Source organism: Taurulus bubalis (genome assembly GCF_910589615.1).
Source record: "Taurulus bubalis genome assembly, chromosome: 4".
In the NCBI taxonomy this organism is placed as follows: domain Eukaryota; kingdom Metazoa; phylum Chordata; class Actinopteri; order Perciformes; family Cottidae; genus Taurulus; species Taurulus bubalis.
Window position 1 is genome coordinate 21153151 of NC_136592.1, and position 119279 is coordinate 21272429.

Consider the following 119279-nt stretch of genomic DNA (forward strand, 5'->3'; position numbering starts at 1 on the left):
CGGGTCATCCTTCAATCAGAGGATTGGTAGTTCAATTGCAAACTACATTTAACAAGTTGTTACTGATGGCATGCATATGAATGTTATTTTGATCCTGTGGATTTAAATGTTCCAACATTTGGTGTGACCTTCAAGATAGATTAATTAAATTGAATGAAGAATTAGTTCCTACATTAAAATTGCCAAAATGTCATCAAAGTACACTACGGATCATTTGTATTTGTCATGGCATTTAAAGCACAAATTTAGAGGCTCTGGACACGTAATTATTCATTATTATCAAGAGACTAATAGACGTTTTTCAAAGGAGGGGTATTGACTCATCAAAAACAGGTGTTGTCAATAACATTTAAATTATCATATGCTTTGCATACTGTCTCACTGACACACTTAAATCACCTGGAGCCATAAAGTCTTAGTTACATCTGTGTTTTTCAAATGTCCAAATTTATGCTGTAAAAAAGGTCCTCCAGCATATATTGTACACTACATTTACCATCTGCTGTTGGGTTTGAGGGTCACTACATTGTGCACTCAAAACCATCCCACAATAGGAGTGTGTTGGATTCCCTGTCTGCTCGCAAGTCTCCACCCCCGGTTTCCGCCCACTGCCACGCCCCTCTCCTTCATCCCATGGTGCGGAGCTGGATCTCCGCACCACCTGGTCCGAATTTGCGAGGGGGACGAATGGAAGACGGCCTTTAACACACCCCTGGGACACTTTGAATATTTGGTGATGCCGTTTGGACTTACTAATGCCCCTGCCGTCTTTCAGGCCCTGGTGAACGATGTCCTCCACGACTTCTTGAACCGTTTTGTGTTTGTGTATATTGACGACATTCTCATCTTCTCCCCGAACCCCCAGGAGCACACCAACCATGTTCGCCTGGTTTTGCAACGGCTGTTGGAGAATCAGCTCTTCGTTAAGGCTGAGAAGTGTGAGTTCCACGTTACATCTGTGCAGTTCCTGGGGGTCTTTATCGAGGAGGGTCAGGTGAGAAAGGACCCCGAGAAGGTTAAGGCAGTAACGGAGTGGCCGGTGCCCACTTCAAGAAAGAAGCTTCAGCAGTTTCTGGGTTTCGCCAATTTCTATCGTCGGTTCATCCGGAACTACAGCGAACGGCAGAACCACTGACACGACTCACCTCTTCCAAGGTCCGTTTTTCATGGACCCCAGAGGCCGACAGGGCTTTTCGTGCCCTCAAGGATCGGTTCGTCTCGGCCCCGATCCTGGTCCACCCAGACGAGACCCGCCAGTTTGTCGTCGAGGTGGACGCCTCGGACACCGGAGTCGGAGCTGTACTTTCCCAGCGGTCCGCTTCTGACTCCAAGCTCCATCCTTGTGCCTTATTCTCCCGCAGATTGTCCCCGGCGGAGAGGAATTATGACGTTGGCAACCGCGAACTGTTGGCAGTCAAGTTAGCCTTGGAGGAGTGGAGGCACTGGCTGGAGGGATCGGTGCTTCCCTTCATTGTATGGACCGACCACCACAATTTGGAATACATCCATTCGGCGAGACGCCTCAATTCCCGCCAGGCCCGCTGGGCTTTGTTCTTCACACGCTTCAACTTCACCATCACCTTCCGGCCAGGGCACAAGAACAACAAGCCGGACGCACTCTCCCGTCAGTTTGCTCCGGAGGAGGGAGGTTCTACTCTCGACACCATCCTGACCGCCTCGTGCGTGCTGGGTGCAGTCACCTGGGAGATTGAGAGGGTGGTACGTGAGGCCCAGCACACCCAGCCTGACCCCGGAGGAGGTCCCCCGAACCGCCTGTTTGTTCCTGAGGCTCCCCAAGTCCTGCGGTGGGCCCACGAGTCCCGTCTCTCAGGCCACCCGGGCATCCGCCGAACTATAAACTGGCTCCGCCGCATCTTTTGGTGGCCGTCTCTCGAGGAGGATACGCGTTCGTATGTGCTGGCCTGCACTACGTGCGCCCGCAACAAAGCTTCGCATCGACCATCCGTGGGGTTACTCAGACCACTTCCTGTGCCCCAACGCCCGTGGTCCCATATCGGGGTGGATTTCGTTACTGGTTTCCCTCCATCTGACACCAACCAGTGACCAGTTTTCAAAGGGTGCTCACTTAATTCCCCTGCCCAAGCTTCCATCGGCCCGTGAAACCGCCGATCTGCTAGTTCTACATGTGGTGAGGCTTCATGGCATCCCGGCGGACATAGTTTCGGACCGCGATCCTCAGTTTTCATCCCAGTTGTGGAAGGCCTTCTGTCACACCCTCGGCGCCACGGCCAGCCTCTCCTCAGGATTCCACCCATAGACTAATGGCCAGACTGAGAGGATGAACCAGGAGCTCGAGGCCATCCTCAGGTGTGTGACCTTGAGGGGGGCCCCGTCTACACGGTCAATCGCCTCCTCGATGTCCGCCGGCGGGGTAGGGGATATCAGTACCTGGTAGACTGGGAGGGGTATGGCCCAGAGGAACGGTGCTGGGTGCCCCGTTCTCGGATTCTTGATCCGGGGCTCATTAGAGACTACCATCGACAGAACCCTGGTAGATCCGGTGGTTCGCCAAGAGGCTCCTGTTAAGGGGGGGGGGGGGGGGGGGGGGGGGGGGGTACTGTTGGATTCCCTGTCTGCTCGTAAGTCTCCACCCCCGGTTTCCGCCCACTGACACGCCCCTCTCCTTCATCCCAGCTGTTGTGCATTGCCTTGATCACCGGCAGGTGATTTTGGGACCACTGCGTACCTGGCTCATTTGTCGGGTTGTTCCAGTTCCAGTCTGGTTTGCTTCTTCAGGAGAGAGTGGATCACAAGAGCGGTTGAGTTGCCCTCCCGACTCTGGAGCAGGGGAGGTGGATCCCCTGTGTTCGCTGGACATTACCGGTGGTATTAGTTTATGTCTATTCGTTGTGCTTTGTTTTGTCGCAATAAAGTCCGCCCTTGGAACTTGAACTGCTGCGTCTGTGCATTTGGGTCCTCAACACCATACACCCCCTAACAGAGTGCATCCCAAGTCTCTTAAATTGCATCCACTTTTCCCTCACTTATGTCTTCTCCTAGCATCTTGTCATGCATAACCTTGATGGGAAGTATGCAAGGAACAGACGTAAGTCACGGAAAAATAATGCAATTTAAGAGACAATTGATGCACCTCTAACTAGTAGGTAAAGCACAGGTGTTACCAATAACACTAACGATGGCTCGGTTCTCATCATGTGTTCCAATGAGTTACAGAGAGCAAGCATGTACTATACCAAGACCCTGCATTTAAGGCATCATTCATTTACATGTTTACGCCTGTGCTTTTACTAGTGTGACAAAGGCCTCATATGATCTGTTTCATACAACATTTTAGTTGTGTGAAAGCGTTGACTATTCCAGGGTAATAACACCAGCAGACCTACAATGCCATTGAATGCAAGACATGCTAGAGCAGTGGATATACCCCCGAACCAGCGCAAAGCATTTTGGGTTGAAAAAACAATGTAATACACAGTGCTGTGCCATCAGTGTCTGATTTAATATACATACAATTTACACTTATATTATTGAATATTTATTAAATAACTATTTTTAAAGGATTTTTTGTTTTAAATATATATTTTTTTAAATCTCAAGTACCCCCGGGGGTACTAGTACCCCCATTTGAGAACCACTGTGCTAGAGAATTCAAGTCATTGATGTTATTTGTCATGCCTGTGTTTGACAAGTGAAAACAACTAGTGAGAAAGGTTTGTGTTTCATATGCTGGGATTCATTCCCCTACAAATGCTATCATTTAAAACTGCATCTGTTTTTCAGATGTATTTTCATGGAGAAAACCTGAGATTGCCACGGATTGTAATTACAGCAACTACCTTGAAAACTAGGTGACTTGCTTTTACTTCGGTCTTACTTTTCTTTCTTGAAAGACGAGTTTCCCAGCTGGATCCACTTACACACTGTCCAGTATCACTGTGACAAGTTGTCCAAGTTTCTGCCCCACTTCATCTCTCCGTGGCGTTTCATTCCTCCCCATCACTGGACTATAGTGCTGTTCCTTTTCTCCTCTCACTGCTTTAAAAACTCATCCTGTGTGTCTAGCGGTGTGTACGTTTATGTGTACCACATACACAGTATGTATTGTAAGAACATCGTGTGACCTGCATGTGGATGTACTGAGCATGTGTTGTGTCCCCATTAAATATATAATATCTGCTTGAGTGTGTTTAGAGAGTGTCCTATGTCCTGCCCTCTCTCCTTAACCAATCTGGCTGAGGGTAATTACAGCTCTGTGTCTCAGTGGACAGAGAGAGCCTGCTCCACCTCCTGCCATTAAACACAGGAAATCAGGTCTGCAGCCACAATGGGGAAGTAAGAGTAAACCATTAAAGCACAGAGGTGGACACTTTAATTGTTGCGCACTAAGTGACACACCACCCGAAGAAGCAAAAGGTGGGATCTTAGGGTGATTAAACATGGCGAGGTAAAACAGAGCTGCCGTTTTTGACCCTGATAGATGAGATGTTGAACTGAACCATGACACGGAGCAGTCAACCGTTAGCGTGTAGTTTGCGCAAAACAATGCTCTATTACTTTTGCTGGTTGACAGTTTTATAGCATACACACATGACAACAAGGGAGGGGAAGACATAATTTATTTCTGTCTCTGATACGGTCATCTGGGTGTAGTTTTCAGTTGACTGCACACAATTTCATTTTGCAGCTTTTGATTAAAAGGAAGTGCCTGCAAATAGAATCCGGTCATTAAATCGCTCAATGGCAAGTATATCACTTTGGTTTGACAAATCATTACATTTTAAAGCCTGTAGCTGTCTTATTCCAGGGCCTTTGAAAATTGCTCTATTGGGCTCCTGCAACAGTAAATAGCTCTTGTTTGCTCTATAGCTCCGGGCCACCTGAATTGGTGAGATGCCCCTCGGTACTTTGCATGAAACTTTCGTTAACAAGTAAATTAATAGTTTTGTCCCTTGTATTGTCCTTGCCTGAGAAATATCTCAAATTTGACTGGAATATGTTTCTGTTTCTGTCTGCACTGGCACTGATGGGCCACTGATGGGCCACTGATGCACACCAACACATTAGGACTTAGGACTTTTTTTTTTATTATCATTTTCTATATTTCTTTATCTCCACATACAGACTCTTGATAAATGGCAAGTACATTGTACAAAATGTCCTTCTTTTTTTAGTGAATGTACTTTTCATTTAAATCTAAGAGAGAGTAAATGCCTTGTCATGTCCAATAGGCATCCCATGAAACGAGACATTGCCAGGTGCAGGAATGTCTTCTCTGAAGGAATTTAAAACCTCTTTGTAACGTGTACAGGAGCAATAACACAACATCATGGAGAGCATGATGGTTTGGCTGTTTCAGTGATGGAGCTCATCGCTCGTGGTAACACAGCCATCTCCTTAACTGTAAAATCAACCTGCCAGCCTCCTTTTTACTGTGGACCATTATCGATGTGTAACAACGCTTTGAGGGCAGCGAGAGCTCGGTGCGCTGCATGTTGCAGGTCTGATCGAAGGAGGGATTGAAGGAGGACAGTCTTCCAGCAAGGCCATCTGTTCATATGTGATTACAGCTTTGGGCCTCAGTTAGATCGTCCTCTGCTCAGTCTGAACCCAGCGCCCTTTTCACCGACCTGTAGCCTGGCTGAGAGGTAAATGCTGGCTTTGTCTCTTGCACTGCAGCATGGTTTTAAGTCAGGAATGAGCTGTTAAATACCTCTTTAGCTCACTGGATTTATGTATGAAGGAAATCTGAAAAGGAAAAATTAAATCAGAGTTCATTATTTAAGACAATGTCTACAAGTGGGTTTATTGGCTATTTTTCCTGACAATATATGACAAATAGCTTATTTACAGTTGTATGCCCAGCAGCCATTAAGATCCCCTCTGGTAATTTCTGTCAAGGTTGAGGCAGCGTCATGGACTACCTGCCTGTAATGTTTTTAATGCCACATACAATTATGTGTTGCACGAGGGCTGTCCAACATGTTTAATGTAAATTGTGCGTGGAAATGATTGTATGCAGGGGCTACCTCACAAATCCATCACCAGTGTGACAGTTTATGAAGCCTAGTGGAACATAATCTCATATGCCAGGACACAGCCAAAGCTGTTGCACATCACAGTTTTGCTATCAATCCCAATCACTGGAATATCACAACCTTTCACACTTCATTCTTACACTGTACGCAAGTTGCCCATTTGCCAAATAACACAGGGTGTGATGGCTTTTATGTATTATGTGTGCATATGTGTGTACAGGGCTATGTGTACATTTGTACATGTGTGTGTGAGGGTCTGTGTTTGTGCAGCATGACATTTTGGATTCAGGCAGGTTGTCAGACTGCAAATATCAGCTGTATAAAGTTTCAAATGTACAATTTCCTAGTAGCAACATCTCCCACTCTGACCATCAATAACTAGGCGGCGATGTACTGCGCAGTTGGAAGGCGGCTGTGTCTCAGTTTCAACATTAGGTCACCACAGTCTGCCCCTGTTTCTGTCCAGACTGCAGAGTAAAGAGGAAAGCCCCATGGCAGATGGTCAGAGAGAGGGGTTTCATCGCTTTCCACCAAACAGCGTATGTGTCTGTGGTTCTCGATATGGACATGTGGCACAACAGCGTCCCCAGTAAAATGAAGGCAAAAAGCCATATCACTACTATGTAATAACGATTGAATAAAAAAAAAAATGGTTTTGCTGTTTGCAACTATTTAATGGATTGCAGACATGCATATCCTCCTCGGGATTAACTATAACGACCTTAGTGATGATTAGAAAATGCTCGCAAATTTAGCCAACTGACTAAATATTTTACTCAAAGCACCACTGTGCCTGAATACAGCCTCACATAACTGTAAGCTTGGCTGTAATCTCTGTATTCTTGTTGTTTTATGGTACAATAAAACCATTTTTTTGTAAAAAAAAAAAAAGGTTTTATTGTATCATATTACATTTTATCTAACACAGCTATATATGGACACATTTAAATACATTAGATCATTATAGAGATTATAAAATCATAGTAAGGGGGGAAAAAGTTTTACCAGCAAGATAGATTCATATTGTACATGAAAAAGATGTAGCCTAGCGTACAACACACACCGATGTATCATATAGCCTATGTTTCAAGTACCAATCTTTAAACACCTTACTCTTTGTGTCCAGGTTTACAGTGGTATGATTCTTCTCTTGCTTCCTCTCATATGTCTACTTTTGTTCACTTCTCTGGTTTAGTTCACAGGATTGCCGTAAGAAGTAATGAGTCGTCCTTTTCTCAGTAGCGCCACGTGAAGCAACGTCTGTTTGTAATGATGGCGGCTGCTGATCACAGCGAGTTGGCTTTAACAGCTGGAGAGACGTTTGACGGAGTTTGCTCGGTACATGCTCGGTACTTACTCATTTTCTTTCCCCTCGCATGGCTTCCATGCTAAGACAGGAAAGGGACTGAGACGCAAGGAAAAGACGCAAGTGAAGAAAATGTGGGTGCAATTAAGAGACTTGGGATGTACCTATTGACTTCACATGAGAATAACCTTCAATTTCTAAATCATCAGGATTACAGGCAGTGAAAAAGGAGGCGTTTATAGGTGTGGGTCTCGGTCATGTTCAATGATTATTCCTGGGTTAAAAGTGCAAGGGAATAAATGGAATAGTTGAGTAGAATTGGGACCAATTTATTGTTTTTAGAAAATAGCGGCGAGGCTGATGTGATGGAATTGAATGGGGAGGCGGAAACATATCATGGTTCAGATTTTACAATGATGGAAGATAAATGGAAAACAGGAGTGACCTCGCTGTTTTGACTTGGGCTAGGATGGCCTTTCAAAACACAAGTCCACATTTCCATCTGTATGATCGGAACTTACTGAACAAAATACATTTGCATTAAATGTCTGCAGTGTCTTGCAGATAAAGCAGCAGATACTGGAGCGAACCAATTAAGAACGATGTGAGCTGTAACATCAGGCAAATAGTTGGTTGTTAACCCCTCAGCTAAGTACTTAAACTAAACTAGTACACCTTCTATACCTTCATTCAATCATTTAAATGTTCGTTCAGTGCTGCTAAGCCCCTACCAATGATTGAGAATCTATCAAAACTGTTTGCCAATGTAGCAAGTTCTGGTAATAAAATGGATTGCTTCTTGAGGAGTTAAAAAGTAGTTCCTGAATAGCATATCCTGTATATTATAATGTAGCATAACATTTACTATCATAATATTTTCTGAAACAGTCGTGTAACTAAACGCTTTGCTGGAATTAGACATTATTTCTGTTGGTATTGGGGAACAGTTTAGTTAGTTAGTTTAGTTTGCTAAACATCTCCCCGTGTGGTTGAACTGTATTGTTTTGCCCATTGACACCAAAAACACAGCACACACATCTCTGTGTGAATTGTATTATTGCATTGTGCTTGTAAAATAAGTTTGGGTTTTGAGTGATTGCCTTTCCATGGTCAAATCTTTAAGCTTGCTTACACTGATACGTACACTGTTTAGTACATTGTTAAGGCCTATGAATCCCTAATGCTACAGCAATGACTTGCATGTACATCTAAATATATAAGCAGTATTAGGAATTCAACTTTTGTTGAGGATCCTGCTATTTCTGGTTATGAAGGAACTATTTATGAATTCCCCAGTAAAAACTTACTAGCTGCATGTCATTATCAGAAAGCACTACTTAATAACAACTCAGTGTAATGTACCACTTGCACTCATGTACTTGAGGGAGCACAAAAATAAGTAACTAATGATTGCCTAATGATTAATTAATATGTTTTTTTGCACCACTCAGTAGGGGATTCATTGTTAATCCGGAACTGCTCATGAAAAGAGTGTCGGTTCACAGATACCACTCAGTACCTAATGATTCATATATCTCCCAGTCTGTTCTATTAACTCATTATATCTATTATAGAGTCCTGCAATCTGAGTTATTTAGAAACTTAGACTTTATTAAAATCCTCAAATAAATACATGGAATTCGATCTCTGCATTTAACTCATCCAAGGCTTTTCAGGAGCAGCGGGTTTCTTTGAAGTGCTCCGGGAGCAACTTGGTTCAGTGTCTCGCTCGAGGACACTTCATCATGTAGACAGTAGGAGCCGGGGATCAAACCTTGTGGTTAAAGGACAACCCACTCTGTCCACTGAGCCAAAGCCGCCCCCATAATTATTAGTCATGATTCATCAATCATCAGAACATTCATTATTCCGTAGTAACCCCTCACAGTTACATGTACCGTATTGTAAAGTGTTACCCAGCTGAAGCCAAAAAGGGAGTACTCCAACCTAACCATCAAAATCTACCAAAAAATACAAGTATTCTGCTCTTAGGGTCCTCCAGGAACTAATGGAAATACATATTTCTCTCTTTCGCTGTGAAAATAAACCTATAATGTGACATTACCTTCATGTCATATTCTGGTGAGTATTTTTTGACAATATGGCTGATGGTTTGTTTGTTTTAGCTGGGGAGGTGATGGCCCATCAGAATGTCCTTAGAGATATTGGTTGTATTAGGCCGGGGCTGCTACTGCTGTGCAATGATGAAATGTTTTGGAATGAGGCCACAATGAGTTGAAAAAGGTGAGCCCAAGAGAGGAAAGCTATAATATTTCACACTTCTATTGTTGTGCTTTCAGAAGAGCTGCTTTCAAAATAAATCTCACTGATGATTGTCTAGCTATTTATTATCCACCATATATGTATTGGTAATAAATGTATTGTATTATTCAAAATATATTGAGAAAAAATTATTTTATTCTCCACATTTCAAATATTTCTATTGAGGGTCACAAGGACATTGACGTATTTGAAACACTGGATTGGAGGAATGTAGGCAACGCATCAAAGCTACTTTAAATACTCGTGTCTTTGGGTTCGGGGAGGAAACTGGAACACTAAGAGCATTTAACTAAGAGCAGAGACAATTATGCAACTATAATTAACATAGTCTGTATATAAGAAGAGAATAGAGTTACAGTGACGTAACTCATTGGTCCGTGGACTACAGTTTTGAAGCCTTCAGTTTAGCATTTTTGCTATTGTTACCTCAGGTTTTTTCGCAGACGCCATATTGGGTTTCTTGCTAAGTGAGAATGGAGCTTAGTACAATCAAAAGTAAAAAAAAATACAAATACACGGACAACTCCCAAACCGGACAAAGCTGTGGAGCAACCTCTCAATCACAAGGTAGCCATGTCCTAAATCGTAATCTGCTTTTCTATTTTACGATAAATGGAACCATAATTTACAAAATGATGATGAAAAAATTGAAATTGAAATTGAAGAAGACTTAGTAGTAGTGATAGAGATTATCTATCACTACTGCAGGGGTTGCACGGTGGTATAGTGGCTAGCACTGTCAAAAAAAGTCAGACAATGGTTTTAGTATAGTATGTCAAAAAAAGTCATGGTATAGCCTACTGAAGTAATACAAAAGTCATAAAATAAGAATTGTTTAGCACAGGGGTCACTAATAGGTGGACTGCGGACACCTTTGTATCTGGACATGGACTTATAAGCAAAATATTATTGTCTAGCCTTTATGGCTCGTTCAGTGGTCCAGGAAACACACCGACCAATTACATGCGTTGTGAATCAAATCACGTGATGCTACTCAGCCAATCAAATATGTATATTCCGATAAACTTCGCCATTCAAGTGAGATTTACAATAGACAGGAGAGAGACAGGGTAGTCGTGAGTCAGAGAATTCATTTCACTTTTCAAAAGAGAGAAATGTGGTCAGCGAGACCAGAGCCTTTCACCAAGAATGAGCAGACTTTTAAATGTTAGTTCTTCCCAAAGGCAATTCAAAACAAGGTTGCGTCACATGTTAAGAGGTCGTGGCGATTATTCAAAGTGCCAACTTTAAGCGCCACTGCAAGACAAAGCACTCATCTTTTGAGCAAACGTACCCACTAACATTCAAAACTAATGCACAGAAAATAAACATTCTAAGAGCCCAATATGATTGATTATGAATCGAATAACCTAATACATTAATTTACTGCCCAACAATGATATTAGGCTGAAACAAGTGATTTCAATAACCACAGACAGATATAGTCCCTGCGCACACATTTATCTTATTAGAAGATGAGAATAATACAAGATTGGGTCTTTTTTTTAGGTGGCATCACTTTAAATTGAATTTTAAACTGCAGGGCTAGGGCAATTCATTTTTCTAAAATGATGTACTGTATTTTAGATGCACATTGTTCAAAAGTTCTGTTATGTCATTTATTAACAGATTATTGGATTATGTCCCTTTGCAAAAAGCTAGTTAGGTTCTTTGTGTGGTTCATCCGCTATCAGATCACATGACAAGTGAAACTTTGAAAAGCCTAAACTCAACCTGATAATATAAATGTGTTTAAGATAAACTGGTTTGTGCTGTTTTGAATGCTGACCGGCTGCATAGAAGTGATCCCAAACCCCTTTGAGGGCTTGGATCCACGATCGGCAGTTCTAAGCTCATCTGTCCACGATCTCTCCATATGGCTGGGTGTGGAGTGGTGGAGAACCTTTAACCCTTATGGTTGCTTGGGGCCCAGGGAGCTGCCTGCATAATCATCTCAGCTCAGGCTGAGCGTTGCAATCATAAATCAGCTGAGCTAGTGTCCTGATGGCCTCACGTCATCTGTTTGGCTGTGAGTGTCTCAGAGCCTTTTCTCTTGGACAATGATACTCTGTTAATGCCCCTGCCTAAAAAATCTGTCTGTCATGAGACACTTGTAAAATGATCAGGGCCTTTCAATATGCCATTGTGTCCCTGTTGTGCTGGCCCAAGTCAGATAGTCCTTGCACATCTTTTATATGACTTTGTTAGCACAGTGAAAAGGTTAAACCATTATATTATATGAAAGTCAATTTAATAAAAGATTATATGATTGACAGCTTGCAGTACCTAACTACCGCTGACACATTACTCATGGTGCTTTCAGCGGTTGCAGCAGTGGTTGAATGATGTTTCCACTCAATGGTGTGCAATGTTTTGCAGCAGCCTTTTGCTTGCGTTTGTTTGGTGTGAATGTCAGGTTTGAAACCAATAAAAATATTAGCAGTGGCAGTGATTTATATACATATAACAGGGTTACAACAAAACATCAACACACCATGATGCACATTTTACACAGTAGCCTGTGTATTTGAACGCTCAACTAAACCGTACACTTTAAATCTTCTAAAGTAGCAAAGTTTTAATGCTTTAATGCACCTTAATTTATGCTCAAATATTGCACAAGAAACACCTGTGATCTGAATATTTAAAAAACAGTGCATGCCAAATAGTTGTTGTTTTTGCCACAGAAACCTGGAATAGACATCTATAGGATGTATGAAGAGGCCTCTCTGAAAGATTAGTTGATACATTGCGTGATATTTCTCCAGGGTGTTGGGTGAGAGCCAACCTTCGACAACAACACAATAAATTGAGGGTCAAGCCCATTCCTCCACCAAGTTTCCGTGAGATTGCCAGCAAATGAATGCTGATGAATAGAACGCCACTGCCCAGGACCAGGATTCAAGTCACCCAGCATCTGTCTTCCATCTTTTGTTTTAATTGTTTTGCTTTGCATATGCTCCCAGATTCGTCCCCAATAGCAAACAGCCTTTTAACTCCTTCTGAATTAGAAGTGAAACAATTAAATTGAACTGTCTCCTGAAGGTTTTCTAAGTCCTTGAATCTCAAATACTTCGTAGAGATTCAGAATGATGCGGTATAAGCATCTCACATAACGTAATTAACCTCTGCCTCAGTTTCTGTATCTTTCAACACAATGCACCAGCTGTTCTTGTCGGGCAAGTGGAAAAGGGAAGGTGCAAAGCATCGTATTATTCTCAGCGCTCTGAATTCCACATGCTTCCACTTGAATGGGTATTATAAATTTCGATATTTTGAAGTATTTTTCATTCATTTATTCTATTTAATTAATTATACATTTTTGCCAGAACCAAATTAAATTGTTCTGTCTTTCTCTCAACCAAAATGTAAAGTTCATATCTACTGTTGATAGGACGAATGGTTAGAAGCAAAATACTTGTGAAGCTTTGGGAAAAATGAAAGACAAGGTGATGAAAACCATCTCATGATTGAGAGCCTCTGGTGTAAACATCTCAAGATGGGGGCTACACATGGACCCTGTCGATGAGCCCTTAGTAAGCAAAGATATATCATCCTTCACCCTGTCTTTTTGCATTAGCAGTGTTAACCAGATTAGAAATGTGCATTACAGATCACACTAAGGAACTTTTTTTTTTACAGCAGTGCTTTGGATCTCATATATCAAATCAGGGAAGGCGTGATTTTTCTTTTTATACCAGTCGCCTGCCATCACCCCTAATGACACAGGTTGCAAGTAATAAGACTTGCCTTCTCCATTATTCCTACCACTATTCCCACACTTTAGCCCCATGTGTGAATGATGTGGCAATAATAATAATAATAATAATAATAATAATAATAATGAGGCAGATACCACTGCAATTCAATAACACATGTTACAGGCACATATCCCTAAGAGCTTTTAGGTATGTCCTTGTTGCTGATGTACCACTTTTCTTTGTATTACAACTTTAAGGGGGTGCTGCATAGGTAATACACAGATATATGCAAATGAATGCAGAATCTGCTGGCAACGGGACAATATTTTGTTATTGACAAGATTGTAGTCAGAGTAATAGTGACCGATCAAGTTTCAACTGGCTTTGGTTGCATTAAAATAGTGTACAAAGCAAAAGAGGCTTTTTAGATATATTTGAATATAGAATAATTTTGAATTTCTCCAAATATTTAAATAAAAAATGTTTATTTGTTTAATTTAAGTTAATATTTGTTTTATACATATCATATTTTTAAGTTATTTAATTTAGTATTTGTGGATTACTTATTTGATCAAATCATTGTTGAATGTATGTATAGAATGTGAATTTAAAATTGTATTTTATAATTTGTTCATAGTTGATGCAGTTAGCAAAATCTGGAATACGTATTAGCAACTGGAGCTACACTGGATAACATTGGTGACCCAACTATTGCATAATTACTTGACCAATGACTCATGATGTTCTTTAATATCAAAATCAGTCTACAATACTGACACAGCTTCATAATCAGGGCTGTGATGGTAACACAATAGCCTATGTAAGATAAACAACAAATTATTTTTCATTGAAATTCTTGGTGCTCTTTAGGATACAATGCTAATGGCTGGCATTTCTTGCTGTTGTCCCTTTTGCGTGAGTATATGTATATAATGTGAGGGAATCTAGATAATGGCCGAGTGTTGTGTAGTGTGCAGTGCACAATGCTTACATACACTTGGAGAGCTGAAAAGTGGGTCACGCAGCCCACTGAGATTTAGTCTGTATCATTCACTGATGTGGAAATAGGTCTCGTGCATCAGGCCCAGCTAGCAGAAGATTGTACTACTTTACTAACAAACACTGCCACAGTCAGCAGCCATATTTGTACTACACAACCCTCTCCAAAGAATGATTAATTCTCACCACATCTCTGTTTAGAATGCAGAAATACAGTCATTGTTTTGTAATATTCAACACATGCTCAGAGGATACAGTGTTGTGTTGTGTGTATGGTGCTCTAAATTGTGTACATGCATGTGTTTAAAATGGATTCATATCCAGAAAGAAAATCCAACCTAAAGAAATATTAAATCTGCACGATATTATAACAATTTAGCAACATTTTATTTCTACTATAATGAGATTTAGTGGACATACTCTGGAAACCATTCACTGATAATGGATGGCAGGCTCAGCTTGTGGACGCAATTTAATCATTTTTTTTATGTGTGTATTTAGCATTTAGGTTATTATCACTGGATGCAACACATGCCCATAAATGCTTTACTTTCTCCAAGGAATTGCTTTATGACTTTTTGTCATTGCCATTTGTCATTGGCAATGCAACAACCCAAGTTATTTCTGTAGCATTCTGTTGTATTTCCTTTATGCAGCAAATGCAACAACAAAAGCAAGGGGAAAATGCAAAGAGGATGCATTGCATCAACCTCTTAAACTCTCATGCAAGTCCCATATTTCAGAAAGAGTTAGTCGCATAAAGTTGGCTGTCACTGCTGTAGCTGAATGCAAAACAGCAGACATACATAAGGTTGTGTTGCTAGCAAGCATTTACTGGTAGAATTATATCCCTGGTGTTTAGAGAACCTGTGTTTATATGACTTTGCCAGGCCTGGTTTTACGTATGCAGAGATTTGAGCTCTTGCAGATTTAACATCAGGTCAGAGTTGGATATAATGTAAGGGCAAATAAAAGCCTTGTTGGATGACTGATGGCCAGAAGCCAGCACTTTCCTCTGAGCAAGCCCTAACTGGCAGGCACCACACAGGCTTTAATCCACATGCATCGCCCAAAGCTGATGGTTTTCATTGCCATGGTTGGCTCACAGCTATAGTTGGATCAACTCACTATTGGCCCTCTGTAAAGCCAGGGAGACAGGCATGCTGTCAGTCAGATGCAAGACATTCCCTTATCAGCCATTGACCTGTGTGGTTTAGATTGAAGTAGGAGAGAGAAAATGAAGGATAAGACTGGTAGAACAACACCATTAAAATTGTCCTACATTGGCCCTTGTATCTTTGTACATAATAGAACTCCTTCATTCAATCGTTTCACTTGTCTGGACAAGGGAACAAGGATGCACCATTTATTCACTTCAAATAAACAGTGTCCCACTTTGCCCAAGGTTCTAGTATATAACATTGGTATACAGAGTTTTAAAGCTGCTCCCCCTCTGGGGTCCTATTGTGTCCAGCCAACAGTGAATGGAGAGCGGCTCACAGAACCCAGGGGAGAGAAGAAGCTGGGGCAAACAGGCCACAGCCATCACTGACAGCTCCCTGGTTTCTCTGCCGGCCATGCCCCTGTGAGCTCACCTTTTACAGCTACTTTATAAGGTGTATTAAGGCTTATGGTAAACCACACCGGATGTAATATGATTCCAGAGATATGTGGTCCAAATAAAGCAGATGATTTTCCCCTCATTCATCCTCCTCTCAATTCCCCCGCTCGCTTGACTTCATTCATTCATCCTCTGCTTCATCCTCCTTCATTCTCTTTCTCCTCAGGCTGTCGTTTCTTAGTTTGGGGAATATTTGATTGGCAGACTACAAACCACAGTACGGCTGACATTGAAAATATGTCTTATCTGGAATTGGCATTACTTCGCGTTATTTCAGAGAATAGCCAAATGAATGCAGGGAAAGAGAGTGGACACGTATGTTGATACTGACAGAAACATGCATTAAGGCATACTATGAGTACTGTTATTCTAGAATGTTATGAAAGTTGAAAAGAAGAAAATGGTTTTAAAAAAAACATAGCCTGTCACTGCCCATCACTCTCCTCATCTGCTGACGAAATTCATCACCTCCAGAATTGATTACTGCAATAGCATTATTTATGGCACATCATCCAAAATCCAAAATAAACTCCAGTACATCCAGAACTCTGCTGCTCGCCTGCTCACCCACACCCGCTCCCGTGATCACATCACCCCTGTTCTTCAGAACCTCCACTGGCTCCCCGTCCCACAACGGATCCAATATAAAATCCTTCTCCTCACTCACAAAGCCCTCCATAATCAGGCCCCCTCCTACCTCACCAAACTGCTCCACCACCACACTCTATCCTGTCATCTCCGCTCCTCTGATGCCAACCTCCTCTCCATCCCCCATAGGACCAAGCACTGGACATGGGGTGGCGGAGCCTTCTCCATAGCGGCCCCCACCCTCTGGAACTCTCTCCCCAAACTCATCCGAGACTGCACGGACCTCTCCACATTCAAATCACAAATCAAAACCCACCTCTTCAGAACTGCTACTGTATGACTGTGTGTTCCATGTTCTTACAGTTGTTATTTGTTTTATTATTCTATTTGTTTTATTGCTTAGCTTTTAGGATATTTTAAATGTTGTTTAAAGTGACTTTGAGTGTTGTGAAAAGTGCTATATAAATGAAATGCATTATTATTATTATTATTATTATTGAATATCGACAACACACATACAGTAGATAGAGTAAGTATCCCTAAGTACATTTTTACAAAGGACACACTCTTAGGTATTTATTCTAATTCTTTCTGGTTTCTCTTTGATTTGATTTAAAGGCAAACAGTATAAATTCAGCTAAGGTCATGGGCCAGACCTGTTATCATGATGCCATCGCCACATGTCGTACAATACACATTGGCAGCGGCTGACACCAGCAGCTTTTAAATAGGGATGTTAACCAGGAATAGTCAAAGAAAAAATAATGTGGCCAATTAAATGCTTTTAGTGTAAGAGGTTCAAATTGAACACGCCAATATTGAGAAATGGTTGAAAAATCATGTTACGTGATTTTATTTATAACGTACAGGTACTTTTGTGGTGGCATTTCTGCTCGTGGAATTTTTTACCTGAACTTTCTTTTATGTACTGTGGCTCACTGGATAGTACAACCGCCAGTTCCCACAGGCACAAACCCAGGAGGTCTTACTGTAAGCTTTGAACTGTCAGAGAGCACACAGAGTTCAGTAAACATGCATAACTGAGGCTGAATGTGTACACTACTATCAAAGCAGCAGAAAGAGGCATAATGACTGGACCAACTCAAGAGCTTTGGGCATTTCCCCACAAGTGAGTTGTACTGTACCTCATGAGTCAAGCCATCACCTGACTCACTGTGCTCCTCTTGCATGCCTCTCAGATGAAATATGAGGCATGCTGAACTAGCCCAGAGACCACTCTGCTGCTGGACGACAGAAACACAATTCACACTTTAACAATACACATTCAGACAGGTGCATTGCCGAGTGAGAGTAAAGCATGATAATGTATGTATGCTTGCTTGTATTTGTCTATATGCTTGTGGGTGACATTGTGTGTTTATGTGTAGGTTTGTGCATATATGTCCTGTCTCAGAGCTCTGCAGAGGAGCCTGGCCCTCTGATTAACGGGAATGAGTGGCTGAAGATAGTGAGCACGACCCCTCTGTCACTCAGCGAGAGCTTTTATCTAACTCCTCTGAGGATTCTGCCACGTGATGTCACCTCACTGCTCCTGTCTTAGTTCTGTGCCCTCATTTCACCCTCCTATCTCCATCACCTGCCTCTCCCGTGTCAGTCTGTCTGCCTCTTTTGTGCACATGCAAACATAATCAGATCCACCCACCCCATCTTGCATATGCACACACACATGCACCGCCAGACAGAAGAAGCATAGACAGACAAACAAAAATACACACAATATAAACATGCAGACATATTTCTCACACCCTTTTGAAGGAGAAATTGGTGTGATCGCAATTTTATTTTATCATTGTTGCTTGAGGTGAATAGTGATGAGAAGGGAAGTAATATACTATATCCGATATATTTACACAATCCTGCAACCAATGCAGGTGTGAAGTCAGTGCAGCAGATGAGGTTCAAAACTCTGGCAGCAATGTCTCTAAATGGGAGTGGTACCAGGTTACAATGCTTCTTCTCAAGAGTCAATGGGAAGGAGCACACTGCCCTCCGGTGGTGAATAAAAGAACAACATCTTTAAGCATGACTGATTATTACCCAGTCTCTGCTGGAGTGAAAAGACTGGGGGACAAAACAACTGAGAGCATGTAAACCGGCTGACTAGTGTGCCCAAAGGGAAGCTGGACCAGCTATTACTATGCAGGATTTATTTAGCTGTAGCCTTGACTCTTAAGACATTACACTTTGTGTAACTGGGGTAGTAACTTTAAATAAGAAACTTAATTCAGTTTCTCTGTAAAAACAACAAAATGTGGTTTTACGGAACAAAAGGCACGGTGTGTAGGATTTGACGGCATCTAGTAGTGTGGTTGCAAATTGCAACCAACAGCTTATTCTTCTGCTCACTCCACCCTTTCATAGACAGCAGTAATGTGAGCCGCTGAGTGCAAAACCATTGTGAAGTTATTTGTCTCGCTCAGAGGCCACCTTTACCACAAAAACAAGGGAGCAAAGGAAGTGAGATAGAGGCTGGTGGTACCATGGTTTTACTCTTAATGACTTTACTGTAGTTTCACAAAGATGTCTAAATAACTACAGTGGCCTTCAGGTAATGTAAAAACAAGGCTCTGGCTAGAGCCATTGTTTGGTTTCTCCATTCTGGGCTACTGTAGCATCATGACAAACAACACGCCAGATTCCGTTAAGAGGACCCGCCCCCTATGTTGATGAGCTCATTCTAAGCTCACAAAAAACACAAAGATTCATAGTCTATGAATGTAAATCTGCACAACACAATACATCATACACAGAGGTATAATATAAAGGTAAAACAAATATTAGAAAATGACAAGTTGTCACACAGGAATTGATAGAAAATATTATAAAAGTGAGATTCAAGTTAGGCTGAAGAGAGCAGAGTTTTGCTTAGTTTAAAAAAAAAAAAAATCACACTGAGCCTTGCTTTGTTCTTTCTTTGATGTTTATTTACAGAGGAATAGTTTCAACAGACAACTTGAGAGTTGTTATGAGTTTTGACATTTTCAAATATGGTAACACAGTGGAATTTCTTCTATAAACCACTACTACCTATCCTGTGATGATACCGCTGAACAAGCAATGTTTCTATCACAAATCATTACGGCTGTCATGACTAACACTGAGTAATCCATCTGTTGTTTACAGACTAAGAAAATTGCACTTCTAGAAATGTAAAGATGACAATCCAAAGCTGCTCCTGGCCCAAGAAGAGGTACTAATCTATTAAGTGCTCCTACAATTTGCTTCTACAGTAGCTCATTTTAACATGGATAAGTTCTTGTTCAGCACACAATGATTAATCAGATAGAGTTGATTCTGATGATTACAAAGGTGTCGAAGTATCTGTAAAAAATAGTCAGAGTCTCATCTCACATATTCTGAAAAGCACGACTGAGTTGTCACACACAAAACTAGCGAAAAAGACAATGTGACATCACTGGACAAAGCAGCTCACCACCGAAGCACCAGAATGTACAGACAAAAGCCAGAGAGACAGAAATACACTGAGCGATTTTTGTACAAAACAAAAATGTATGCATAAGGGTTTCCTTGATTTACTTTCCAAAAGAACAAAATGTGACATTGTTTGACAACAAATGACATGTATCTGAGTTGAATATGCTGGCATGATCCTCTACAATTGTATGCAAAGATGGGGCACCTGAGTAGAGAAGAGACAAATATTATTAAAATGGACTGCACTGAGAGGTGTGACCTGCCTGGGGAGGATGTTCCTTTAGCCCTTCTCCCTGCTTAGCACTTCAGTCGTCTGGGTTCTGCCTGTTGTTGTTTATCAAAAAGTATTTGTTTTACCCATATGATTTTTGAACAAATGCTTCGAAGTAATTATCATCTCTATGAAATGAGAGCATGAGTAATTTTTCCACCCAAAGATCTGATTGTTCTGGCAAACAAAAAGACAAACAAAACAACATACTGTAACTTACATGTATTAACATTATGGGGGTAAAGAGTTAATAGAGCTCCTATAAGGAGAGCATACATCCTTTATGGTGGAGGCAGGTTTTATGCTTATCCCCATTTCAGACCCTGTCGGCTCCCCGTACCATAATGATTCACTACTGCATCAAGACTGGAAATACAAGCACAACAGCTTTGTTTAACCCCTTACTTGTAATACCGAATACTTCTATACTGTACCGTTTAATTTCCAACTATCATTCCATGTTAGATTTTGATAGCTACACTGTCACAAAATCCAAATCTTGCACCACATTTGTGTTCGCGTCTACTTGACTGCCAAATACTGTGTTCTTTCTTCAGTGACACATTGTGGAAGGATGAACCGTTGCTATATGCAAAGCAATGTTTGCTTGGCATCCACTTAGAAATATACATACAAAAGTAAAACTGGTGATTTTTGTCTTTTGAAAATGGCTACATTGGATGAGAGACGTCACAAACTTTGTACTCAAACGATTTCAACAATCACAATAGGAAGGTCAATTTAATTTTCGCCACAGTGACTGACAACTTACTTAAAACACCATCTAAAAGGCTCTGATTCAGTGACCTCCATCCACTTGGTTGTAGTCCCAAGGAGCTTTGCAAACACTGCAGCTCAGGCTTCAGTGTGTGCAAATGGCGAATGGAAGAACTGAACCCCATCAGAGCATAGCAGGAACAGAGTCTGGAATCTTAGCACTTATCATGGCTGACCTGGACTGAGAGCGGTATGTTCAAGGTATCAAACTGGAATGCTTTTGAGAATAGTATGCTTATTTCTGGCTTTTAAGGATGATGAGAAAGCATCAATACAGAATAGTGTCAGTAAAGAGCCTGGATCAAAAATATACACATACAAACATAGTTTTGGTGGTTTGCTTTAGCTTACTGCATATAAAGCGCAGATGATCATCGAACCTCAGGGCGGAAAGCTGCGACTGCATTGCTTTTTTTACATTTAAATAGTCGCCCCAAATCAATGATGTCACAGCAGATATTTTTCTTTAACAGCTGATAGAAACCTGCTTTGGCATCACTAATTTGAATGGGGCCCCAAGAAAAACATGGTTGCCACTTAAGAAAAGATGAGTTGAGTGGTACAGCAGCAATTTGCCGCCATAGTTGAACTTTCTGTTGAATTGCTTGTTTGCCAAATAGCACAGTAGTGTCAGTTCCATACTCTTTTTTTTGTGCGAATGTTCTTGAATTCGGATTCTACAAACCACACTCATCTACAAAACATCTTGCAATTAATGTTTGACCCAGGTTTGCTAAAAACACATTCACTTCTGTCCCTATATGACTGCTACTGCAGCAAAAAAAACAAACATGTTCATCTTGTTGTGAAGGTAAGTATATACATGGCAAGAATACAAAAATAATTCTCTTTGAGGTACCAACCATGCATTTTGTTAAGAAAATCAAGAACGATACGAGTTTTACAAAAAACACAATTATGTTGGTGAGAAACATGTCCAGGTCGTCTCTTGCCTGTCATGAGGGACCGTTTACATTTTTGTTGCTGATGTGATTGAGTTGAGCTGGTGAGAGTTTGACACTTGACCGGACATGGGTAGAAACATGGGCAGTATGGAAGGAGTCTATTCATTCCCTTTTCACTGCTGGATGACATAAAAGCCACCTGAGAAAAGATGAGACATCATGTACAACAGGGCCGGACTCAATGCTCTGCTTTATTCTGTCAATCTTTGAAGTGAATATTATTGTTATTAACTGATCCCAACCGTGGCAAATTTGTCATTATCCAAACGTATGACATTATTTCATCTACATTTTTTAATCACTCTTTCATAGTAACCACTCATCCTTTCGTTACGCCAAAAGTGAAATGACTTAAAGTATAGTATTAGCATCTTAAAAACATTCATGTTTTGATTTGAAGCACCGAGTGGAACCAGCTTGTAACTAACTCACAAACTCCTTTTTTCTCACGAGGAAACACAAGCCAATCATCGCCTCTTCAGGCAAAGAAAAACTGCTGTAATTGAACACTTCTTACACCTACAGGCAATGAGAATTACGCGGCAGTCACAACACAAAATGGCATTAATTTTGTCCAGACAAAATAGTTGGAGCGAGAAGCTTGGTGACTGTGTGAATACTCGCAGGGATAGTTGTAGCTGAAGCTTTCGAGCTAAACATTAACAGCAGCTGGCCTGGCTAGGCTTGCGCTGGTCAGTCTCAATATCTCACGGAACTTTCTCTACATTTTACCTCTACTGTTAACTTTTTAATCTTTTAATTTTTTATTTCGTTCAATAAAGTTATTCGACAGGGGAAATAAAGGTCTCTGAACTAACAAGCGTGCTAACAGTCAGTTAGCGACTGAGCAAAGCTACCAAGCTAACAGGAAAACAAGGTCACAGTTTATTTAAATGATGTATTTTTACCATCAAATCGTATCTACTGCAAACCACTTTTGTGAAACAGTTTTCATTTATGGGAGTTTTAATTTAAAAGTAAATCATGGAAAAAACCTAATAAACAACAATCCACGATTTTAGTCTCTCAAGCCCTCCAAAGGTCAGCATTGTCATGTACCAAAGTTGAATTCTACATTATCACTGCTCTACATGCTGGTGTGACCAGGCATTTCAAGTTTTGTCTTTATTGTTGCTGTTTTTTGTGTGTACTTTTTTTCTTCTTTGATGTTTCATAAAACATTCAACATAAACACACTTCAACAGAGCCTGTAAAAAAAGAAAAGTAGCAACAACACTCATTGCTTGCAGGAGGCTTACTTTACTTGCCCATAGAAGGCGCTAGTTGTACTGGAACATTAGGTCCAAAACTGGAACTGTGTGACATCTACTGGACTTAGTTTCAGGTGCTTCGTATCAAAGACATTGGGTGTTTAGGTTTTCTGTAGGGATTTAACAGTAACATAATACTGCAACACAATCTTTCAGAGATCTGCAAGGAAGCCGCAATGCACTAAAGCAACAGCAATTCCTTTGATATAACACAAAGGAACCAAAGTACCAAAGGCTGTAAAATCAAAGTTAAGAACATATTTCAGAAGGTGCTAGTTACATAAAACTAATAAAACCACACTGGAAACCGTCCTGAAAAGAAATGAGGTAGTGTTGTTGATAAGGAGTAGGGATGTACCAATTCCCCGTTTACACTGCAAAAAACAATACTGAAACACTCAGCTATTCGTCAATTATGGTCAGCAATCTGATCGAATACTTAAATAAACGGTTAAGCGGTTTGGGGGTCAATGTAAAAAAAAAAAAAAAAAAAAAAAAGTGGACCACATTTTTTTTATTTTTTTCATCAAACCCCTTTCCTATCTGATACATGCAGAAATGTATCAGTGTAAGTTGATTTCTGGTACTGTAGCAAGAGCATAGTAATGTGGAAATGTTCTCATACAACTGGAATCAGATACACTTGATTAGTCAAGTTGAGTTACTCTTGAATTAAAAACATGGCTCGCTTTTAACAAAGGGAAATTATTACACAGAGTTTTAAATGGAAACTAATGGCACATTATCACATCCTTAATTAGGAGTCAAATTTAGAAGAGTGGTCTACGGATGCATTGTTATAACATCTTCTCTCGTTCTCCCACCAACATAATTAAACCAGTACCAACATGAACATGTAAATACTTTGATTCCAAAATTAGATATACACCATCTGAAATATAGCAAAACACATGTTTTACTTTTCAACTGAGTGTCCCTGGTCAAGAAAAACAATACCACCATGTGGATATATGGCATTTTGAAAAATAATACTTAATGTGTATACTCCATTTCTTTTTACATTTTGAGTGTTTTTTCCTTCGGTTTTTACCGGTGTTTTGTACTGAATAGACTCATCCATAGAAATATACAGAGGTCATAAACGCACCTACAATAATTAGGCACCTGAGACCCCCACACTCCAGTCAGGGAATGTGTGTGTACATGTGTGTTCATAAATGAGTTAAGATTTGTGTGTGTGTGTGTGTGTGTGCGTGTGTGTGTGTGGACCCTGAGACAGCAGGAGGTTGGAGAGAGACACAGGTGTTCTGCACTCTCAGAGTGTGCAGATTTTCTTTAAGGCCTATTCCTCAGTGCCACGTTAAAAGTAGCCTCCACGCGACAATTCCAAGGGAAATCTATCGAACCTGCGTTTCCGATCCTCCCATCCATGATGGTGGCCTGTCTCACTCACTCACAGAACATTACAGTAGGATCTCTCATAGAACAAAGCCACGTGCGACACAGTGGGAATAGCCTCCTTCAATCCACTTCCATCTGCTTTGTTAATTTAAATCTTTCTTTTCTTTCCTAAAGACAGGAAAAAAAAATAAGAAAAATATGGCTGCATTTCTAGAGAATGCATTACCATACACAGTACTCTACCACAAAAAAATATAGTGAATATGTATACTGTACATAACCACCTATGAAACAATGGATTCAAAGACCGTATAAAAACTTTCCACGGAAGAGAAAGGAATCCAATAATGAGGTGCATAAAACCAATCCCTAGGGATTCTACCTCGGTACGTAAAAGAAAGAAAACCAGTCTGCTGTCTGTGTTTGTGTTAAGGGTTGCTGCTGCCCTACATGCAGGGGCTACGGGCACAGGTAACTGTGTGCCGCTGAGGTAGAGTGGACAAGGCCGGAGCTGACGAAGGGGGCAGAGGACATCCTACCAGAGATGGCCTTCCCTGGTACCGAAGGGCAGTGTCCGGAGTCCCCGTTCTCCAGATGTTCTGACTTCAGCACAGAACATACGTTTTTGGGGGCGTGGAAGCCATTGGTTAGCCCCATGTCCTTCTCTGGCTGTATGTCTGCGCTCAGCTGGTCTCCCGTGCCTTGTAGCCCCCCGTTGTGATTAGCAACCAACTTTATCAAGGGAAGACTCATGGGGCTTTGGGCCTGTGATAGTTTTTCGAAAATGTTCTCTTCTCTTGTTGGGCTTGGCAGACTCAAATGGGTATATCTGTCCTCTGATAATGAGGGTCCCCTGGTGGTGTTAGAATCCTTCTCCCTTCCGCTGCCCTTCTCTTCTTTCTCCCTTCCTGGGTCTGACAGCTCTGAGTGAACAATAACTTCTGCCTCCACCTGGTTACTGCACACGGAGGTACAGAGATGCTCTTCTATGTCCTGCAACACAATAATATCACTTTTACTTTAGGTTGTTCTATTAGTTGATATACTCAGGTCACTCATACATTTAATGTTTTCTGATTACAGTGTATGATGACATTTTGCATAAATATCAGCAACAATCACAATGGACTGTTCGCTAAACCCCTCCACCGAACAATGGTAGACCAATCATAGTTTACCAACTGCAACTGGCCTGTCAAGATTTGGATTTTTCCACATATCAAAGGTAAGTGGTGTATAAGTTTCCCCTCTCAAAAACAAAGAGGAAAAGTGTATGTAATGGATTAAACTGTGTACTACGTATTACTGCCAGGGCCAAGGAGCACATTAGAATTACTATTATGTTGAAAAAAGCCCCAGTCATGACTAGCACATCCAATGTGTTGTTGTTTCTCAATACGTGGAAGATGGTATGTTAACAGAGTTCAGGGTAAGGTTAGCAGTTCAATCCTGCTCTTTATTGAATTTGGGGACGATACCATAGCATTGCTAACTGAGAGCATTATATTTGCTAACCCTTTACATCTTAAGCCTCTATCTTCAGCACAACATAATATATGAAGCCATCAAGTGCATATTTAGGAACCCTGTATATACATTTTGTTTGAACCAGTCAGCTAGAAAATAGCCAAATTGTTTTTGTTAACCTACTACTGAAATCAAGGAGCTCCTGTTTAAAAACATTGACATACATTTCAAGTGGTAAATCTGCCCCAATGACCCTCATTGAATACTGCATATGTGCTGTGCAAGAACAGAATGTTGACAGCCACAGCAACAGTAAATTAAGCGGGTGGTTTAGCAAACAGTCAATTACATTTTTCATTAAATTTGTGGTACAGCTAAAAATGCTTGTCAGAGACAGGTTGACAAATAAAATAGGTTTTTCATAGAATTTAGTTAATTCATTTACCGTGCCATTATCAGTAATTAGTATGTTGAGAGCTCCATTAATGAGTGCTGGAGAGTCTTCTGTTATGATGTCTCTGTATCTAGTGATTCTGTTGGCCCAGTCATGACTCACAGAGCCATTCCAAGCAGCCTGTAAAACAGTGGATGCACCAAATTACAACTATTATCCCTCTATCAACACATGAACAAAAATAACAGAGTATCCAAGGCCCATCTGGAGTAGAGCTTCCCCCTTGCAGGTTTTGACCTTGGGATCAGGTGCAGGGGCATCTTCCCCTTTCCCCGGATTAGCACTTGCCATCAGGCTCTGCTCCTCTGGGGCATCTTCTGGCAGCTGACCAGACCCGTGGATGCCTGAGGGCATCAGTGTCTCCAGCTCGTGGCTATCGCTGCACTCTGGCACGTTGGAGGAAACGGGGCAGCCTCCTCGCCTGTACTGAGGGGTCACAGCTGTGGACTCCAGGCCCCCCAACACCTCCCTATTTGGATGAGAGGGATAGTAGGAGCTGGGTCGAAAGGTCTGAACGTTAATACAATTGCCTGGGTTATTTTAGCTGGCTTTTAGTTATTAACACAACAGTTGTTGGAAGTAAGTAAAACATTACACACATTAAAATGTGCATAGGTTCTGTACGAGTGCTGACACTGTAGAGTAACCATACCTTGATTTGCCATTACGAAAGCTCAAACACATGCAGAGGAGGATGCATATCAGTCCTAGGCACACACCAACTATGATGCCCGTCACTGCATGGATGTCCAGCTCTGTTCAAACATCACACACCACGGAAGAGGAGAAAAACACTGTTAGAATGAATGTAAACAATCCAGAAAGTTCTCACATGGAAGAAATACATGCCATTTTGAGTTTCATATGTGATCTGTTGCCAGCAGCTATTATTTGGCTAATATCTCTCCATCTTAAAAAGTACTCAGATACAATGTATTTCTAGTTTGAAATACTATTTGGCTCAGGCCTGATGTTATGAGACCGCGTATTGAGACTTTCATAGAAGACAAAGTTACAATAATGAAGAGATATGAGGCGACATTCAACGAGGGACAGCAGACCTTCATTGATATTCATTTATGCTAGGTATCTTTGGCAGTCTGGACATAGAGAGGAGAGGAAACAGATGGTGGGAGCTCTCAACCACCCACCAGCCACTTTACTCCCATTCACACTGGCAACACTATTACAGCCTATGTGAACACAATAAACCTGTTAGTCTGTCTTATTAAGGATTTGGGTTCAACAAAAATGCATTTTCACTGCTTATTGCATCAGGAATGTGTAACGTTCAGATATTCCAGCACAATTATTACTGATTATTATTATTGATGAACTGTTTGTAAATAAAATGAGTTTGACAGGCTCATGTTGGATAATAGTTCACAGATTAGTTCTGTATTTATGTTTAAAGACAAAAGGACTATTTAATAATTAAAAGTAAAGCTAAAATGCTCCCTGAAGGAATTAAAAAGTGTATAATGAGATTGCATGCTTAAACACAGTGACATGAAAGAAAAGAAAGTGCTTTTCACAGCAATTCTGTGAGGCACACAGAGCAGTAATTCAAAGATCTCCCCTGGGGGTGGCTGATGAGGCCGCCCCTTTGATCCCTACACTTCTTCTCACAATGCACCAGAATAGGAGAAGCAAAAAATAACAGTGTCCTGCCGAGCTACACTTTCTCCGCTGGCAGGGACAAATTACCCACTTTGCAGTAATAGAAAAGTGTGTATGCCTGTGCATGGGTATGGAAGTGAAAGTGTGTGTGACTGCATGTTGAGGCTTGTGTCTGCTTATGGAAGCAAAAATGCTGGTAAGCATCTTAGAATAGTTAATGCAGTGGTTCCCAAAGTGGGGGTCGCGACCCCTAGGGGGGGCGCGGTGGTACTACAGGGGGTCGCGGCTTCATCACCAACCCACACACACAGACGCACACATACACCGGTAAAACAATATAAAATAACCGACGTGACATGCACTGTGTTCCAACCACGCCACCAGAGCGGCTCATGTCAGACCGACTGTGGCAAAAGCAGCGAGAGCGAGAGCGCGAGCGCGCGCCCGAGCGAGAGAGCGCGAACGAGCGAGGGAGAGAGAGAGTGAGGGAGCGCGAACGAGAGAGAGACACACAGCGACACAGAGCGAGAAAGATACGGAGCGACAGAGAAAGATAAAGATAAGAGAAGGAAGTATGTACAAAGATGGACAGATTTGTGACTGGTCTAAAGCGCAAATCCGAGGGAACTTCTGTTACAGTCGCAACAGGCGACGCGACCACCTCGACAACGCCTCAAACTAAGATAAAGGCAAGGAAATATAGCGAGACATATCTGTCTCTGGGCTTCACAAGCACTATTGTCGGTCAGGATGACAGACCCCAGTGCGTTTTGTGTCTTAAAATACTGGCGGCAGAGAGCATATATGTTCCTATATCATCAAAGGGGGTCTTGACAGAAAAAGTTTGGTAACCACTGAGTTAATGCAACATACGGCCAGACCAGAAAGTACCAATATTATCAACAGAAGGTGAAAAGGCCTGTCCTGTCTTGCAATACCACTTGTACCTCAAAAGGCGATAGTGAGTCACTGTCGTGTCCAGTCTGGCCACAGTCCATTGTAAGAGGACGAAGACGTAAAGCTGCCATAAGGGCTTGTCAATCACGATCATCAATTGAAGGTACAGGGACTGTGTGCGCGTGTTGATAGTTTGTTTATTGGATTGAATTCAAAGTGGCAGACAAGAGATGGTGACTTGTGTTTAAGCAGCCAATGGGAGGCTCCTTAACCGAAGGAGAGCGGGCACGGCTCCAGGAGATGGACGGACCCTAAGTTAGCACTTAGTTAGCAGGCCGCAGACTGGGGGTCCGTCTCCCAGTGCACACTTTCCTCCTGTCTGGCTGGTCTCCTGGCCGCGGGGAGGATAAAACGAAGGGGCAGGTTGTTTTCTTGATTCTGCCACTTTGGATTGAATCCAACAATCAAAACATACACATATTGACCAGCCCTCAGGTTAGTTGCACAAACACAAAGATGGGTCAGGGAAAATACAGACCGACACCACACTTGAAGATCATAAAAAAAAAGATAAAAATAAATATCTATAGACGAAAAATCTAAAATAACAATTAACAATTATGTTGTCATCAATCAATTGTGTGGCATCAACTTAATGAATTTAAAGATATTACTTAAGAGGGATACAGATATGCCTCTCCCCCTCAGAAAGTGACAAGTCCATTTCTAACAAAGGATTTTGCATCCCTAAACCCGCTTGATGCTGAGACTGCTTCTTTCTTTCCATTTACAAATGTAACCTCTCTTTACTGAACTACTGCTACAACTTCTATTACGACAACCTTAACTATGGCTACCATTGCTCTTAAAATTACCATCACTGTTTTTCTTATTATTAAGGTCACCTATACATAACATGAACTTTTTGGCACATACCATATTTCTGAAGGGGTGTGTGAACATCCTTTACAGGTGAAAAAGGCCCTGGCCCCACCTCAGTTGACGCTCCCAGCTTAAAAAAGTAACGGGTGTCACTGGACAAACCTTGGACCTCCACACTGGTAATGCTCCCTGAGAGAGACAGATAGGAAAACATTGTCAAGGCCCATCGTAAATCACAGTTTCACACAATGTTATTGAGTATTAAACAGGATTATGAAAATAAAGGGCTCAAGATTTGTATCATGCCAGCCAACACCTACCATCCTGAGAGAGGTTTTCCCACAAGTACTCAGGCTGACTGATGTTGCCACTGAACAAGATCCTGTAGCTCATGATGATACCGTTCGGCTCCAGCGGAGGGCGCCAGCTTGCCACCACAGACGAGGAGTCCAGAGCACTCAGCTGCAGCTCCTCAGGAGGTGTGGAGGGCCCTGAAGGAGAGAGGAGGACTAGGTCAGTAATTAGAGCCCAGCAATGAGGCCTCATGTGTATTGTCTTGGTGGGGGATTTGACATGTTGTGTGACAACCATCTGGGTCCTTGTGTCCGCGCCACCTGGGTACAAGAGAGAGGGGACGAGCAGGGCAGTGGGGGAGTGGGCTGGGGCTCAGGTGATGATACATGGCCTTGGAGAGCATAACGGAGTGACTGGTGGTAATAATGTCATTAAAAGCAGCCCACTCTACACTCTCCACCCTTACTTGGCTTACAGGCAGAGCTGCTGGCCAATATGAGAGTATCTACTACACCAGGGTATTTCATTACAGCCACTTATCAGCCATCAATGCCAACCACAAATTCCCATGTCCACTGGCCACAGGCCAGCCAGCACACTAATCCACACATGAGTGAGCGCACACTCACTTGGCCGCAAATGAGGCTTCAGAAAGCAAAAATGCAACACCTTTACCTTGCTAGCTAGCTGGAAACAATGGTTGAAATAATGAAATCAAACTCAAGTGCAGCTAATCAGACAAAAAACCTGAAAGCATTAATGTGCACTTAAAGAACAATATGAAATTAATTATTTATAGGGAACATAAGGTCATATTTTAGCAGACACAATAAAAAAAAAACATAGGTGTGATATATTTCAAGACCAACTAAGTATAAACAGGTCTCAAATAACTGTAATTTGAGTTAATGTTAAGTTAATTTAAAAGGACTAAGCCACTGACCTTTAACCCCTTACTTTTATATTCAAACAGAAAATGCTCAGTGTCCCACACATTTACACGTCGACACATGTAGTACTGTTGCTGTCTAGTAGAACTTCTGTTTTATTGGCTTGGTGTAGTTCCCCTTAAGTTGCTTAGAATGGCACTGCAAAATTGTGAGAATGTTTTACATGGCAAGTGAGTGAAGAAAAGACTTAAAGTCCCCACAAAGAAAATCCCTGCACCTATTCAAAAATAACTTTATTTATACAGAACCCTTCTAAAAACCAACACAAAGTAAACACAATAAATACAAAATCTAGTATATAACTATATCAAGCATGTTTTAAAGGCCATAAAATACCACAGGAAGACCTGTTGGTTGATTGTTGGGTCTTCATGAACTAAAACGGAAGGCAAACTGAAATGACTGACTGATAGGAGCACAGCAGAGACTCACGGTCAGACAAGGTAGACTCCTCCACTGTGCCGCTGAAGGGTCCCACCACGTCCACTCCATTCGACTGCACCGCCAGCTTATAGCGGGTGAAGGGCCTCAATGCCCCAAGTAGTATCTCCTGAGCAGAGCTGCAACACACAACAGCACGGGAGAGTCCTGAGTATGTGGTGTATGGTCGGTATTCTGGGCTGACAGAAAACAATAATTTACTTTGTTCAATTTAGTCTGGTTAGTTTGTACAGCCTGTTGGACCACGCTAGGCTTCAATATACATTACCTTAATATTTACTTTTATTACATGCATTCTACTTCATTTATCATTTAAAACAATCATTTACTGTATTATATTTGCAATCATTGATGCACCTCTGTAACCAAAGAACTCCATATCCTTGAATATTGAATAAATATGACATAACAAAGATGAAGATAGGAGGAATACAGGTATATTTCTTAACATAGAGTAATAGTACCAATTTAGACATAGGGGATTAAATAAATCCAAGGGCAAAATGATGTGCTTCATTTTGATTACTGTTTGAATGAGGAGTTACTCAAAGCAACCTGAAAGATAACAGAGCTCTACCAAGACAAATGTGTTGGTTTGTTTGGTGTTGTAAATAAATAAATAAATGATGCAAAGAAATGCAGAGGCTAAGGTGCTCTTAAATATGGAAACATTTCTCATAAAAGAAACTCCCTTCTGGCTCTTTCAGCAGGAAAGGTAAGCTAAAAGCCATTATTTAGTCAAGCAATGTATTGGCTTCGAACGCAAGCTGATTTTGACCTGACAAAAAAAGGAATGTGCAACTAATTAAGGGCAGTTCCTTAGGCATGCTACTTTTTAGTGACCAGTTTGTAGAAATATCACGCTACTTGCTAAGGTGTTTCTTTCTTCACCGTTCAGGTTTGTATTATTACTGAAGATGGGTTCAAACAGAAATATTGTTGAAATCGGATTTGCAATATAGAAATGAATAAATAGGAAGTTATACAGGAAATAGTTTTAATTGCTCAAATGTTGAACATAAACTATGGAGATAAGTTTTGAGACATCCAGGGTCATTCCCCCTTTAAAATCACAGGCAATAGTTCAGTTTTTGTTGTTCAAAGTGGTTTCTGACCAGGTGTAATAGGAGACCAGGGAGGCGTTGGTGGTTCCCGCTGGGCTGCAGCGCACTGTGTAGTTGATGATGCGTACGTTGCTGAACCGCGGTTTCTCCCAGCGCAGCAAGATGGAGGTGGAGCTGTTGGCCATGGCTTGAATGCTGCTTGGGGGCAATGGAGGGGGGCGCATGGGCGGCAACAACGACGATGACGCTTTAACACACACATACACATTATTTGCCTTGATACAATTTGTCTTTTTTATTATCCCATAAAAGTGATGGAGGGAGGGAATACCTTTTTCTTTTTTCACAAGACGCTCAACAGTACACACATGCAGTCAAATAAATCTTACCTCGGTCATGGGTCTTGTCTGTCCTTCCCTTCCACACAGCAGCTGCTCCATCTATCTGCTTGTTGAGGGCCCAAACTCTCACCTCGTACTGCTGATCAGGGACTGACACACACACACACACACACACACACACAGCAAACACAGCAAAAGAGAGTGAAAACAGAAACATTTATTTTAGATGTTACAAAGACAAGTCATTTAAATATTGGAATTAGGCTCAATATGTAATCTAAATGCAGTCAATCCGTTTTTGGTAAAATATGCTGTACATATAATGTAACACTAATGACAATGAAGCTACTAAATGCTTTTGAATTAAACGTTGCATTAATAAATACTTTTCATTAGAGACGTGAAAGCAACTTTAAATGAAATTCTACACTGTCTGGAAAGGTCAACGGTAAAAAAGTATTTACCTCGGTCAGAGTTGTACAAGGTTCTCCAAAAGTGTGCAAAAAGAGCTGACTAGTTTTTATCAAACTATTTTTTCTACAGCAAAGTAGCCATCATTTGATTTTTGATTTAGTCGAAAGTAGTTGAATGCAAAGTTAGCAAAATGACCATGAAAATATGAATGCAGAATACACTGCAGAGGAACTTACCCAGCCCGGTGAGGAGATGGTACCTGGCCTTCTTACGCAGCCTGATGGTGTGTGTCTGTGTTATCTTTTCTCCACTGTCTGATTCATCAGCCTCCACCTCTCGACAGGAGAGCTTGTAACCAGAAACCAGTGTGTGATTTGGCGAGGGATGCCATGTCACATTGAGTATGTCCACTCTGGCTCTGACTTTCAGATCAGTGGGAGCGAAGATCACTGAAATAGTTTGAAGAAAAAGAAATTACTACTAAAAACAATATCCACGAGACTTTCACGCTATACTTTGACCTGTTGCTTGTGGAAAATCCACATAGCATTGCTAAGAGCCGATATGTCACATTTCACATGTATGGTAAGCAATTGACAATAACTCTAGAAAATCTACTGATGCTTATCAAGCAAATGTAGACTTTGTCTCTTCATAATGTGACTTTCACACTTCACCTTTCATTATATGACTGTTGTAAATGGTCACTTACAAGCAGAACATTATAATCTCAATAAAGTGTTTCACAGTGAGAATGATGTTGCCTGTTGAGATTAAAACTCTCAAAAAGGACATGTCATTCCGAAAAATATACTACAAAACCAGTGGGAATTCTGCATAAAACAAAACAGGAATTTTAGGAATGAACAATGAAACCAGTTCTGGTGTCTTCCTTACCCATGCTGTGGTTGGCTAATGTTTGGTGCTGGGCCCACTCAGAGGGAACCCCAAAGCCAATGCCTGTCCCAGCTGCTATCCTCAGTCGGTACTCCTGGTTGGGCTGCAGCTCTCTTAGTGTGAACTGAGTCTCACTACCCCTTACTTCCACAGAGAACACAGTGTCCACTGTGGGAACACATAACACACTTCAAATATGTTGTCTCGAAAGGACAATCTGTTTTGAAAACGGTTCCGTGGTTTCTGAGCATCTGCATCTTAATCCAATCTGAACTATTATCAGAAACAGAACAGAACCATACAACATTAGTAAAGTAGGCTGCCAATATGTTTCCTTTTCTATGAATAACTGAGTAAATCTCCTGAATTATACTCTGTGAGTCAATAAATTGTGCTGTCACTGGCAGGTCAATTTGATGTCCTGCAGGGGTTACTCACCCTGATCCAGAGTGCTATACTCAATGCGGTAGCGGGTAACAGCCCCTCGACTGTGCTGCGAGGACAATGGATGCCACATCAGTCTGATGTCTGTGGAGGACGTGCTGACTATAGACAGCTGAGGAGGTGCACTTGGTACTGAAGGAGGGAATAGAAGGACATACTGAACTGTTGGATAACTCACATTCACGGCATATCCTATAGATCTGCACAGTTACTGGATGCCTGTAAGACTGCTGATTTCACAAGACATTTTAGACTGGTGTGTAGTGTTAGACCAGTCTTACAACTTGTGTTGTAATTGTCTGGTACCGATGATTCATAAACTCGCAATAATCCGGAGGAGTTACAATGTTGGCATGATATGATTTTTGCTCTGTGAGACTGTAAAGCATCCAGGGCTGTCCTGATTCTACCAGTGTGAGTTTATGAGTTTGATTACGCACCATCCTCCAGCATCTCTACAGTAACAGGCAGGGATGGGCGACTGGCACCCATGGGAGAGTAAGCCACCACAAAGAATGTGTAAGCAGTATGGGGGAGAAGCTCTTTGACATGATATTCTGTGGTGTCGTTGTTCATCGCAAACTGGTACTCCTCGTTATCCGAGCCTGAAATGAATGAAAACGTTCAAATAAAAAATGTCAGTAAATGTGGACATGCTTACTGTACTGCCACACACACACACAAATAGAGACACACCTGCGGCGCGTTGGCAGTGTACAGAGTAGCCGATGATTTGGTCCGAGTTGTACTCAGGTTTCTCCCAGATGAGCAGGGCAGTTGTGCTGGAGGGCGTGGCAGACAGGTAGCGAGGAGGGCTTGGCAGACCTTCCCTCACAATGACCGTCAGCTTGGCAGTGGCACAGGCCGTGCCAAGCCCGTTGTCGGCTATGCACTGGTAGTAGCCCTCATCCTCCAGTGCCAGCTGGTTGATGAGCAGGACTCCGGGGCTTTGATACTTCACTCGTCTAAATGACTTGATGGGCTGACCATCCTTCAGCCAGTGCAAGACGGGAGGAGGCTCTCCAGAGCTGTTGCATACAAACCTGGCTGTGTTTCCCCTGGAGAGGGACACTGTCTCCGGGGGCTGGAGGATCACTGGAGGGGCTGTTGGAAGCAGGAAACAAATCCAGGGGGATTTACAGGGAGCACGGATTATGTGCACTATAATATGAAAGGGACACCCCACAGATATTGTGTCGGGAGCAATGCTCTTCAAAAACTTGCTTTTCTAGGCTTGTGTTGTGTTTCCACTGACGAAAATGGCATCCCTAAATATGTGTGTGCAGAGGATGTTACAGATAAGGATAATTACAGTGTGCATCTCACAGTGTTTTGGCTGACTGATTTTCAGCGGGAGGCCACTCAAGGCTGCAGCTGCAGCAGGGAGGATATGGATAGTGGGGATCCTTCAGACCTGCTATCAAGAATGTCCGCGTAGAGAGTTTTTGTTGGATACTACTGCCGATGACACGCCCAAGACTGAGAAATGTGTGTGACCATGCAAGACATTGTTCCTCATAACTGGGAAATACGTGTGCTGGAGACTTTTATTCCGAGGATTGTATTTTTCTACCTAGAAGTAAGAATATTTGCGAGTTTATTTTATTTATTTAGCCAAAGTAGAAAACTTGCAGATTAAACTCAATGCATCCTGGTAGGTACAGCAGGCACCGCTCCGCAGTCAATATAGCACACAGTGTTTTTTTAATTTCTTCTGTGGCATGAGCACTGATTGGACATCCAACATAAAAAGGTGGCACATTTTCTGTTTAAGGGTAAGCTGGTGACAGAGACTAGGCTCAGAAATGTCTAATTTGTCAAAATATATACAGAACAAAACATATCTCCTACCAGGCACATGTAACTCAGCAGCAGCATTGATAAATTCTCTTGTTTTGGGCTTGTTGGCCCTGCAGACATAGACGCCGGCATGGTGACGCCTTGTTACCCTAATCACCAGGTTTGTTGCGAGGACGACCACATCCGTAGAAATGGGCTTTCCATCTGAACAAAGAAGAATGCAACAAAGAACAACAGGAGAGTGTCAAATCATACAGAAGAAAGGAATTGGTCCTGATAAAAGTGAAGATAATTTCTCAGGCTTTCAGTTGCCTGAGAAACAGCACAAAAGAGAGGCAGCAGAGGTAATCACACAGGTTGGCCAACAGATGGCTCTGTGACCTTTTAGTCTGGGTTGACTGAGGTGTCTGTGTTGGTCCATCACTATTCACCATATAGATCACTATTTAGTTTGCCCGCCATTTTGTGCAGTTGTTGGATGCTTTACATAGAATGATCCCCTACAAGGTGAATTATCGTACTATGCCACATCAAAAAAAATAGTGACTGAGCACAAGCTATACCTTTTTCATTGCACATGACCACCTGCAATATTGTACTGCAGTTTTTGATACAATGTATAATTCCCTGAAGAGTGAAATGTTAAATGCTAATGTGGGAAGAATTTTAGATGCAGCACTAGATGTTGATAAATCACGAGCCAAAGGAATTCCAATAGTTCCACATACTATACTTAATGTTTTAATACTTTATTACCACTAAAACGGTGTGTGTGTGTGTGTGTGTGTGTGTGTGTGTGTGTGTGTGTGTGTGAGTGAGTGAGTGAGTGAGTGAGAGAGAGAAAGCTGCAGAGTGAATTAATTAACGTGACAAATCATCTTATGTAAAGCATGACTCAATGCACAATAGAACAACAGAGGACGAGTTGGGAGGAGACAGCTCTCATCAGTAAAACAACAACTTTAGAGCCAGAGGCACGCAAAGCTGATCCTGACTTATATTTGCTCTTTCTGTGTGAGAGACAGATAGATAGTGCGACACGGATAATGAATGTAAGTGCACAGACGCAGTAAAAAAAAAAAAAAAGAAAAAACACACAAGACAGGATGAGAACCACGAAAAGAAAAGAGCATTTGCGAGCGTTACCTTGTCTGCTCCAGGACACTAGTGGCTTCGGCTGGCCTTGTGCCATACACTCCATCACAGCGGGACGGCCGAGCACGACTGTTGCATTCTGAGGGGGTGAAACAATGGCAACTCCATTCAGGGCTTCGGTAGAGCCTATAAGAAAAAAAAGAAGTGTATACTTTGGTATTGTGGACAGTGAAATATTTAATTGATTTTGGGATAGATGCTGGAAAGTTGCCCGTTTGAATCTTTCGGCTGTATGAGAGATGGTATCAGCCTGGTTCTGAACGGCGTCCTACATCTGCTTTTTTTCTCAGTAATTCAAATACTTCATTCCTCACCAATGATGTGAAACAAAATGGCAATTCAATCTGATTATATGGCTTTGGTAGTGTCCCATCTTTGACCAATTACCGTGACACGTGTAAATTGCCAATATGAAATACTCCAAGAAATCGTTTCCACCTTTATGTTAGAGGGTGTGTGGTGTTGAGGACCCAAATGCACGGACGCAGCAGTTCAAGTTCCAAGGGCGGACTTTATTGCGACAAAACAAAACACAACGAATAGACTAACTAATACCAACGATAATGTCCAGCGAACACAGGAGATCCACCTCCCCTGCTCCAGCGTCGGGAGGGCAACTCAACCGCTCTTGTAAAGGAAGCTCTTGAAGCACGCCGGACGGATTCCGCTCCAGAGTCGGGAGGGCAACTCAACCGCTCTTGTAGTCAATGCTCTTGAAGCACGCCAGACTGATTCCGCTCCAGAGTCGGGAGGGCAACTCAACCGCTCTTGTGATCCACTCACCTGAAGAAGCAAACCAGACTGGAACTGGAACAATCCGACAAATGAGCCAGGTACGCAGTGGTCCCTAAATCACCTGCCGGTGATCAAGGCAATGCACAACAGCTGGGATGAAGGAGGGGGGCGTGGCAGTGGGCGGAAACCGGGGGTGGAGACTTACGAGCAGACAGGGAATCCAACAGTACCCCCCACCCCCCCGCCCCCCTAACGGGAGCCTCTTGGCGAACCACCGGATCTACCAGGGTTCTGTCGATGGTAGTCTCTAATGAGCCCCGGATCAAGAATCCGAGAACGGGGCACGCCGTCAATTCGCCGATCTCCTGTTCTGTTCTGCTGTGCGAAGTAGAGCGGCCCGAGTCTCTCTCCACACGCGCCTACAACGACGGCCATTGCTTTGGACCGAAGGTACGGCAACCTCAACCTCCTGGCTGGGGAAAAGGGGAGGCTGAAAACCCAAAGAGGCCTCAAATGGGGACAGCTCGGTGGCAGTAGGTGTGGGAATTGTGGGCGTACTCGACCCACGGAAGGTGACGGCTCCATGACGAGGGATTGGTGGCGGTCACACACCTGAGGATGGCCTCGAGCTCCTGGTTCATCCTCTCAGTCTGGCCATTAGTCTGTGGGTGGAATCCTGAGGAGAGGCTGGCCGTGGCGCCGAAGGTGTGACAGAAGGCCTTCCACAACTGGGACGAAAACTGAGGACCGCGGTCCGAAACTATGTCCGCCGGGATGCCATAAAGCCTCACCACATGTAGAACTAGCAGATCGGCGGTTTCACGGGCCGATGGAAGCTTGGGCAGGGGAATTAAGTGAGCAGCCTTTGAAAACTGGTCACTGGTTGGTGTCAGATGGAGGGAAACCAGTAACGAAATCCACCCCGATATGGGACCACGGGCGTTGGGGCACAGGAAGTGGTCTGAGTAACCCCACGGAAGGTCGATGCGAAGCTTTGTTGCGGGCGCACGTAGTGCAGGCCAGCACATACGAACGCGTATCCTCCTCGAGAGACGGCCACCAAAAGATGCGGCGGAGCCAGCTTATAGTTCGGCGGATGCCCGGGTGGCCCGAAAGACGGGACTCGTGGGCCCACCGCAGGACTTGGGAACAGGCGGCCTCAGGAACAAACAGGCGGTTCGGGGGACCTCCTCCGGGGTCAGGCTGAGTGTGCTGGGCCTCACGTACCACCCTCTCAATCTCCCAGGTGACTGCACCCAGCACGCACGAGGCGGGCAGGATGGTGTCGAGAGTAGAACCTCCCTCCCCCGGAGTAAACTGACGGGAGAGTGCGTCCGGCTTGGTGTTCTTGTGCCCTGGCCGGAAGGTGATGGTGAAGTTGAAGCGTGTGAAGAACAAAGCCCAGCGGGCCTGGCGGGAATTGAGGCGTCTCACCGAATGGATATATTCCAAATTGTGGTGGTCGGTCCATACAATGAAGGGAAGCACCGATCCATCCAGCCAGTGCCTCCACTCCTCCAAGGCTAACTTGACCGCCAACAGTTCGCGGTTGCCAACGTCATAATTCCTCTCCGCCGGGGACAATCTGCGGGAGAAGAAGGCACAAGGATGGAGCTTGGAGTCGGAAGCGGACCGCTGGGAAAGTACAGCTCCGACTCCGGTGTCCGAGGCGTCCACCTCGACGACAAACTGGCGGGTCTTGTCTGGGTGGACCAGGATCGGGGCCGAGACGAACCGATCCTTGAGGGCACGAAAAGCCCCGTCGGCCTCTGGGGTCCATGAAAAACGGACCTTGGAAGAGGTGAGTCGTGTCAGTGGTTCTGCCGTTCGCTGTAGTTCCGGATGAACCGACGATAGAAATTGGCGAACCCCAGAAACTGCTGAAGCTTCTTTCTTGAAGTGGGCACCGGCCACTCAGTTACTGCTTCTCGGGGTCCTTTCTCACCTGACCCTCCTCGATAAAGACCCCCAGGAACTGCACAGATGTAACGTGGAACTCACACTTCTCAGCCTTCACAAAGAGCTGATTCTCCAACAGCCGTTGCAAAACCAGGCGAACATGGTTGGTGTGCTCCTGGGGATTCGGGGAGAAGATGAGAAGCACGCCAGACTGATTCCGCTCCAGAGTCGGGAAGGCAACTCAACCGCTCTTGTGATCTACTCTCACCTGAAGAAGCAAACCAGACTGGAACTGGAACAACTTGACAAATGAGCCAGGTACGCAGTGGTCCCTAAATCACCTGCCGGTGATCAAGGCAATGCACAACAGCTGGGATGAAGGAGGGGGGCGTGGCAGTGGGCGGAAACCGGGGGTGGAGACTTAGCAGACAGGGAATCCAACACTTTATATAAAAATAAAACAAGATGAAACGCAGAAATATTTGCGCCTTAATCTTAGCTGCTAAAAAGACGAAAAAACACTAATTTTGGAGACAAAAGATGATTAAGCCGCCGAAGGAAGAAGTGACTTTCTGATCTACAAAGAGAATTGCAGGTAATAACCTGCATACTGATTTCTGTTAGCAATTTGCAGACGTGCCCTTTAGATCAGCGGCTAGTTTCTACTACAACTACCACAGCAAGTCACTTCATCATTAAAACAGCCTATAGCTAGCTAATTTGTATCTGATTGAAACCAATTCTTAGTGGATGGTGAATATGACCTGAATAGGAAATCTTGATTTGAGAGGTTTTGATGTGAGAGAATTTGCTGGAGAAAGGGCCTGAAGCCCTTATTATACATTTTATTGAGCATATCTGACACAGCAGGCTGTATACTTATTGCACATTACCATGAATAAATGCACCAAATGGTTGACTGAGAGGAGATGGTGTGATAGAGAAAGGAGGTGATAGTTCGAAGTGGCAAGAGACACATGATAACGCACAAAGGGGTTTGTGACACGAGAACGAGAGGGGAAGAGAAAAAGAGAACGCAAAAGAAATAATAATAATTCTCGTCAGTTGATAAAACGGCCTCAATGATGGAATTGAGGCACATCTCTGCTCTTTAGCAACTAAAGATGTTATTCAAGACATATTGTTTATGGGTTGAAGGCACCACAAACAATTTGTTTTGTATTAGTCTCCAACATACAGCTGGCGTTAGAGAGCCTCACTTCCATTCATTCCCCTTAGACTAGACAGTCTTAGCAGCACATCATGCTATTGAGCTCCATAGTAAGGTTTGGCCTTTTGTAGACACATTATAAATGAAACCTTGAGATTACATACAGAAATCCTTGTTTAGGCGCTCAAGTTTGTCAGTCCACCTTTGGGAGAATTTCATAGGGGTCGAATGTGGATATGATGGGTGTCGGCATAGAGCATGTAGAAAACTGAGGGTAAAGTAAAGAAGTAATGGAAAAGAACATAAACTAGACATTTAAAGCAGCTAGGGTGCTTGTTAAGTACATGGACTTGAGTATCTCAACATCAAGCTGTCAATGGGTATTGAGGTATTTTATTCATAGGATTGTGAAGCGCAAGCGAGTGAAGAGGTGGCATTAGATCTGACATATGCCACTTGAAATGACTTGCAATAGAGCCTGAAGTAGTTTATTTCTTGGGTTCAACAACAGCAAGAAAAGCACCAAGGGGGAAAAGCCTTGAAACAGCAGCCTCCTTGTCATCAGAGGTGTGAAAAAAACTGTCAAATAAACAGTTAATATTCCGGTTTTACTTGCTGTGCTGTTGTGTGTTATGTTTTCTACCTGCTCTTTCTCCAGGTGGCACCATCCCCTGCTTTGAGCTTAGTTTATTCTCGCCGTAGGGAAGCTGGCGCTAGGCGTGCTGTGATCACGGCATGAGGTCGTGCACCTCAATTGTTGTAACTTGACGTGACAAGTGACAAGTAGTTCACTGATAAAAACACTATGTACATGTCTAGGGATGCTTTAGAAACTGGTTGTCTTAAAAATCTTAATTTAAGTATTAAATACATATTTTGCCAGCCAAATCAAATAGTTTACCGGGTATTCAACCTTTGTTTCTGTATAATGCATGTAATCCTTGACTTCTTTCTATACAGGGCTTGTACAAAGACAATAAAGTAGTCCATTAATATGAGATAGGAGTTTACAGATAACTACAATCCCTACCCGGCTTTGTGGAGGTTAGTTTATGGCTTTCGCCAGTTACATAGACAGTCTAGGGGCTTCACTCGTTGTCTTTTTGATTCTTTACAGTACATTTTGTTGCACGCCTTGTGGCGTTTCGAAGATGAATGCAGTGCACAGTGAATAGTATAAACGCCTCCGTACATACTCAGAACTCACGTGCCGTGCTCACGCTACGGTGCCAAGCTGTGAATAAAACGTAGGAGCTGGAGAGATGCCAGTACGGCCTGCATGTTTTGCATGTGTGCCAAGGTAGGCAAACATACTCCCTCTTGGAGGAAGGGTGTCTGTGAGTTTAGTATTTGACTTAACATGTTAAGTTTACTACTGCAGCGCCCGTTTGTGCCTTGCCCATTTGAAGCGTGTGCCCCTTCAGTGCATCGTGCTGCACGGCCCTATTGCTCGGTTCCTAGTATTGCTTTCTGGGGGCTCTAATGGGAATTTTTTTATCCTTAGTTGTATTTTGTCTATGTATCTTGTAAGGTGGCTTACAAACCTTTGATGCAAATCATCTTCTGTCAACTGCAAATGGTATACTATTCCCGTAACTGTTATCCAGTAATCAATCACTTCTGTGGACAGGTCATAAACTAAGGATAGGAAGAAGACCCTTTAAACCACAGGTGGCCTAGTCCTTTGTTCTAGTATCCACCTGAAACATGCTCATTTGTTAACCACTACTTTTGATCTCTGTGTATAAATGCCTATGTGAGATGTTACTTGAGTGCATCCTTGACCAGACTCGTAGCGACTCTGTGTAACGGTGCCTCTTCTCTGCGCAGGGATTAAATGATTTCATAGACAAGTTCTAGGTATTACAATGTTCATCATTTCATCGTAGCCCTTTAAGCCCTAACCCTAACCCTAATAACCCTAACCCCTAATCCTATTTATTGTTTGAGTTGTGTTTAGAGGTTGTACATCGGGATTATATATTATTGTAGCCCTGATTTTTATGTTTAATTTGATACCTAACATGTTTGTTTTTTTTGTGGGGGAGGGATTTATACCATGATTTTTTATTGATTTTCCTGATATAAAAGGGTCCCCCGATTGACCCTATGGATCAACAGGTTAAAAAGACTCAACAGCGGCTAGGGTAAAATGTACCGTTACAGGGTGTGGCCATTCGTTTACTCGTGGCCATTCGTTGCCTCCTGATTGCTTGGCTCTTGGGCCCAGACGTGCTGCAGGGAGGTGAAGAAGAGTTTAGTCTATCCAGCAGCAAACGCGAACTCCAGGCAACGAGCTGCTGCTTGTAAATGCAGCCCTGAAGCTTCACCCCTGCTGCTACACAGAGCGCACTTTTGATAATTTAGTCAAAGTGTATCAATATTCAACATGTCGCGTGTCCAAATTGCATGTAATTTTAAGTCGACAGATGACGTGTTGCCATGACAACATATTTTGTATGCCAGTGTCTTCAGAGTGGAGCAGAGCAAGACATGTTGCATATGTAAAATGTATTTGTTAATCACATCAACAGTCGCCTGACAGAGAGGACCAGAGAAGAGACGAGGATGGACAAAAGGGATAGTTTAATTTTTTTATTTTTTATCCTTACATATATCTTTATTTAAGTGTATATATATATATATATATATATATATATATATATATATATATATATATATATACATATATATATATACATATATATGTATATATATATATATATATATATATATATATATATATATATATATATATATATATACATATATATATGTGTGTGTGTGTGTGTGTGTGTGTGTGTGTGTGTGTGTGTGTGTGTGTGTACACACCACATATACATTTTTTGTCCTGGTCTTCACTGTTACTTGGGGATTTTTTTCATGCATATCTAGAACATCAATAAAAATTGTAAGAAAATATGCTGTTTGTTAATCCAGGGCTGTGTGCCATCTCATCAGCTGCTGAACGTTGCTGCCATGTTGTTTAGACCTGAAGAACATGATTGAAGCACAGCGTCACTGCAGAGAGAAACACATCGACCTGGTCACCATAGACCTGGAGGACTTGAAGACCCTGAACACAACGGTGGATTTAAGCAAAATGTTCCACTCCAGATATGTAAGTTTTATTATGTCAGTAACAGGTGGTCTGAACGTTTTACATTCACACAGCGGTGGAAAGTAAGCAGATGAACTGTACCTAAGTATGTACTTGTGAGTATTTTAGTTCAATGCTTTTTTATGTTCATCAAAGCAGAGTACTGTTCGGTACTTTTAATCGTTTTAGCGCAGCCTCAATAGCAATGCCAGTGTCGTCTGTAACAGTCTCTCTCTATTGTTGTTATTATTACTCCTCGGTTCCTACGCAAGCCAGTCAATGGCGTTAGTTCTGCTGATTGGCTAACAACTCAGTCAAAAGTAAGTGACTGGTAGGTGGCTGTAAATATGGTGTAAAAAACATCACAGGTCCGAAACCTATTTCTGACTCACTTCCATTGGTCTCGTCTGTCTCCCTCCCACCTTCTTTCTTTTTTTGTTTCTTTTAAAGGACACAAAGGCTGTGACTCAAATAGACACAATGGTTCCCACATAGCAGCCAATTACAGTTGACTGATCTCTCGCTACAGAGGCAGATAATAAAACATGGCTTTAATGTGGGCTGCCTAATGGTGAAATCAGACCTCACAATACTATTCAAAGCATGTAATCCACTGATGTAACTCCTTATAGGGATTCTGATTAAAGAGAGAAGGGTGTTTATATCAAATGTGTAAAATGCTTCTAGACTGAAAGATCTGTCTTTTTTTGTAAATAGCATAACTCATTTAATTTAATTGACATCCTTGAATTAAATTGATTGGAGCATTATTACACACCAACATGCATAATTCGGTTGCTGCTGTATTATTGTCAATTGATTTACATGACATTTTGAAGATTTTATACATTTTTCTCTGTGGTAAGATGTGTAATCATTATTATCATAGTCAATTGAGGTTGATGCTATGTAGTCAGACAATTAAGTGAATCCTACATAAATACTTATAGAAATGGTTTCCCGACGGTTTGTTCGGAATTGCATAACTTGGTATGTGTCATGATCATATTTAATTACTGAATTGAAACATTGAAGCTTTTTTCATTCTTCTGCCAAATAGGGAGAATGAGGCCTGTGGATGAAGAGACGAACAAACAGTGCCAACAGACTCATTTGAAAGTGTAAGCCTACTGTCAACACTATTTTCTTGAATTTGTATGTGTCAAGTCTGAAGGACATGAGAGGTAAATGCACAGCACTTGCATTTAATACAAAACATCAGGAGCTCAAAGTGCTTTGCATAATAGAAATGCTTTTAATAGGAAATGAGAGGGAAATGTACCGCAATAACATTGCATAAAGGACAATGGCAAAGGTTGCTGAAGTGTGAGTTGCATTAGAAAGGCATTTTTTTCAAACACAAACAGAAAAGTAAAGAAAAGTCTCAGATCTTTAAAAAAAAAAGTGTAGTTACGTAACTGAACTGCTTCACTTTGTTTTGTTCTAATTAAGGGAACAATTAGGAGAGTGGCCTCCGGATGAACTTAGTCTCTCATCTCTAAAGAGAAACAATTTGGCTCTGTCCTTTTCCTAATTGTAGTCAATGAATTGAGTTGAAAAATGTATAACTGAGCTGTAGTTCACCTTCTGTCAAAAACTATTTTTATCTGCTGTCCAGTTTCAGGAAAAGTGATGCCAGGGTGTGTTTTTTAATGGAAACAATGAAATATTCAACTATATTATTCACACTTTCCCAGGTCCGTCAGCCACATCATAGGTTCAAGGTTTTTATTGCCATTTGTGCATAAACCAAAAGTCCAGACACATTGGAATTTTTGTGCATAGTATAGATCAAGTAACTCTATGCGGTCTATCTATGTATGCAATATTTCCATCACAGTACAACCATTATATCCGCATCTTTCTTGTTATTTTTTAAGGGAATAGATAGAGAAAGTAACATAATTCCTCAATCAATGAAAGCATCTATATGAGCAGCATCACCTATTCCTAGTTACAATTCTGGTATACTCAGAGGAAACAAAACACCCACAAATGTATTCAGAGCCATTTTTTCCTATTGTAGTGCAATCCACGATAGAGCATCATCCACTCAAACGGTGTGTTTTGCGTCACTTGAATTGTTGACCTTAACTGTGCAGAATGATGTATGCGCCGAGTTTGACAATAGAATGCTGTATTCACATTTATCAGCTGAGGAGGGAAAGTTTCTCCACGCTCACTTTAAATTGGAGTTTAAGGCGTGTGTGTGCGATAATGATTTGTGACAACACAACAAGTTTGGAAGACAACAATGCTTCAAAATACAACTTACACAAGTGTGATGTGGAAACATGAAATCAGTAACAAATTATTATTCAAAGAAGAGTATTTAAGTTATCTTAAAAACATGTCTGGAGGGGATCTTTAAGTATTATAGCAACCTGTTGTTATTATCACAGTTCAAATCATGCAAACTGCACACATGTTATGCAAAACAGTTTTGCTCGTTCAATCCGAAAACAAATTAAGATATAAATAGAGATTATGCATTATAGTTTAAACCACAAAACACTATATACAAACACTGATTTACCCACAATACATGGGGAGAGAGTGCCATTGTGTGAGCACTGGATAAAAACCTAATACATTTCAAACATCTAGTCCTCAAACTCACATTGGATTTGTGAGGACGGCTGGCAGCACCCAGTGGGTCATGGCTGCCTTTTCAAACACTCTAAAGCAAAGCAACGCTCCTTACCTGTGTTGACAGTGAGCCTGGCTTCATGAGAGATGTCTCTCCTGGCAGAGTTGGACGCGACACAGCGGTAAGCACCCTCATCCTCCTTGGTCACCTCCAGAATCTGGAGCACCCCGTTGAGAAGGGAAATGAACCTGTTTTACACAGAGACAGAGGAGAGGGGGCAGAGGGAGAAAGAGTCAGGAGGCAAATGACAGAGAGAGAGAAACAACTGAATAAACGGCTCAGTGACCTGCAGCATGAAAAATACAGCTAATGTACTCTGCAGGCATCCTGACGAGTCTTCACAGGACTCCATCCATCTTTATTTAGGAGAGAGACTATTGTGTGCAACCACTCTAATGAAAGGTTGCAATTACAAGTCAGGCAACTCAAAACGTGATTTAATTACAGGACTAAAAAGATGAAAGTATTTTTTTATACAAAGACAACCACTCAAGATTCATAATAGCACAGCATACCCCAGTAAACAGTATATACACATGATTACATTTGTGTATATTATCTTTTTGGGTACAAATTAAAATTGTGCTGTTGATATTCACTCACTCAACTTTAATCCTACATGTCTACATTTCCCTCTCTCCTATGGAGGTCATGTTCTGGACACAATACTTAACGCCCTCAGGGCCATCGTGCAACCTCTTATCGTCTTTATCACAGCCTATTAATCCCACCAAAATGTGACCAGTGGTAGCTGCTTCGAAAAGAGGAAGGGGAAGGGAGTGGAGCGGGGGTGATAAAAAGGCCAAGGGAGAATAAAGAGGCAGTGGATGGGTAAAACCTGCAATAAGAAAAAAACGAGATAATGAGAGCAAGATAGGGAGCCATGGATGAAGACAAAAATGGGGATAGGAATGGATGCAAAGGGGTTGATAGTGAAGAAAAAGAGCAAAAGATGGCAGCGAGCCCAAGAGAGAGAAAAAGTCACATTAGAGCAAGAGAGAACAGAGAGAGAGAAAAAGACAGTGGTGTAGCAGCCATCCCTTGGCTCATCTTTGTGAGAGGCCATTAACAACGCCGGAGGTCGGAGAACCACATCCCACCAATAAGACCTCATAAGCGTCGAGCTGTTTGCAGGTCATGCAGGGCTACAGCAGCCATTAGCACATAGTCCTGTGCAATGAAGCTGGAAACAAATTTCAAGGCGCCGGAGCCAGTAGAGTCACACTGAAATGTCAATATCGTTAAGTGGCCCGTAAATGAGACTATTTGTGAAAGAGAGCTGACAGAAAGAGATCTGTCAAGGATGTGGGAGCAGATGTATGTAACACGTATTTTCTCCATCTGTAAAAGCACAGCAGGATATTGTTGAACAGTTTGCTATAACCTCAAGGTGATTCTACAATATTTTTTCTGAAATTTTACTTACACTGAGTTTAAATGAAAGCCAACTATTTCCAAATCTAACACCTAACAAACATCAACAGAAATATTTGTTTTGTGAAACATAAGTTATGCAAATGCAAAAGCGATTAACATAGACTTTATTGGGTTGCCCATATATAATATATAACCGTATATTAACCTTATATTAACCATCACCCAAAGTATATTTCGCAACCCTTTAGCAATGTGTATTATCTGACCAAGAGAATGAGGTAATCTGCAATCGCTTCACTGGTGGACTAGTAGGGTGTGGATGGAGAATGTCATCCTATTTGCTGAAAGACTGATGGAAGTCAACAACACACCAATGAATCGTTGCATCCCTAAACAAACACCATTAATTACATTTATATAACCACAATCAGACGTCTGTTAGCATGTTGTTAACTTATTTTGATACTACGCAAAAAGGTGTTGAAGCATAGACCAAGCAAGAGGAAGAAGAAAGAAAAAAAGCATAACAGGCATTGCATAATTGATAATCAACAACCAACACTCAGTCTACTCACACTCAATTCACAGCTGGGTACAAACCGCATGAGGGGGATGTATAAGGAAACTGCAAAAAATAAATGTAATCAACAAGCAACCCTTGCTGTACCTCAACAGGTAAATCTAAAATAATCTATATCATGGAACATTATGAGTTAGTGACAAGTTCCTCCTTCCACTAATCCCTGTGTAGCGTTGACGAATAAAAGGAAATGATATATGAAGACTACACTTTTGTACCTACAGTAGGAAATCTAAGGCCAAGTATTGTGGTGATAAAAAATATTTGTATGGATCAGAATGTTTGCATGGAACCAATATAATAACACAGAGCTAACTAAGCCTGATAAACAAGGTAATTTCAGTATGGCATGTGCTTCCATTTTATGATAATTTGTGGAAAGTAGCATGTGAATTCACTTAGCCTATGTGTGTTTCCCACATATTGTGTATTTCACCAAAAAAAAATATTTTTTTTTGTAATTAAACTAGTTATTTCCCATATGACTTATCGTGTCAATCATTTCAATTATGTTATTATGTAATGGACAATACAAGGATATTAATAAGGAAATGAAAAAGAAAAAAGTATCAGACAAACGAAAGAATAAATATAACAATATGCACTCCAAATAACTGGGTTGAAATCACAAGCTGATCAACGTAATCACATCGTTCATTCATTGTAAATGTAAAACATGAATAGACAGAAGAGCAAATAGAATCAAAAGGACATTAAGATCAACAACAACACATCAAAGGGTTACCTTGTCTCCTCAGGGACAGCCACCGTGTCCCTTTCCCAGGTAATAACAGGGGTGGGTACTCCCTCAATCTGGCACTCGAAGCGAGCCACTGCCCCAGCAGGCACCGTCTGAGGTGATGGCTCCTGATGGAACTTAGACAGACCTGGGGGTGTAGAGATGATACAAGTCAGTGGGAAATCTATTAAAGCAGACTTGGTGATTTCCCAGAGAACAGACACAAACAGTGGCCCATATATAAATTGCTGTTTGTGCAAATGCTCTTTTTTATGATCTATAATGTGTGTGTCCTCTAGGACAGTGTTTTTCAACCTTTTTTGAGCCGCGGCACATTTTCTACAATAAAAAAATCCCGCAGCACACCAACAACCCAAAAAGTTACAGAATGTCACAGTATTCAGTGTTTCCCCTAGGTTTACAGCTTTAGGGGGGGGGAGCGACTGACGGACATACTACATCGTGGCACCTCACAGTACTACAAAGTAATACTTCACAGTACTAGTGACTCCTTCTGTGCTTTTATAAATAATAGAACATTGAAATCACTTTCAATTAAACCAGATTGCTCCATCAGACAAAAACAAATGTGTTACCACTTTGTTAGAAAAATGAAAATAAAAAGTTATATCCGTACAAAAAATAGCTAATATTTAGTTACAACTAAATACCTTATTGTGGAAAACAACAAGCTATTTTTTTGAAAAACAGAATGAGTGCAGATGTGTGAGCATAACATTGTATCATTAATAGTGGCTGCAGTGAGCTGCTTTCCTCTACAACTCTTTTTAAAACGAGGTAGATTTGATACAGCCGTTCTCAATTCATGCTCCATGTTGAGCGACGCAACAGCAGAAAAGACAACCTCACGGAGATCTAATAAAGATCGGCTTTTGGCGAAATGACAAGAATCGGCGAGTCGTACATGCGCATGTGACCCATTAACGGCGTACGGTAAAATCAGCATTTCCTCTTGCGCCCCACCTGTAATACGCCCCAGTTTGATAAATACTGACTTAAAGGAAACATAGTGTTCATTTATTTTAATGATGACCACAAAGTGAGCAGGCTTTGTCACTTGAGTGTGTTTTTCGGGCTTTTGGAAGAATATTTCCAGAGCCTCAGAAACGTCAGAAACGTCATTGATGGAGCGCCAGGCTGCAGCCTGTTGGATGTTTGTCTTGACCTACAAATACCTTAACTGTTGGGCTTTAAACATGAGAGCTCATATATTAAAATAGTGATAGCTTAAAGCAGCAAATCCCATTGTGAAAAGCACGCGACATATTTTTCGCCGCTCTCTCTGTCCACTGTGTGCTCTCCTGTGTGCATCGTATCGGGGCGGAAAGAGTTGTAGACGCGACCCAGAAATTACAAGCTGTCGTGTACGATCAATAACATACGGCCGTTTAGTTTGTTTAATAGCAGAACAAGGTGCATACCTGTTCTATAGGAAACTACTAGGCCAGCCACTATATTGCAGGCTCAGACGCTCAACAATGGAAAATTATTTGCGGCAGCTAAATAATATTTTTTTGGACCAATTAAGTGAAATTGGAAATTTTCTCACGACACACCTGACGATCTGTCACGGCACACTGGTGTGACGCGGCACAGTGGTTGACAATCACTGCTCTAGGACACAGTTTGTTTGATGTACTAGGTCACACATAATGTGACTGACTGCTATTATCTTAAACACACACACACACACACGCACCAAGTACACAGTAAAATGGACTGCATAACAAATATAGTTGGTCCCGGAGGAAAGGGATTTGATACACTTGTTATAGGTTCAAGCCTTAATAAAACACAATAAATGACAATTATCCAATTATCCAACCAGTTATTTCAAATGTTTACTAAAAACAGCTGAATGAAGTTCAGCATCTGTCCATAGTGAATATTGTTTTTAGGCCATTTTAGGGATTTAAAAAAATTAAAGACTTGTTCTTATACACCTGAATGTCCCGATTAGGAGTAAAAAATGTGGGTTTAATCAGGCTTGGCTAGATTATTTCTCTCTCAAGGTGGAGTCTTGGCAGGGCTCCACTTTTCACAGCCTCAACACATTCACACACAGGGGAAAGTTTCCTCCTATAGATTATAGCAAGCACCAGGGGGCAGCAAAGAGCACTGTCTGAGGGCCTCTAACCTCTGACCCCAACAGACTGTTGGAGAAAAGAACAAAACTGGTTTCATGTCCCAGCTACTTTGCCTGTAGCTCTGACTGAGGAGTAGAGAGTGGGGGGTGGATCAAAGGAGAGCTAAGAGAAAGAGCGCAAAGAAAGAACACAGAGAAGGCAACAGAAAGCAAGAAAAAAGCAGGAAGGTAGCAGAGGGAGAACCTGATATAAGTAAGCTAGTAGAAGTAGAGTATATATGTAGTAATGAGAAAATTAGCAACATACTGTAAAAGATAAGAAATCACCATGTCACATACATTTTGTGTTTAGTAAAAAAAAAACTACCTTAAGAAAAAAACTGTAATTAGGGTCCGAGCGACTGACGTAGTCAGTCCCGAGAGGACCCTATTGAAATACAAAGGGTTATTATTATTAGGGTCCGAGCGACTGACGTAGTCAGTCCCGAGAGGACCCTATTGAAATACAAAGGGTTATTATTATTAGGGTCCGAGCGACTGACGTAGTCAGTCCCGAGAGGACCCTATTGTAATACAAAGGATTTTTAGGGTCCGAGCGACTGACGTAGTCAGTCCGAGTAGGACCCTATTGAAATACAAAGGGTTCTTATTAGGGTCCGAGCGACTGATGTAGTCAGTCCCGAGAGGACCCTATTGAAATAAAAAGGATTATTAGGGTCCGAGCGACTGACGTAGTCAGTCCGAGTAGGACCCTATTGAAATACAAAGGATTATTAGGGTCCGAGCGACTGACGTAGTCAGTCCCGAGAGGACCCTATTGAAATACAAAGGGTTATTATTATTAGGGTCCGAGCGACTGACGTAGTCAGTCCCGAGAGGACCCTATTGAAATACAAAGGGTTATTAGGGTCCGAGCGACTGACGTAGTCAGTCCCGAGAGGACCCTATTGAAATACAAAGGGTTCTTCTTATTAGGGTCCGAGCGACTGACAGAGTCAGTCCCGAGAGGACCCTATTGAAATACACAGGATTATTTTTCATTATTCTGATCCTTATTTTTCCACTTTGGACTGCTTTTTGGGGGACTTTTCATATTCAAAAACTCACCAAATTTGGAACACTTGTCAGGTCTGGTGAAAATAGAGATCTATTAAAGCCGGGGAAAAAAGTTCCAAAAAATGACTCTCTAGCGCCCCCTACAAGTTGGACTGGCGACGCCCCTCGCTCAGAATGTTTTTTTGACTTGAAAAAATTCACACATGTCCATCTCCACCTGCTCTACAAAAAAGCCTCTCAGACCCATAAAGTCCGCCTATGAATATTTTCCGCCATCTTTATTATTATTGGAGCTGGATCAACAATACTGCATTGAAATTTCTTGGATATCTCATTGCGTTGAGGAGATATTGACCAATCAATCTCTTAAGGGCGTGTCTTGTTTTTAAACACTCATAACATTAAAACTATTTGGACAAACGACTCCAAACTTAGGGTATATGTGCACATCGCATCCCCTAACTTGCAATAAATCAGGCGTCCGATTTGAACAATAGGGGGCGCTACAGCACTTTGGCCAATTTGCCATTTTCGGCCCATTTATGCTAATTTTAGCATATATTTGCATTTACGCCAAATACTACTCCTCCTCCAAATTTCATACAATCGACTTAGATTCTGTTCTTAAGTGATATCAAGACCCTCAGGAGTATGGCTTGTGCTCTTTGCGCGTTTTCACTTTTGGGAATTGACGTTTACGGGGACGCAAAGACGCGCCTACTTTGAGCTAACTGCTATATGAGAGAAAGCTGTTGTAACTCCTCCATCCATGATGCTATTACCCCAATACTCCTCATGCATGATACTGGTCCATGCCTGAGGACATGTACATGACAAATGTTCAGATTGTCATAGCGCCACCTACTGGCAAACGTAAATCAGCCAAACGGCATCGGATTTACATCTAAACATGACCTGCTCTACTCTTCACATAGAGAAACATGATATGTGTGTGTGTGTGTGTGTGTGTGTGTGTGTGTGTGTGTGTGTGTGTGTGTGTGTGTGCCATCCTCCACCCTGCTTTCAACCAGCCTGAACAGTAAATCACATGGTACCTTTTTGCTTAAATATAAGATACTTATATATTCATAGTAACCTACTAGCGCCACCTACTGGCCAAACTAAATCTACCAAACTGCATCCCATTTACATGCAATTTAAATCACCTGGTCTACTCTTCACGTACAGAAACATGATGCACAGTATATGTTCACATTGTCGCAGCGCCACCTACTGGCCAATGAAAATCAGCCAAACAGCATCGGATTTAAATCAAAATGACAGCGCCCAATTGCATGCTGGGTAACGCTCGCGCACAAAACAAAACAGGAAGAGTCAGACCGGAAGACACGCCACACAAACAGCAGTTAGCCAACCAACGCTGAGACAGTCTTTCCCAGCATGCCTTTCGACCGTGTAATTTGGAACCATGACGGATGCCAGTGACGCTGAAACCTAAGTAGCTCTACTGCAATGCCAGGATGGAACTCTAAAAATGAATTGCTGGTCCCTGCGCTTGTTGAGGCCATGCATGGGTTTGGCTGGTTTCCTTCCGAGGCCAGTCGGCGACCCGCCGGCTACCCCAAACGTGCCGGGATAAGCGAGGACCCGCTCACAGCTGCTCGCAGCTTTAATTCTTTCTGGTTTCTTTATCAAGTTCTGAAACACATGTTCTCCATGTGAAGCTGTTCACAGAAATGATTCCGACCCGAGCCTGAAAACATATTAGATTACCCAGCAGTGTTACAGTTTGGGATATACCTTGCAGGAAGGACAAAGCTGATTCAATAATTTCCCTGTTGCATTACCCAATGGATTAAGTGTGAACACATTTCACAGCTTCTTTACAATATCTTTCCACAACAGATTAGATCTTACTGAAGGGTAACATGTCATTCCCAATATCAATTATTATTATTACAGGTACAGACTGTGCTGCACTAAATCCAACTGATTCTGAAAGTGTTTCTTTTAGCAACAGAATGCTCTTCATTTATACACTAAAAGTTAAGATCATAATGGGCTAATTTGGGCTAGAAACGTGCCTGTAGCAACGCGTCTCTTTGCAGTCAGCCACTAAAGGCACCACCATACATGTGCAAATTGTAACTATTGCTGCTTTGTTGTGGAAACATGTTGTCAGAAAACCAAACTCCGTCATATCGGGAACATCATCCGAAGGCACTCAGTGAATTTCATCGAGCTGTATTCACTGTATCTAGCAATACATTACATAGTGACTTTGCTGTTGTAAACATAACTGTTCACAACATGCAGCCATGTAGAAGAACAGAGTATTGATAGGAGTAGCTCCTGGTTGCCACCGTAGTTCCCCAATACGCTTGAAAAGGGAGGGGTGGGCAGAGGAGTATTTAGTTGGTTGCAATATGCAACACACCACTGGATACCACTAAATATTACACACTGTTCCTTTAAAGGACTGAATGCAGAGCCTGACACGAGCTGACAAACTTGTTTTGGTCTATGGGTGTTTTCAAACTTGCAGTCAATCACATGGATTCATCAAGATTTCAAGCAAGCAACCCTAATTTTTTGGACAAGATTTCCTCCAAACCACTGCAAGCTCGAAGAGACAAAGGGTGGACTATCCGTGATTACCCTAACCCCGGTCACACCAACTGTTAGTCATGGCAACAAACTGGCCATCTGTGTTTTCCTACCGCACGGAGGGAACAACGTTTTTCAATGAGTGCACAGAGGCTGACCATAGTAGCAGGAAGCATGTGATTCCTTTCAGAAAAACTTGCAATGATGTTTGCATAGTAAGCTTTGCAGGAGTTGATGATTAACCCCTGTCACATCTTACCATTACGGGAAAGATGGCCTCATGTTATCACACCACCTCTATCACTGCCAGAGAGTTCTTAAACAGGGTGCCAGGTTGTGTACATGTGCGTGTGTGTGTGTGTGTGTATGTGTGTGTGTGTGTGTGTGTGTGTGTGTGTGTGTGTGTGTGTGTGCGTGTGTGTGTGTGTTTGTGTGTGTGTGTGTGTGTGTGTGTCTAAACTTTGGTTCATGTGTGCTGAGCTACTTGACCTCAGTATTTACTCTAGTGTGGGCCTTGATGCTTGTACATCGACTACTGGTGATGTGCACAATTGTTGGGGAGTGGGGTCTATATGTGAGCGGTGAACAACAGCTGGTAAGTGAGAGTGCCCATGAGCACACTTTAAAGCAAAGGAGCCTATTTGCCCATGCTGTGATGGAACAATGGCGACCGACTGTGCTTCCAACTCCAGTCAGTCAAGCATAATCATATTAGTCTTCTAGGCCTCTATGTGAGCCGCTCGCAATGACATTGCATGACAGTGCAGCCCGGCACCGTGCCGCTTTTCAGGGTAACATTCTCAACAAAAGGTGACATATCAAGCCACAGGGCCAATATGTCCAATTGTTTCCTAGCAACAAGGTATTTCTACAAAATATATATATTTGCAGGCAGCTCCTTATAGGCACTGCTCTATAAAAAGTGTGTAACCCATCAATGCACAACATAAACATCTCCCCATCTTGCCTTTCTTTGCTCCCTCTCGTTTGTCTTTTTTCATTGCTTCTCTCTCTTCTACCCTTCCTCTATCTATGCCACACTCTTTGGCCCCACAGCTATCAGATTGCAGCGTTTTTACCCTCCCCTTGTGCAAGCAGATAATTTCACCGTGACCTCTTTGCTACCCAACTTTCAGGCTGACTAACAGTGTGAGAACCCATCGAGCATACCCCTAGCCTCAACAGATATTCATAATAGCAAATACGAAATAGGAAATTGCGCTATGAAATATTTATTTCCCATTTACAGTACACTGCCCTTTTTTATTTATAAAGGAGCTCAATTCTAACAGTGTTGGCATTCATGTCGGAATGGCTGAATAGAGATTTTGAATCCAATGAAGATTGTATGCATTCATATAAGGCTGCCTCAAAATAAGAATTGTGAGATGGGAAAAGAGGCAGACTGTAAACCCAAAGATGCGTGCACAAAAACCGTGCGCAAATAATTACTCTGTTGCTTGAAGTAAAAATAAAATGTTCCACAATGCCCTTTGTAAAGAAAGAGCAAAAAACCTAAATGCGTTAAGTACACATAGCTTCTTTGTATGGAGGAGAGAACACATTTTTTATGATTATGGCATCATCTATTTGACTGTAATGAGTTGCAAAAGCTGGTATGAATTAGGGAATATTGACACTCACCTCAGCAGTCTCATAATGAGAAAGGTTAATTGGTCTAATTAACATTAAAAGCGGCTTTTCTTTCCCCTGCATCATCATTTACCAGCGGATGTGTTTGGAAAATGGAATGTGCAAACTATTTGCCGCCTCCGGCATATTGTAGAGAGAAGACTGAGTTAAGAGAATGAAATACTGTTCATCCCCATCTAGAGACTGAGCCGGTTTCTTTCACTGTGTCTCTCCTTTTGCCACACATTCACATGTTTCTGGCGAGGCCACATGCATCATATACTGCGACGAGGAAGCCGGAGCAGGTGGGTTTCGTAATGTGTTTTCACAGATGTGATCTCTGCTACGTTTTGCAGGCGGAGGCGCAGTAGGAAATGAGAATGTCCGTTCAATGTCAATGTTGAGGCGGTTCGGCCTCGACCCCTTGCACACTCGTCACATCTATCTCATAGGCTTTCATCACTGATTTAATTCAAAAGCCATGCACACGTCTATGCGCATATACACACTGAAGGTCATTCTTAATGGTCTCTTCAGCCTTTCCTTTCACCATCACCGCAAACTCTCTTCAGCCTTTTCCGCCTTTTCCCCATTCATCCCACATCCCCCCTCCCGCTCCTTTAGTCCTTATTGTTCCTCAAACAAGAGATCCTCATAAATAGGCACGTGACAGCTGACAAAAGCAGGGGCATCCACAAAGGATACTGTCTCATTTTACACAAAGCTAATGGCTAAATAAAGACTGCCACTTAAGAGGGAGTGAGAAAGAGGCCTCCTTGGAGGGGCGATACAGCCTGTGCTCTCGCCCCTCACACCCGTATCTTCTTGTTCATTTCCACCCACATTTCCTCCTTTGCTCTGTGACTGTTGATTAAAAGTGTACCTGATCCTAGGACACTTGTTTGCGCTGAAGGATAAGTTTCCCATCTGAGGTGAAGGAGAACCAAGTTCATCTCCACCCATGCAAGAAAATTCCAATCACATTTCTGTGTGTGTGTGTGTGTGTGTGTGTGTGTGTGTGTATGTGTGTGTGTGTGTGTACCCAACGGAATGCTTTAAATGGATGAATGAATCAAACAAATATTGTTTCATAACATCAGGGACACTGCAACCTACCTCTTTCAAGCATTTTGACTGCCTCGACACGTACCAACAACATAATACATGAAAATTATGTCGCCGTGGTATACAGCATTGTCATACAATATGATCAAATGTTTTAGGAAGGAGTACCTTCATAATATTAGCTACTTTCTCTCTTATCCCTCGTCTTTGTTTCATGCTGTAATCTAAACTCATGAGCAAAGCTCCCATTTTTGGATTACTTTAATAAAATAAAAAGACATCTCAAAATGTCTTCTTTTGCCCAACCAAGAGTAATAAAAAAAACCATATCATAACCAAATCACATCATATGGTTAAAAGTTGGAACCAGGAGATTTGGGACATTTTTACATTTTAGCTTTAATTAAGTGTGGCTTCAGCTAGAGGGGTCATAGACCCCTATAGCAAAGCGCACTTCATATTATTGCTCGGGCTTATTATTATTAAGTGTGGCTTCAGCTAGAGGGGTCATAGACCCCTATAGCAAAGCGCACTTCATATTATTGCTCGGGCTTATTATTATTAAGTGTGGCTTCAGCTAGAGGGGTCATAGACCCCTATAGCAAAGCGCACTTCATATTATTGCTCGGGCTTATTATTAAGTGTGGCTTCAGCTAGAGGGGTCATAGACCCCTATAGCAAAGCGCACTTCATATTATTGCTCGGGCTTATTATTAAGTGTGGCTTCAGCTAGAGGGGTCATAGACCCCTATAGCAAAGCGCACTTCATATTATTGCTCGGGCTTATTATTATTATTATTATTACTTATTATTATTCTTCTTATTCCGCCAAACTTTGGACCGTATCTTCTCCCACAGCGTTGCCCGCACATGCGTAAAAAATACATCAAAACGTGCGGCCCGATCGGGAATCGTGAGCTATGACTTTTCTAAGAGATTCGACCAGCCATTTTCCCGAAAAGTGCGAAAAACGGCGAGAAATTGTCCCATTCACTTGACTGGGGTTTCGGACTGAAGAGAGCAAAAAAACATACATCTTTGTGCCCACAGTGACTCGCCATAATGTATCGTAGAGAAATGATTTAAAGTTTAAAACGTTGACAAAAGTCTGGAGTTTATTTGCCCAATTGGGCATTTTTTGATAGCTAGCACAGTTTTCATGTAATTATTGTTCAAGTTTAGGAAAATGTGGGAACCATTTCAGAGTTTACAATGGGTGTGTGTGGGGAAGGTTAGAGCTGTGATGTCATCGCTAGAGCACGAGGAGCTGTGTCCTAAACAACCTTTTTGTATTTGTATTTTGCCATTCACTCCACAATATTGACTTTTGAGGCATGATTTATATATGAAAACGTTGGAAATATTGTGCCGGTTGTACACATGCGTCGTGGAATCCAACAAATGTATACTGTTTTGTCAGCAAGCCTGAAAGCGACATGAAGACCGACCAACTGCTCCATTAACCTCCATGTTAAATCGGACCACAATTTTCTCTCATGACGGAAACGTGAGCACTTTACAAACTGAATTTACGCCCTCATTTATAGATCCTTACAAATATTTAAGTAGACGGAAACGTTCTCAGAAGTCTTGTGCTTCTCATGATGTCATTATTTTCGTGATGGGATCCATGGTTGTCTGTCAAATACAGTAGTTTGAAAGTTAGTTTTTTCATTAAATCAACTCTCCTGTCTCTCTCTCAGTGAACACCATGGCAACGGTGACACACACGCACACACGCGCAGGAGGAACTGTCAGTTGGTCAGCTGACATCCTGACTGTTTGTGCTTCTCATGATTTCATTATTTTCGTGATGGGATGGGATTCATGGTTGTCTGTCAAATACAATAGTATTATTTCTTGGTGTAACCACACCTCCCTACTCAATTCTGCGCCCTACCTCGAATAATGGCCCATCTTCATTACCTACACTTACACCGGTCTCAAGACACAAATAAACGCCTCTTAACTTCTTTTCTTCCATATGCTTCCTCTTATTAAACACTTAAACAAGCTTAAGACTCATAGACACGGTTTAAACATCCTAATATTACCAATAAGGCACACAAATAGACATTTTAGACCATTAATAACGTCCTCTGTCAGACGCTCATGAGCCACACCCACGGTTTTCCCGCCTTATGCAAATGAGCTGCACCCACAGAGACTTTCACCCAGACCCCTGCAAAGAGCTCCTCTCCCCTCCTCCTATTCTAATTAATGTTAAATATAAACTAATCTCTAAATCCTTGAACTTATTCAATCCCCTTGGCTTTTATTCAAGTTCAGGAACATAGAAATCCACTACAGAGCTGTGTCCTAAACAACCTTTTTGTATTTGTATTTTGCCATTCACTCCACAATATTGACTTTTGAGGCATAATTTATATATGAAAACATTGGAAATATTGTGCCGGTGGTACACATACGTCGTGGAATCCAACAAATGTATACTGTTTTGTCAGCAAGCCTGAAAGCGACATGAAGACCGGCCAACTGCTCCATTGACCTCCATGTTAAATCGGACCACAATTTTCTCTCATGACGGAAACGTGAGCACTTTACAAACTGAATTTACGCTCTCATTTATAAATCCTTACAAATATTTAAGTAGACGGAAACGTTCTCAGAAGTCTTGTGCTTCTCATGATGTCATTATTTTCGTAATGGGATTCACGGTTGTCTGTCAAATACAATAGTTTGAAAGGTTGTTTTCTCATTAAATCCACAGTTCAGTCTCCTGCTCTGTGACAGTGTCACACCTGTTTTAAGTTAGCCAATCAGGGCTGTCACCACGACAACCGGTGATACAAACGCAGGAGGAGCCAACTGACGTTGGTCAGCTGACATCCAAGACACTCTATTTTAAACTCTACAAAAAACGTTTCACACACATTCTTATATATCATACATTAGACTTAGACACACACACACACACAGAATTATCACAAAACGATTGACTGTGTGTGTCTATGTGCGCCTGCGTGTGTGTGCGCGCACGTTTTTTGACCCCAGAAAGTTGGTGAGTGAGGAGATACAACTTGGATCGACCTTTCACCCAATGAGTCTGTTGTTGCTGGGGAAAAATGGACAACACAACGAATCCGATTAGGCTCCTCCCATAGAAGAAGTCTGATTGGCTCTTTTTTATTTGGCTTTCGGTTAAGGATTTTTTTTTTCATTGTGTAAAAAACTACGTTTTTCACCCTCTCAAAGAAAGTCATTTGATCTGATAATTCTGAAGGTGGCAGAGGTTATTGAGGTTATTGTGTTATTGAGAGATGTGTTACCTCAATAACACATCTCACTACCGGTAATGTATACATATTGCGACGTCTTACGGCAGTAGTAGCCACACTTTCAAAATTTCTTGTGAAATTTTCTAGTTATTATTATTATTACTTATTATTATTCTTCTTATTCCGCCAAACTTTGGACCGTATCTTCTCCCACAGTGTTGCCCGCACATGCGTAAAAAATACATCAAAACGTGCGGCCCGATCGGGAATCGTGAGCTATGACTTTTCTAAGAGATTCGACCAGCCATTTTCACGAAAAGTGCGAAAAACGGCGAGAAATTGTCCCATTCACTTGACTGGGGTTTCGGACTGAAGAGAGCAAAAAAACATACATCTTTGTGCCCACAGTGACTCGCCATAATGTATCGTAGAGAAATGATTTAAAGTTTAAAACGTTGACAAAAGTCTGGAGTTTATTTGCCCAATTGGGCATTTTTTGATAGCTAGCACAGTTTTCATGTAATTATTGTTCAAGTTTAGGAAAATGTGGGAACCATTTCAGAGTTTACAATGGGTGTGTGTGGGGAAGGTTAGAGCTGTGATGTCATCGCTAGAGCACGAGGAGCTGTGTCCTAAACAACCTTTTTGTATTTGTATTTTGCCATTCACTCCACAATATTGACTTTTGAGGCATAATTTATATATGAAAACGTTGGAAATATTGTGCCGGTGGTACACATGCGTCGTGGAATCCAACAAATGTATACTGTTTTGTCAGCAAGCCTGAAAGCGACATGAAGACCGGCCAACTGCTCCATTAACCTCCATGTTAAATCGGACCACAATTTTCTCTCATGACGGAAACGTGAGCACTTTACAAACTGAATTTACGCCCTCATTTATAAATCCTTACAAATATTTAAGTAGACGGAAACGTTCTCAGAAGTCTTGTGCTTCTCATGATGTCATTATTTTCGTGATGGGATCCATGGTTGTCTGTCAAATACAGTAGTTTGAAAGTTAGTTTTTTCATTAAATCAACTCTCCTGTCTCTCTCTCAGTGAACACCATGGCAACGGTGACACACACGCACACACGCGCAGGAGGAACTGTCAGTTGGTCAGCTGACAGTTTGTGCTTCTCATGATTTCATTATTTTCGTGATGGGATGGGATTCATGGTTGTCTGTCAAATACAATAGTATTATTTCTTGGTGTAACCACACCTCCCTACTCAATTCTGCGCCCTACCTCGAATAGTGGCCCATCTTCATTACCTACACTTACACCGGTCTCAAGACACAAATAAACGCCTCTTAACTTCTTTTCTTCCATATGCTTCCTCTTATTAAACACTTAAACAAGCTTAAGACTCATAGACACGGTTTAAACATCCTAATATTACCAATAAGGCACACAAATAGACATTTTAGACCATTAATAACGTCCTCTGTCAGACGCTCATGAGCCACACCCACGGTTTTCCCGCCTTATGCAAATGAGCTGCACCCACAGAGACTTTCACCCAGACCCCTGCAAAGAGCTCCTCTCCCCTCCTCCTATTCTAATTAATGTTAAATATAAACTAATCTCTAAATCCTTGAACTTATTCAATCCCCTTGGCTTTTATTCAAGTTCAGGAACATAGAAATCCACTACAGAGCTGTGTCCTAAACAACCTTTTTGTATTTGTATTTTGCCATTCACTCCACAATATTGACTTTTGAGGCATAATTTATATATGAAAACGTTGGAAATATTGTGCCGGTGGTACACATGCGTCGTGGAATCCAACAAATGTATACTGTTTTGTCAGCAAGCCTGAAAGCGACATGAAGACCGGCCAACTGCTCCATTAACCTCCATGTTAAATCGGACCACAATTTTCTCTCATGACGGAAACGTGAGCACTTTACAAACTGAATTTACGCTCTCATTTATAAATCCTTACAAATATTTAAGTAGACGGAAACGTTCTCAGAAGTCTTATGCTTCTCATGATGTCATTATTTTCGTAATGGGATTCACGGTTGTCTGTCAAATACAATAGTTTAAAAGGTTGTTTTCTCATTAAATCCACAGTTCAGTCTCCCGCTCTGTGACAGTGTCACACCTGTTTTAAGTTAGCCAATCAGGGCTGTCACCACGACAACCGGTGATACAAACGCAGGAGGAGCCAACTGACGTTGGTCAGCTGACATCCAAGACACTCTATTTTAAACTCTACAAAAAACGTTTCACACACATTCTTATATATCATACATTAGACTTAGACACACACACACACACACAGAATTATCACAAAACGATTGACTGTGTGTGTCTATGTGCGCCAGCGTGTGTGTGCGCGCACGTTTTTTGACCCCAGAAAGTTGGTGAGTGAGGAGATACAACTTGGATCGACCTTTCACCCAATGAGTCTGTTGTTGCTGGGGAAAAATGGACAACACAACGAATCCGATTAGGCTCCTCCCATAGAAGAAGTCTGATTGGCTCTTTTTTATTTGGCTTTCGGTTAAGGATTTTTTTTTTCATTGTGTAAAAAACTACGTTTTTCACCCTCTCAAAGAAAGTCATTTGATCTGATAATTCTGAAGGTGGCAGAGGTTATTGAGGTTATTGTGTTATTGAGAGATGTGTTACCTCAATAACACATCTCACTACCGGTAATGTATACATATTGCGACGTCTTACGGCAGTAGTAGCCACACTTTCAAAATTTCTTGTGAAATTTTCTAGTTATTATTATTCTTCTTATTCCGCCAAACTTTGGACCGTATCTTCTCCCACAGCGTTGCCCGCACATGCGTAAAAAATACATCAAAACGTGCGGCCCGATCGGGAATCGTGAGCTATGACTTTTCTAAGAGATTCGACCAGCCATTTTCCCGAAAAGTGTGAAAAACGGCGAGAAATTGTCCCATTCACTTGACTGGGGTTTCGGACTGAAGAGAGCAAAAAAACATACATCTTTGTGCCCACAGTGACTCGCCATAAAGTATCGTAGAGAAATGATTTAAAGTTTAAAACGTTGACAAAAGTCTGGAGTTTATTTGCCCAATTGGGCATTTTTTGATAGCTAGCACAGTTTTCATGTAATTATTGTTCAAGTTTAGGAAAATGTGGGAACCATTTCAGAGTTTACAATGGGTGTGTGTGGGGAAGGTTAGAGCTGTGATGTCATCGCTAGAGCACGAGGAGCTGTGTCCTAAACAACCTTTTTGTATTTGTATTTTGCCATTCACTCCACAATATTGACTTTTGAGGCATAATTTATATATGAAAACGTTGGAAATATTGTGCCGGTGGTACACATGCGTCGTGGAATCCAACAAATGTATACTGTTTTGTCAGCAAGCCTGAAAGCGACATGAAGACCGGCCAACTGCTCCATTAACCTCCATGTTAAATCGGACCACAATTTTCTCTCATGACGGAAACGTGAGCACTTTACAAACTGAATTTACGCCCTCATTTATAAATCCTTACAAATATTTAAGTAGACGGAAACGTTCTCAGAAGTCTTGTGCTTCTCATGATGTCATTATTTTCGTGATGGGATCCATGGTTGTCTGTCAAATACAGTAGTTTGAAAGTTAGTTTTTTCATTAAATCAACTCTCCTGTCTCTCTCTCAGTGAACACCATGGCAACGGTGACACACACGCACACACGCGCAGGAGGAACTGTCAGTTGGTCAGCTGACATCCTGACTGTTTGTGCTTCTCATGATTTCATTATTTTCGTGATGGGATGGGATTCATGGTTGTCTGTCAAATACAATAGTATTATTTCTTGGAGTAACCACACCTCCCTACTCAATTCTGCGCCCTACCTCGAATAATGGCCCATCTTCATTACCTACACTTACACCGGTCTCAAGACACAAATAAACGCCTCTTAACTTCTTTTCTTCCATATGCTTCCTCTTATTAAACACTTAAACAAGCTTAAGACTCATAGACACGGTTTAAACATCCTAATATTACCAATAAGGCACACAAATAGACATTTTAGACCATTAATAACGTCCTCTGTCAGACGCTCATGAGCCACACCCACGGTTTTCCCGCCTTATGCAAATGAGCTGCACCCACAGAGACTTTCACCCAGACCCCTGCAAAGAGCTCCTCTCCCCTCCTCCTATTCTAATTAATGTTAAATATAAACTAATCTCTAAATCCTTGAACTTATTCAATCCCCTTGGCTTTTATTCAAGTTCAGGAACATAGAAATCCACTACAGAGCTGTGTCCTAAACAACCTTTTTGTATTTGTATTTTGCCATTCACTCCACAATATTGACTTTTGAGGCATAATTTATATATGAAAACGTTGGAAATATTGTGCCGGTGGTACACATGCGTCGTGTACACATGCTTGCTGACTGTTTTGTCAGCAAGCCTGAAAGCGACATGAAGACCGGCCAACTGCTCCATTAACCTCCATGTTAAATCGGACCACAATTTTCTCTCATGACGGAAACGTGAGCACTTTACAAACTGAATTTACGCTCTCATTTATAAATCCTTACAAATATTTAAGTAGACGGAAACGTTCTCAGAAGTCTTGTGCTTCTCATGATGTCATTATTTTCGTGATGGGATTCACGGTTGTCTGTCAAATACAATAGTTTGAAAGGTTGTTTTCTCATTAAATCCACAGTTCAGTCTCCTGCTCTGTGACAGTGTCACACCTGTTTTAAGTTAGCCAATCAGGGCTGTCACCACGACAACCAGTGATACAAACGCAGGAGGAGCCAACTGACGTTGGTCAGCTGACATCCAAGACACTCTATTTTAAACTCTACAAAAAACGTTTCACACACATTCTTATATATCATACATTAGACTTAGACACACACACACACACAGAATTATCACAAAACGATTGACTGTGTGTGTCTATGTGCACCCGCGTGTGTGTGCGCGCACGTTTTTTGACCCCCGAAAGTTGGTGAGTGAGGAGATACAACTTGGATCGACCTTTCACCCAATGAGTCTGTTGTTGCTGGGGAAAAATGGACAACACAACGAATCCGATTAGGCTCCTCCCATAGAAGAAGTCTGATTGGCTCTTTTTTATTTGGCTTTCGGTTAAGGATTTTTTTTTTTCATTGTGTAAAAAACTACGTTTTTCACCCTCTCAAAGAAAGTCATTTGATCTGATAATTCTGAAGGTGGCAGAGGTTATTGAGGTTATTGTATTATTGAGAGATGTGTTACCTCAATAACACATCTCACTACCGGTAATGTATACATATTGCGACGTCTTACGGCAGTAGTAGCCACACTTTCAAAATTTCTTGTGAAATTTTCTAGTTATTCTTCTTATTCCGCCAAACTTTGGACCGTATCTTCTCCCACAGCGTTGCCCGCACATGCGTAAAAAATACATCAAAACGTGCGGCCCGATCGGGAATCGTGAGCTATGACTTTTCTAAGAGATTCGACCAGCCATTTTCCCGAAAAGTGCGAAAAACGGCGAGAAATTGTCCCATTCACTTGACTGGGGTTTCGGACTGAAGAGAGCAAAAAAACATACATCTTTGTGCCCACAGTGACTCGCCATAATGTATCGTAGAGAAATGATTTAAAGTTTAAAACGTTGACAAAAGTCTGGAGTTTATTTGCCCAATTGGGCATTTTTTGATAGCTAGCACAGTTTTCATGTAATTATTGTTCAAGTTTAGGAAAATGTGGGAACCATTTCAGAGTTTACAATGGGTGTGTGTGGGGAAGGTTAGAGCTGTGATGTCATCGCTAGAGCACGAGGAGCTGTGTCCTAAACAACCTTTTTGTATTTGTATTTTGCCATTCACTCCACAATATTGACTTTTGAGGCATAATTTATATATGAAAACGTTGGAAATATTGTGCCGGTGGTACACATGCGTCGTGGAATCCAACAAATGTATACTGTTTTGTCAGCAAGCCTGAAAGCGACATGAAGTCCGGCCAACTGCTCCATTAACCTCCATGTTAAATCGGACCACAATTTTCTCTCATGACGGAAACGTGAGCACTTTACAAACTGAATTTACGCCCTCATTTATAAATCCTTACAAATATTTAAGTAGACGGAAACGTTCTCAGAAGTCTTGTGCTTCTCATGATGTCATTATTTTCGTGATGGGATCCATGGTTGTCTGTCAAATACAATAGTTTGAAAGTTAGTTTTTTCATTAAATCAACTCTCCTGTCTCTCTCTCTCAGTGAACACCATGGCAACGGTGACACACACGCACACACGCGCAGGAGCAACTGTCAGTTAGTCAGCTGACATCCTGACTGTTTGTGCTTCTCATGATTTCATTGCTTTTATTCATATCTGTTGTGACTGACTCATGGATTTAAACATGGTTATTCATTTCATTTTATTTAAACAAACCAACTGAAGTCTTGGGTAGGAGAGAGGCAAAGTTGTACTTTTTTACATTGAGTAGCTCTGGTTAATTGATGGCTGACATGATTGTTTCAAGGTCTTCTCCCTCTTCTGCCCCTCCCAATGGGCTTTTCGCATGAGTGTTTGAGTGCTATTTTTTTCCCGCCATTCGATCTATATACCGCCCCCTGTCTGTCTAACTCTGTCTGGCCCCCCCCTTTCCGTGGCTGACATGATATTAGTTAATCTGATTTCTCTCTCTCTCTCTCTCTCTCTCTCTCTCTCTCTCTCTGATAGCTAGCACAGTTTTCATGTAATTATTGTTCAAGTTTAGGAAAATGTGGGAACAATTTCAGAGTTTACAATGGGTGTGTGTGGGGAAGGTTAGAGCTGTGATGTCATCGCTAGAGCACGAGGAGCTGTGTCCTAAACAACCTTTTTGTATTTGTATTTTGCCATTCACTCCACAATATTGACTTTTGAGGCATAATTTATATATGAAAACGTTGGAAATATTGTGCCGGTGGTACACATGCGTCGTGGAATCCAACAAATGTATACTGTTTTGTCAGCAAGCCTGAAAGCGACATGAAGACCGGCCAACTGCTCCATTGACCTCCATGTTAAATCGGACCACAATTTTCTCTCATGACGGAAACGTGAGCACTTTACAAACTGAATTTACGCTCTCATTTATAAATCCTTACAAATATTTAAGTAGACGGAAACGTTCTCAGAAGTCTTGTGCTTCTCATGATGTCATTATTTTCGTGATGGGATCCATGGTTGTCTGTCAAATACAATAGTTTAAAAGGTTGTTTTCTCATTAAATCCACAGTCCAGTATCCCGCTCTGTGACAGTGTCACACCTGTTTTAAGTTAGCCAATCAGGGCTGTCACCACGACAACCGGTGATACAAACGCAGGAGGAGCCAACTGACGTTGGTCAGCTGACATCCAAGACACTCTATTTTAAACTCTACAAAAAACGTTTCACACACATTCTTATATATCATACATTAGACTTAGACACACACAGAATTATCACAAAACGATTGACTGTGTGTGTCTATGTGCGCCCGCGTGTGTGTGCGCGCACGTTTTTTGACCCCAGAAAGTTGGTGAGTGAGGAGATACAACTTGGATCGACCTTTCACCCAATGAGTCTGTTGTTGCTGGGGAAAAATGGACAACACAACGAATCCGATTAGGCTCCTCCCATAGAAGAAGTCTGATTGGCTCTTTTTTATTTGGCTTTCGGTTAAGGATTTTTTTTTTCATTGTGTAAAAAACTACGTTTTTCACCCTCTCAAAGAAAGTCATTTGATCTGATAATTCTGAAGGTGGCAGAGGTTATTGAGGTTATTGTGTTATTGAGAGATGTGTTACCTCAATAACACATCTCACTACCGGTAATGTATACATATTGCGACGTCTTACGGCAGTAGTAGCCACACTTTCAAAATTTCTTGTGAAATTTTCTAGTTAAGTGTGGCTTCAGCTAGAGGGGTCATAGACCCCTATAGCAAAGCGCACTTCATATTATTGCTCGGGCTTATTATTATTACTTATTATTATTCTTCTTATTCCGCCAAACTTTGGACCGTATCTTCTCCCACAGCGTTGCCCGCACATGCATAAAAAATACATCAAAACGTGCGGCCCGATCGGGAATCGTGAGCTATGACTTTTCTAAGAGATTCGACCAGCCATTTTCCCGAAAAGTGCGAAAAACGGCGAGAAATTGTCCCATTGACTTGACTGGGGTTTCGGACTGAAGAGAGCAAAAAAACATACATCTTTGTGCCCACAGTGACTCGCCATAAAGTATCGTAGAGAAATGATTTAAAGTTTAAAACGTTGACAAAAGTCTGGAGTTTATTTGCCCAATTGGGCATTTTTTGATAGCTAGCACAGTTTTCATGTAATTATTGTTCAAGTTTAGGAAAATGTGGGAACCATTTCAGAGTTTACAATGGGTGTGTGTGGGGAAGGTTAGAGCTGTGATGTCATCGCTAGAGCACGAGGAGCTGTGTCCTAAACAACCTTTTTGTATTTGTATTTTGCCATTCACTCCACAATATTGACTTTTGAGGCATAATTTATATATGAAAACGTTGGAAATATTGTACCGGTGGTACACATGCGTCGTGGAATCCAACAAATGTATACTGTTTTGTCAGCAAGCCTGAAAGCGACATGAAGTCCGGCCAACTGCTCCATTAACCTCCATGTTAAATCGGACCACAATTTTCTCTCATGACGGAAACGTGAGCACTTTACAAACTGAATTTACGCCCTCATTTATAAATCCTTACAAATATTTAAGTAGACGGAAACGTTCTCAGAAGTCTTGTGCTTCTCATGATGTCATTATTTTCGTGATGGGATCCATGGTTGTCTGTCAAATACACTAGTTTGAAAGTTAGTTTTTTCATTAAATCAACTCTCCTGTCTCTCTCTCAGTGAACACCATGGCAACGGTGACACACACGCACACACACACACACACACACGCGCAGGAGGAACTGTCAGTTGGTCAGCTGACATCCTGACTGTTTGTGCTTCTCATGATTTCATTATTTTCGTGATGGGATGGGATTCATGGTTGTCTGTCAAATACAATAGTATTATTTCTTGGTGTAACCACACCTCCCTACTCAATTCTGCGCCCTACCTCGAATAATGGCCCATCTTCATTACCTACACTTACACCGGTCTCAAGACACAAATAAACGCCTCTTAACTTCTTTTCTTCCATATGCTTCCTCTTATTAAACACTTAAACAAGCTTAAGACTCATAGACACGGTTTAAACATCCTAATATTACCAATAAGGCACACAAATAGACATTTTAGACCATTAATAACGTCCCCTGTCAGACGCTCATGAGCCACACCCACGGTTTTCCCGCGTTATGCAAATGAGCTGCACCCACAGAGACTTTCACCCAGACCCCTGCAAAGAGCTCCTCTCCCCTCCTCCTATTCTAATTAATGTTAAATATAAACTAATCTCTAAATCCTTGAACTTATTCAATCCCCTTGGCTTTTATTCAAGTTCAGGAACATAGAAATCCACTACAGAGCTGTGTCCTAAACAACCTTTTTGTATTTGTATTTTGCCATTCACTCCACAATATTGACTTTTGAGGCATAATTTATATATGAAAACGTTGGAAATATTGTGCCGGTGGTACACATGCGTCGTGGAATCCAACAAATGTATACTGTTTTGTCAGCAAGCCTGAAAGCGACATGAAGACCGGCCAACTGCTCCATTAACCTCCATGTTAAATCGGACCACAATTTTCTCTCATGACGGAAACGTGAGCACTTTACAAACTGAATTCACGCTCTCATTTATAAATCCTTACAAATATTTAAGTAGACGGAAACGTTCTCAGAAGTCTTGTGCTTCTCATGATTTTGTTATTTTCGTGATGGGATTCACGGTTGTCTGTCAAATACAATAGTTTGAAAGGTTGTTTTCTCATTAAATCCACAGTTCAGTCTCCTGCTCTGTGACAGTGTCACACCTGTTTTAAGTTAGCCAATCAGGGCTGTCACCACGACAACCGGTGATACAAACGCAGGAGGAGCCAACTGACGTTGGTCAGCTGACATCCAAGACACTCTATTTTAAACTCTACAAAAAACGTTTCACACACATTCTTATATATCATACATTAGACTTTGACACACACAGAATTATCACAAAACGATTGACTGTGTGTGTCTATGTGCGCCCGCGTGTGTGTGCGCGCACGTTTTTTGACCCCAGAAAGTTGGTGAGTGAGGAGATACAACTTGGATCGACCTTTCACCCAATGAGTCTGTTGTTGCTGGGGAAAAATGGACAACACAACGAATCCGATTAGGCTCCTCCCATAGAAGAAGTCTGATTGGCTCTTTTTTATTTGGCTTTCGGTTAAGGATTTTTTTTTTCATTGTGTAAAAAACTACGTTTTTCACCCTCTCAAAGAAAGTCATTTGATCTGATAATTCTGAAGGTGGCAGAGGTTATTGAGGTTATTGTGTTATTGAGAGATGTGTTACCTCAATAACACATCTCACTACCGGTAATGTATACATATTGCGACGTCTTACGGCAGTAGTAGCCACACTTTCAAAATTTCTTGTGAAATTTTCTAGTTATTATTATTATTACTTATTATTATTCTTCTTATTCCGCCAAACTTTGGACCGTATCTTCTCCCACAGCGTTGCCCGCACATGCGTAAAAAATACATCAAAACGTGCGGCCCGATCGGGAATCGTGAGCTATGACTTTTCTAAGAGATTCGACCAGCCATTTTCACGAAAAGTGCGAAAAACGGCGAGAAATTGTCCCATTGACTTGACTGGGGTTTCGGACTGAAGAGAGCAAAAAAACATACATCTTTGTGCCCACAGTGACTCGCCATAAAGTATCGTAGAGAAATGATTTAAAGTTTAAAACGTTGACAAAAGTCTGGAGTTTATTTGCCCAATTGGGCATTTTTTGATAGCTAGCACAGTTTTCATGTAATTATTGTTCAAGTTTAGGAAAATGTGGGAACCATTTCAGAGTTTACAATGGGTGTGTGTGGGGAAGGTTAGAGCTGTGATGTCATCGCTAGAGCACGAGGAGCTGTGTCCTAAACAACCTTTTTGTATTTGTATTTTGCCATTCACTCCACAATATTGACTTTTGAGGCATAATTTATATATGAAAACGTTGGAAATATTGTGCCGGTGGTACACATGCGTCGTGGAATCCAACAAATGTATACTGTTTTGTCAGCAAGCCTGAAAGCGACATGAAGACCGGCCAACTGCTCCATTAACCTCCATGTTAAATCGGACCACAATTTTCTCTCATGACGGAAACGTGAGCACTTTACAAACTGAATTTACGCCCTCATTTATAAATCCTTACAAATATTTAAGTAGACGGAAACGTTCTCAGAAGTCTTGTGCTTCTCATGATGTCATTATTTTCGTGATGGGATCCATGGTTGTCTGTCAAATACAGTAGTTTGAAAGTTAGTTTTTTCATTAAATCAACTCTCCTGTCTCTCTCTCTCAGTGAACACCATGGCAACGGTGACACACACGCACACACGCGCAGGAGGAACTGTCAGTTGGTCAGCTGACATCCTGACTGTTTGTGCTTCTCATGATTTCATTATTTTCGTGATGGGATGGGATTCATGGTTGTCTGTCAAATACAATAGTATTATTTCTTGGTGTAACCACACCTCCCTACTCAATTCTGCGCCCTACCTCGAATAATGGCCCATCTTCATTACCTACACTTACACCGGTCTCAAGACACAAATAAACGCCTCTTAACTTCTTTTCTTCCATATGCTTCCTCTTATTAAACACTTAAACAAGCTTAAGACTCATAGACACGGTTTAAACATCCTAATATTACCAATAAGGCACACAAATAGACATTTTAGACCATTAATAACGTCCTCTGTCAGACGCTCATGAGCCACACCCACGGTTTTCCCGCCTTATGCAAATGAGCTGCACCCACAGAGACTTTCACCCAGACCCCTGCAAAGAGCTCCTCTCCCCTCCTCCTATTCTAATTAATGTTAAATATAAACTAATCTCTAAATCCTTGAACTTATTCAATCCCCTTGGCTTTTATTCAAGTTCAGGAACATAGAAATCCACTACAGAGCTGTGTCCTAAACAACCTTTTTGTATTTGTATTTTGCCATTCACTCCACAATATTGACTTTTGAGGCATAATTTATATATGAAAACGTTGGAAATATTGTGCCAGTGGTACACATGCGTCGTGTACACATGCTTGCTGACTGTTTTGTCAGCAAGCCTGAAAGCGACATGAAGACCGGCCAACTGCTCCATTAACCTCCATGTTAAATCGGACCACAATTTTCTCTCATGACGGAAACGTGAGCACTTTACAAACTGAATTTACGCTCTCATTTATAAATCCTTACAAATATTTAAGTAGACGGAAACGTTCTCAGAAGTCTTATGCTTCTCATGATGTCATTATTTTCGTAATGGGATTCACGGTTGTCTGTCAAATACAATAGTTTAAAAGGTTGTTTTCTCATTAAATCCACAGTTCAGTCTCCCGCTCTGTGACAGTGTCACACCTGTTTTAAGTTAGCCAATCAGGGCTGTCACCACGACAACCGGTGATACAAACGCAGGAGGAGCCAACTGACGTTGGTCAGCTGACATCCAAGACACTCTATTTTAAACTCTACAAAAAACGTTTCACACACATTCTTATATATCATACATTAGACTTAGACACACACACACACAGAATTATCACAAAACGATTGACTGTGTGTGTCTATGTGCGCCCGCGTGTGTGTGCGTGCACGTTTTTTGACCCCAGAAAGTTGGTGAGTGAGGAGATACAACTTGGATCGACCTTTCACCCAATGAGTCTGTTGTTGCTGGGGAAAAATGGACAACACAACGAATCCGATTAGGCTCCTCCCATAGAAGAAGTCTGATTGGCTCTTTTTTATTTGGCTTTCGGTTAAGGATTTTTTTTTTCATTGTGTAAAAAACTACGTTTTTCACCCTCTCAAAGAAAGTCATTTGATCTGATAGTTCTGAAGGTGGCAGAGGTTATTGAGGTTATTGTGTTATTGAGAGATGTGTTACCTCAATAACACATCTCACTACCGGTAATGTATACATATTGCGACGTCTTACGGCAGTAGTAGCCACACTTTCAAAATTTCTTGTGAAATTTTCTAGTTACTTATTATTATTCTTCTTATTCCGCCAAACTTTGGACCGTATCTTCTCCCACAGCGTTGCCCGCACATGCGTAAAAAATACATCAAAACGTGCGGCCCGATCGGGAATCGTGAGCTATGACTTTTCTAAGAGATTCGACCAGCCATTTTCCCGAAAAGTGCGAAAAACGGCGAGAAATTGTCCCATTCACTTGACTGGGGTTTCGGACTGAAGAGAGCAAAAAAACATACATCTTTGTGCCCACAGTGACTCGCCATAATGTATCGTAGAGAAATGATTTGAAGTTTAAAACGTTGACAAAAGTCTGGAGTTTATTTGCCCAATTGGGCATTTTTTGATAGCTAGCACAGTTTTCATGTAATTATTGTTCAAGTTTAGGAAAATGTGGGAACCATTTCAGAGTTTACAATGGGTGTGTGTGGGGAAGGTTAGAGCTGTGATGTCATCGCTAGAGCACGAGGAGCTGTGTCCTAAACAACCTTTTTGTATTTGTATTTTGCCATTCACTCCACAATATTGACTTTTGAGGCATAATTTATATATGAAAACGTTGGAAATATTGTGCCGGTGGTACACATGAGTCGTGGAATCCAACAAATGTATACTGTTTTGTCAGCAAGCCTGAAAGCGACATGAAGACCGGCCAAGTGCTCCATTAACCTCCATGTTAAATCGGACCACAATTTTCTCTCATGACGGAAACGTGAGCACTTTTCAAACTGAATTTACGCTCTCATTTCTAAATCCTTACAAATATTTAAGTAGACGGAAACGTTCGCAGAAGTCTTGTGCTTCTCATGATGTCATTATTTTCGTGATGGGATCCATGGTTGTCTGTCAAATACACCAGTTTGAAAGTTAGTTTTTTCATTAAATCAACTCTCCTGTCTCTCTCTCAGTGAACACCATGGCAACGGTGACACACACGCACACACGCGCAGGAGGAACTGTCAGTTGGTCAGCTGACATCCTGACTGTTTGTGCTTCTCATGATTTCATTATTTTCGTGATGGGATGTGATTCATGGTTGTCTGTCAAATACAATAGTATTATTTCTTGGTGTAACCACACCTCCCTACTCAATTCTGCGCCCTACCTCGAATAATGACCCATCTTCATTACCTACACTTACACCGGTCTCAAGACACAAATAAACGCCTCTTAACTTCTTTTCTTCCATATGCTTCCTCTTATTAAACACTTAAACAAGCTTAAGACTCATAGACACGGTTTAAACATCCTAATATTACCAATAAGGCACACAAATAGACATTTTAGACCATTAATAACGTCCTCTGTCAGACGCTCATGAGCCACACCCACGGTTTTCCCGCCTTATGCAAATGAGCTGCACCCACAGAGACTTTCACCCAGACCCCTGCAAAGAGCTCCTCTCCCCTCCTCCTATTCTAATTAATGTTAAATATAAACCAATCTCTAAATCCTTGAACTTATTCAATCCCCTTGGCTTTTATTCAAGTTCAGGAACATAGAAATCCACTACAGAGCTGTGTCCTAAACAACCTTTTTGTATTTGTATTTTGCCATTCACTCCACAATATTGACTTTTGAGGCATAATTTATATATGAAAACGTTGGAAATATTGTGCCGGTGGTACACATGCGTCGTGGAATCCAACAAATGTATACTGTTTTGTCAGCAAGCCTGAAAGCGACATGAAGTCCGGCCAACTGCTCCATTAACCTCCATGTTAAATCGGACCACAATTTTCTCTCATGACGGAAACGTGAGCACTTTACAAACTGAATTTACGCTCTCATTTATAAATCCTTACAAATATTTAAGTAGACGGAAACGTTCTCAGAAGTCTTGTGCTTCTCATGATGTCATTATTTTCGTGATGGGATTCACGGTTGTCTGTCAAATACAATAGTTTGAAAGGTTGTTTTCTCATTAAATCCACAGTCCAGTATCCCGCTCTGTGACAGTGTCACACCTGTTTTAAGTTAGCCAATCAGGGCTGTCACCACGACAACCGGTGATACAAACGCAGGAGGAGCCAACTGACGTTGGTCAGCTGACATCCAAGACACTCTATTTTAAACTCTACAAAAAACGTTTCACACACATTCTTGTATATCATACATTAGACTTAGACACACACAGAATTATCACAAAACGATTGACTGTGTGTGTCTATGTGTGCCCGCGTGTGTGTGCGCGCACGTTTTTTGACCCCAGAAACTTGGTGAGTGAGGAGATACAACTTGGATCGACCTTTCACCCAATGAGTCTGTTGTTGCTGGGGAAAAATGGACAACACAACGAATCCGATTAGGCTCCTCCCATAGAAGAAGTCTGATTGGCTCTTTTTTATTTGGCTTTCGGTTAAGGATTTTTTTTTTCATTGTGTAAAAAACTGCGTTTTTCACCCTCTCAAAGAAAGTCATTTGATCTGATAATTCTGAAGGTGGCAGAGGTTATTGAGGTTATTGTGTTATTGAGAGATGTGTTACCTCAATAACACATCTCACTACCGGTAATGTATACATATTGCGACGTCTTACGGCAGTAGTAGCCACACTTTCAAAATTTCTTGTGAAATTTTCTAGTTATTATTCTTCTTATTCCGCCAAACTTTGGACCGTATCTTCTCCCACAGCGTTGCCCGCACATGCATAAAAAATACATCAAAACGTGCGGCCCGATCGGGAATCGTGAGCTATGACTTTTCTAAGAGATTCGACCAGCCATTTTCCCGAAAAGTGCGAAAAACGGCGAGAAATTGTCCCATTGACTTGACTGGGGTTTCGGACTGAAGAGAGCAAAAAAACATACATCTTTGTGCCCACAGTGACTCGCCATAAAGTATCGTAGAGAAATGATTTAAAGTTTAAAACGTTGACAAAAGTCTGGAGTTTATTTGCCCAATTGGGCATTTTTTGATAGCTAGCACAGTTTTCATGTAATTATTGTTCAAGTTTAGGAAAATGTGGGAACCATTTCAGAGTTTACAATGGGTGTGTGTGGGGAAGGTTAGAGCTGTGATGTCATCGCTAGAGCACGAGGAGCTGTGTCCTAAACAACCTTTTTGTATTTGTATTTTGCCATTCACTCCACAATATTGACTTTTGAGGCATAATTTATATATGAAAACGTTGGAAATATTGTGCCGGTGGTACACATGCGTCGTGTACACATGCTTGCTGACTGTTTTGTCAGCAAGCCTGAAAGCGACATGAAGACCGGCCAACTGCTCCATTAACCTCCATGTTAAATCGGACCACAATTTTCTCTCATGACGGAAACGTGAGCACTTTACAAACTGAATTCACGCTCTCATTTATAAATCCTTACAAATATTTAAGTAGACGGAAACGTTCTCAGAAGTCTTGTGCTTCTCATGATGTCATTATTTTCGTGATGGGATTCACGGTTGTCTGTCAAATACAATAGTTTGAAAGGTTGTTTTCTCATTAAATCCACAGTTCAGTCTCCCGCTCTGTGACAGTGTCACACCTGTTTTAAGTTAGCCAATCAGGGCTGTCACCACGACAACCAGTGATACAAACGCAGGAGGAGCCAACTGACGTTGGTCAGCTGACATCCAAGACACTCTATTTTAAACTCTACAAAAAACGTTTCACACACATTCTTATATATCATACATTAGACTTAGACACACACACACACAGAATTATCACAAAACGATTGACTGTGTGTGTCTATGTGCGCCCGCGTGTGTGTGCGTGCACGTTTTTTGACCCCAGAAAGTTGGTGAGTGAGGAGATACAACTTGGATCGACCTTTCACCCAATGAGCCTGTTGTTGCTGGGGAAAAATGGACAACACAACGAATCCGATTAGGCTCCTCCCATAGAAGAAGTCTGATTGGCTCTTTTTTATTTGGCTTTCGGTTAAGGATTTTTTTTTTTCATTGTGTAAAAAACTACGTTTTTCACCCTCTCAAAGAAAGTCATTTGATCTGATAATTCTGAAGGTGGCAGAGGTTATTGAGGTTATTGTGTTATTGAGAGATGTGTTACCTCAATAACACATCTCACTACCGGTAATGTATACATATTGCGACGTCTTACGGCAGTAGTAGCCACACTTTCAAAATTTCTTGTGAAATTTTCTAGTTAAGTGTGGCTTCAGCTAGAGGGGTCATAGACCCCTATAGCAAAGCGCACTTTATATTATTGCTCGGGCTTATTATTATTATTACTTATTATTATTATTCTTATTCCGCCAAACTTTGGACCGTATCTTCTCCCACAGCGTTGCCCGCACATGCGTAAAAAATACATCAAAACGTGCGGCCCGATCGGGAATCGTGAGCTATGACTTTTCTAAGAGATTCGACCAGCCATTTTCCCGAAAAGTGCGAAAAACGGCGAGAAATTGTCCCATTCACTTGACTGGGGTTTCGGACTGAAGAGAGCAAAAAAACATACATCTTTGTGCCCACAGTGACTCGCCATAATGTATCGTAGAGAAATGATTTAAAGTTTAAAACGTTGACAAAAGTCTGGAGTTTATTTGCCCAATTGGGCATTTTTTGATAGCTAGCACAGTTTTCATGTAATTATTGTTCAAGTTTAGGAAAATGTGGGAACCATTTCAGAGTTTACAATGGGTGTGTGTGGGGAAGGTTAGAGCTGTGATGTCATCGCTAGAGCACGAGGAGCTGTGTCCTAAACAACCTTTTTGTATTTGTATTTTGCCATTCACTCCACAATATTGACTTTTGAGGCATAATTTATATATGAAAACGTTGGAAATATTGTGCCGGTGGTACACATGCGTCGTGGAATCCAACAAATGTATACTGTTTTGTCAGCAAGCCTGAAAGCGACATGAAGACCGGCCAACTGCTCCATTAACCTCCATGTTAAATCGGACCACAATTTTCTCTCATGACGGAAACGTGAGCACTTTACAAACTGAATTTACGCCCTCATTTATAAATCCTTACAAATATTTAAGTAGACGGAAACGTTCTCAGAAGTCTTGTGCTTCTCATGATGTCATTATTTTCGTGATGGGATCCATGGTTGTCTGTCAAATACAGTAGTTTGAAAGTTAGTTTTTTCATTAAATCAACTCTCCTGTCTCTCTCTCAGTGAACACCATGGCAACGGTGACACACACGCACACATGCGCAGGAGGAACTGTCAGTTGGTCAGCTGACACTTGACTGTTTGTGCTTCTCATGATTTCATTATTTTCGTGATGGGATGGGATTCATGGTTGTCTGTCAAATACAATAGTATTATTTCTTGGTGTAACCACACCTCCCTACTCAATTCTGCGCCCTACCTCGAATTATGGCCCATCTTCATTACCTACACTTACACCGGTCTCAAGACACAAATAAACGCCTCTTAACTTCTTTTCTTCCATATGCTTCCTTTTATTAAACACTTAAACAAGCTTAAGACTCATAGACACGGTTTAAACATCCTAATATTACCAATAAGGCACACAAATAGACATTTTAGACCATTAATAACGTCCTCTGTCAGATGCTCATGAGCCACACCCACGGTTTTCCCGCCTTATGCAAATGAGCTGCACCCACAGAGACTTTCACCCAGACCCCTGCAAAGAGCTCCTCTCCCCTCCTCCTATTCTAATTAATGTTAAATATAAACTAATCTCTAAATCCTTGAACTTATTCAATCCCCTTGGCTTTTATTCAAGTTCAGGAACATAGAAATCCACTACAGAGCTGTGTCCTAAACAACCTTTTTGTATTTGTATTTTGCCATTCACTCCACAATATTGACTTTTGAGGCATAATTTATATATGAAAACGTTGGAAATATTGTGCCGGTGGTACACGTGCGTCGTGGAATCCAACAAATGTATACTGTTTTGTCAGCAAGCCTGAAAGCGACATGAAGACCGGCCAACTGCTCCATTAACCTCCATGTTAAATCGGACCACAATTTTCTCTCATGACGGAAACGTGAGCACTTTACAAACTGAATTTACGCTCTCATTTATAAATCCTTACAAATATTTAAGTAGACGGAAACGTTCTCAGAAGTCTTATGCTTCTCATGATGTCATTATTTTCGTAATGGGATTCACGGTTGTCTGTCAAATACAATAGTTTAAAAGGTTGTTTTCTCATTAAATCCACAGTCCAGTATCCCGCTCTGTGACAGTGTCACACCTGTTTTAAGTTAGCCAATCAGGGCTGTCACCACGACAACCGGTGATACAAACGCAGGAGGAGCCAACTGACGTTGGTCAGCTGACATCCAAGACACTCTATTTTAAACTCTACAAAAAACGTTTCACACACATTCTTATATATCATACATTAGACTTAGACACACACACACACAGAATTATCACAAAACGATTGACTGTGTGTGTCTATGTGCGCCCGCGTGTGTGTGCGCGCACGTTTTTTGACCCCAGAAACTTGGTGAGTGAGGAGATACAACTTGGATCGACCTTTCACCCAATGAGTCTGTTGTTGCTGGGGAAAAATGGACAACACAACGAATCCGATTAGGCTCCTCCCATAGAAGAAGTCTGATTGGCTCTTTTTTATTTGGCTTTCGGTTAAGGATTTTTTTTTTTCATTGTGTAAAAAACTACGTTTTTCACCCTCTCAAAGAAAGTCATTTGATCTGATAATTCTGAAGGTGGCAGAGGTTATTGAGGTTATTGTGTTATTGAGAGATGTGTTACCTCAATAACACATCTCACTACCGGTAAGGTATACATATTGCGACGTCTTACGGCAGTAGTAGCCACACTTTCAAAATTTCTTGTGAAATTTTCTAGTTAAGTGTGGCTTCAGCTAGAGGGGTCATAGACCCCTATAGCAAAGCGCACTTTATATTATTGCTCGGGCTTATTATTATTATTATTCTTCTTATTCCGCCAAACTTTGGACCGTATCTTCTCCCACAGCGTTGCCCGCACATGCGTAAAAAATACATCAAAACGTGCGGCCCGATCGGGAATCGTGAGCTATGACTTTTCTAAGAGATTCGACCAGCCATTTTCCCGAAAAGTGCGAAAAACGGCGAGAAATTGTCCCATTCACTTGACTGGGGTTTCGGACTGAAGAGAGCAAAAAAACATACATCTTTGTGCCCACAGTGACTCGCCATAATGTATCGTAGAGAAATGATTTAAAGTTTAAAACGTTGACAAAAGTCTGGAGTTTATTTGCCCAATTGGGCATTTTTTGATAGCTAGCACAGTTTTCATGTAATTATTGTTCAAGTTTAGGAAAATGTGGGAACCATTTCAGAGTTTACAATGGGTGTGTGTGGGGAAGGTTAGAGCTGTGATGTCATCGCTAGAGCACGAGGAGCTGTGTCCTAAACAACCTTTTTGTATTTGTATTTTGCCATTCACTCCACAATATTGACTTTTGAGGCATAATTTATATATGAAAACGTTGGAAATATTGTGCCGGTGGTACACATGCGTCGTGGAATCCAACAAATGTATACTGTTTTGTCAGCAAGCCTGAAAGCGACATGAAGTCCGGCCAACTGCTCCATTAACCTCCATGTTAAATCGGACCACAATTTTCTCTCATGACGGAAACGTGAGCACTTTACAAACTGAATTTACGCTCTCATTTATAAATCCTTACAAATATTTAAGTAGACGGAAACGTTCTCAGAAGTCTTGTGCTTCTCATGATGTCATTATTTTCGTGATGGGATCCATGGTTGTCTGTCAAATACACTAGTTTGAAAGTTAGTTTTTTCATTAAATCAACTCTCCTGTCTCTCTCTCAGTGAACACCATGGCAACGGTGACACACACGCACACACGCGCAGGAGGAACTGTCAGTTGGTCAGCTGACACTTGACTGTTTGTGCTTCTCATGATTTCATTATTTTCGTGATGGGATGGGATTCATGGTTGTCTGTCAAATACAATAGTATTATTTCTTGGTGTAACCACACCTCCCTACTCAATTCTGCGCCCTACCTCGAATAATGGGCCATCTTCATTACCTACACTTACACCGGTCTCAGGACACAAATAAACGCCTCTTAACTTCTTTTCTTCCATATGCTTCCTCTTATTAAACACTTAAACAAGCTTAAGACTCATAGACACGGTTTAAACATCCTAATATTACCAATAAGGCACACAAATAGACATTTTAGACCATTAATAACGTCCTCTGTCAGACGCTCATGAGCCACACCCACGGTTTTCCCGCCTTATGCAAATGAGCTGCACCCACAGAGACTTTCACCCAGACCCCTGCAAAGAGCTCCTCTCCCCTCCTCCTATTCTAATTAATGTTAAATATAAACTAATCTCTAAATCCTTGAACTTATTCAATCCCCTTGGCTTTTATTCAAGTTCAGGAACATAGAAATCCACTACAGAGCTGTGTCCTAAACAACCTTTTTGTATTTGTATTTTGCCATTCACTCCACAATATTGACTTTTGAGGCATAATTTATATATGAAAACGTTGGAAATATTGTGCCGGTGGTACACATGCGTCGTGGAATCCAACAAATGTATACTGTTTTGTCAGCAAGCCTGAAAGCGACATGAAGACCGGCCAACTGCTCCATTAACCTCCATGTTAAATCGGACCACAATTTTCTCTCATGACGGAAACGTGAGCACTTTACAAACTGAATTTACGCTCTCATTTATAAATCCTTACAAATATTTAAGTAGACGGAAACGTTCTCAGAAGTCTTGTGCTTCTCATGATGTCATTATTTTCGTGATGGGATTCACGGTTGTCTGTCAAATACAATAGTTTGAAAGGTTGTTTTCTCATTAAATCCACAGTTCAGTCTCCTGCTCTGTGACAGTGTCACACCTGTTTTAAGTTAGCCAATCAGGGCTGTCACCACGACAACCGGTGATACAAACGCAGGAGGAGCCAACTGACGTTGGTCAGCTGACATCCAAGACACTCTATTTTAAACTCTACAAAAAACGTTTCACACACATTCTTATATATCATACATTAGACTTAGACACACACACACACACAGAATTATCACAAAACGATTGACTGTGTGTGTGTCTATGTGCGCCCGCGTGTGTGTGCGCGCACGTTTTTTGACCCCAGAAAGTTGGTGAGTGAGGAGATACAACTTGGATTGACCTTTCACCCAATGAGTCTGTTGTTGCTGGGGAAAAATGGACAACACAACGAACCCGATTAGGCTCCTCCCATAGAAGAAGTCTGATTGGCTCTTTTTTATTTGGCTTTCGGTTAAGGATTTTTTTTTTTCATTGTGTAAAAAACTACGTTTTTCACCCTCTCAAAGAAAGTCATTTGATCTGATAATTCTGAAGGTGGCAGAGGTTATTGAGGTTATTGTGTTATTGAGAGATGTGTTACCTCAATAACACATCTCACTACCGGTAATGTATACATATTGCGACGTCTTACGGCAGTAGTAGCCACACTTTCAAAATTTCTTGTGAAATTTTCTAGTTATTACTTATTATTATTCTTCTTATTCCGCCAAACTTTGGACCGTATCTTCTCCCACAGCGTTGCCCGCACATGCATAAAAAATACATCAAAACGTGCGGCCCGATCGGGAATCGTGAGCTATGACTTTTCTAAGAGATTCGACCAGCCATTTTCCCGAAAAGTGCGAAAAACGGCGAGAAATTGTCCCATTGACTTGACTGGGGTTTCGGACTGAAGAGAGCAAAAAAACATACATCTTTGTGCCCACAGTGACTCGCCATAATGTATCGTAGAGAAATGATTTAAAGTTTAAAACGTTGACAAAAGTCTGGAGTTTATTTGCCCAATTGGGCATTTTTTGATAGCTAGCACAGTTTTCATGTAATTATTGTTCAAGTTTAGGAAAATGTGGGAACCATTTCAGAGTTTACAATGGGTGTGTGTGGGGAAGGTTAGAGCTGTGATGTCATCGCTAGAGCACGAGGAGCTGTGTCCTAAACAACCTTTTTGTATTTGTATTTTGCCATTCACTCCACAATATTGACTTTTGAGGCATAATTTATATATGAAAACGTTGGAAATATTGTGCCGGTGGTACACATGCGTCGTGGAATCCAACAAATGTATACTGTTTTGTCAGCAAGCCTGAAAGCGACATGAAGACCGGCCAACTGCTCCATTAACCTCCATGTTAAATCGGACCACAATTTTCTCTCATGACGGAAACGTGAGCACTTTACAAACTGAATTTACGCCCTCATTTATAAATCCTTACAAATATTTAAGTAGACGGAAACGTTCTCAGAAGTCTTGTGCTTCTCATGATGTCATTATTTTCGTGATGGGATCCATGGTTGTCTGTCAAAACAGTAGTTTGAAAGTTAGTTTTTTCATTAAATCAACTCTCCTGTCTCTCTCTCTCAGTGAACACCATGGCAACGGTGACACACACGCACACACGCGCAGGAGGAACTGTCAATTGGTCAGCTGACAGTTTGTGCTTCTCATGATTTCATTATTTTCGTGATGGGATGGGATTCATGGTTGTCTGTCAAATACAATAGTATTATTTCTTGGAGTAACCACACCTCCCTACTCAATTCTGCGCCCTACCTCGAATAATGGCCCATCTTCATTACCTACACTTACACCGGTCTCAAGACACAAATAAACGCCTCTTAACTTCTTTTCTTCCATATGCTTCCTCTTATTAAACACTTAAACAAGCTTAAGACTCATAGACACGGTTTAAACATCCTAATATTACCAATAAGGCACACAAATAGACATTTTAGACCATTAATAACGTCCTCGGTCAGACGCTCATGAGCCACACCCACGGTTTTCCCGCCTTATGCAAATGAGCTGCACCCACAGAGACTTTCACCCAGACCCCTGCAAAGAGCTCCTCTCCCCTCCTCCTATTCTAATTAATGTTAAATATAAACTAATCTCTAAATCCTTGAACTTATTCAATCCCCTTGGCTTTTATTCAAGTTCAGGAACATAGAAATCCACTACAGAGCTGTGTCCTAAACAACCTTTTTGTATTTGTATTTTGCCATTCACTCCACAATATTGACTTTTGAGGCATAATTTATATATGAAAACGTTGGAAATATTGTGCCGGTGGTACACATGCGTCGTGGAATCCAACAAATGTATACTGTTTTGTCAGCAAGCCTGAAAGCGACATGAAGACCGGCCAACTGCTCCATTAACCTCCATGTTAAATCGGACCACAATTTTCTCTCATGACGGAAACGTGAGCACTTTACAAACTGAATTTACGCTCTCATTTATAAATCCTTACAAATATTTAAGTAGACGGAAACGTTCTCAGAAGTCTTGTGCTTCTCATGATGCCATTATTTTCGTGATGGGATTCATGGTTGTCTGTCAAATACAATAGTTTAAAAGGTTGTTTTCTCATTAAATCCACAGTTCAGTCTCCTGCTCTGTGACAGTGTCACACCTGTTTTAAATTAGCCAATCAGGGCTGTCACCACGACAACTGGTGATACAAAGCAGGAGGAGCCAACTGACGTTGGTCAGCTGACATCCAAGACACTCTATTTTAAACTCTACAAAAAACGTTTCACACACATTCTTATATATCATACATTAGACTTAGACACACACACACACAGAATTATCACAAAACGATTGACTGTGTGTGTCTATGTGCGCCCGCGTGTGTGTGCGCGCACGTTTTTTGACCCCAGAAAGTTGGTGAGTGAGGAGATACAACTTGGATCGACCTTTCACCCAATGAGTCTGTTGTTGCTGGGGAAAAATGGACAACACAACGAATCCAATTAGGCTCCTCCCATAGAAGAAGTCTGATTGGCTCTTTTTTATTTGGCTTTCGGTTAAGGATTTTTTTTTTCATTGTGTAAAAAACTACGTTTTTCACCCTCTCAAAGAAAGTCATTTGATCTGATAATTCTGAAGGTGGCAGAGGTTATTGAGGTTATTGTGTTATTGAGAGATGTGTTACCTCAATAACACATCTCACTACCGGTAATGTATACATATTGCGACGTCTTACGGCTGTAGTAGCCACACTTTCAAAATTTCTTGTGAAATTTTCTAGTTATATATACAATCAGAAGTGTTGTGAATAAGATTTATTTTGGTCAACTAATTGATTAATTTACTAATAGTTTCAGTTCTGATCCAATGGCAATGAGAGATCGTTAAACTATTCATCTATTTATCCATGAACGTTTTACACTTGGGGATTGGAACCTATCACTGCATGCATTGGGTGAAAGACTGGACACACGCTGGACAAATCCCCATTTTATCAAGGCGACAGAAAGACAGAAAAAAACCTTCCAGCTAAATCAGGGCCTTACACTTGGAGCATGCACGGTTTGGTTTTCATTCTTTATCATCAATCAATATAAACTGCAGGATACCTACTTGCTAGGAGAACATTTACAGTCCGGCTGGTCAGGGCTCCAAGGGCACTGGCAGTCACACAGCGGTAGCCCCCCTCCACGCCACGGGGAGGCTGGCTATCCCTCGAGGTCGGCAGCAGGAGGAGGGATCCGTTGGCCAAATACTGCAGGAATTCACCCCCCTCCAAAGGCAGAGGCTGGCCATCCTGAAGCCAGGTGATATTGAAAGGTGCCTCGCTGGCCCCAAGGTTGCAGTCCAGCAGCAGGGGCAAACCTGACTCCAACACTACATGGCTGGGCCCAGCCCCGCAGCTCAGCTCCACCGAAACAGGCTTTGCTGTGTGGGACAAAGAAAGAAAAGTTTGTTAACCATACTCAGCATGTGTAGGTAGCTTTAAAACACAAAGTGAATGGAACAAACTAAAAAAACAAAATTAAATACATAATAAAACACAGAGTAAAACTAATCAAAATGTCAGGAGACAAAAAAGAAATGCAAATATTAAAAAATAAGCTTTTTAAAAGACAAGACAGTTTGCAGCCCTGATCTCCTCATGCATTTGATTCCAGTGTTTAAATGCACTGACTGCAAAGGCTATATTGCCTTTATGAATTTTGACCTTGAGAAAGAAACGACGCAACAGAGGATACCAGGGTGCGGGAAGGGATACAGGGCAATAAGAGATCTGATAAATAACTCTCAGGGATTTGCAAGTTATCAAAAACATCTTGAAATCAATTCTAAAAGCATGGGTAGCCAGGATCGGTGAAATTAGATCATGTTTCAGGTGAGGAATGTTTTACAAATGGTCTAATCCTTGAAATGTTTCTGATGATGAAAGCAGGATTTAACCATTGATTTTACATGTTTGGATTAACTGAGATTTGGATAAGAAAAAAAATCACACCAATATTTTGGCAATGCTGAGTTATAGAATAGAACAATGAACCAGATGTTTGGGTGTTTGCACCATATTGACCAATATGTTCTCTCGTTTATGCATTTACCATCAGGACATTGTGTGAAATCCACTTGAGGTTGTCATGAAGGCAGTTTAGCAGACAGGGTCACAGCTGTAGATCTGAGTGTCATCAGCATAAAAATGGAAACTGAAGTATATCTAGGTATAAGTTGGCCAACAGGGAGCATGTATGTGGAAAAGAGTACTGGACCCAGCACTGTAACTTAAAGGCACCTCACAGTGAACACCTTTTGAAGCCTGGAATCAGCAATACCAAACAAACGCATGTCTTTTTAGGTAGGACCTACACCACTGCAGAGCAGTGAGCTCAGATCCAGAAGGAGAATGGAATCATGTGATCTGCTCGAGGAGAATGGATTTATGTGATCTGTTCGAGGAGAATGGATTCATGTGATCTGCTCGAACATTTTTCGAAAACCTTAGCTATAAATGGGAGCTTAGAAATAGGTATAAGTGTTGATGGAGAAATTGGTATAAATGATACACTGGGCAGTTCAGTGGTAATTGAATCTGGGGGAGAAGTGAGACTTCTTTTGTTTAAGGTCTGCTGGGTAAAAAATGAAAGAAAATATTCACATTGCTCTGGGGCATCTAATATCTGGGCTAAAGAGGATTAATGGCATGGCCATGAATGATCAACAACATTCTAGCCCTGGACGGATTGTTGTCGGAAACATATACAGAGCCTCTCTGCAAACCTCTCCAGCCATTTGATTGCCCTGTGAACACAATGCCAGCTACACTATGACTCAGATATTGCCCTTTTCTTCTTCGTCAATCCAACTATTCACACATCTATCGTCATTTGTCATGTTTGACTATCTTTGTATACTTTTTCAATTTCAGCGTTTGGCAATTTGTCATTTTATAGCATAACTTCAATAGAATCAATAGTGTTGCTAGCACAGATGGATAGAAGGTAGTGCAGGGTGTTTTGGGGAAAGAGAAGAGGCCAGACTCATAAGAGGAGGAGGAGGAGGAGGAGGAGGAGGAGGAAGAGGAGGAGGAGGAAGAAGAGGAGGAGGAGGAGCTCTGAAAATGAATTGGGTGCAGCGGTATTGATGGGATTTGTATGTCAGCAGCAGGGCATTAAAGTCTTTGAGAGAGAAGGGAAGTCCTGGAGTGAGAGGTTGATGAGCTGGTGTGAGATGAGCAGAGTGCTATATAAACTGCACTCAAAGAAGATGTCGTTGTTTAACCACAGTAATTTCACCAAGCTAAATCTTACAAAACAAAAGTTTGAAAAGGAAGTTGCAAATGATTTTTAAATGAATGCATGCATTTATGGTCTAGCTGAGTATGTTGTTACACACTACCTGCAGTTTCTCTTTTCTTTATGTTTCTCTTTCTAATGTAAACAGTTTTTTCCACCCATATGTTTAACATTCAGTTATTTGAAGAACTATATTGGTAGAAGGGGAAAGGAAATAGTGAAAGCTCGTAAGAGAAAAGAGAATTAATAAAAAAAAAAGGAAAGACCAAGAGGGAATTGGTGATGGGAGATAAAAAAGAACTGAAAACCTCAAAACATTAATGAGACGTCGGTAGTTAATTATAGATGGCAGGCTGGATGGCATGGTAAAACCTTGAAAAGTAAGGGTCAATAATAGCTCTAGGATGCACTATACTTACAGTAGACTTCACATAGGATTCACTATCAGATGCTTAGGTACAGTACAGTAAGAAACAATTGTGATAAAACATCACATCACATACGTATTCTTATTGCCTGACCACCTGTATAAACAAACATGGTGGCGGATTTATTTGTCCTGCAGCGGCAATTACTGCAGAGTCAGAATTCAACTGAACACATTCGCACTGACAGTGAAAGCAGAGATATTTTGGTCGGCAGTCATCCTTTGTCAGATGGAATTAGTCTGTGTGAATGTGGAGGTTTATCAGTCTTTGAGAAAAGACAACAAATAAGAGTTACTGAACCCCCAAAGCACTTTTTTTTCAACTGAAAACTAATGGATATGGATATTTATAACTGCTGTTCATGGGTTCAGGTTCTTAACTTGACATTTCAATTCCAAGTATTTAAATTCTATATATTTAGTTTGACATCATTGTATTATTCAATTCATCCATACACTCTTGTCTCAGCGTTGGCACATTGCTTTCACGAGACAATCAGTGTTTAAAAGTGATTAACCAGATTTTGTAAAGTTCGGATGTCCACAGAAAAGAAAGGAAAGGCTTGTGTTGTGAAGTGATTGTAATGCTACACTGATTATGGAAAATGAGACTGGCCTCCGGGGTCGCTGTGTCGGTGTTTTTGGTTTATGAAACGACCCTGATAACTGGCGACTTTCAGCCGAATGCGTCTGTAGTTGTCGTAGTTATGACAGCTGTTGAGAATAGATAAAAATATCATGGGAAGCGAGGAAACTGTGCCATAACACTACGTTCTACACGTCGATATCAATCAGAGACATCAGCTAACAATCAGCTCAAGACAATTTTATGCAATTGTAATACTTACCGCTAGATTGTTGGCTATTAATCTCTATCTAAAAGGATAGCATAGAATGCAGATACACGCAAGTACCACATAAATATATTTTTACAAAAATACATGAATAAATATGAACGAGGTCCACGAACTACAAGTAGCCGACAGAGCAGATCTAACAGGATGTAACTGTTTCTTTGACTTCCTGTGTATTATTTGAAGGCAGGTTAAAACTGTCCGAGTTGGCCAACGTTTCTTTTCATCGCCCCTGCTGCTGCCGCCTACTCTCGTCTACTCATCTGTGCAGTAGTGGAATTTTGCTGTTTTAAATCTGTTAATTGAAAACGTAATTGTAGCGTTGCAAATCAATGAGGAAGATGTTTGTAATGTTGTCATTAGTGGAAAATACACAACGTGGACGAACCAATCAGAGGCAATAAGTAGAATAAAAATACCGTTTTTCAGACCAAATGAAACCAACCAAGAACACAGAGAGGTGAAATAATTGAGTTAATTAGAATGTAATAAGTACAAGACAATTATATTAAATTTGTCTCAGGTAGCCTCACAATATGTATGACATAGAGGGCACACTCAAGGAGTAAAATTAGCAAATAATTGACACAGAACGTTTATAAAAGTTTAACATGGATTAGTTAAAAAAAAAAAATCCATTTATGTTGTCACCTTATCACAACATCACAAACATCTTTCTCATTGATTAGCAGCACTACAATGACGTTTTGAATTCACAAAAAGGGTCATCAGGGTCGCTTGGTAAACCGAAACACCGGGCACAACGTAGGGAGGCGGCACCCTGCGCAGCCGGGAAGGCGTCACCTCTCCCTTCCGTCTACAACCCGGGTCCATATAGCTGGCAAATAATATAAATGAATATTAAGTCTATATTTTCCATGAAGTCATTTGTACATGAAAGTAATATAATTGACAAACCTCTTCATGAATACAGCTTAGAAGCACAATTTTCTCACTTACACGTACATTAGCACACACACACACACACACACACACACACACACACACACACACACACACACACATACACACACACACACACACACACACACTTTCAGCTTTTTCTCCAGTGTTGGATTAATTAAGTTAATGGGAGATGGATTTTTTTTCCTTGATTAAATGAGGCTTGACCGAGGGTTCACTTCCTGATGAAGAGCCTGGGTAATGCTGAGAAAGACTGCACAACGCTCTGGCGCACATACACCCACACCCACACACACACACACACGCACACGCATGCACATGCACACACACGACGTGGAGACAAGACAACATAAACATGCTTTATACACACATGCACCCAAAACCCATACAAACATAGACACATAGAGACACAGGTGAAGGACTAGAGATCACACTCACAATCTTATAGGACTTAAAAAGACGACTGTGCAAGCGCGCCAACAAACACTGACACAGATTACCTCCCCAGCTCCTCTCATCCTCACTCTCATTTCAACTAATTAGGTCTCACTAAGTCATTAAAGCGTTAGCAGCCATTTCCCAGCTCACTGCCAATGGTTTCAGTTTGTGAGAGCTGGGGATCATTCAGCATTGGATATGGAAGCCATCACGTCTCACCAAACTGCTTTGGACGTGTGATGAGGGAAATGCAAATTGGAAAAAAACTGGAAAACAAAATTTTTCTTTTAGGGTATGATATGATAAGATGAAATAATGAATCATTAAAAAAGTTACCGAAACAGTAAAGTCCGGTTACAGGACAAGCATGACCTGCTATATCCTTAAAAAAGACTCGGCATGGTAAGCACATCATATTTCAAGTACCGGTAGTGGCTATTATATCGAGGAATAAAAACACTTGATACCGAGACACACATTCGCAGATTTGTGGTCATGTGCAGTCAACACACACACATACACACATATTCACACCCTGATATGTACTCACATGTCCATTACAACACACACAGAGTAACTGCCAGTGTCTCATAAGGACACATTGTGGTAAATGGATGGGGTGGGGGGGCGGCATTTTGCCATTTTACTGTAAAAGTGGGAGCTGCTGGAAATGACAGGGTGGACTCTGGGATTTTGTAGCAGCTGTGCGGTTTCACTGAGCTCTAGTGAATGGATTGTGGTGGCACTGCGCCGAGAGGTTCATAGCTTACTCTAAGTAGACAGAGGACAGTGGTTTACAAAACAGAGAGGATGAATTAAAGTACGACGGACAGCAGGGAAACAACTAGGGACCGTCTTGCGGTGGGATCACCGCACCTACGACACCAAATCAGGCCAAAGGCTTAAGATGGGGGGGCAATTCATTTTGAGCTTGACTTGGCCTCCAACCTGTAAAGTTCTGTGACTACATCTTACACAGTTGTGGCACTATTGCAGTGACACAATCTGTCCACAGACAGACATACATGTACATATATATACACACACACCTAGAAAACTGCTCCTGTGGTATTCCTGCTACAGAAGCTGTCCCAACACATTTTGTAACAATGAATCTCACAGACTCAGAGGGTAAAAACAATACCAGCGTCACGGATGGTGAAGGAGCAAACACACCCCAAATAAATGTTACAGTGTGCCGTTCGCCAATCAGTGACAATGTTGACAACAACATATCTGCATTTGTAATATTATTTTTTTTAATTGGGCCAATAACAGTAATGTGGATTAAGAATACAGTGGTGATATGATCACCAAGATTTTGTGAGATCAAATCATGTTTAGCATACCTACCGCTATAAATCAGGTGGATAAATGGATTTATTAAAGACTGATTTGTAGCCTTATTCACAGTGAAATACACACAAAAAAAGAGAGAGAAGAGAAAAAAAGCACAGACAGACAAAGAAACAAACATTCCCCGTCCCTCATTCAGACAGAGAGGAGAGAAAAGAGAGAAGTTAGGAGGGCAGTCTTGACACCATCAACACTGTTCCGCCGGACTATTTCGGTTACACCCCAACACAGTGAATATTTTAACCGGCCTGCTCAATATCAACAGAGACGGCTCAGGTTTCTACAGTAAAGTACCTAAGCAATACCTCAGGCCTTTCTGGAACTACAGATACACAAACAAAGAGGCTCGGTTTAAAGACTCCAAACTTTAGTTAAGGGCTTGTTATTATCATTATTATTATTATTATTATTATTATTAGTGTGTGTCACAATATCTCGATATATGATTTAATCACAATATGATTTTATTGAAAGATGATACATTATCATATTAAATTATTGTCCAGCCCTATACAAAGTAAAGCTGAGATTTATGAGAATAGTTTTTAATGTAACCGTTCATATATCAAAGTATTGGATAAATGTATAGTAAATGGTTGCACTATGTGTGAAAAATGTAAGATGACGATATGATAGTCAGAGCATTAAAGGAACAGTGAGTAACATTTAGGGGGATTAATTGGTGGCAATGGAATATAATATCCATGTCTGTGCTTTGTTTAAATAGTCAGGCCAGTAACACGTGGTTTTAGTGCATGTTAGTGCATGTGAGGATGCCCTAGTGGTCAGCATGCGCTATGCACTCATAAGGTGTTTACAGCTGATAACACCGGCATCTTAGCACCCACACTCCGGTTCCCTCTTGGGTAAACACTGTTAGCTCTGTCATCACTGTTGCTGTGTTTGCACTGTTAGATCCTAGAAACGGAAATGCACCGAATTCAGTATTGAGCACCGAAGATAAGGGCTCAACAAAGATTTTACAATCCATCCTGAATTCCATTCAAGTCTGAACCGAATGGGTGGAACGATCAACAGACAGACATTGGCAACCACAGAACTACACGGCAAACACGGCTAAAAACTGGTACAAGTAGGCCTACTACAGTGTAGCATTACCAATCACCAAGTAGACTGAAAGAGGTCACAAACAAGAGATGAAAAGAAAGGATACTAAAGAAAGAGAAAAATCCAGAGTATTAAAGAATGAAATACAGGACTGAACAGTGCAGATAAGATTGGGGCAGCCTCGAGACTCAATTGACAAGAGAGCAGTGAAATGTGATTACAGACGCTTTTGAGAAGAGGGGCTGCTGAAGCACTTAAAAGCAGTGATAACCAGATTGCCTTGTACCTCCTGCTAAATTTACACAGCAGCAGTAGATAATTGCTACGAGTTGTTCCTGAATGATGTTGCAATGTAACAGGTAGTACTTGTCTCATGTAAAACAGCATTGTAGGACATCACAATGCACTGAAACCTAAGTACAGGCTGAGTGGACAAGGGCAGATGGTCTGAATGACAGCACTCTGCCATTTACTGCAGGATAACTCTTTTGTGCGTCTGCGTGTGTGTGTGCGTGTGTGTGTGTGTGTGTGTGTGTGTGTGTGTGTGTGTGTGTGTGTGTGTGTGTGTGTGTGTGTGTGCGTGCGTGCTTGTGTGTGTGTGTGTGTGTGTGTGTGTGTGCGTGCGTGCGTGCTTGCGTGTGTGTGTGTGTGTGTGCGTGTGTGTGTGTGTGGTGTGGATGCCACAATCCAAACCATTAAATCAAGCTCACCTAGTGCTCATCTGTTGTCTCACCGCAGCCTTTGTTTGCTAATTCAATCACCTTACATCGATAACAACAACGTGAACAAAAAATACCCCAGGCACTTACACATGCTTGTGGCCAAAAAACTATCCGGTGTGTGAATGAATCGATATTTTGAAGCCACAGTTGGGTTGATCTGTGCAGAGGAGCAGCTAGCGATAAACCCTGCAGGGAGAAGGGGGCTCTCAGGTTGCCTGTGTGATAACAAGAAACGGTCTCACTGATGGACGTGCCTTACGACTAACTAAATGTTTGGGATTTCATCAAGTAGGCTTCATATCTTTCCATGTTAAAAGGAAAAGTAATGAACGTGCCATCAGAAGTCTGAAGCGTGCTACACAGTCAATCCTCTTAATGAGTCTGAAATTGCTCTGATGGCAAATAAAACTCTTTGTTTACTCGTTAAGCAAAGCTTTTTACACAGGGCTCAACATTTCACTGAATCCACAGTGAGGCTGTGAGTCACTCCACAATCTGAACAGCTGCCGTGTCAGGTGTTAACTGTTCAAGCTGTGTTTCCTCCCATGACGATACTGCAGGGTTCTTCTCACACCCTGTCATCTTAACCACAAACACACACACACACACACACTCACTCTCACTGTCAGAAAGCTAATACAATGAATCAAAGGTTTTTTTTCAGACTTGGAGAGCATTGGCGAGTTGAGTGAGTTTCCATGTACTGAGAGGACTGCAATATTAATATAACTTGCTTTAATAATGTGCCTTTTTCTCTAACGGAAAACAGTTTTGAGCATCTTCCTGAGTAAGATATTCTGTCACTGGCCTCTGGTTGAAGTGGCATATTGGAAATCTTTACTTCATAAAAACAAACCAATCTAAATTATTCGCATCTAATTACATCCCAAAAGCACATTATTGATATTTTATAAAGGTCTTCTATACGATAGCCAGAGCATAACTACAGCATCAAACATATTTACTATTTAATATAGAAAATAGTGCAATAATGTTGACCTAAGCAGAGAATTAAGTCACTCTCCCTGTTGTGTGTGTCATAATCAATGCCTGTCTGTGCATTATTTTCCAGGCCTATGTGCATGTCAATGTGCCTCCCTGGCTAATCGCAGCCGCCGATCTGCACATCCCTCAAACGCTGATAAAGCCGTCTCGACCCAGGACTTTTTTTAATTAAATAGGTCTATAAAGTAACTAAAAGTGAAAAAAGCCTTAAGCCCAAGTTAACATACATTGAAATTGCTTGCATTGTCCAAAGAGTGAAAAATCCCAAAGATCTTGAATTTACTATCATAGAAGACATCCAGCAAAAAAAAAAATCACATTTGAGAAGTTGAAACCAGTGGATGTTGGGCCTTTTAGATTACTCTACAATAGCTCTACTTTCCAACATCTAATATGAAAAGTTTCCATGTTTTGCATTGAGTAAAGAATCATTGCGTTGACATTTACGATCACCACAATCATACAGTGACGTTCTCAAAGCCAGCAAAAAACAAATGGCATAAAAGTGTGGAATGAAAAAAAGTTGGGTTATCGTGAGACAAGCATGGCTCCTGTGTCCCACTGAATGTGTGTGCACAACAGGAGGGGAGAAAGGGAGAGCGAGGGATAGGGAATGAGAGGGGGCGGGGGCGTACCAGTGTAGTCCCTCGTGCCTCCTGCTCTATGTACAGTGCTCATTCATCCCAGTCTGGCTTCCTCCAATCACAGAGTGGCTTTCCTCCATGCAGGGCCTCCCAGCAGCATGGGGCCTCCACATGGCCATGTCAAGAGCCAGGCCCACTTGCATGAGTCAACAAAGCAGACAATAAAACTAACATGGGAGTAACACTGGAGATCCAAATCAGAATCTATTCGTCCATGCAGCAGCACAAGGAATTTACAGGTATTGCTGCTGGTGATATTGGTACATGCGACGATACACTGGTTATGCAAAGGTTCCCAGTATGTGGAGAGAAACGCAGGACAATAGGACACACTGGAAGGTATTATATGGAAAACACTCTCCTCTTACTCAACTTTGCTCTTTGAAGTGAAGCACATGTACTTTATTATGCTTATGCACAAGGGTCAGGGTTGAGCATCTCCCACAAGGTCAGAATGATGAATGAGACTGCTATGTGACACTACCTGGCGCATGCACTCAAGAAGGGCATATTCCAATGAGGGAGTATTATTATGCTCACAACGGGGATCACAATAATTGCATTTTCCATCATTGATGTGAGAGAGCTGTGCTGTGATCTTTCCCGGAATATACTGCATCTGAATGAGAATTAAAGGGAGAGTGTACTCAGTATGAAAGCACACATTATTCCAGGGATTCCTAAATGTGTGTATTGTATGACGATTAAATGAAATATGAGTAATCCAGGGACTAATGTACAATCTACTGCTGCACTAAATTAGGCAATCCTCTTTTGACTTCTATGCATTGCATTTTCCTCCGCTGCCTTTTACCTCTGCAGTACATACTCATCAATACACCATAACTCTAAAGTTAAACTACAAATCGGTAGATGCATGGCCCATGTGTTCCCACATGGTCAGCTTTAGTGTAACTCCTCTGCACTCATGTGACCAAGCAGAGGAATGGAAGGAATGTGAATGCAGGTTAGTTGACCAAGTGAGCAGACTGCTGCTTTATCTTTGTGTGTGCGCACACACACACACACACACACACACACACACACACACACACACACACACACACACACACACACACACACACACACACACACACACACACACACACACAAAGATAAAGCTACACTGGTAGAATAAAAGCCCAAGCAAGTGAGAATGAAGTTGAACCAGGTATACAGAGCTTACCAGTGTGATAAGTTGACTTATTAGTGATTGAATGCTACTTCAAAAATCCTTGAGTAAATTAGTGTAATGACAGCATAACCACTACCATAAGGAGCTGGTTGTCTGCCTACCTTTGATGTTCGGTAACCTAATTCCACAAAATTACTTCTGCAGCTTTAACATGAATATCACGTTCAACACTACCACCGCTGTCAGGGGAGTATACGGATAGAACAATTGCTGGGATTCATAAAAGGTTATTATTAGACCGTCAATTGCATTTAGTGCTAGCTTGCTTGGATAAAATACTGTATGAAATACTGAATACTACCTTCTGTACAGCAGCGACCCTACTCTGAGCGCTCGCTCAAATCCTATCATGTAATGTTATCAATTACACTATGTGGCAAACCTCAATGACCTAGTGAGTCAACAGGAGGAAATAGCTAAATTCATCTGAGTTGCATCATTGCAGCAGTAATATCTATTTGTGCTCCTGGGATCAAAGACTTAACAGCCAGCCAAATGACCAAAGACTTGGAAACATTTGATCTCTGTACGCAATAGAGGTGCAACAAAATCTGCAATGGAGGAACATTACTTTAGGTCCTGTAAGGAATTCTCTGTTATGGCTCAAGTGTGAGCAAATGCAGTAACATTGCTGGTAAAGGCCCACTCAACATTACAGTGCTCCTACATCACATGTTTGTGCATAATGTGCAAACTGCTGAAGTGGAGCTTTTATTCTGAAATGTGACGTTTGTGAGCAATGCAAGCTACACTTCTTTTGTAACAATAGTTGGAAATTGGTGATCTGGCCAAGTTAAAGCGCACCTCTGCTTCAGATGGCAAGATAGCTTAGCAGCACATTGCAATCCAGAATATCTCACCTTGCTACCTAGCTTGTCTTGAGGGCCGAATTCCAAATACCATTGAAGCAGCTCTGTAACCCTCCTGTCAATTTGTTTCCCATCACTGAGACCCACGTGTGAATGCAAAAAGACATTAGTGAAGCAGAAAGACAACCTGTGAAACTAAAAATAATTTATACAAAAAAAATACATCATCAATACAATAAAAAAATGAAAAATGTTATTAGGAAATGCAGTCTATAGTCTTTAAATATATTATTTTGGTTCATTATAGTATCATACCTGTCAAAGGTTTTGGATGGGGAAAAGAAAAAAACGAAAGATCCAGCACAGGCTAGTTATAAATACATACATGTACAGTAATGCCTATACTTATGCAAAGTGTAGCTCACAAGGTTTTATTTTCAGATATTTTGTAAGTGGTTGTATTCACCCTTGAAAGAAAAAAAACAAAATAAATTCAACACAGCGCTTTGAAAATCCCAAGAGAGCAAATCATTTGAATTCATTGCAGACAAAATCAAGCTCAGGAGTTCCTCTCCTTTCATACAAACACTTCTGTGCTTCCCTCCCTGGCAGCATGAATAGGTGCGCACACAGGGCAGGGCACCATAAAAATCAACATATTCCCTGCACAAATATACCCAGCTGAAACTCAGCCCAGGGCATCTTTAAATAATATGCATCCTAATTTAGCATGGAGTCTCTGGGGAGGGGATCAAGATGCACTCACAAATCGCAACTGACACACCCACGCATACACACAGGCAAGCAGGCAAGCACAAGGTGTGAATGTACCTCAACAAACACACACTTAATTTACCGCTAATGTGTAATGAGCTATTCCACACAGGCACTGCTGTCCAACAAACTCTGGTTTTAAGTCTCAAGAGATATTTGTATGCTCACAGAAACACTGCAATCATTTTGTATTCAAACAAGGCTAACCAAACATAGTCGTTAAGAGTACAATTCACAGAAGTATACCACTTATACATCAATGAAAGTAAAAACGTAATTACATGAAGTCATTAAGGGGATCTCTTAATCGCCTACAGAACGTGAAAGAGCAGAAGATGAGAATGAGTATAATGTATTTTCCTCCACACTTTACCCACTGCACTTGTCCACATTAGACCTTCAGAGCTGTTACACACTGATATAAGACGCATGAAGGAGTAACAAAGGCTAATGCAAGTGGTTCAACAGACCACATTCATCCCTCCACAAATTCAATGTTTAATATTCTGTAGCTGCCACTATACGGGAGGTTGAACAGCTGGCCCTCTGGTGTAGACACAACAAACTGGAGCTGAACACACTCTCGACATTAGCCTACAGATAACAACAGAGTTCAGGAGGAGACATGGAGGTCGCCTCTTAGGGGACCGAAAGGGGGAGACCAACATTGACTCCACCTTCCGAAAGTGGATAAGGAAGTTCAGCTTACCAGAGGGGCTGTTTATTCTGTTCTGTATGACATATTTCTGTGGTTATTTTTACATCTATTTGTCGTGTAGATTGCAGCTCTATGTTTATTTGTGAGTTACAGTGACATCTACTTCTAAATGCATGCATATTTGACTGAACATCTGACCCCATGACCTTCTAGTCCTGAGACCACTTGGATACCAAGTATGTGAAGCTGTAGAATGAAGGATAACCTCCAAAAAATACCACTAATGCCTTGTGGACTGGCGCAACAGGATCAGATTATTAAACAAAAGCAGTCAGCAGGGAGACAACTAGTGACAGAAACCAAACAAAAAAACACAAGCTGGAAAGGGCATTTTAATTTCTGAGCCAGAAATTCTTCTCCATATTTGGATGACCGATGGAGGCCAATGGACTGGCATAAATCATGTGGTGTTGGACTAAAACGTGGGATGTCCATGTTGCTTTGTTTCTTCTGTATGTCACACTGTGTGACTCACACAGTGCTCGCCATAAGTGCCATAATTGTCTTAAGGAAAAGAACACAGCTCTTGCTGCGCTTTCTATTGAAATGTTCTGGTTCTATGATGAGACAAATGCAAGCAGTTGTTATCCCACAGGTCTGTGTTAGTATCTTTTCTGAACTGTCCAACAGTCAATTATTTATCCACACACACACACACATCTCAGCAGTGTATGGACATCTCCAGCTCGAAGCCAACATAATGGAAGTAAACAGAAGCAAAGTTAATACAAAATAAACAATGCCTGGTTGTGCTGCAAACTTTGTGCATTTTGTGGAAAAACTTTAATCTCCATGACAATTACCTTGTTCAGGCTTTCTTTTTAGTGATACTGTTTGTAACACACCAACCTCACTAGATCCAAAATATCATCATCTGACACCGTGTCAAGCCGAAAAAATGTAACCCATTGTGTAACTTTACATCTCTACCATATTTAAGCTAGAGAGCGGACTTTGCCCCACAGGGCCCTGGTGTAACGTGTGTGTGGAATAAATGTTTGACTCAAAAAAACATTTCCCTCCCACCACCGTGCCTAACATTGCACAGGGTCAGTCCGCAGTAAGTTTCCTACAGCTGTGTTCCTCAAGTGTTCAGTCGACATATTAACTGTGTATGAAACAAGCTGCTGAGATGACCTGAGAATATTGAAGGAATAACTGTGTGTTTTGCCTTAAGCAGTATAGCTACATGTTAGTTTTAGAGTTATACATCAATTTCACAATACAATAATCTAATGGAATTCCTCCTAGAGCCAAAATCACACTAAATAGTAGTCTAAAGGGATTTCAAAGCAAGCTAAAAAAAAAAGACACCAACAGTGTGGTGATAATAAGAGCATGAGAGCACATGCTGGTGATACTTTTATTTTGAATGAAGGTCATCACACTGACGCTGTGTTCAAATATTCAAAACTTGTGGTTGGTCATTTGTCCCCTTACAATTATCTATAGATTTACACAAAGTACACATGATCTTTTCACTAAAGTCTACATTATAACTGTGTTTGTCTGTGTAGGCGTAGCATTACACGTTATACATGCTCAATATCAGATGGCAGAAAAACACACTGGTAAACATACTGAAGCATTTAACTTCTAAAGGCAGATATTTCCCTCAGGAGTTGGTAGAGACCAAAAACGGAGCAACAACAGAATGAATATTGAACGTACATTCATTGGCTTGACAGAATCACGACCAAATGATTATGTTGCTTCATTACTGATAATAATAAGCAGCCATTTGCTCATTGCAGACAAATCCAATTTAAAGATGATTCTGTACACATGACATCTGTTGCTTCTGTCCATCCGGGGAGAGGGATCCTCCTCTGTTGCTCTCCTGAAGGTTTTCTGAAGGTTTTTTCATTTTTTGGAGGGGTCCTGATCCACTCACTCTATTTTTGTTCATTTGAATGAATTTCCATCTTGGCCTGCCATGCTTAAGAGTCGCAAGCATTTACATAGTTTTAGTCAAACTGCTCTTAAAAAATGCTTCAGTTTAGTTCCTTCTTCTTGGTTATTTAATCTATGATACCACCTGGGATGTGTGAGCTAAAACATGACAACAAATACAGCAGCCAAAACCATGCACTTTAAAACTGGACAAAGCATTCTGTCTTATTTGTATGAGCAATAAAATATTTCATAGGAAATTGTAGACAATACAGGTAATGACCACAGGTATACTCAAAGGTGGCCCGATTTCATCTGGTCTTAGATCAGGAAATGTTACGATTTTAAGTCGAAGATAAATTGATTCCAGGTAAATTCATTTGGGGCCTATATGTTCCACAACAATTGGGTGGCAATGCAAAGTGGGGATGCAACTAACAATCATTTTCTAATTCATTAATATATATATATATTATGTCAGAAACCAATGTGGTGACTTGTGGTAAATAATAAGCACTTTTCTCACATTTAAGAAGTTGAAGCCAGAGAAGGTTTGTCATTTTTGCTTGAAAAAAGACTGAAGCAAATAATACATTATCGAAATAGTTGTTGATTGATTTTCTGTTGTAGGTGTAATTCAAACTGTGGGGCAGCATGGACTTTAGGTAAGTTGTGTATGTTTCCAGGAGTTATTTAAGTCAACCATTTGCCCAGCCTGAACGTGAATGCCACCTCTTGGAGATCTTAGTCCAAAGAAGATAAACCTCTGAGTTCTGTGTTGTGCCATCTCTTTCTCAACACACACAAACACACACACACAAACACATGCACACACACACACACACACACACACACACACACACAAACACACACACACACACACACACACACACACACACACACACACACACACACACACACACACACACACACACACACACACACAGCACCATATGCCTGGTCCTCAGTGTAGGCTCTTAACAGATACATATCAACCTGTTAATGCTTTTTACCTAAATGAAAGCAGAATACTCATTCACAGTCTGATGACAACTGGTTGCCCTAATTAACTCCCGACAGATCTACAAAGACAATGTGGGTGATTTGTTTTGCTTAATTTTGTGTGTTGTTAGATTCATTTCATACAGGATGTCATAACATTGGGCAAAACATGTGTATGTTGATGCTCTATGGGGGTCCTCAATGACCAAAAAGTTTGAAAAAAAAGAAATGCATGGCAGGTTCGCCACTTTTGTGTTTTATCTTATTTCCCTGACAGCCAACAGTCAACTGTATAAAGCGACCGCTACTGATATTCTACCCAGGTCTTTGTCATGTAAATCCTGTGGTAGGTTTTTTCCACCACTAGTCGTCGCCTGTGTAGGCAGACTTTCCCCTCTAACCAGCACACTTCCACTCGCAGGAGCCACCGCAATGTCTAGGAAATAAAAGTGTAGAATGAAGAATGAAGGATAACCTCCAAAAAATACCACTAATGCCTTGTGGACTGGCGCAACAGGATCAGATTATTAAACAAAAGCAGTCAGCAGGGAGACAACTAGTGACAGAAACCAAACAAAAAAACACAAGCTGGAAAGGGCATTTTAATTTCTGAGCCAGAAATTCTTCTCCATATTTGGATGACCGATGGAGGCCAATGGACTGGCATAAATCATGTGGTGTTGGACTAAAACGTGGGATGTCCATGTTGCTTTGTTTCTTCTGTATGTCACACTGTGTGACTCACACAGTGCTCGCCATAAGTGCCATAATTGTCTTAAGGAAAAGAACACAGCTCTTGCTGCGCTTTCTATTGAAATGTTCTGGTTCTATGATGAGACAAATGCAAGCAGTTGTTATCCCACAGGTCTGTGTTAGTATCTTTTCTGAACTGTCCAACAGTCAATTATTTATCCACACACACACACACATCTCAGCAGTGTATGGACATCTCCAGCTCGAAGCCAACATAATGGAAGTAAACAGAAGCAAAGTTAATACAAAATAAACAATGCCTGGTTGTGCTGCAAACTTTGTGCATTTTGTGGAAAAACTTTAATCTCCATGACAATTACCTTGTTCAGGCTTTCTTTTTAGTGATACTGTTTGTAACACACCAACCTCACTAGATCCAAAATATCATCATCTGACACCGTGTCAAGCCGAAAAAATGTAACCCATTGTGTAACTTTACATCTCTACCATATTTAAGCTAGAGAGCGGACTTTGCCCCACAGGGCCCTGGTGTAACGTGTGTGTGGAATAAATGTTTGACTCAAAAAAACATTTCCCTCCCACCACCGTGCCTAACATTGCACAGGGTCAGTCCGCAGTAAGTTTCCTACAGCTGTGTTCCTCAAGTGTTCAGTCGACATATTAACTGTGTATGAAACAAGCTGCTGAGATGACCTGAGAATATTGAAGGAATAACTGTGTGTTTTGCCTTAAGCAGTATAGCTACATGTTAGTTTTAGAGTTATACATCAATTTCACAATACAATAATCTAATGGAATTCCTCCTAGAGCCAAAATCACACTAAATAGTAGTCTAAAGGGATTTCAAAGCAAGCTAAAAAAAAAAGACACCAACAGTGTGGTGATAATAAGAGCATGAGAGCACATGCTGGTGATACTTTTATTTTGAATGAAGGTCATCACACTGACGCTGTGTTCAAATATTCAAAACTTGTGGTTGGTCATTTGTCCCCTTACAATTATCTATAGATTTACACAAAGTACACATGATCTTTTCACTAAAGTCTACATTATAACTGTGTTTGTCTGTGTAGGCGTAGCATTACACGTTATACATGCTCAATATCAGATGGCAGAAAAACACACTGGTAAACATACTGAAGCATTTAACTTCTAAAGGCAGATATTTCCCTCAGGAGTTGGTAGAGACCAAAAACGGAGCAACAACAGAATGAATATTGAACGTACATTCATTGGCTTGACAGAATCACGACCAAATGATTATGTTGCTTCATTACTGATAATAATAAGCAGCCATTTGCTCATTGCAGACAAATCCAATTTAAAGATGATTCTGTACACATGACATCTGTTGCTTCTGTCCATCCGGGGAGAGGGATCCTCCTCTGTTGCTCTCCTGAAGGTTTTCTGAAGGTTTTTTCATTTTTTGGAGGGGTCCTGATCCACTCACTCTATTTTTGTTCATTTGAATGAATTTCCATCTTGGCCTGCCATGCTTAAGAGTCGCAAGCATTTACATAGTTTTAGTCAAACTGCTCTTAAAAAATGCTTCAGTTTAGTTCCTTCTTCTTGGTTATTTAATCTATGATACCACCTGGGATGTGTGAGCTTCAACGTGCATATGGGAAGCTAAGTGCCTTTCCATGTGGCTTTTGTATGTTCTCTCTTTATCTGCTGACTGCTTTCCTGCAGGCACAGTGGTTTCATCATCCCATCGAAATGCAGAATAAGCAGTTAAAAGTGTGGATGGTACTTGGTACAGGGAAAGAAATTAATGGGAAGTACTTTTCCTTTAAATCAATGCATATCACACTATGCTGCTCCAGTGGAATTACAGGAAACTGGAGGCTGTTGCACTGCATCCCAACTGTGTAACTGCATAAGCTGGACAGTGCAGAAGAGCATCATGAGAGCTCAATCAACACTTGCTGGTACAAAGAGTTAATGTGACTGTTAGAATGTTAATGTGAACAGTAAACAGTAATTGGGTGCATCAATTAAAAATGATCTTGTGACATTGTCAGTCAGTGCAAAACCAATGCTTCGTCATGCAACTGTTGCCGTGTTGACAATTTTCATGTGCATATAAAAAGGCCAAAGGCGTTGCAATAATCAGATTAATTTCATCATAAAGTCTTGGAGTGTTGCAGATGTTTTCTTTTTTCATGTCCATTAATAACTAAGGAGTGTAAACTAGTGGCGGCGCCAAGGGAGGGGGTGGGGGGGCTAAGGAAGGGAAGGCCCTCTCACGCGTCACATCATCATAATATGGGAGGATTATGTGTGGTGTTTCCAAACATGCAGTAGGCTCGTTCCCAGTAATTGTTTTGTCCCTAGAATCAATGTACTCCTTGAATTAAAGCTGTATTTTTGTATTCTTCAGGACAAAGAATCGTCGAACACATGTATACAGATGCAGAACAGATTAATACAGAATTGTAGTGGAACTCAAATTGTTAGTAACATTAACTGTAAAATAAGTATCCAGTATGCAATTCCTTAACCCTCATCGTTACAACAACATAACAATACTTCTCTCTACTGATTTTGGTGCGCTGCCATAAGATGTTCAGTGGCCCCATCTGTCACCCCTGTGGAACATTGCTGGGAGCGCCACTGCTGTGAACACACAGACACTCAGGCCCTTTTTGTTTCATTCATTTGCTTGTGATACGTTAAGTGAAGTTGACATACTTTCATTTGATCTTCAGAAAGGACAAAACAAGCTCTTTGTTTGTGGATGTAGCAATGGCCCTTGCCCTCAAATTTGCCCCACCAGCACCCGCTGATTCATCCATGTCCCAGAATCACCCCCACCCGCCAGCCTCAGTTCCCACAACTACCAACAACCACAACATTCATGCTCCACTTTCTAAACCCAACAAAACGCCAACACAGAGAAACATGCACACACCGATTCACCCTTAATGACTGTTGTTTACTGGTCCTGATGACTGATAGCAATGCACAGTAATGCGTTAGTGATTCTAGATGCCTGACGCTGCAGTCAGTGTTTGCAGAGAGATACACATGTGGCCTCTCTGAAGCAAGGCACGTTTAGATGGCAATTCTATGTCAGGTCTAAATGGATGCTAGTCTATGATTTGTTTAATGTTCTTTTAGTCATTTTTCTAATTGACATGTTCCAGAAATTCCGAGGCTTTTTAGATGGCGACAAAACGTCAAAATAGTTTGAAACCAACTTTCAATGATGAATCTCACAGGGGAAATAAATCAATTTCCTCTTCACCCTTATCACAGACAACCTCCATCACAACCGCCATTTACCTGCATGAGATTTCATCATCTGGATGTGATCGCCCCCAGTGTGGCACTCACTCTCCTGTCAGGAGGATTTCAAGGGGAGTAATTCCTTATAGTCTCTGCTGGAGTCTGCGGGGCATGGTAATCTAACTCTATATAAATTGTATCCTCTGACCTTCTACCATTATATCAGATGGAAGTCAAGGAGGCATACCTCTAGTTGCCTCCCTTTTAAGTCCTTTATATGCATAATTGAACAATGAATAATGGGACTCCTGATACAATTACAGTATATATCAGAGGAAAGTGGTGTCTCCATGGACGTGCAAAAGTACTTTCGGGTTTCTGATATATTAATTCCGCCACATTTGACTTTTCACCGCCATATCAATTCTTGTGCACGATATTCCTTTATTTCTCATCATGGTGTTGGTAGTGAAATTACTGCAGAGTATGTCATATAAGAGTTGCAGCAGCAAGCACAACTACATGCAGGAAATGTCCAGACACAAGAGAAGGATAAAGTACGCAGTGAAACAACGTAAATAATGCAGTACACACTAAACCGACACAGAATGGGTTGCACTAAACACAACCCTGCTGGCTGATGAGTGAGACAAAGTGCTGTGGTAAGCAAAGTTTGCTCTTTTATGTGTATGTTTATGTATTACAAGAAGAGAGGCAACACCCCCTCACAACATTGCAGTACAGTGTACATCTTTAAGGAATCAAGGGAAATTCCTCATCATTATGCATCAGATGCAGGGTTGCTCAACGAAATGCAGTTGTAGCCCATTTGCTTCACAACAAAAACATGACAACAAATACAGCAGCCAAAACCATGCACTTTAAAACTGGACAAAGCATTCTGTCTTATTTGTATGAGCAATAAAATATTTCATAGGAAATTGTAGACAATACAGGTAATGACCACAGGTATACTCAAAGGTGGCCCGATTTCATCTGGTCTTAGATCAGGAAATGTTACGATTTTAAGTCGAAGATAAATTGATTCCAGGTAAATTCATTTGGGGCCTATATGTTCCACAACAATTGGGTGGCAATGCAAAGTGGGGATGCAACTAACAATCATTTTCTAATTCATTAATATATATATATATTATGTCAGAAACCAATGTGGTGACTTGTGGTAAATAATAAGCACTTTTCTCACATTTAAGAAGTTGAAGCCAGAGAAGGTTTGTCATTTTTGCTTGAAAAAAGACTGAAGCAAATAATACATTATCGAAATAGTTGTTGATTGATTTTCTGTTGTAGGTGTAATTCAAACTGTGGGGCAGCATGGACTTTAGGTAAGTTGTGTATGTTTCCAGGAGTTATTTAAGTCAACCATTTGCCCAGCCTGAACGTGAATGCCACCTCTTGGAGATCTTAGTCCAAAGAAGATAAACCTCTGAGTTCTGTGTTGTGCCATCTCTTTCTCAACACACACAAACACACACACACAAACACATGCACACACACACACACACACACACACACACACACACACACAAACACACACACACACACACACACACACACACACACACACACACACACACACACACACACACACACACACACACACACACACACAGCACCATATGCCTGGTCCTCAGTGTAGGCTCTTAACAGATACATATCAACCTGTTAATGCTTTTTACCTAAATGAAAGCAGAATACTCATTCACAGTCTGATGACAACTGGTTGCCCTAATTAACTCCCGACAGATCTACAAAGACAATGTGGGTGATTTGTTTTGCTTAATTTTGTGTGTTGTTAGATTCATTTCATACAGGATGTCATAACATTGGGCAAAACATGTGTATGTTGATGCTCTATGGGGGTCCTCAATGACCAAAAAGTTTGAAAAAAAAGAAATGCATGGCAGGTTCGCCACTTTTGTGTTTTATCTTATTTCCCTGACAGCCAACAGTCAACTGTATAAAGCGACCGCTACTGATATTCTACCCAGGTCTTTGTCATGTAAATCCTGTGGTAGGTTTTTTCCACCACTAGTCGTCGCCTGTGTAGGCAGACTTTCCCCTCTAACCAGCACACTTCCACTCGCAGGAGCCACCGCAATGTCTAGGAAATAAAAGTGCCGCTGTGCATCTTTCACCACCAGCTCTCAGACACAAGTTGTGCTTCAGGGTCCTTTTGATGACATAGTTACTCTTTCCACAAAATCTTCTCGCTCAACTTCCCTCCCGGTACACCATACGTCCCATGCACACACAGTCGTGAGAGAAAAAAAGAAGAAAAAAAACTTCCGATTTGTTATAAATATTGGCAACGCAAAAGACACATTAAGAATGGGCTACTTCCACTGTTATTAAACACCAAGGCCGAGCCCACATGTCTTTATAATGAGCCCCATCCCATGTTAGATCGGAAACTTCCCCCGGCCGGTTCAAAGCCCTGTGGCCGCCCTGTGGGGCTGCTCATCGGGCAGTTCCAGTGACGGGGACGCCCGGGAAGTAGAAGGCACATAGGACCGTACCTCACACGAACCGGAGAGGCCACATGAGGTGAAACACACAACACGGAGGGGATACTGCACGCTCCTATCTTTTATCACAGCCCACTTGTGTTCTGAGTACAACTGCACTTCAGTGTAATATGAGTGGCCCGCTGCCTCGCATATGCACTCCACTGGAAACAACAAAAACATGCATATAATGAAAGTGAGCGCATTACCTTGCTTGGATGGACCACAAAACAGCGAAAGAAGACAGAACAGCCAAATTGTACTCTCCACCGCCATGTACAGCCTTTGATTTACACCAGTGAGGGTAGCAGCGTCCGTCTATAGGCACCAGGCAGCGATCCCGTTATAGCGACATGCATATGTTGGAATCCGCTATTGTCTCCGCCGGTGCGTAAAGGACTCTGTGAATGTTTCGGTCTCTTTGGCGAACCGGCCCCTGGCTTCCCTAATAAGCTCGCATTAGTCGGCGGAGAGCCGTCGTGTCTCTCGGCGCTTCAACGCCATGTTGCGAACGAATGTTAAGTGTGTGTTGTAGCTGCTGGTCCACACACACACACACAGACACACGCACGCACACGGGCGCGCGCACACATACGCGCACACGCACGTTCACCAGACACTGGCTGGCTGGTCGTCGCCGGAGTCCTGGAAAGCTCTCGGTGATTTCTAACACACCCCTTCTGCCTTCTTTTTGTTCAACTCCATGCTTTCCGCGAAGACTTGGGGGGAATCCATATGAGGCGAATGCGTCTGTAGAAACACATGCAATACCAAATATGTCACACAACAAAACACATGTTACCCCAGGCACCTCTCTCTCTCTCTCTCTCTCTCTCTCTCTCTCTCTCTCTCTCTGAGTGTGTGTGTCTAGAATGATCAATTCGTTATGGATCCGAGAGAGCAACACCAAGTGTGGTCATTTCTGGCTATAATCAGTTATCTGTAATGACTGCAAATGTGTTGCCCCGCATTAACCCAATGTTGCAGACACTGGTCGTTTTAATGAGCACGCGCCGCATCCAGATACACATGTAAACCTTCTCATCATGCAACATCTGCACTCAGTCTTTCATATGATGTGGTCCACATATCGTCGTGTGTTTTTAGTTCTCTCAAACGTGTGTGTGTGTGTGTGTGTGTGTGTGTGTGTGTGTGTGTGTGTGTGTGTGTGTGTGTGTGTGTGTGTGTGTGTGTGTGTGAGAGAGAGAAAGAGAGAGAAAGAGAGAGAGAGAGAGAGAGAGAGATAGAGAGAGAAAGAGAGAGTACCTTTGTTTATACACATGAACAGACGTGTATGCTTGACTGCATGAATGCTTGTGTGTGTAATAAAGCAGGTCTGAAACATGTGCTCCCTGAGCAGGCAAAAAGGAGGCGGAGGTGGGAAAGAAAGGGAGGGGGTGTTCATCCCAATCAATCAACCAGCTCGCCTCCTGCACTGAGTGGTGAGGGACCCACTGACTTTTGCACATAGCTGGAGCCAGCTGGAGCCCTGCCGTCCCAGAGCAGACAAAGACTCGCCTCGTGCAGCGCTCTCAGCATCAGTGATACATACCAGCAGTATCCCACATTCACCAACATACAAAGATAGAGCAGGAGAGAAAACCACAAGCTTTAACAGTCACATGTGGCTATACAGTGGCTATACAATATATGCAGTTTATAAGTACAGCAAAGGTGCTGTTTGTAACACTGTAATGAGCACAGCCTTGTTCTTTCAAGTTTCAACGTTTTATATACAGCTTTTGATGTTAATTACTTTTTGGGATGAAATGAAAGCCAGAGTCATCGTGCACCATTCCAATTTTAGTAAAATTATCTGTGCTTTTAAATTCATCCTCCTTGTGTTTGTTTTTTGTTTTCCAACTGGATTTACAACATGTAGGAGTAAATGCTATTGCCTACCACGAAGAAGAAAGACAGCCGATCATAAAAGGCAGTAATGAAGGAGTTCCCTTTTGTAATAATGTCTTGTCCGCCCAGATTTCCCATCTCAGCATTTTCATTTAATGCTGATATGAGATTGATTTGAGCTGATGAAATGAAATGGGATGGATGTATTTCCCAGGTGTCTGATTAAAGCAAATGTCTAGGCCATCGGATTATGTGATTGCATTGGAGAACTAATAGCATTGCTGTGTCCTCTGTGATTGTGGTCAAGTTGTAATTTCCCTGCTGATCCTTTTTTTCCTCCCCAGCTCCCGTAAAATAATGAACACAAACTACCAGCTCGCAAATCACTGTACAAAAGTGCTATGATGCAAAAAGCATCTATAATTAATAGGCTTATTTCAGTTTTGTTATAAAATGTTGACACTATTGACTGGAGTTTTGGCTTGTGTGTGTGTGTGTGTGTGTGTGTGTGTGTGTGCATGTGTGCGTGTGTGCGTGTGTGCGTGTGTGTGTGTGTGCTCTACTGTATATTTACTGTACAAATTGCCAATACATAAAAGCAGTACAAGAGTGCAATGCAAGACGTGATAGTACAATGTGAAACTAAGTTTATGTTGCAGCGCTAACAGTCCAGACAAACAGAAATTAAATGTCTTTTACCCCATCAGAACCACAAAAGATCTGGTTCTGCTCCGAGTTATGTTCTTAATTATGAGTAACCTGATTCCCTTAAAGCACAATTCCACTGAACGTGCTGCAGCGACAGTTGAATCCCCATCTGTAATGTCTTACCCCTGACAGACATTACTGGCCATGCACTCTGTGTTAATGTAGTATAAGATTAGTGGCTCTGTGATTCAACATCGGTCTCTCATTACTATATTTAAAGCAGTTGTGTTCAAGATAAAAAACAATGTGAGCTCAGAATTACAGGATATTGTTCCAACAGGAACAGATTGCTTTTCAAAGTCAAAGAAAGAAAGTCAGGATAGCCAAAGATAGAGCAGGCCATGTGTGGAGAAAATTATTTACACATTTGATGCTCTGCCCACTGAGACCAATTAGGATAGTAAACTTGTCTGGCTTGAGTCAAACAGCAAGAGGTTTTAGTGCTTTTCTCCTGGCAGTAAACGGTACGTTGGTGTTGCTGTTTTTCTTTGAAAACAACTTTTTTTTTTCTCCCGAAGACAACATTGTAATTGGTTGGCGAGGAGCTGAGCAATTACGCTCTAAACAAATCCATCTTCATAACTGTTGTATTTACGGTGAGAGAATGCGCATTTCTTAAAATAAATACATGGGATTAAATTAAACACACTTCCCGTCTCCAGTGCACTTAATCGGTATCAAGAATATTCTTGAATCAACTGAAGCTATGTAGTCTGCCATCATCGGGTGTTACAGGTATTTTTAACATCATACAAGGCCTTCAGGTAGCTTTGCTGAGGCTGATCAGACCTCACCCTGTGTCCAGATGGTTATCTAGCTGCTTGCCCCATGGTGCCACTCTCTTTGAGTCACAGTCATTTTGATGCTCGCTCTGCCACATCAGTGGCTGTACACACAACATTGATTGTGAGTCTGTCTCTCCATCTTGGGTAAGGGATTCCTCCTTAGTTGCCCTTTCCCAATAAAGGTTTTTTTTCTGGGAGCTTTTCCTTATCCAAATCGAGGGTCTTACTATTGTAAAGCCCCTTGAGGCAAATTGGTTAAATAAGGCTATATAAATAAAACTCACTTGACTAGACAGGGCGCTTCTGTGATGTAGGTTTTGGCCAAGGATTGCGCTGCATTCATCTTCAACCTGGAAGCACCTTGTCCTCCAGCCACCTTGCTTGCATTCACCAACCAGCCCCTCATATTTGGTAAGCTTGATCTCAAAGGCCTGTACTTGCAATCTTTCCAGGGGACTGTTGGCTCCAACATGATAACTTGCCTTGAAGATTCTGACCATTTTTAAGGTGGTGAATGTGATGTGCTGAGCTGAGTGAACTTGGCTTGTTTCTCCAAATCCACCAGCAGCTTCCAGTCCTCTGCAGAGGCCAAGATTCCTGCAGATTCCTGCAGATGTCCAAACTGAGGGGCCTGTGGCTTCTCCCCAGTCCTGGAGAAGGCCTGTTTTGAGAGGCTGGACTGCTTGTTTCCTTCAGGACTTGATCATGGCACCAACAGTACAGGCCTTCCCCTAGTGCCCTTGCGGCAGCAACTTAATTCGAGCTCTAAAGAACTTGATGTAGTGGGGTTCAGCTTTGCACAGATCAGCCTCCCTCTCCAGCGCGTGGTCCCAGCAGGCACCCTGGTGCCCTATTATTACCATCCTGCATTACCTCTCCTCCTATATTGCTGCTCTCCCCTCCCTCTGAACCAGGCAGTGTTTCTCCTTCTTTGGAAAGGTTGAAAAGATTCCGGCCCCGATCTGCCTCGAGCCACAACTCCCACCAGTTTGCTTCTGATTTGAGAACACATTTCCCTCTTTAGGGCCTCAACTGGCGAGACTGGCACACCATGAGTGGACACAAGATTCTGGTCAGAATGGCATTCTGGGCCATTGATCTCATCCAACACTCCAAATCAGTACAGATGGATAGATTGAATGATGCGTCCCTCAGGGTGCTGTTACACACCTCACTACAGCTCTTTACCAGCCTTTCTGTGATGGTGTGGATGGTAATGCTCCAATGTCGAAACGGAAGGTTTTGTCCACCTTTCCTCTCTTCAGCATCAGTGATCTAGACTTGGCTGGTTTCAAACTCATCTGGTCCCACTCTGTCAGTTTGTCTAGAAAAGAAAGAAAGGATCCTTTATTAATCTGCTTGGGAAAATTATTCTCTGCATTTAACCCATCCTAGTGATTAAGGAGCAGTGTGCTGCCCTGTGAGGCGCAAGTGGGGCTTCAGTGTCTTGCTTAAGGACAGTTTGACATGCAAACTATGGGGAGACCATGCAGGGATCGAACCATGAACCTTGCAGTCGCAGGATGGCCACTCTACCCATGATCCACAGCCACCCCCAGCAGTACCTACAGCCTGGTTCAGACTCTGTGGGGACTGTGAGATAGTGCACCCTGTAATTATCCATACTTTGATCCTTTGCAAGCCTGCATGATGTTGCTGCTCCAGAAGAGACTTTCACCCTCAAATTGCCGTAATAGTTATAGTGATGACGTTTCTGGTGGGTGCATTTAGCCAGTGTTATCTGTACCCACTTGAGCTTGTGTAAGCCCCACATTTTAACATTACAAATAAGTACTGGCTGCAAAAACTCACTTTTAAGAGACACAAAATCATTTTGTTTTGATTTGCATTTAATGTATCGTAGTAAAGCAAAACTAAATACAGATACCATAATAAAATGAATAGCTCAAATCTATTCTGGATCTTTCAAGCTAATACCACATTAAGTGGGCTGTCTTATGATGATAACATAATTACTGGTCATTACTGCCATTCAAAAAGAACACTTATGCTTAGTGATACATTTCAACCATTGCCGTAAAACATGAAGCGTCATAAATGCAAGCACTACATGAGTGTATTTTACGGTAAGGAATAGTGTAGAGAAATGTACATGGATAATGTTATTATGAGGTTCATTAGCCACTAGTGGATTTTAAGCGGTCATATGCCAAAACGATACATACACCATTTATGTGTTACATAACTGGTTTAGAAAGAGTATTTCAGTATTTTGCTTTTATTTTAAATGTATTTATGATTATGTTTTTTTTTGCCACATTAAAGAGTTGGAATTGAGCATTTCACTGGTTAAAACACTTACTTTCATTATTTCCATTCTTACAGCATGGGATCCCACTCAGTGCTGGATTATATAGAAATCATTGTGGCTGTGTGGCAGTCATTCACTGCTCTAATTATGGCCACAGTGAAATATGTAAATGCTGATTAGTTGCAGTCCTGTTTCTTTGGTTCCATTATGGGCTTTCAATCGGTGAACCTTTCCATTCATAAGTAATACAAGGAGTAAGAACACTTTCCTGTTTTCGGTTATCTTCTTTTTATGAAGCTATATTCTTTCATGTCAGTTGAAACACGTTTTTAATTGCATGTAATTTGAAACAAAGTCAGAAGAAGTACTGTGTTGCCTTGCCTGTCTTTGTCCTTATTCCTTTGACCACCAGCGCAACGATCTTGATGTGAGGTTTGCCAATTTGAATGCTGGGTGCAGTTGCCTCCGTGGTGCCTGTCTTTCATCTTCCCCAAGGTCAGAGACAGAGCTCCATCTGACAGCAGAGTGTCTCCTGAATAGGTAAAGAATTACCACAGACTTACTGACAGACAGATGAAACAGTGCCCCCATCTGGAGGTGCTGAGGAGTGACCACAGAAGGTCCAGACACACGCATGCGTCATTCATGCCAACGGTACAAAGGGAGCAACGATGACCTGAATGCTGAGCTATCCCAGTGCACAATGGAAGATGTTTTCTGAGAGGAAAAATATATATATATTTTACTGTAACCTTCTTTCATTTGTTTTCTTCAACTGGTCTATACTTAAGTAATTTGAGAGTGAACAAAAATATGATAGTAATCATATAACTGGGCTCCATTTCCAGCTGGGTTTGGTCGCTTATGTGAAATGTTTAGTGAACAAACACTATATGCAACGGTCCATGGTTCATGTTTGGATATGTAAATGAGGTTGGTGTATGATTGCCTTGCCACAATGTTATTCTACCTCCTTCCACTGGAGGGGCGCCCTCCACATGCTTGGTCTGGAGGAAAGCGTCTCCATAGAAACCAAGACAACGGTGGCACATGGGCTTAGAGGACAAGTTGGCAAATGTGGTTTTCTTTTGGGGGACAATGACACCAGGGTGAACTGGTGCTGGGCCACAATTGAGAACATCAAGCAGGGATATTGAGCGTTGAACAACAGACACTTATTTTTATCTCATTTAAAATGCATTTACACAACCAATGATGAAGATAAATACATTAATTCATGTTTCAAATGCAAAACAAGTGGACTAATGTGTGTGTGTGTGTGTGTGTGTGTGTGTGTGTGTGTGTGTGTGTGTGTGTGTGTGTGTGTGTGTGTGTGTGTGTGTGTGTGTGTGTGTGTGTGCTTGTGTGGTGTTAGATTTAACTGACAAAATGTGACAAAGTTTTCTGAGCACAAAAATAGTTATAAAACACTTTAAAGGGAATTATCTAACTGGATGATGAACATAGATCATTAACAAATAATAAACATTGTACTCATTTTCCATCATAAAAGGGTTAACGAACAAGAGAGGAAGTACAGTAAGAATTATCACTGATCCAAAGTAAACATGGTGCTCCAAAAAAAAAAAGGAAAAAAACTCTCTGCCTCTGATGCTCAATACATGTTGATGCTAATATGTCAGGCCCATCTCTCATCCTTCATTTCCTTTTTTCTTCTCTCTGTCGTCTTTTTCCCCCTCCCACCCCTCTCATTCTCTCACTGTCTTACGCAATACTTAATATCCTGCCTTCTGTCTACATGCCATCCAGGAAGATGACAAAGTACCCAGCAAAGAGGACCCAGAAAAGACTCATTGTGTTGCATCAATGGTGTGTTTGGAAAGATCATGGGGAAATCTGACTTTCCAATTCTAATATATGCAAAGTGAAGCACTGTTGGTGAGCTGAAGTGGGAGGGAGACGCCGGGCTCTGTACATGCAGAGAAGGACCATTTCTCTCTGAAAGAAGCAGTGCTTGTCCTAATTAGCTTTACAAGTAGATTTTGAATCTCAGTTGAAAATAGCAAGGCGTTAAAGAAAGGAGCTCATATCAATGGTCCTGTCAATACTGGCCTTGTTTGGTGTAGAGACAAGACAAGCAGAAGGAGAGTCGGAGTGAGAAAGACAGTCAATATCTAAAGTGAAATATTGCTATGTAAGTCTGCAACAAATATAGTAGAATTGATAAGATTCCATCCTGGATAGAGTAATCTGTAATCTTGGTTCTTATTTGAAAAGATTTAGAACAAATAAATGCATCTCAGGCTTGTTTTTGTGTAAATTACTGTGTTGATTAAATATCAATGTCTTATCATCTTACTACATCTTTAACAATACAATCTTAGAATATAGACACACACATTTCTTACTTTTTAGTGGAGCAAAGACTTCATTATTATGAATGTAGGGAAAAAATCACTGAATGCTGTTCCCCTTCCTGCCTGATGGGGGAGCTGTGATATGTTTGGCCGTGCTTTGTTCCTGCAGGTGATTGGACGGTGGTATATAAGGGGGAACCTGGGGAGGCCGTCTCTCTCTCCAGCTTCCAACTGGGCCATGCTGCACAAGAGGGATCCTTGGGGTAGTGGGGTTAGGAAGAGTGTCGGAAGGGGTGAGAAGCTTTTTTTGTTTAGCCATGTTTTCTCCTGTTTTCTGGTAGGGAGATAGGTAAGACACCTGTATTTTCTTTTGTTCCTTTTGTGATAGGGAAGTTAGATTGCGTGCACAGATTGTTTTGTTTGTTATTTTGGGCCAGGCTCACTCTGAAGAATTTATGACACCTGGTGGAAAATAAAAGCATCATTGAACTACTCCTCTGCAGCATTGGTCCTAATTTGGGAGGTGGGGAGACCCATCCGTATGTTGCGCTCAGGCTCCCCTAGGCCGGGCGTAACATAATTGGGGGCTCGTCCGTTTTTTTTCTTTCTTTTTCTCATGCTCTGTGTCCCGGGGTCGTCTGTACGTTCGGTACGTAGAGTGGGCACATGTATGGTGCTGGGTGAAAATGGACTTTGATTTGGACAAATTTGTGGCGGAGCCTACGCTTGAACAGCTAAATAAATGTAGAAAGGGGGAGTTGGTGATCGTTGCAAACTCGTTTGATATACAAGTCACAGAGAAGATAAACAAGGAGGAACTAAGACAGCTCATGGCTGATAAGCTAGGGGAGAGGGGGTTGTTGACTGCAGGGTCAAAGAAAGTGGATGATCAAGCTACGCCGATGACGTCGGCTGAGGAGCTTAAGCTGACACTACGCATTAGAGAGCTGGATTTGAGGAATCGGGAGTTAGAGGTGGAGGCTATGCATCTTAGGGTGAGGGCCTTAGAACTGGAACGCCAGCCTGGTGGCCCGCCCCAGGCACCAACACCAAATCAAACCCCACAGTCTCCCCGAGATAGCTTCGATGTCAGCAGGCATATAGCGCTGGTGCCACCGTTCAGGGAGTCTGAGGTAGATTCGTATTTTAGTGCGTTTGAGCGCATCGCGTCCACCTTAAAGTGGCCAAGGGAGGTCTGGACTTTGCGCTCAAGAGGTGTGTAACACACTAACACTGGAGCAGAGTCTAGACTATGACGTGGTTAAGACTACAGTGCTGCGGGCATATGAGCTAGTGCCTGAGGCTTATAGGCAAAGGTTCAGAAGTGGTGGAAAGGATGGGAGCCAGACGTACGTGGAGTTTGCACATGGGAAAGGCATGCTGTTTGATAAATGGTGTAAATTCAGTAAAGTTACTGACTTTGCGCAGCTGCGGGAACTGATTCTGTTGGAAGAGTTCAAAAAGTGGCTGCCAGAGCGCATTGTCTTGTACCTGAATGAGCAGAGGGTGACGACAGTGGCTGAAGCGGCTGTCCTGGCGGATGAGTTTGTCCTAACCCACAAAAGTGTGTTTCCCTCTTCTATGCACCGTGAGCCGTCAGTACCTATGATAAATAACGCAAGGTTGCCGAAGGTAACCCTAACCCCGATTGCAAACCGAGAGTGCTTTTATTGTCATGACCCGGGCCACTTCGTTGCAGTCTGCCCGGTATTGCGGAAAAAGGAAGAATCAGAGAGGAAAAA

The 119279-nt window shown here is 41.6% G+C and overlaps 1 protein-coding gene across 1 annotated transcript; it reads right to left on the minus strand.

Moving 5' to 3' along the window:
• Nucleotides 1–25076: 25076 nt before the first annotated feature.
• Nucleotides 25077–109879, minus strand: igdcc4 (immunoglobulin superfamily, DCC subclass, member 4; the record flags this gene model as incomplete). The annotated part of the gene is made up of 20 exons (XM_079216619.1): nucleotides 25077–25610; nucleotides 26530–26658; nucleotides 26776–27007; nucleotides 27191–27293; nucleotides 29992–30126; nucleotides 30258–30428; nucleotides 31614–31741; nucleotides 32738–32933; nucleotides 33076–33177; nucleotides 33678–33890; nucleotides 34339–34506; nucleotides 34777–34914; nucleotides 35223–35387; nucleotides 35479–35886; nucleotides 36634–36786; nucleotides 37729–37863; nucleotides 47347–47480; nucleotides 49995–50136; nucleotides 87128–87442; nucleotides 109813–109879. 20 exons carry the CDS (start codon nucleotides 109877–109879, stop codon nucleotides 25077–25079), a joined length of 3768 nt encoding a protein of 1255 aa, XP_079072745.1.
• Between the last annotated feature and the right edge of the window lie 9400 nt (nucleotides 109880–119279).